The sequence below is a fragment of the Alligator mississippiensis genome, chromosome 6 (assembly GCF_030867095.1).
Source record: "Alligator mississippiensis isolate rAllMis1 chromosome 6, rAllMis1, whole genome shotgun sequence".
NCBI classification, from domain to species: Eukaryota; Metazoa; Chordata; order Crocodylia; family Alligatoridae; genus Alligator; species Alligator mississippiensis.
In genome coordinates, this window is record NC_081829.1 from 54,507,936 (window position 1) to 54,632,224 (window position 124,289).

Genomic DNA, 124,289 nt, shown 5'->3' on the forward strand with positions numbered 1-124,289 from the left:
CAAGCAGAAGAAAATAATTTGGCTGAGAGGCATAAATGAGGTGGAAATAGCACTTCCATGGCTTTGGGGTGATTGTTGAAGAGCATGTATGTGCATAACCTCAGTTCTTAGAAGACAGGGTAGATTGGCACCTTAGATACACCTGCGAGCTGATGCTTACTTCAGATGCTGTGAAAAGAGCTGTGGAAGGCAGAGTATGCAGGTCCTTTCACTGCATCTGATGATGTGTGTTTAAGTTCATGGAAGCATGTGCTCTGTATCACAAGTGTGAGCCTGAGCTTTGTTTAGCCTGATGTGCCAACCTCCCCTGCTTTTTTGGCTGCAGACTAAGCTGGTGAAGGGCACCTGTCCCTGCTGAGTCAGCTCTTTCACAACCAACTTACCTTCACCAACATCTGCAGGCTCCTGAAGGGGCTGTGTGGGGACAAAAAACCGTGATGTCAACTGAATCAGTCCTGGCCTGGCACATCCTGGCCCATGAGACACCTCACAGCAGGCCTCAGGGCAGGAGGTGCCACAGAACAGCATGAAGTGAGAAGCAGCCAAATCCATCAGCTGGTTTACAGGTTGCAGTCACCCCACACCTTGTGCCACCCCCACCACCCCTGGGCTTGGGGCAGCCTGGCAGCACCTGCAAGGCACAGGCTATGAGTTGGGGCAAGCCAGCACTAGGTGAGGCAGGACCAGTGCTGTAGCCACCCACTCCCGATGCCCCATTTGTCTCCCGCCCCCTCCCAGTGCCTCCCCCTGCCCCCCCCAGCTCTGCCAGGGGGCTCTGCAGCCCTGCAGGTGCCCAACAGGTGCCAGCAGGGAAGGGCAGTGCTGTGACCATTGCAGCTGTGGGACTTGCCTGCACCAGTGTGCCAGCTTTGGCTCCCTCAGCAGTCTAACAAATTCCCCAGGTTGAAAGAAGACGTTCATGGCAGAGTTCCAGTGATGAAAATGAGGTGATTAGAGCCTCCAAGAAGTTTCTGGACATGCAGAGCAAAGATTTTTTTTTACAAAGATGGGCCACAGCCAGGCTGCATCTGCAGTAGACCAAGCACATTGATGTCAAAGGTGAGTACACTGGAAGGTGGTTAAACTCAAATGGCATGTCTTTATCAGGTTGCTAGAAACTTCATGAATGTCCTTCATATTGAAATTGCTGGAGACAATCACAGAAGAAAATTGAAAAATAATCTATCGCAAAGTAGGTGTCAGATGTACTGTCTGAAAATAATAGTTTCTGTATCTATACAGTGCCTACTGAAAGGTTCTAATACAGAGGACCTTCTGAGTTAAAGACATTGAGCTCCGAGTGCTTTCTCATGCGTGGCTGTTTATGATGAGACTTTGAAAGCATAGGTTCTGCCTCCACAGGACTTGTGACTTAAAAAAAGGTCTGTTGTTTTGGTCTGTGGTTTCACCCTTTTTCATTACACATGCTAGTCACTGGTTGCATGTCAGCAGCTTCTGTATCTGATGTATGCTTTTAGATAGATTATGAAGCATGTTACAGTTTTTCAGAATATGTGTATACATGTGATTGTATACAACCTTTCTACCGAGAAAGGTTGTGGAATCTTCATCCTTAGGGGTTTTTAACATGTGGGTATGACTGGGATAATATAGCGGGGGGGGGGGCGGGGGGGGAGCGGTCCTGCTCTTAACAGGGGGTTGGAATAGATGACCTCCTGAGGTCCCTTCCAACTCTAATTTTCTATGGTTCACTGATACTGAATTGTCCTCTGTGATGCCATGTTTCCTCTAGTCATGCAACTTCTAAACCAAATACGCCTTTGAAGTAAAAGAAAAAAAAGACATGTATTTATGAAGATGTGGGGGATTTATATCAAATTTTCCTTTGATTATAGGATTATTCTGAGGGTTTTGATAAATATAGACTTCTTGTGTAGCTGTCCCCACTGATGAACAGGTTACTGGACTTGAATGGAAAACTTTAGAAGCAATGAAAAAGGGAGTGGTAGGTTCAGTGTGGAATAATTGTTTTCAGCTCCCTCAAAAATTTGCATTCCATTAAAGTTAGGCTTGTAAATACAGTAATATGGACAGTAATCCTCTATACAATGGCGGGTTTTTAAGCCTACAACGGCAGGATATTTAAAGATACCCTGTAAGCATAAGAACATCTGAAAATGTAGAGAAAAGACCCATTAAACTACTTTACTTTTGCATTTGGACCTACTTCTCATGGAGATTGTAGGCATAATAAATACACATAAGATGCTGCAGGATTTGTGAATGAAAGATGCATTACAACTGCAGAATACTATTTTCATCTGAGGAAGCAAGAGTTTGTTTACATTCTATTACAGAAATGACCAGTGTAGCATAGAGGTAGCAATAGCAGTCTGGCTCCAGCAGTCATTTCTGTGACTGTAGCATAGTTACACCAAGAGATTGGTGTGAATTTCAGACCCTAATTCTGCACCTGCAGTCTACCTGGGCTAGTACATGTTCATCTGATGGGCCCCACATGGACCAAGCACCCACATGTTTATCAAATTGCAAACTTAAGTTTTAAGCAAATTTCTTGGAAAGCAATGGGCCATAGTATATTAGGCCTGAAATTAGGAATCCTTCTTGAACATCAAACTCAAAATTTATGACTGGCTATCAACATGGTTCAGACCATTCACTGAACTCTGATTAAGCATGTTTTCTGATTTTGTCCAATTGCCTTTATCACGTGAGAGCACAAGCTCTTTCTCACCACTTACAAAGCAGCCTAAGATTTCAAACTAAAAGATCATACAGCATAGCAGAGCAGCCAACAGAATTGAGGAATTCATTGCTCATAGCCTTCTGTTCAGTCCACTGGACCACTGCTGTAGGCTTCTTTCCTGTTGGCCTCCTTTGTCCCATCATAAATATGCTGCTTTTATAAGTTCTCCTTCTCCATCTCAATGACTCCAAGGATGGCATTAGGAAATTTACATCCAGTTAACTGATATGTTAAAGGCTTATAAAAGCCAGCATGTACGATTTAAAACAAAAAGTGTATATACACTTCGAATAGGTGTACTTCTGCTGAATTCAGTATAGATGACACCCTAAATATTAGCCACACACCTAAAACAACTCAGAGGCAGACTGAAAGAAGACTATAAATTTAGAGTTTCTAGAGAAAGCTGGTTTTAAGATGTAATGAGCCAGAACACACTAAATTAAGTTATAAAACTGTCCAAAAAGGCAGAGGTCTTTAAAAACCCCTGAAATACTTCCTTTGATTTCTCCCAAGTTTCCTAATATCATTTTATTTTAACCAAGCATTACATAGGAAATTCCAGGCTGACTAATATTAATTTGAAGTTGGAAAGAGGAATCAAAACATGCATGGAAAGCCATGGTCAACTCTAGCTACTAAGACTAAGTACAAACAGTCAAAAACTCAAAGCTGAATTAATTCAGTCTTTGCAGGTTAGTCTAAACTGCAAAGATTGAACCAATCAGCAAATGAACAGACATTCACTTGTGATTCAGGAAAATGTAGCCACATGCCTGCAGTAACTCAAGCCAGAAGCCAGTGGGCACTAGAGCATGGCTCTCTGGCATGTAGCCGGCATGGGCTGTGTTTGCTTACTCTTCCTGCTGCCCCTGAGGTCTATGGGATTTGCAGTCCACAATCACATCTGCAGGACTCTGCAGGGTTGCTCATCACTCCCTCTTCCTGCTTCCAGGTGCCTCTGGGATTTGTAGTCCACAGTCACAGCCAGCATTAGGAAAGCCAGCACGACAGGGCAGCTCTGTAGTCAGGGGAAGGTGAGTTTAATCCCCCTCCCTGGCCCCAGACCCCAGCTGGGTTTGCCTTGGGGTGGGGGGCAGTCAGTGAGCCAGCCCCGACTGCTCCAGCTAGGAAGCAGAGGGGCAGGGCCAGCCCTGCTCTCTGGAACAGACAGCATAGCCCAGCCCAGGGCTGAAAACTTTGAACTTTGAGCTCTGATTGAACTTGAACCAGGAGGGGATCTGGGACAGAAGTTTCATAAACCAGTTTGACCTAAATCAGTTAAGTCCGATATTACATCCAACCAGGTTTATCTTAAACCAGTTTCAGCCATTTTGAAACTGGTTTATGTATACTGAACTTCTGTTCTGTTATAGGTTTTAAACCAGTTCCTGATCCTCCCTAGCCTTAGATACTAACGTGTCTTCGTAAAAAAACCACTATAAACAGTGCAAGCATTTCTGTGCTTTAGGCAGTTGAAATGACATCACAAGTTCAACTAATACTTTCGGTGGCACATAAAAAAGCTTCCATTCTTACTAGAAATTCTGAAGGGACTCTTGGAGAAGAAAACATGCTGCCCAATGACTTGCATGTATTAACCCTTTCCCACTTAACAAATCAATATCCAATGGAATAACGTTTGCTCCCAGCTGCCTGTGTCCCACACTGTGCATCCCAGTACCAAGAGATTTTTAAAAAGCACTGCAAGCTACACTTTAAAAACTACCCTGGGTGCCCAGACACAGACACCAGGAAAAAGTTCCCTTCTCTCTGGATGCCAGTATTCAGGGACTTCTAGAGAACATGCCTGCAGCTAAGCTGTTGAGCCTGGAGCAGCACTCGGTCCCTTCTTTGTCCCTAGGTCTGGGGACCTCTAAACCACAGCTGCAGCTTTGCTGCAGACGCACTTCCCTTTAGAAGTCCCAGTGCCTGGGAAGCTTTAAGAACTCCAGTAGTTTTTGTGCAATTGGGAACCAACTAATGTTAAGACAGATCCCAAAAACTATGCGTCTGTCATCCATGTGTGGCATGGCAGGATGTGCGTGCGATTTTTGGGAACTGGCATAACATTAGTTAGAACATAGTTGCACAAGTAAATTAACATTTGCCATGAACACATGCAGAGCTACAATAAGTTCTTTGATCATAATTCTAGTTAGTGTTACTGTTTAATACCCGTTCCATTTTATTCTCTTCTAAAGGATCCATAAAACATGTTCAAACCCAAGAGGTATGCAGGAACTAGAGAAGATCTTCATATTGTTCATTCATCAACAACAAGAGGCTTGTGGGTTGTATCTGTAAGTATCAAAATGACTTTGCGTAAAATACTGATTATATCTTTTTATGTCATACACTGTCCAGAATTTTTATACCAATATCAATATTTCAAAACAGTTCTGCTCCAAAAACTGATTATGTAAAAATGGATGTCATGTTCAACAGATCTTTCTCTGTGCATTCAAGCATGTCTGTTTACTGAATCATTGAAATTTACATGACAGTAGATCAAAACCACAGTAGATCAATAATTAGCCATAATTTGTAGGAGTTCAATTATGAGGGCTGTTACTGAAACCAAATTTAGAGAAAATATGGCTGTTAAGTTGCTTTCTCTGACTCCTTAGTAGTTCCCAGTAAAATAACAGAATTATCAGCAAGCCACTCTGGGCTATAGTTGTAGCATTTAACATTTGGCAAAAAGAACAAATGATTAAACATCTACATAAGATTTCCTTGAAATATTTTTTTTCCCCTTAAGACTGATCACAATGCTCATTTGCCTCAAGTCAGTCAGTCAAGGTCATTGTTTCTTTGTCTAGCACAACACAGAGTGCATCTACATGTGCATATTGATGCAAAGCAATATTTAATTGTAGAGGGTGTGTTTATATGTGTGCCCAGGACTGCAGCACACTGAGCGAGATCTGAGCAGCCCCACCTGGTATGAGGCCCAGAGGGTCAGCCTGCCAGCCCTCAGAAGCACAAACCTGGGTCAACTTGGGAGGGGCTGGCTGGGGCACAAGGGTGCTCTAGTGAAGGGGTAGCCAGCAGGCAGTGCCCCAGCAGCTGCATCAGCATCTACACATGCACTGCTGCACACAAAAAGCTCTGCAGCAAGGTAGTACTGCAGAGTTTATTAGCTTACTCCAGCCTAATAGACCTGCATGTGTAAATGCAGAGACTTTTACTGCAGAGCTAATGAGGCAACTGCAGTAAACATCTTGTGTAGATGTGTCCAAAACTGATTACTAGGAACTGCCATTAAAATCAAAATGGAATGAGGGGAGGATGAAATATTAAATTGTGCTTCTCTTCTTCCTCACCTATTTAAAAGACAACTCTGCTATTATTTGGTTCTGCATGCACAAAGGCAGTCATCGCTGCCCATCCTGTGGTGCTTATTACAAGCTGGTCCATCATGAACTCCCCCATTAAGAAATGCTGCATTTAATTCTATATTTATCTAAACTGTGCAACTCTTGCTTTTATCTTTGGTGTATAGTGGATTTCATTTAAAAAAGAAAAAGAAAGACAAAATTATTCTATCTCAGGTAAATTAAGATTTAACTGCACCACACAGTAGATCTCTCACACGGATTACTATTTTTCCTAAAACTGAAGATAAATTTGAAAAGCTCCTACCTTTCCAGAGGGAGGTATCCACTGTGGTCTTCTTTGTCATGTCAACAATATAAATTCAATGAAACATTCCAATAAATACAACTGATAAGATCGTTTGCACAAATTCCATAATGACCCAAGAGAGCTCCAAGGATTCATAGAATCAACATTTGCCTCTGGCAGGCAGAATTCCCTTCACCTGGGGTGAAGGAAGGACATATCTTTGTAACATACGTTCAAGAGGTATGAAATATTGCATGACACTAGTACCTGTGTAATTTAAAATAGTTCTGTGTGTTTGAATTCTTGCTTAAGAATTCAGTTGACTTACCTGTACTGTGGTAAGTACAACATATACATAGCCAATGCTGCTGCATTTGCTATGGTCAGCTCCAGCTTTGATGTGTCTGGTGGAAAGGGTTATGTTGAAAGATGGAGAAGTTTAAAAAAAATAATTGGTATCATTGCATTTTTCCCTATGTACTGAACTACTTTATAAATATGTTTTAAAATACTAAAATATTTTTCCACTGCAGTAGCAAACACTGATTTCTGCATTTAAGCACACATACCATTTAAAAGGTTGTTGGTTTTAAGACTTAATGTAAATCCATCAGGGAAAAATTCTTCACCTGTACTACTTGCACAATTTTAGCTCACCTAGGAATAAGGGATTAATTTGTGTTTCTGTCATACGATAGCACAACAGAAATATCCTTTAATATTATGCAAAATAGTCCTTCTCTATCAGAGAAAAGAAATATAGCTATAAACAGATACAGGACTCAGTGCATAGCTATTTCTAGCCAGCAGACACTAAAACTTGATTTAACTACTTCAAATAGCTCAATCACATTTTTTCTTTTTTTTAAATCAGAAAGGTGTTTTGTTTTGTTTTTTAAATAACTGTCTAACAGTGAGAGGAGACTTCAAAGTACGAAGAGAGAAGATAAGAGTAGATAAGAGAAGGTGGTAAAAAGGACAAAAAAATAGCAGCAAGGACTAGTGTCAGAACATAAGATAAAGGGAAATTTGAAAGTTGAGGAAACCTGGACAACTGACATTGGCTTGGATTTTACATGTGCAAAACAAATATCACCTTACTTCTTAGCACTGTTAAGACGTTTGTGGAAACACCTGTCATGGTCAGAACCACAGAAAAGTCCATAAGGAAATGAACATGTCTGTATTTGATGCTGTTTGGATGGTGCAGATTGAGGCTGGAGACAGCACAATTAATGATTGGGGGCAACGTGGGGAAGGGGGGAAGTAAAATAACAACACTCTAGTCCAGGGATTGTCAACCAGGGGTACTCCGGGTATGCACGGGAGAGCGGAGACAGAGCACCACCACCCCGTGCCACCGCCTCCCAGAAGCAAGGCCAAGGTGCAACGGCAGCAGCGCCCCTCTGTGGGCCGTGGGGGAAGCTTGCACGTGGCAGCAGTGGCCACCACCCCGCACTGCCGCATCTCCACGTCTGGCCATGTGCCACGCCCCCACTCCATGTCCAGCCACCGAGGCATATTAAAAAAGGTTGAAAACTCCTGCTCTAGTCCGTGAACACCCTTTGCTCATCCTACTGGGTAAAGTCAGGCATCCCGTAAAACAAAAATAGTATGCAACTGTGTCAATTAACAAATGTCATAAAGCATACAAAGGGCCCATGCCAAGATTGCACAGGCAACTGGTTTCTTCATTCTTCCTTTTACAACTTGGACATGCCTTTAATATGGTGTTCTCATGGACGCTGGTAGACTTCAGTGAAAAATACTCCCCAAACTTGATTAGGTTCTCCCTCTCTAATAAAGTTTTAGTCTTACAATAAAATATTTTCATTTGCTTTGGATTCCTGCCTCATGACTGGAGTGTGTCATCCAGATTACATGTGTGGGGAAAAGGAAATACCACCTGTCTACAAAGTAAGTTACTAGAGGTCACAAGCTCTAATGCTGTACATACAGGATCTAATAGTGTGGTTTCTGAAACCTTAACAAGCATCTGTTTAGTCTTGTTGACAGTATTTTTAGCTTTACTAACAGTATTTTTCAGTGTCAACTCATGATAGGGAATGGTTGATTTCCCCATTGTTAAGGAGAAGCTTCTATATCCTGATTGCAGTTGTTCCTGAATGTATTCACTAATGTATCTTTTAATCAAATATCCATAATGAAGGCATCCATACACATGAAATCAACAAGTCTGAATTCAAGTATTTTATTTTAACTTGAATTGTTCTCATTGCATTTAAAAATCTAAAAAAAAAAATAAATATTTTTTCTCCACAGCTGCAAGTCACATGTAACCATCACCACAAACATTTTGAAAACTTAACCTGGCAAGAAAAAGTCAAATCTGAAAGTTTTCAGATAAGCACAAGCATCTTGGGGCAATTATACTAAAATTCAAAGCAAAGTTTCAAAAGGGGTTTTATCTGGAAAAAAGTGGAAATTCGACTAGAAACCAGAAGCTACACTTTTCATTTTTAAAAATAAATCTTGCCTCTTAAAGGCCTGGTATCTCTCTTACTTCCAAGTTATACTGTGAATGCTTGATTGAAAGGGTTGCCAGTGCTAAATTAACCCCCCATTACAGTTTTGCCCATTTAATTATGTAATCAGTCATTAGAAATAGAAAGGCCTACTCATTCATCTTGTCCATTCACATTCAAAAGAAAGCTCATATGCACATTTGTATGGATACTGACTGCCTCATGGACATTGCTGAATTGTATATTATGATAAGGATGATATTTTTTTTCCCCAAACAATCAGAACTCTCAATATTAGGTTTTCAAAATAAACCAGAAAAATCTCTCTCCAGAAATCAACAGTGTAGTCACTTTTTTTTTTTGTTAAAAGCCACAAAATAAGTTTGAATTTGAATTTCAAGCAATAGAAACCATACTGCTATAACAGAACTCTTTTATCACAAAATTTTATTTACAAAATTAAAAATTAGAAAATGACTTCATCATGAACAAGGAAAGATGAAGTGCTTTTGCTCAGTGACTGAAAAAAATCCAGCAAATCTTTCATGCACTCACACACCAAAATTTAAATATAATGTGAAACGTTAATTCATGTTAGTGAAACTTGAGGCTCATTCACAACAGTCTCATTTTTATTGTAGGATGACAAAAGCCACATGGTTCTTTACAGGAATTTGGGTTAAGACCATTCATTTTTTAAATTATTCATTTTGGCTCCATGAATATTCATATCACGGAACATTTTGTAAATAACTATCTATTACCATCTCTGCCACCTTGTCCACTGACCTTACCATCACAAGAAAGACAAAAAAAATATTAGTTTAATGATCCCACATTACATAGACCTACGAGAGCCCATTTCTGAAGTTATACTAAACTGAAGCCTTCATAGTGGTCTATAGCCTGAATCAACTTAGATTTTAAGATTTCTTTATCTGTATATTTTGGAAGATCCAGAAGATTAAAGCAAGTGTGGGCTACTGGAAGATACTCTTCTCCACCTCCAGTTGGCTGGATGACCAGTTTAAGACATTTCATTCCAAGAATAGGAATACGATCACTGCCTGTCAAAAACACTGCCAAGAAAAAAAAAACACACATATATATAATGAAAGCTGCAGTTTTGAAGTTACTCCTCATTTGCAGATGGTTTTTAACACATGGATAAATTACATTAAGGTAGCAGATAAATAAAAAAACAGTATACATTAACTTTAATTCTGATTTGTACATCTAACTTCTCAATACAAAAAGCACAGTCTACGTAAATCAAAACGTTTATCGAATGCACAGCATGTAAGATTGATTACCAGATGTTGAGGAAGATAGCAGAAAAGTTCTCTCATCTCCTGGTTTCCTATTTAAAATGCATAGTCTATGTGTACATTTTCTGGACTTTCTACTACATTTGCATGTGTCAAGGAAAAAAAGAAGAAAACAGGAATTCCCCAAAAAGTCCCAGAACCCACCTACATCAGACTTCACTTCTGAAATACTTTTGAAAAAGGCAGACGCTACAGTGTTGTGAGAGACAAACATGAACTATTATAGATTACTAAATGGGGTACTCAATACACCAGAGAGTGCCCTGCCATTATTAGCTCCTTCTGTTTTAAAGCAAGGTGCTCCAAAATCAAGCACTCCAGTAGCTCTCAGTTGTGACAGCACTGCATGAAGAAAGGCAGTTCCAAACAGTTCTGTCCAAACATTCTTGCTTTTATCTAAAAATTAATATCACATTTCTTCACCACAAAGAGAATGTACATTAGCAAATAAATTACTTGAGTACATTAACCAGTCTATCCACAACCCAGTAAAACCACTTACTGAATGCTATGGTGAAGACAGGAAAAAAAAGCACATGTTTTTGCCACCTATGAAGCCACAGTCTACAAAATACATACCAATGTACACAGCAGTTATTCTAGCCTTCTGGGGAAAAGGACCACTTGAAGAATATACACAAGTAACTACAGGATTATCTTACTATCTGCTCAAATAACCAAGCATGGTACAGGATTGGTGGACAGTAGGCAACAATTATCCCACAACAAACACTCATGCTTGATCTTACCCCCTCTAAACACCACCTCAGGAAGGAATTTCTCCTCAATAAAACCTTCTATGATCCTGCAAGTTCTCACATTCAAAGCTACCAAAATATCAAGTGCTGACAGGATTTCCTGCCCCATGATGGTTTCACCCTCAAAAGGTAAGTGGACATTATTTTAATAGATCATGTGTTTAATTTTGTCCTCTTCTAGAAAGAGACTGAAACTGCAATATTATTAGGTTTCTGGCTTCTAGATCATATTTAAATACTTACACAAAAACTGTTTTTTCTTTTCCAAGGATAGCTCATGAAAAACTTCCCAAAATAGTTTAACTGTAGGATGGTCTGCCCAATATTCTCCTTTATACTCCGTATTCTTTAAAGAAAAAAAGTAAAAAAGTTATTTCTTAACCTCCCTAGATACTTATATTATAAATTTCTTTATCTAGGAGCACTTTAAATTTTTATGAGCTCAACTCTAAATGTTTAACCCCAAAAGACATTTTTTTCTTATTTTGGTTAGAAATGAATATCACTGTTACAACCAAAAAGTTCTAGCTCCAGTAAATTCCAGTCTCAGCGGGCACATCTATACTTGCCCCCCACGGCACAGTTGTTACTGAGCCATCATTTAGTACTTGCTTTAGGAAGTACTAAATGACAGCACAATTACAGCCACTGCTGTACTGGCAGTGCATGGTTATTTTTAGCAGCTACAGCTATATAGCATCTCGTGTAGATGCTACAGCAACGTAGCATCTTGTGTAGATGCACCCACAGTATGTACATTCTGGTGATATAAAAATTCCCTAGGCATTTTAATTGTATATATTACTTTTCACTCCAAATGGCAAGCTGTTTAATACTGCACAGTAAAATTGTTTAACCAGCATATGATTCTATGATTCTAATATTTTATAGCAGCAGAATGTTGGCTGCCGTGGTTCCACTGATTTTTCCTGTGGCAGGTTTGGGTGTTAAGTCTGTGTTGTGTCTTCTGCAGAGTTCAGATTATGATTGTATGGGATGGTTTGGAGAGGGATGATCCTGCCTCAGGCAGGAGGGTGGAGCAGATGGCCTCCAGAGGCCCCTTCCAGCCCTACTTCTCTTATGACTCTATGATCACTGCATTTCAACACTAGACATACAGCGACTTACAAAGTACTTTCATAGTTTCATAGTTGTTAAGGGCTGGAAGTTGAGCTCTTTGCTCGTTTTAAGTATTTTGTTTTTCATGCATTCTGTCCAAATTAGTCTACTGCACCCTAATGCCGCACATGCATAGATGGTGACGCTTTACTATACGGCAAATTAGTCTGCTGCACAGTAAAGCATCTCATGTAGATAAACCCAAGTATTTTCTTTTGGCATTTTAAATCCATATCACATATCTACTACCTAAAATAAGATGCTTACCTTTTCCAGTTCCTTCCAATCATAATTTGTATTCCCAATCACCATTGCCTGAAGCTCACTGGGCTGGAAGAGCTGTAGAACCTTTCCTCCACAAACCTTGTGGAAGCCTGAATGGAATGCATTAAACAAGGAAGCCACTGATTTATTGAAGATGTAATCCACATAGGAATCAACAAATTCCTGTCTGTAGAGTGAAAAAACACAAAGCCAGTCATTTGAAAGTGGAACCTTTTTTGTTTAGACATGCGCGCGCGCACACACACACACACCTTTCTATAAATAGATCTTAAATGTTTAGTATAAAATAGTGATTAAAAAATTATATTTTGTCTACAGTCTATGCTATAGGCATAATAGAGACACCCAGAACATAAATAAGCAGAGCAAAATGGTTTGATAGATATCTTTTGTGGCATTTTGACCAGCTGTACTTGAGTACAAGCATTTCTCATTTCTTGCCTGAAATTTTCATATTTTTTACACATTCCCAATCTACTCAGTTTACTTATAGTTGTTGGATTTTTTTTTAATCCAAACATCAGTTTACAAGTATCCTACCAACAAGTTTTTTTTCTGCCATGGTAATACATGCTTTTTATCAAGGACATACCACTGATCTAAAAAAAAAGATCCTTTGAACATGCTTTGCAAATAGCTTGCTATTTGTTTAAAGGGGTAATCCTGAAAATCTTTAGAAGTGTTACCTTTTGACCTAGTTATTATTCTGAATATTATAACAAGATTAAAACTGTGATGAAGACTAATACGAAAATGAAAGGTATTAAGTCCTTGTGGGCAGTGTTTTGAGAGAATTGTTCAGTGGTACAAGACAAATCAGTGTAAACATTTATAAGGTACTTATGTTATACAAATAAACTTTTTGCCTCTTGCTTTTAATTTTATTTTCTTGAGTTTTGCATTGCCTTAAGAAACTCCGTTTTGTATTGCTCCGTAGTTTGACATAAGTGCTTGACCTTTATATGCTGCATGTGAGAGAGGATGAATGAGAGCGTATTTGTGGAAAAGGAAAACATCAGTTGGCAACTGGCTGAAGAATGCAGACAGATAAAAGACCAAAACAAGAAGAATCCACCCCAGAACAGTGAGAGAACAACGGCAACTGACCTTCAAGGAAGAACACAGTGATAACACAGCAAAAGCCCAGAGGACTGGGTGAATTGACAAGGCTATAAAAGATGGGGTGAGACGTATCGATTTTAGGTCTTCTTCTGTATGTCATCCTGGAGCATCAGGTTGTCTGATAAGATGGACCGGCAGGAGCCCGGCTCCTACTCATGATCAACTTGGGTGGCCAATAAACTGACCTCAATACTGGTAAGACTGGTAATGTATACCAGCACAGAACAGAAACTGGGGTATGAATATGGGTGTGGGTGTGTGTGTTTAATCCATAAACGCAGCATCTTGCCTTATCCCCCCTCATAAGGTCTCACTTGTGATTGGCAATTTGTGTAACACTCATTCCAAATGTGCACTGGGCAGTAATCAAAACTTTAGTATGTGTCTAATTTATGCAAATCTACAGTTAACAAATAGCATGCAAAATAACGAGTAGATGATGACCTACAAGCACAAATATATAGGTCCCCCCATAGAGAAACCCCACAAAGGCTAGCAGCACTGTTGAGTATTCAACTAAGACAATACAAGTCCATGATTAAAAAGGAACAAACAAAGACTTCATTTCTATTACAAAAAGGCGTAAACTTCATTTCCACGTGAGACCTCTAATCCTAATCCAGAACACGCTCAAATTATATAGATATAGTATGAAATCAGGTTTACAGCTGTCACAGCCAAAGTCAAATGGAAGTTCAAGCCAACCAGAGCGGAGTCCTCCCAAAATATTTTTTCATGATAGTAAGCCTAAAAGACCAACCTAACTGAATTTGGTAGAGACTTCATCTGTCTGAAAAACAAGAGGAACAGTAGGGCTACATGTATACCACTGCTGTTCTTCATTTAACTCTGTTCCAGGATGCAAACAAACTCATTTCTGAATGGGGAACCTGCTACAAATTATCAGATACAAATGACTAAATACTCCAAGAACTCTTATGTCAAAACTGAACAAAATCCCCATCTTGAAAAAACTGAGTTAACTAGAACTTAATGCATCAGGCTTTCATACAGTTGTACTTTTGCCCAAACAGATACCTAGTTCAAAAAAGGTTAGGGCACTCTACTGTGATAAATGGTGATCATTTAACTTACCAATTATCATCAACATTGCACTGAAAAGCATATGCTGAGGAGTTACCCAATTCCCTAACCATCAGAAGGCAGTCTTGTGGGACTATGAAAGAATCACACACACCATGTCTTTCTACACATGAAAAGTCCCTTTCCTACTTGTCTTCCCCATGAATTCTTTCACAAGGATCATAGACCCAGTGCTCCTAGAAGTGCTGACACTAGTCGATTTCCTTGGGAAAAAATATTTGCATGTCATAAAAGAACTAGGAGAAAACTCCAATCTTCAAGATGTGTGATAAACAGGGATGTAATTTTTACTGAAGTCTCAGGCATCTTATGGAAGCACGCAGAATAATAGAAAAGTAGGGTTGGAAGGGATCTCTTGTAGGTCATCCTCTAGTCCACCCCCCTGCATGAGGCAGGATCATTTCTATCCAAACCAACCTATAAAAATCTTTTGCTAATCTATTAGTAAAACTACAGAGTCAACCCTGAGACCCTAACATGCCACAAGTAAAGCAAGGGAATAACAGCAGCCAGTATCCTGCTGTTGCAAGGTTGTTACACTCGAGAGATCCAAGAGGGCTACATCCCTTGCTACAGAGGAAGGCAAAAACCCCCACAGTTCTTACCAATCTGACCATGGGGTAAAATTTCTTCCTGACCCCAAGTATGGCGATTGACTGACCCTGAGCAGAGGGGCAAGACCCTGTTGTCAGGAACATCCAAGTTTTATTCCCAAAAGGAGCACTAGCACACCCCAGTCAATCCCTAGCCTTGGCTGAAGCCAGGGCCGTCCCGGGGGGGGGGGGGGGGGGACAGTGCCATACAGGCCCCACCACGACTGCTGCAAGCTCCAAACTCTAACTGCTTGCCACCCCCCAGCCCCAAACGAGCCGATATGGGCCCCGCACACCCCTAGGGACAGCTCTGGCTGCAGCCAGCACCCAATGCTTCTGAGGAAGACAAAAAACACCAAACCTCATACGCGTGGTAATAGGAGAGGAAAAAAATTATTCCTGCCTCCATGTGACAACCAAAGCTGAGAAGCATGGGAAATACCCATAGCAGAGCACAAGCATCTAGATCATCCATAACCAATACTTATTCAACTTCTTCTTGAAAACCTCCAATGATAAAGATACACAACTTCCCTAGGCACTCTATTACAGTAGTGCCCAACTTTTTCAGCACATGGGCTGGATGAGCAGTGCCAGGTCTGTTTGCAGACTGAACCAGGTCTGTGGGCTCAATCTGGTGCACAGTGCTGATCCACACACTGCCCCATCCAGCCCTGCGGAAACAGCCTGTACAACACCACATCAGGTACAGTTGCTTCAGGCCCTGGCTGATCCATTACCGCATGGCTGGATCAAGCCACAGCTCAATCCAACCATGCAGGAATGGGGGACATTTTTTCCACAGGGGGCCAACCTGGCTGTGGCAGATCCAGCCGCATGGGGCTTGGAACCTTGGCAGCTGGAGAGTGGTAGCCAATGCTCCATCACCACCACATTTCCAGACCTGTGGGGATACCTGCAGGCCAGGGATAGAGCACCCCAGATCCATTCCACTGCCTCATTGTTCTAACAGTGAAGGAGTTTTTCCTGATATCCAGTCTAAACCTACTTTGATGCAACTTTAGGCCATTGGTCTGCATCCTCCTCTCTGCAGCAAGAAAGAAAAGGAGTTTTATCTCTACTTTGTTGTAGCCCTTTGGATATTCAAAGACTGCTAAAATATCCCCTCTTATGCACCTTTTCCTCAAGCTAAGTATGCCTATTTCCTTCAACTTCTATTCACATGACTTGCCTTCCAAACCCTTTATTTTTGTCACCTGCCTCTGGACACTAATTTCTCCAAGTCCTTTTTAAAATGTGGAGCACAAAACTTTGCACAACACTCTAGATGAGACCTAACCAGTGTTAAGTAAATTGGCATTAGCACCTCCTGTGTCTTGCACCTAATGCTCCTATTGATGCAACCTCAAACAGCATTTGCCTTCTGTGCAGCTGTCACCCTGCAGTCATATTGACAGGGATCTTTGCACCGGAAGTGCAGAACGTAGAGTGCTGGACTTCTTTAATCTTAGAATTTACCCGTGCCCCTCCCACCCCCCGCCACTGATTGGCAGAGGGGCCCCATCACTTGGCTGCCCACACCTGATGGCTGGGAAGCAAAAAACTGCAGTTTTAAATAAGCTGCAGTTTTCGCCTCCTGGCTATCAGGCACAGGCAGCAAGCAGCGAGCAACAGGACCCCTCCACCAATCAGCAGCAGGGAGCACATGGGGGAAACTCCAAGATTAAAGAAGCCGTCACACTGCACATTTCTGGCATGAATTCTAGAGATCCCTACATACTGAGTCTATGATCTAGCAAGACTATCCCTCATCTTCTTTGCAGTACTGCCATCCAACCAGGTGTCACCCATTTCATATTTGTGTTTTTGGTTATTCTTCCTGAGGCATAGCCCCTTGCATTTGTCAGCACTGTACTTCACCCTGTTAGCTCCAGCCCAACTACCCATTCTGTCAAAATCCTTCTGAATTGAGCTCCTGTCTTGCAATGTGTTCATGATCCTTCCCAGTTTTGTCATCTGCAAAATTTGCTCAAGAAGCTCTCTAATCCAGCCTTCAAATCATTAGCAAACACACTGAACAATTCTGGACCCAGGTCAGATCCCTGTGGGGTTCTACTCAAAACCTCCTGCCATTCCAACTTAATTAATTTATAATAATCCTTTTCTTGCAACTACTGACCCTGTTGTCCATTCACCCTGTAGTCATTTTGTCTAGTCCACATTTCTCCAATATGTTATGAAAAAAACATGTAGAATCTTGTCAAAAGCTTTACTAAAGTCCAGCTACACTATATCCATTGCATTCCCTTCATTCACCCAACTAGTTATCTTGTTGTAGAAGGAAGGCAAGTTTGCTTGGCATAATTTATTCATAGTAAATCCATGCTGGCTGCTTGTGATCAGCCTTTCCTCCTCCAGATGCTTGCAAATGAACTCCTTAGGTTATGCTCCAGTAATTTTCAAGGTACTGAGGTAAGGCCAACTGGTCTATAGTTCCCCAGGTCCCCCTCTGTTCCTTTTTTAAGGAGGGACTGTCAGCCCTTTGCTCGTCCTCTGGTACCATACCCATCTCCCAAAACCTTGCAAATATTACTGCCAAGGACTTGGAGATCTCCTCTGCCAGTTCCTCAGGTCCTGCTGACTTGAATTCATTCAGACTCATCAAAAGCTCACTCATTATTTTGTTATCAATCCTAACCTTGTCTTTATCCAAATATTTATTAGCTGTCTGGTTACAGATCAGTTTTTTTGTGAGTACTGAGGCAAAGGAGCTGTTAAGTAGCTCACAATTTTAGCAACTTCTTTTAAGAGGTTGCACTGCCTACTTAAGAGCAGAGATGGGTCTTCCTTTCATTTTTCACAGAACCTCTTCTTGTTATCTTTAACTTCCCTCACCAGATTAAGCTAATTTTTTACCTTTGCTTTCCTGATTTTGCCCCTGTAGGTTCTGGCTATTTCCTAGTAAGTTTCCTTGGTGACCTGCCCATCTTTCCATTGCCTGCATGATTTCCTCTTGCAGTTGAGACATTCTAGAAGCTCCTTGTTCCCAATATTGCTCTCTTACCATTCTCATGTTCCCATCATGTTAGAACTGTTACTTGTTGGGGTTCCCATACTGTGCCCTTTAGAATATTCCAGCCCTCCTGAGTGCCTTTATTCTTCACCCATGACATATCACCTACTATCTCCTTGAGCCACTTGAAATCCATGTTTTGAAATCTAATGTATTAGTTCATAGGGTCAGAAGGGACCTCAACAGGTCATCGAGTCCAACCCCCTGCCTAGATGCCTATCCAGCCTTCTCTTAAAGACTTCCAAAGTAGGGGAGAGCACCACCTCCCTTGGAAGCTCATTCCAAGTTTTGACCACCCTTACCATGAAGAAGTTTTTCCTGATATCTAGCCTAAATTTGCTCTCTGTCAATTTGTGACTATTGCTCCTTGTTACCCCAAGAGGCACAGTTGGATTTGAGGGTAAAAGGATCACAGAACAAGAAAATTTTGGTGCAGGACTTTGCTCAAATAAGTTCCTTCATGTCTGTGCAAGTTAGAGACAATTCTCCCACTTCCAAATAGGGGCCTCCAGACTACTTAGGGTAAGCTGCTCTCCTGTGAGGCACCCTCAGCACAGACTGTCACAACTGAAAAAGTAGACAGTTCCCTCAATTTTTTTTGTTTCCTTCTAATGATGCAGGTGCAGGAAAAACTCCCATGTATCGAGCTACAGAGTCAGGTAGCTAGCTGCCAAACCAAGTATTTCTTCCTGTCCTCTTACACAACTCAATTCTATATGACTGAGTATCTGGTATCAAATGATATGCTCTATGCTCCACCTGTGCCCAGCCAGGAAGGGAAGCCTGGGTAGCTTGTTTTGAAAAACAAATAAGACAATGAAGGAAGTGCTCAACCGATAAATAAAATAAATGCATGTCAAGGAAAGAAAGGAACAGAGGGAAGAAAGATAAAACTAGAAGAAAGCAAGGTAAGGCCCTTCATAATAGGATGGGAGGTGCAACTCCCTATTTGATAGGCAGAGGGATCATTTCATAAAATAAAATGTTAGTTTTTAAATGCTGTAAAATCCAGGACAAAAAAAAAATTTAAAAGATCAACCCTCACATGCCTTAAGATTCTTATTATCAAACTAATTCAACTTCTCTGCAGAGAGAAAAACTGATCCCCAATTGCATTTCCCATAGTGAGAAAAACTGCATCTAGGTAGAAGCTGTCTCTGCAACTGAGTACATTCTCACTGGCAAGAACATTCTAGTTAAACAGTCTACAGTCTCTTCAAAGTTAAAAGTTACCTTTCCTAATGAGATGAATGTAACAAACTACTTAAGTCTGTAAAATGGAGAACATGGTCAAGATGTGGTCTAGCAACTTGCAAGTTAAAATTCTATACTTCAAGCAGCAAAAAAAAATTAATAAATTACACTGTTTTCTCATGGCAGTCTATATGGTGTGCAGGGCAAGTTCCTTCAGAGCAAATGAAAATTATTTAAAGCACTATGCAGGAGATAAAGCACGAGCAGGAGGGTGCTCAATGACTGCCGCACCTCCACTGTCAGAATTCACTTACCTATTTTGTTTGACTACAGGAATGTCAGCACCATTCGGAACAAGCTCTTTAATTTCTGTTGTTCCAAAATTTTCCACGGTGATCTGTTTAAAACAGAATTCAGAGTAAGTTTAAGTTACTGTTCTAAAATAGGCCTCTGCCATTAACTTAACCCAAAACAGCAACTTACTAACTTTAACACAGAAAATCATGTGAACGTAAGTTTTTAAGAGAAGAGCAAGTTGTTTCTGCTAACATATACTCTGTCAGAGGCAGTTACTTGTTAAAAATGCATGTAAAATACTTCAAAGAAAATCAAGCACTTACTGTAAAGTTGAGGCAAAATGTTTCTTCTATGTCATCCTCTGGATAGTCCAGTAACTGCTGCATACTCCTGCCAAATAATGTATGTAGTCTTCAGCTCAATGTTTGAAAGATTAAACATGTCACTTAGGTTTCTACAGCTCTACCAGTTATCTTTTGAGCATGCTCTCAGAATTCCCTCAGTTGGGCAACTTGCATTTAGAAGTATGTTGCTGGGAAACCCACTAGTGATAAACAGGTCATTTAAATTACAATGCAACAAAGTTGTACTAGAAACAGTTTCTTGTTTTTTCTCTCTGGGTCAACAATTCTTTCCAACTGTCTACTCTGGAAGCAAGGTGCAAGTTGAGAGGTTCTTCTGAGGTAAAAATGAACAGAAGGGTCCAAAGTGCAAAGAGGCAGGATTACCTGGGGGAGAAGTAGGGGTGCACCAATAAAGATTTTCTTGGCCGACACCGATAGCGGACTATTAACCAGCCATATCAGCGGATACTGATCTGGTAACCGATTTACAGGAATGCAGCTGAACAGCACGGAGGGCAGCTCCCTGCAGGTAAGTCTGTGGAAGGGCAGGTGTGTGGGGAAGAGAAGGGACACTGAGAGGGAGCAGATCAAGGCCCCAACAGTGAGAGAGGGAGTGGGCCAGGGGCTGGGGTGCTGTCCAGCCAGGGCAGTGAATGGGACCCTGGGACTGCAGCAAGGAGCGGGACAAAGCCGCTGGCAGGTCGTCCAGGGGATCAGCGTCCCACTACTTAAAAATGGCAAGATAGGTGCCACCACTTTTAACTGCAGGGACACTTAACTGGAGCAGAGCTGAGCAGGGCAAGGGTAGATGATGCAGGGTGACTGCTGCAGGCTCAGGGCTTTCCACCCTCCTTGCCTTTGCTCTGGGGGCCCTGCACCAGCCACGCATCCCCTTCCCGCCCAGCAGTGGGAGGTACAACTCGCTGCCCCCACTATCACCGAGAGGGCAAGGTTACAGGCCTCCTGAGAGAAAGCAGCAGAGCAGAGAGCCCTGAGCCTACAACAAGCAGCTTCCATCCGCCCCACGCACAAATCAGGGGGAGCGCATGCCCCCCTATGCCTCCCCTGGGGGGTACGCACAACAGCAGGGAGCCACCCCTGCTGCAACCCCGCCCATGCCCTGCGGACGAGCCGCCCGCAGCTGTCCCACTCCCCGCTCCAGGTCCCATTCATCACCATGGTTGGGCAACACCTGCAGCCTCAACCTCACTCCCTCCCTCACTGCCTCAATCTGCCCCTCCCTCTCCACAGATTTAAAAGGGAGCTGCTCTCCATGCTGCTCAGCTGCATTCCTGGCCATGTGCCTGTGTGTAGCTGCGCACATGTGTGCGGAATCTGGGGGCCCCAGCCAGAAGGCATATTATATTCAGAAGGGAATGTTATCAGCTACACTGGGCAAAAAGCTGATAATGTTAATTTTCCAGTGCTGATCCAATATGCTGATCCAGTGCACCTCTAAGGAGAAGCCAAATGATGGGAGCCTGATCCCTCCTTCTACAGTCTAAAATAATCCCCAACCCTTACAGGTATATAAAGGTTCTACATAAAAAAAAAATAAAATTTAGTATTAAAAGGGCTCAATTCTGCAATGTACTGAGGGCTTTTGAGGACAACTGACTTGAATGGAAGCTGAAGTGCTCAACATTAAAAAATAAATAAATAAATAAATAAAAATTCAGGAAACTAAATAGAGATAAGCCATGATTTATCCAGTCCTGGTAACAGTATTTATGGTGTTTTATTCTGATTCCTCATTGTTATAACAATGCATCTGTATATAAATATCTCTTAAAATATTTTTTCTAGCTTTTCCATATCCCTGTCAGTCTGGCTTTACATCTATGTATAATTGTTGCTGCAAGTTAGCCATACAAAAGAAAAACCACCTACACATAACAAAAGACTGCACTTATTTCTCTGGCTGATGGATGGTAACATAACTACAGGCCAAAGCACAGTTTAACTTTATTATATTGCCTTGCAGAGACGATGAGCAGGAGCAGAGAAGAATGTGGAAGAAAGCACAGAAGCGTTTAACTGGGGTAAAAACTAAGTAATAGCCCATCAACCATCTCTGAATCCTCCAAAGAGGGTTTCATTTGTGCCAAGACTATAATAATTCATTTTATTTTGGGGATATATGGTGTGATTTAAAGTTGAGGAGAAATGCACATACATTTAAAAGCCAAAAAAACCTGAATATAGAGAGGTTTTTTTCCCCCTCCTGAATGTCCTTGTTCTGAAAAAGATAGGAAGCAGAGATATTCCAAACACTATTCTCTGACCCAGGCTGAGTATAGTTTACCATTAAAAATGGGTAAATTCATAACATGTATTTGGTTTGGAAATAAACTACACAGCATGTCCTCAAACTAAATAAGTTGCCCTATACTTATATTCAAAGTATATCTATAAAATTCATATATGAACCTCAATTAATCTTTACCTATACAATTCAGATAGTTTAAAACTAGAAAAATGTAACCGCAAAACTAAACAACTGAAAATAGAAGTTTAAAAATAGGGTAAATATAATCTCAATTTTTCTAGTAGCTGGAGAGTGCTAGTTTGAGGGGTTTTGTCCTTTTACTCAGATAGTTATTTGTTCCCTTATATCATTACACAAAACTATATAGTATATTAAAATAAAAATGACACAGTGCTCTTTTTCATTCAGTTGTCATCTTCTCACCTGCCAACATCAGGCATTAACTCTTTTAAATCATCCAGAGAAGGCTTCTTATTCAATAGCTTCTTGTACAAAGCCAAAGGGAAATGAAGGTCTATAATGGTAAAGTTATATATTGCTAGCCCACAAACAACACCAATCAAGTGGAACAAGTCACTGTCTTCAAATGTCTACAAAGAATAGAGGAGAGGAAAATTAGAAAAAAAGTCTTATGCTTACAGAAAGTAAGACAAAAAAGTTACACTACATCATTACGTTACTAACTTTGGTTAACAATCAATATTTCACTATTCAATCATTTAACATTTAGGTTCATTACAGGAAATTGTCACCAAAAAAAAAAAGGCTAGATCCACTGCTGACCTTTCTAGACCTATCACCAAAGGGGTAGGCACAAAGAAGTTTGGCTGTTGTTCAGCGCACCTTAGATACCCCAAAACAAAGGCATCAAAAATTAGTGAAAAACTGAAAAAAGTTAGGCACTAGACACTTGGGTGTTACTTTATGAATTAATGGCAAAGCAGGAATCAAAACCAGGTCTCCTAACTTCCAGTCCACAATCTATTCACTGCTACAAAAGCCTATACACATGACTTCATAAGGATAAAAGAGCCACCTGATACACTGCTACTTTTTTTCCAGCGTCTTGCTTTGTAAAACAGTTTGGGCTCTTTGTACGATCTTACTTGTTTCTAGTACAGCTAAAGAGTTGCAGGTCTGATGCTCCAGGAAATGTATAAGACACAAGGTTGGGCTTTTTTGTGGTATCTTTTATTACACTAGCTGTACATTTAAGAGAGATTTGACAAGTTTTTGGATACAGACTCCTGAAAGCTTGTCAAAATTCTCCCCCAACTATACAGTTGGTCCAAAACACAACATACCAAATCCTTGCCTCTGTTGCTTTTTCTGGCATTTTTGGTTATTGCACTCTTGTGGGGGATGAAATCTGACTTGGGAATAAATGGGGAGTGCAGATATGTGAAGGGGGAATCTTCTTTGCAATAATTTTTCTGTTCATCTACCACAAATATTTTCTTAAGAATCTGCTATCATTATATTCCATTTTAAAATAGAAAGGGAAGTTGTTCACTGTGACCTAAAAATAGTACCTTATCAGAGAACCAGATCAGCCTGGACTCTTCATAATACCTGAACATTCCATACTTGGGATCTAGTAACTCTCTCATGATGAGCAAAAAAAATTCTTTGCGAACGCCTCCTGCATCAACAGCTTCTTCTCCTACAAAAATAACCTGAAATGGGCACTTCAGTTAGCACAGAATATAATAAAAGGAATGCAGAGCACATTTCGACTAAACACACACTAAAACATAGCACACATTAAAAAAAATTAAGCTAATTAGCATTGAATAAACGGACTTTAAGCAGAGTAAATTGATACCTTGAGTGGTTTCTTGTAATCTAGATTCTTCGTTTTCCTAAGGACTTCCACAGCATCTCCTACAATATTGTCTCTGCGTACCATTAATATTAGACATGGATTGACAGATTCATATACTGGGAGAAAAAGAGATGAGAAATTCTGTCTGTGAGCCTGATCAACAGCCATCTGGGGGGGGAAAAAATAAGGTAAATCCTTACTGATAATCAACACTGCTAACATGACGTGTCCAACATTCAAATTCATCTACCAATTTATTATTTATCTAGTTAGCAAGAGATGGTTTTCTCCTTAATAAGCTACTTCCCCACCCTTTAATGTCAGCAAATGTGTTTATATGTATCACTTTAGTCTGACCAAGCAGGTTATTTCCTCACTCTAAACCAGTTAGTCTCTAAGGCTCTTGGCAAATGCCAGGCAAATGTGTGCCTTTTAAAGGGCAGATGCAGCCCCAGGTCCTGGGTCACAGAGCTGCCAAGGTGGATCAGATAGAAGAGATACCCAGGTCCTGGACCTGGCACCCAGCACTGACCCTGTGGGATCAGGTAACAGAGTCCTGGGTCCTGGTTGAAGTGTGCAGCTAAGGACTGGGAAGCTCCCTGCTGCCCAGTTGTATGTTTTCCCTGCCCTGGAGCTTTCTCATTGCCCAGCTACACATATGCCATCAAGGGGCCCAGGTTCCCAGCTGCCTTTACCATAGACTCAACATCAGGCTCCACAGGGTGGCTTTAAAAATGTCTCTGTGCATGGGGTGAGCCCACAGGCTCTCCCTGTGGAGACATTTAAAGCCACACTGTATAGCCTAATGCTGCATGCTATATGGTCAAATGTGGGGAGCTTTGCAGCTTGTTTGCCATTTTATTGTACCATAAACCCTGTAAATGTGTAACATGTTGCAATTTATGTCATGACTGACACAATCACATGATAAACTTAACATCTAACAAGGACCTAAGGGGCCACTCTTCCCTATATTCTGCCTGACTTCAGACTAACACAGCTAACCACCACTTTCTATCACCTTAGCATCAGTACTGAAGTGTGTAGTAAATCTTAAGCACTGAGTTATACTCCAATTTTTAAAAAAAATGCATACAAAACAAAGCAACATCACAACTCATCCTTTCCTTTCCCTTTTTGTGTCCTTGTGTCAAGGTATTTAGCAGAATGCATAGATTCACTGGAATCTGACAGGCCACACCATAAGCACTTCTACTATGGCCTCTAATTTATCTACTATATATATACACACACACATTAAGAAATTATTCCATTTACTTATCTATTTTACATTTTCCCCCCTCTTTTTTTTTTACATTACTTCCACTCCTGCCATTTAGTCTCCTCACCAAACACATGATCACTCTAAACAAAATATTATTGGGAGTATACTAATTAAGAGTACAGAGTTCCTAAAAGCTGATTAAATATCAACTTCGATGCACTTAAAATATTACCATTTCTGTGAAAAGAAACAAAAACAGGGTGAACATTTTTCTTAAATTCCCCTCTTATTTTTCTGTTCATTGGATATCTGCTGATTGATTGTTCAGCACTAATGACAAGTACAAGCTTTGTAAATACCATATTTTATTTTTATATATTTGGTACAAGCACAGATTCTCCTTTTTCCATCTAACTCCAACTTCAAGACATTAGTTGATTTCACTATAAGCAAACCAGTATAAAAGAGATAACATAAAACAAGGGATGGGAGGGTTTAAGGGATGCAGTATTTGGGCAGAGGATCAAATTCAATCTACTGAGGTCCCTTCCGACTTTAACAATCTATGAAATCTATGAACTATTATGCCAGAATAGCCTTCTCTTAGCATTCCTTCACTTGTTTCATCCCCTCTATATATGCTGGTATTAAAAAAAAAAAAAAAATGACCCCATTATCATAAACAAGCACCAGCCTACAACTTAAGAATTAGCACCAGAAAGGTTATTTCAGTGTTCCTAGGAACACAGAAAAACAAAGGAACAAAAACACTCTTCCAGTGGTAAATTACAAAATACTTATACTCCCTCTCCCTGCACCAAACACTCAGTTATAGATTAATCTTATCCAGAGTAAAAGCAAAACTGGACTAGGTACTAGCAGAAACTGCACAATATGAAAATATAATGGATAATGGCATTAAACATGAAAATAGCCAAGGATTAATTAACATTAACTGTGATTAACAGTAAAATGTAGAAATTGCAATGATTTTTCCAGACTATTAAATCTGTTTTCACCTCCCACAAAAGTTGCATTTAAAACTATCAAGTCTAGACTTTCTCACTGTATTACAGATGCAGATAAACCACGCCTTTCATGGATTGGGATAGCTCAGTTGTTCCCTAACCTTTTGAGTCACACACCCTTTTAACGTTTTAGCACTTTGTATCCCTCTGATTCCATATTATGGATAATAAAAAGTGACCCTTATACGTCACTAAAACCAAACTGTAGTCTCTCCAACCACTTAAGCTAAGTACAGACAAAAAGTCTGAGGTTAAATTGATTCAATCTTTGCAGGTTAGTCTAAGCTGTGTAGACTAAACTGATAAGCAAGTGAAGAAACATTCACTTTTGATTCCGGAAATGCAGGCACATGCCTGCAGTGGCCTATGCCAGAAGTTGGGGGGCACTAGAGCATGCCTCCCTCCCTGCTTTGCTGGAGCAGACAGCTTGGGTAAAGACTAGCCTGCCCACCCTGTCAAGGGGCAAGGGGGATTGCAGGGAGGTGCAAAGTATCCTGGGATGCTGGGGGACTGTGAGTTAACTTCAATCTGGAGGGAATCTGGGAAAGAAGTTCAATAAACCGATTTAACCTAGATCAGCTAAGGTTGATGCTACATCCAGGCAGGTTTACCTTAAAGCCAGTTTTGGTCATTTTGAAAGCTGTTTATGTGCACTGAACTTCTGTTGTGTTATAGATTTGAACCAGTTTCCGATCACTTATACCAAATTATGTGTAACTTGTCCCGAGCCTTAAGATATGATACAAGTTTTGTTCATTTGTCTTTCTAGTCTCTGTTCCTATGTATTTTCTCTTTTCCTCTTCCTACCTTCCCATTCTTTCCTCTTACATACTCCCTAGAATTTCCCAAATATCTCCATGTGCAAGGATATGTGCATTTTCAATTGAGAAATATGGTGTTAAGCAAAGTTTTAGCAGAAAAACACCATCTAGCTAGTGAAACAGGAGAGGAGAGAAGTGTCCTACAAACACGATTATGTTTGTGACTACCAAAAGTATATGATTTCAAGCAGGCACAAAATTCCAAAAGAGGGGAGGGGGGAAATAAAGAGAAAAAAGTCTAACTATTTCTATTTATACCCTCAAATTACCTGTTTATAAAAAGCAAGAAACATTCGTTTTCACAGTATTTGAATACTGTTATTATCCCTTTAGAATTTTTTTTTTGAAGTGAAATACTCTTACCTGCATCTGTAAGACTGCATCTGTTTGCAAGAGTGTAGTTTTTGCCTGTGCATCAAACACAAAGGGGTATGTGCAAATTGTAACTGGAATCTCTGCTAGCTAGAACCAAAAAGAGAAAAATATTAGCATGCAGAGTTCTGAAATGGTAAAGTTTCAGTTTAGTTAGAAAAATGGCATTGAAAAATGATTCTACTTTAAACTCTTTGACATTTATGACTTATCAGAAGAATTCAATTTACAACTTCATAAATTTACTTAATCCAGGGAATTTTGTAGGGTTGCATTTCTGATTACACTCATGCTCATTAAAAGATCTACTTAAAAGTTGTAGTTAAAAATTAAAATTGACAGGCATATATCTTAATTTCTGATTTCCTTGCACCCTTCAACAGCAACTAGATTACAACCAATCTTACCTCTGTTAATCCATGATTGATGTCCTATGACAGCATTGCACAAACGTAGCAATAATTAAGATGAAAAAGCAGCATTAGTGTCTGCATTAATTATTCCTCTTGGAAGCAGCACTTCAAATAGTTAGCTACAGTATTTTTAAAGGAGTTACCAGGGAAAGCAAAAAACCCCATAACGTTTATTTGGGATTAACCCACACACTGTAGCCAAACCTATGATATTGGCTTTTAAAAATGCTGGCATTTTATACCTGCCTGCTGCATAGCTATGCAGAAACCAAGCTCTATGTATTCTCATTTGTCAAGATATTACAGAACATTAGAGCAACATTTTAATACAACACATTCAAACTGCATGTGCAAAAGCACATAAAGACATGAAAACAGGTGTATTATATTTCCACTATTTGTAGTTCTACTGTACTAAAAGAATTAGAGAAGAGATTGTATATGAAAAGTATAATACTAGGATATAAGTTATAAGTCTGTTTTTGGCTTATTTTCCTCATCCACTGCTGAATGATAAAGGTTCTTGTCAAGACCAGGAAATATAAACCAATTACAACAATTTTTAAAAAAAGATCAAAACAATGATACATAAATACCACCAGAATTGTCTGAATATGCAACTTGCAGAGGTTATTATAACTCTGACTATCTACCAAGGCTTTTTTTTAAATTCCTTAATGAGTAAAGATAAGAACCTAACAAGGTCTTCACATAAGACAGAGAAATGCATATTCATGGAGCTTTGTGGAATCCTGACTTCTCTTATTTTCTCTTCTAATCATGCTTTTCACTGATGGTTTTTTCAGGCAATATCCCAATTATTTAGAACAATTCTGGAAATTAATACTTTATTTTTAGATCCTATCTTGTTTTGTCTTACCACTGAAGGCAAGCACTGATGGGGCTCCTACTCAGATGGTAAGAGCTCAAGAAACTTACAAGCAATGTTTCCCAAGTGTAGGATATACTACTGTATATAGTACTGTGACACACCAAAAATCCAGCGCGTTGGAACAGCCTTCATTAATCAAGTCTGCAGAAGGCGCAAGCTGACACACACGGTACCGCATTGCATGCATTTGCATAAATGGTGAAATGTGTCAGCGCACAGAAAATGGTGGCGGTGCACTTTTGAACTAAAATAACTTTGATATGTTTTAGTTCAAAAGTGTGCCACTGCTATTTTCTCAGCGTTGATACGCATTTTGCCATTTATACAAATGCATGCATCGCAGTGTACGCAGGTGTACAAAAGCCCTAACAGACCTTTGACCTTGCTAGTACAAAATGCAGAATTTGGAATTACAGGTTGAACAGAAAGGCATTTAAAAAAATTGAACACAAGAGAAGAGATTTACCACATTCCTTTGAATTTACAAATGCAGTATATAATACCCAACTGATCTCCTGAAAATGGCCTGATCTTAAAGTAGGAAATAAATAACAGTTGGACATTTGGAGAACACACACCAACGCAATTTGAAAAAGAAAAAAAGGCACACACAAGCTGCATGACCAGAAGATAGACCTGGTTATCATTTCAAGTGAGATGACATCACAACTTCAGGCACTAAATGTCTGTGAAAAAACTGTTTAAAGATCAACTTAAAAATATTTATCAAATGGCTTGCGAATGTTGCAAATACAAGGAACAGCTGATGCCAACTGGACAAATGTGCTACAACCTCTTCCTCTCCTGTGTGAATGGACTATTAGGGCCTGGAACGCTATACAAACAGAATGTGGTGTGTTCTTTAAAAAACAAACAAACAACCAGCAAACAAACAAAAAACCCCACATAAACCAAAAAGTTGTATGAGAACACAAGATGGAACTGCCCAGAAGACATCAAGTGATAAACAGTAGGGGTATGTAAAGTGGGCAGTATTCGATTCGGATTTGGCCCAATTCAGGGGACAGTGATTCGATTCCAATTCGGCCATAGACACAGCTTTATTTGTTTTTTCTACACACCTCAAGGTACCAGGTGTGGCTCGTGAACACTGAGATGGTGGGGCAGATGGAGCATCCCAAAGGAGCGTGTCATTCCCCCTCACCACCCCTCCCCCCACGTGCTCAGCGGTGGACCCAGAAGTGGACTGGAAGTATTTCTGGTCCGTTTCTGGGTCCACCGCCAAGCACGCAGGGGATACCCCCTGCACCACCCTGGCTTGGCGATTAGCTGTGGGGGAACCCCAGGTGTCCCCCCAGACCCAGGAGGCACCAGCTGCTGAGCTGGGGGGGGGGTCCCCCACGCATTCCGCGGCAGACCCGGAAGCGGACCAGAACTGCTTCTGGTCCACTTCCAGGTCCGCCGTCAAGCACACTGGGGACCCCCCTGTGCTCCTGTGGAACACTCCATCCGCCCCACCACCTCAGCATTCACGAGCCACGTGGTAGCTTGAGGTCTATAGAAAAAACATTTAAAGCTGTGTCTATGTCCGAATCATCGAATCTCTCCGAATTGAATTTTGGACACTTACGATTCGATTAAAAAAGATTAATGGGTCTCCTAATTCGATTCGGATTCAAAGATTCAGATACCGAATCGGGCTGAATCTTCTCTGAATCAAATCAGTGACCGAAGCTTCACATAGCCCTAATAAGCAGGACTCCTCAATCTGAAAGTATAACTAAGAGAGACGTGTGTAGTTACATTTACAATACTTTATTGCAAAAAGTTAAATTACCTCTCCATTTTCTGTTTGATCAGCAAAAGACCGAGCTCCTTAAATCATTTAACACAATGTATTTTTTGGTCTCACATGACAAGTATTGCAACATCCTTCTTTCTGGTCAAGAAATATACAACTCCATCTTGCTCTGCTCAGGATGCTGCCCCTTTCTCCACTGCAAATAAAGTATTTGCCTTCACTTTTAAGGCTCCTCAAAGCTAGCTTATGCTATCCTTGTATAGCACTGCATTGTGCCATATAGATATACTTTTAATGGTTTTCCCTACTAAAATTTTCATTATCTTTAATTACTCTTGTTCAACTGTGTACTCCATCATCAAAATCAACAGTGAAGCCATCATAAACCTGTGAAGACATATTTATGAATAGAAGAAAAATAGAATACCTGCTGATCAGAGAGAAGCTGTTGTCAAATTTTAAAATAAAACAAATGGCTCTCTTACCATTCCATATGCCTGATGCTGGACCCAGTTGATATAGTCATTTCTGATGTCAATCAAATCTTCAATTTCATGAATGTAGAATTTATCATACTGTATAATTTGTCCTCTCTCATTTACCTAAATAAACAAAATTTAGCTTTAAATTAGCTATATTTTTATATCATCTCCCCATTTAAATGACTAAGATTAAAAACCTTCAGTCACCAAAAAACTATATATTAGTATTGTCTTTGACTAAATAGTTAAAAATAAAAAATACTGTTATGCTTAGGAAATAAAAAAGGGAGGGAATACAGGAAACATCCTCTTTAAAGAGTAATTTCTAATTTAGCTGAAAGCAGCCATGTTACTAACTGCTTACAATAGATTCATGTAAACAAATAAATTAGCTACATCTACCTTCTCTGTGGCATATGCTAGTGCACCATTTTCTTCTTGAAAGAGACAAACATTTACTTGCCAGAAACCCAGATTCTCCCAATCTTGTCTGTGTAACTAGACTGCCCAATCCATCTTTCTTACAAGCTTAGGTTTCAGTGCAGTAAGGAATCCCCAGACATCTCTCTACAAGCTCATGATCAGTACACATATGGCCTTTTAACACTGTATACTGACAAGGCATTGGGATGGTTGCCTAGATTTTTCTAAAACGTACAAGGAAAACCTCTCATAAAAGTTCACTTACCCTGGACACAAGAACAGGAAGCGATGAACACAAAAATACTGGAAGAGCTGCTATAATTTTAAAGTCTCCTCCTGTTGTCTTTTATTCCACTCACTATGCCCGAATTAAAAAGAAAAAAAAACCCAACCTCTCTAATAGTGCTGTGCACTAAAGGGAAATAACAATGAAGAGATCTTAGGGGATCTTTAAAAGAATATGCTTTTGTATTTTTCATATTTTGGAAATTGAAGCCATATTGCTTCTCTTCCAGTAACTTCAGTTATACTGTCACTTTGGACTTCAAGTCTCTAAATACCGAGTAATCTCTAGGACATCTGTAATATATTGCCAAATAGCACTAGAGTGATGCACAGAAAAATCAGAGTTCTTTAAAAACCATACTTCTCATTTCTAAGGTTTGCATCAAGGATAATGGTGGTGCAATATGTCAAAAAGCATGACCTGAGGATGTAAAATGTCTTCTGGACTGGACTGATTCTGGAGGTCTAGCACACTGGTTCTCAGCCACAGTGACAGCAAGACATTTTCGGGGGTGCCATGACACAGGTGCTGCCGCTGCTGCAAACAGGAAGAATTTCCCCACGCATCTCATGAACAAGTCAGATCAGGAAGGGCTGTGGCATGAGGCACACAGACTTACCTGCATTACAGTAATCTGTTAAGTTAAAGCAGGTAGGAGTTCCCAGCTTGCTGCAGTCCTTCCTGTTCTGCCTCCACACCCCCCATGCTCCTTCCTGAAACAGAGGTGCACAGGGCAGGCAGAATTGTCCCATGGACCTCTGGGCATTTTTACGTGTGCTCCAGGGGGGAGCAGATCCGAGAGCCACTCGAATTAAAAAGTGCCAAGAGGGTCTTGTATATCAGTATATCAAAATGGCAGCAAGAGCACATTAACTAAAGCTCATCAAATGAGTTTTAGTTAAAGAGTCCCCACTGCCATTTTGAAGCTCAGGGACGCTGACACATGAGACACGAAAGCTTCTGAAGCACACTAATTAACACGCTCCAGCAGACTCAATTAATAGAATCCACTCCAATGCACTGTAATTATAGCGCATCAGAGAAGCCACCCCACCCTCAGGCACCCTGTTTCCAAGAGACGCGTTGAGGTGGGCATTCCTGCCAGCTTAGACTTATCTAGCCGTGCACAAGACACACGGGGCAATTCCATCTGGCTGCAGCATCACCCTGGTTAAGAACTGCTGACGTAAGCAGGGGCAACACAACGGTATTTCTCAAGCAGGCTACCATCAAATTTAAGAAGTTGTGGAGGAGTGCCCTGAATCTAAAAAGGCTGAGAAACACTGGTATAGCAAAGAAGAACAATTCTCACAAGGAATAAAGTAATGTGTGGGGATCAAAGACTGCTATCCAGCAGTCAAGGGATGTTTAGATCTACAGTTTTGATTCTCAGGCACCATGCAGACATCAAGCTATGACCTATTTTAGAATGAGGCATTTGTTGATCCACTTTTCCAGTTTTCAATAAGACCACAAAACAAAGGAATGGAACATGAGGAAAATTTTCATGTGATCTGGCAAGCTCCTGTTACAGGTGAGCAATTTCTCTCCCCTCTTTGAATACTTTCACAATCCTCAGGGAATTAATCAATAACCACCCTCTAAAGAAGAGAGAAGAACAATTAAACAATGACTGAAGAATTGCTTTTTCAGAACTCATTTGAAGGAGGGTGGAGAGAGGAAGGAGTACTCAAATGGACCTAGTAGACACCCACCTCTCAGAAATTTAAAGGGCTGGGGTCTGTCACCAATTAAGGTCTAATTAATTCTTCCAGGAACTTATTAATAGACAGCCATACTGCCTAGCTGACTATTCCAACGTTTGAAAACAATCTAGTTCCCTTGCAAGGTGGAAGAAGCTGAAATCCCTGTTCCCACATGGGCCATCTAATTTGAAAGGCTGGCTACTGATCAAGATCAAGCTCCCATCATGTTAAGTGGTGTATAACACACACCCAAATGGACACATGATGTACAAGACACCTCTCCACTGCTGCTCCCCCTCCCCTCCCAGATCCTTGCCACTACCTCTAGATCCACAGCAGCTTCTCAAGATTTGTCTAGGCATCTGTTTCTTTTGTATTATTATTAATATATGTAATATGGAGCTTCCAATCAAGATTAAAGGTTCCATTATGCTAGGCTGTATATATAGTTGGGTTGTCAAAAGTCGCCTTGTGTGTCTATACATGAGCGCAGAGGCTGCTCCAACGCACTGGAATTCCAGTGTATTGGAGCAGACAAAATTAATCAAGTCTGCTGAAGCATGACAATTGCCCCACTCAGCCAGACCCATAACCCAGATCTGGTCAGGCAGAGAAAGCCTGGGTTTCCCCTTGACCCTGGATTCCCCTGGGTCGAGAATGGATCTGGCTGTGCAGGAAAGGAGTTTTCCCCACCCAAACACACCCGGGACATGCATCTGGCTAAGCATGGGAACCAAGGCTTTTTCCCCACCCAGCTAGACCCAGGGCACACACCTGGCTGCATGGGGGAAGCAGGGCATTTTTCCTGGCCAGACCTAAGGCACAGATCTTACCGTGCAGGAATGCACCAGAGGTAAAAGATGTCAACCACAATAAAGCAGCAAAGTCAATAACCACCTTTGTCACCCTTCATGTGGCACAACAAAGGATATCCACTTTTATTTGCTCAGCATTTGTGCCACCATAAAAATTTCATGGTGGCAAAAATGAGAAGTCAGACAGCGTCCATTTCCAGGCTAAGAAAAGGACCTGAGAAAGTGCACAAGAGCTGGCAAAATAAGAAACTCAGAAAAAACAATTGGCTAGAATTGGCTCAGACATACCTTATGTAATATTTCCAGAACTTTGAAAGCAGTGTGTAGAAAACTGCTAAAGATTCTTCTTTCAGAAGTGGGGATTCCAATCTTGTACAATTTCAAGAGGTGAACCACAACATCCTTGTAAAGTTCCACTATCTTGAGAAACAATGGAGGTTCAAGTACAGACCACCAATTTTCTATTATGAAAAGAAAAGCACATAAATGTAATGCTTGTTACTCCAACTTAGTTATCCTGTCCTTCTGCTGAAAGTTATTCTGTCCTTTTCCCTAAAACAAAAATTATGTATGCCAATAGCTGAAAGCTAGAGGGAGAGATAATTAAGGGTAGGATAGAGAAAAAGGAAATTATCATTTTCTTCCTACACAAATTTATTTCACTATATTGTCACCACATGGATATTTTATTGAAGGTAGAAATCTGAGAGACATTTGACACACCATACTGAAGCAGCTTTAATTTGGAAAAACATGGAAGCTAGCAGCAGATGTAATCCCTGTGACTGTAGCAACTTCAAAGGGAAATTAAAAAGCAGTAAATGAAAATAAGCAGAATGAATTAGCAAGTGCATGGGTCCTAGAAAAGATGCACATTTCCCAGTATGCAACTACAACTGTGTATGGGGACAGATAAGAATCAGGAAAGGAGTCACAGTGCTATTCCCAGCCTATTACCATTCCCAAGGTTGCAGAATGGTAGAAATGCTGCAAATCCTTCAGTAGCAAGCTGTTCCCAGCATATACCCAACCTGAAAGTTCCTTAATTATAGCAATTCTGCTAAATTAACACTATAAAAATCACTTCTGATATCAAAAGAGGGACTGATCCTGTAATTCATGCAACAGTCTTACTGAAGAAAACTGGACCATTTGAGAGAACAAAAGGTGCAGAAATTGACCCGATCAGAAAAAAGTCTTAGTACGTGTCTGCACTAGACAAACTTCCCAGTAATTTCACACTGGGTGTGTCTACATGAGACATTTATTGCACAGTAGACTAATTAGCTCCGTAGGAAACGTCTCGTGTCTACATGTGCAGCCCTATTAAACCATAGGTAACTAACTCCACAGCAGGGCAGTACTTGTAAATACTGCTGCAGAGTAACCTGCTGCAGAGTTTTTTTACCCTGCAGCACCACACATACAGACTTTGACCCAGCTGGCTGGAGTATAGTGGTGCTTCAGTGCAGGAGCTACCTGCCAGCTAGTCCCGCACTGGAGAACACTCGTACCCCAGCCAGCCTCTCTACAGCATGCTGAGCCAGGTTGGAGCAGCCCCCGGCTAGCAGGCTGACCCACCCAGGCCCCCTGCCAGCCCAGGCTGCCCCGACCCAGTTCAACATACCATGATCCCAGGCACATGTTCAAATAGCACATCTGGGAGCAATAAACTCTGGTGCAGTGTGCACTAGAGTTCATTGCTTTGGATTAATAGCACATGTAGATGTACCCACTGATAATGCATACTGAGAATGGTGCTACAAAAGGGACTAGAGACATTACAAATATAGACAGGAAATAACACAGAAGATGTCATTCAAATTTAAAATTAAAGTGAGAAAATCCTGGGGCAAGGCAGAAAGGGAAAGAACAATATCAAACAACTTTCAGTGGCAAGGAGATTATTTGAAAACTGCAGTTTCTAAAGAACTCAAAATGACAGAGGGTAATAAACAGGATAAGAATTTGTAATGTAGTAGAACAAGAACACTACAGTGATTTTGTTTTGCATTTGCAAAAACATGCTAGCTCAGATTAGGGAGGCAATGGGGGGAGCTATTTAAAAAAATAAAGGTAAAATGTTTTGTCAAAGCATTTCAAAGCTACAATTTTAATGTCTCTTATTTAACAGTTCTGTAACCTACTTGGGAAATGCTATTTATGAAGAAAGAAGAGCTAATGACTCCGTTCACATACAAGGAATATGTCTATATGGATTTATTACAAAACTATTCTTTTAAAGAGTTAAGACAAGGTCAGGTATACCTGACAATGCCATTTTATATTCTGCTAATAATCCTGAATATGAAGAGGAACGAAAATGTGAATACTTTATTTTCTCACATACCACATGTGCCCAAATAAAATGCACATCTTGCTCTAGAAAGGCAGAAATAAGAGAAAAAGATTTTTCTACTTCTGGCTGAATTCTGACTGCAGGGAACCCTGACAATATGGATGAATTATGAGCAGCACCTAAGCAAAAGCTAAAGTGTTAACCCTCTCTCCATCACTGGCAAATTGGCAGCAGCTACCCCAAGGACCCTGAAGGATTAACTCTGCCCCCTTCCTCCCCGAGGCTGGCACGGGGAGAAGCATGGTGGCCATTTTATAGCAACTCCATTCCAGAATAGAAAATCAGATTAAGAAATGCACCCCAATTTTGTAGGGCTGATTTTGGGGCAAAAGATGTGTATGGTATGTGGTAAGTACAGTATTAATTATGCCCGTGAATAGCATGGCCACACCAATACCATCTAAAACACTTTCAGAAAAAAAAATCATTGAACTACAAACAGTTTCACTCCCAAAAGAAATCAGATTGAAGAGTAAAATTAAGTAATCAATTTGCACGGACTGGTAATTAATTTATCCAGACACAAAGAACATCCCTGGCCAACTAAGCAGGGAAAATACCTCTCTAAAACGAAATAATAGGGAAGAAAAAGAACTGGACTTCTAACTTTCTCTTTGGGGAACCATGCCTACATTTTATATGTTGTAAACACCATAGGATTAATTTCTGCACATTTTACAGATCTTCAGCCACTTTCAATACCAAACATTTCTTACCAAGTACTTTCAGTGGAGCTTTTTCTAGATTTATAACAGCTGCTCCAAAAGGAAGAGCTAATGTTGTGAAATTGTTCACGTCACTCATCAATGGACATTCTGGTAAGGTGAGGTACAGCCTCAGGGCTTCAACATCAGGTAAGGAGCTTGTCAATTTAGGAATAAGATTCTTTTCCAAACTAGCTGCCACCTACAGGGTTGCAAGGTGTACACTTCATTCTATGAAGTAACTTTTAAACAACAACAACCCATTCTCCCCACCCCCAACAAAACTTCATCAACAAAGTAAGCAAAAGAACTTTATTCTAACAGGGATTAAGCAAATGTTTACTGCAGATAAGCAATTTGAAAACATTGCATGTACATACATTAACATAACAGGGAAGCTTTGAAATACATGTAAAGATCTCTTTTCCACAGAAAAAATCCCATTCTGAACTACAGTGCTTTAGGAAAAAAAACAAGCCAACATCATACAAACATTCCTGTTCTCTATTAGCTACACTCACAGCAAGTTTGGATATACTGAAACATTTTAAAATAGTACCATATTAAATCATTGAAATCTGGACATAGTGACAATATGTAGTTGCAACACATGCTGCTGCTATAGAATATGCTTCTTACAAATTCCAAGTCAACACGGAATTGCTGCATAAAGTTACTTATTTATACTAAAGAGCAAGGTGCAACAACATTGTAGAATGTGTTAAGTTGTCTAAACATAAGGAAGATTTGCCAAACAAACCTGTTGTGATATATGAGGATGATCAGGCTGTATAAGTTTGTGAAAAAGCAGTCTGGCAGCATTCATATCAACCCCTGAAAATCTAGTACTGGTTCTGTAGTGATCATCATTGCTAAATAAAAGAAAAGGACAAGTCAATTTGGTATTCACCTGCTCTCCCCACATTGCCCCCCACTTCTTTCTTTTAAAAGATAGCTTTGTAACATATGTTTCAGTGAGCTAGCTTGTAAACTTGTTTAAGACTGTTCCACTCACCTGACAGCTAAAAAACTTCCATTTAGGCAGCCAGCTGAGGAAAAAGTTCCATCTATTTCACTGGAAAAAAAAAAATCAAAAGCAAAAAGAAAAAATAAATTAGATAACAGACAATGAAAAGCTACTTGAATCTTTATTTTCTAACAAATATCATTTCACATCAAATTTCAGTTCTAGTATCAGTGAGTAACACTGGTCAAGCTAACCATTAAATAAGATGCTACACTAAGACAGTCCAGACAAAACTACTTCCATTAGACTACTTATGTATTAAACGGATCATAGTTGAAACAACTGTTCTGCATATTTTCAAACCACAAAAAACCACCATCAAATATGTACTTTTCTACAAAAAAAAAAAAAAAATACGTGCTTACTTTTCTACTGAGCTTTACAGGGAAGCTCTTTTTCCGCATCTTTAACTGGTAGACAGTGAATATGGGTGCCTGTACACATGACAGGAAGCTGCTCCGACAGTGCATTAGAGCACGCTTGATTAATAGTGTCTGCTGCAGCATGCTAATTACCATGCTCCAGCCAGCCTCCACGTCGTGTATTAGCGTCCCCACTTCAAAATGGCAACAGGGGTGCTTTAACTAAAGTTCGCTCGACAAGCTTTAGATAAAGTGCCCTGCCGCCACTTTGAAGCACAGGGACGCTGATACATGAGGTGCTCTGGATACTTGAATTAGACAGGGTCTCAGAGCTGCTTTAATTGAAGCACCCTTCTCCCCACTCCCAGAGCACATGTAAATATGCCCTATATCTTTACCAGTGTTGCTATTCAGTGTTATCTATTAAATATTAAAATAGGTCCAGACTTCTAGATAGTTGAACAAGAGGAACCCTCTTAAAAAGTGACTAGTCTTTATGTTACATATGCTTTTTAAATTAGTGAAGCATGTGTTTGAACACCAATATGGTCAAAATCAATTCTCAGATGCAGTAGTTGTCAATACAAACACCAAACACTTTTTTTTTTTTTCAAATCCACAAGTGCGAATTTGTTTAGTTAATGGTACAGCTAGTTTTATTCACTATGGGTAAATCCCTATGGGTATTCTGTGTCAACCTGAAGATCACCATCAACCAGTTCAACTCAGTTGAGCCACTTTTCCCAATCTGAATCATCTCTCAGTCTGTAGCAGTCATACTATTTATTTACAAAGCTTATTTACTTACTTATTTTTTTAGGAATCAGCATGTGGATTACCTGTCTTTGCTTACAGACTTGTCTACTTCTACACAGTAAAAAGAAAAATGGTGACGAAAGGCTGAAAGTCAGGAAACAGGAACTGCTGGATTGCTGCTGGCAGGCTTCCTATGCTGGATGCCAACATGCCCAGGTAAATTTCAAAACAATGTAAAAAGGCAGGTGGAGAGACAAGTAGCAGGAACCCTGATGACATTTACAGGTTCAGCACTGTCTGTGTGCTCAAGCTGGACTTTCACTGGGGGCCTAGTGAAGGGGTTTATGGTACAGGAGGCTGAAAACAATGGGGGGAAAGAGGAGGCAAGTGGGGAATGGGGTGTCACCGGGTGATCTGGAGAAAATGTGGGGGGGAGGTGATTCAGAGGTCACTGGGAGCCAGAGAGAACGATCCAAATCAGCATGGGAATCACTCTTCCCCTCTGACCTATATTGTGGCTAAAATGCTAGCCATGCCCATGCTCACCTGCCCTCTAGCAGCAGGTCTGAGTATCACACATTAGAGACCGTATTAACCACTAACACTGGACTGCGCACAGCACATGCTAACTTTAACAGTCAAGCATTCCTTAAACTATGTAAACTGCCATGTGTAATCTTGCCCTTATACAAACTCAGGCCACTCTTCCCCTCAGGGATGCCTATTACCTAGTAGGAATATTACAGTCCAGGAAGAAACTAACATTATTCACTTTGAAATGCATGCAACTTGCTTTTATTTAATTTTTTAAGTTCTGCTTCAATATGAAGGAAGCAGAACTAGAATTAAATTGAGTTGTGAGCAGCACATCTGAGGGCACAGCAAAGGATCCAGATAAGCTAGTTATTAAAGGAAAAACTAAGATGTTCTCTATAGAAGTTTTAAACTGAACTAAACAAACACAATACAGATATACAATTAGTAAAGGTTTTTTTCACAATATAGTTTGTACTTACTTGGCTATCTCAACAGGAAGCCTTCCAGATGAGCAAGTTAGCAATCTCTGAATAAATGCTTCATTCACAGTCCATATCTGTTTTGAAGAGTCAGGATATCTGAAATCATCTGGTAACACCATGTTCTAAATTTAAAAAAAATTAAGTCAGCCATAGAAAAGGAGAACAATTATCCAATTTATCAGTCTTGCAGTTAAAAGGTCCCTCTACTCAGCCACTGAGGGTGCAGACAAACTGTTCCAGGTAGAGGTGCACCAATATATCAGTCTATATTGGATTGACACCAATACAAGTAAAATTGATATTATCAACAATCGGCTTCTTTTGACCGGTGTAGCCAATAATACCACCAATAAATGCCGCGCACATGTGCACAGCCACAGCATGCACACGGCCAGGAATGCAGCCCAGCAATGTAGAGAGCAGCATCCGGCTGGTTAAGTCTGTGGGGGGCAAGGGGCGGGAGGGAGGGAAGGGGCATAGAGTTGAGGAGATTGGTGAGAGAGGCGCTGGGGTTCTCAAGGGCAGGGGAACTCAGTGCCTAAAATGAGTGGTCGTTCCTTAAGGAGACGATACTCAGGGCCCAAGGGGTGACAATCCCAACAAGAAGCAAGGGGGGCAAGAGTGCCCGAAAACCTCCCTGGCTCACCGAGGAAGTCCGGGAATGCCTGGTTGCCAAAAAGGCGGCGTACACCCAGTGGAAGGGGGGGCTATCTCCAAAGAAGAGTATCCTCCACTGCTCGGGCCTGTAGGGGGGCTGTTAGGAAAGCTGACGCGGACATAGAGCTAGGACTAGCGTCCAAGATAAAAGATAATAAAAACTCCTTTTTCAAATATATAGGGAGGATGAAGAAGGCACCGGGAAATGTGGGGCCCCTGCAAGATGCACTGGGCAATCTGGTGGTTGCGCCAGAGGAGAAGGCAGACATCCTTAACAAATTCTTCACCTCTGTTTTCTTGTGCAGGGACTGGGACTCCCCCACTGTGTTTCAAGACGGACTCGAGAGGAACGCCTCAAGACCTAAGGCTGAGGAGGACCGGGTTAGAGTGCTTCTGGAGGAGCTGGACGTGTTCAAGTCAGCAGGTCCAGATGCCCTCCACCCCAGGGTGTTGAGGGAGCTAGCAGGGGTTATTGCTGGGCCCTTGGCACGGCTTTACGAGCGCTCATGGTGCTCAGGCCAGGTACCAGATGATTGGAAGATAGCCAATGTGGTCCCCATCTTTAAGAAAGGGAGGAGGGAGGACCTGGGCAACTATAGGCCTGTCAGTTTTACCTCAATCCTGGAGAAACTCTTTGAGAAGATCATCAAGGAGCACATCTGTGATGGGCTGGCATCAGAGATGATGCTCAGGGACAACCCACACGGTTTCATTAGGGGCAGGTCATGTCAGACCAACCTGATTGCCTTTTACGATCAGGTCACAAAAGCATTGGATGCAGGTATCGCCACAGATGTAGTCTTTCTGGACTTCAGCAAGGCCTTTGACACTGTGTCCCACCCCATCCTCATTAAAAAAACTAGACGACTGTGGCATCGATGCCTACATGGTCAGATGGATTGCTAATTGGCTGAAGGGTCGTACTCAGAGGGTGCTGGTGGATGGGTCATATTCGACCTGGGGGGAAGTGGGCAGCGGAGTCCCCCAGGGGTCAGTCCTTGGGCCCGCACTGTTCAATTTCTTTATCAGCGATTTGGACAACAGGGTGAAAAGCAACCTGTTCAAATTTGCTGATGATACCAAAATTTGGGGTGAGGTGGGCAAGCTAATAGGGAGGGAAAGACTGCAGAAAGACCTGGATAGGTTGCAAGGGTGGGCTAACAAAAACAGGATGCGTTTCAATACGGACAAGTGCAGGGTGCTGCACTTGGGCAGTAGTAACCGGCAACACACTTATAAGATGGGAAACTCCATTCTTGAGGGCACAGAGTCAGAAAGGGATCTTGGAGTCATCATTGACTCCAGGATGAACATGGGCCGACAATGCGAGGTCACGGTCGGCAGGGCTAACCGGACCCTATCGTGCATCCACAGGTGCATCTCAAGTAGGGCCAAGGAGGTGATCCTCCCCCTCTAAGCGACACTGGTTAGGCCACAGCTGGAGTACTGTGTCCAGTTCTGGGCACCCCACTTCAAGAGGGATGTGGACAACATTGAGAAGGTCCAGAGGAGGACCACCTGCATGATCCGGGGACAGCAGGGCAGACCCTACAATGAGAGGCTACAGGACCTGAACCTGTTCAGCCTTCACAAGAGAAGGCTGAAGTGGGACCTTGTGACCGTCTATAAACTCACTAGGGGAGACCAGAAGGGTTTGGGGGAGACCTTGTTTCCCGTAGCGCCTCCCGGGATAACAAGGAATAATGGCCACAAGTTGTTGGAGAGTAGGTTTAGATTAAACATCCGTAGGAACTACTTCACAATTAGGGCGGCTACAATCTGGAACCAACTTCCAAGGGAAGTGGTGCTGGCTCCTACCCGGGGGGTCTTTAAGAAGCGGCTCGATGCCTACCTGGCTGGGGTCACTTGAGCCCAGTTTCCCTCCTGCCCAATCAGGGGGTCGGACTTGAAGATCTCTATAAGGTCCCTTCCGACCCTACTTCTATGATAGTGAGGACAGATCGAGACCCACACAGTGAGGAATGGAGTGGAAGTGGGGCAGGGGGAGGTGCTGCCAGGTGGGGGCAGGGTGGGGCATGGGACACAGCTGCGGGCAGCTTGTCCAGAGGGCACAGGGCGCAAAGATGGGGGGCGGCTCCCCACTGCTGCACGCACCCCCAGAGACGGCATGGGGGGACACGTACCCCTGGATTTCTGTGCGGGGCAAGGGCGGGCTGCCCACTGTGTGCTTGGGGCCAGGGGCTGTGCCAGCCTCTTTCCAATGGGGGCTGGGCTGGGGCTGCAGTCAGGGTGCGTGGGGATGGAGCTGGCCAGCAACAGAGCTGGGAGGGGGGTTATGGGGTGGGCTACAGTCATCCCAAAATTTGTTGTAGCCATCCCGTAGCCTCCTCTCCCAGCACTGTTGCCTGCCCCACCCCCACCCGCCCCTAGCACAGCCTCAGCCTAGCCCCTCTGCCAGGAAGAGGCCAGCGCAGCCCCTGGCCCCAAGCCCTCAGCAGGCAGCCCGCCCGCATCCCATACACAAATTGCATATGCCCCCCATGCCTCCCACAGGGTGCGCACAGCAGCAGGAGTCACCCCCACCACCCCCCTACATAAGGCTGCCTGTGGCTCTGTCCTGTGCCCCACCCTGGCTGGACAGCACCTGCCCCTGCCCCATTCCCTCCCACACAGTGGGGGCCCTGATCTGCCCCCCAGCACACCTCATCCCTCCCTCACAGGCATACCAGCCAGACTCTGTTCTCCAAGCTGCCAGGCTGCATGTCTAAGTAGGCATATGCCAAATGCTGAGCAGAGGGGAGCGGGTAGCGCAGCGCATGGCAGAATGTCGAGTGGTGGGGAGCAGGAGTGGCATGCGGCCAGATACAGATCACAGAGGTGGGAATGGCATGCAGGAACGGAGCTCCACCGCCTCCAAGGAGCAGAGCCAGGGTGGGGTATGTGGGCAAGCTCACCGGGCTGGGGTGACGGCAGCAGCACCTCTCTGTAGGGTGGGGAAGCTCACCAGGTTGGTGTGTGGTGGCAGCAGCCACCACGTGTGAGCTTCCCTGCCCTGCAGAGGGGTGCTGCTGCCCTCACCATGCTCCAGCCCTGCTCCTCGGAGGTGGCGACGCTCCTTCCCCACCCACCCACGGGTACCCCCTAGGACTGGTCCAAGTACTCCTAGGAGTATGTGTACCCCCGGCTGACAATCCCTGGGCTATCGGATCGATATTGGCTGATACGGCTTGTTAATAATCGGCCATCGGTACTGGCCAAAAAAATCTTTATCAGTGCACCCCAAGTTCCAGAAGTATCGCTAATTGGGAACTAGCTCACAAGTGTCCTGGTTTTAAGGCAGGCTTCGGCTTCCTAGACAACGACCCACACATCAGGATGAGAGAGATGCTTGGGTGGGATGGGTTTCACCTTTACCCCAAAGGTAAGCACGTGTTCTCTTCTAGGTTGGCTAATCTCCTCCGGCGGGCTTTAAACTAGGTTCGTCGGGGAAAGGGGAAGACGAAGGCAGAGGAAGCCTTGGACCACTAAACCAAGCGTCATCCACAAGAACAGCCCAGCCTAGACTGACAACGAGCAGAACAAATACCCAAGTAAGCAACAGGGGCCCCGGGTAGTACTGAGATTAGGAAGCCAGTGGACACATCTTCAGGAGGCCTCAAATGCCTCTACACAAATGCTCATAGTATGGGGAACAAGCAGGAGGAACTTACCCTCCTGCTAGCTGACACCAACCCAGACACGGTGGGGCTCACCGAAACGTGGTAGGACCCAACACACGACTGGGCAGTGAATATCAAGGGCTATAGGCTGTACAGGAGGGATACGACAGGGAGGAAAGGTGGGGGTGTGGCACTCTACGTCAAGGAGACAAACACATCCTCAATGAGTAGCACGGGGTCAGAGAAGGGGCGCACTAAAGTGCTCTGGGTTAGAATACAAGGAAGTCAAGGGGAAAGGGACTTAACGGTGGGGGTCTACTATAGACCACCCAACCAAGGGGAAGAGCTAGACCGGGAATTCTTGTCAGCTCATGGAGGTAGTTAGGTCAAAGGACGTGGTCATCATGGGTGACCTGAACTTTCCAGACATCTGCTGGGAAAAGCAGTCAGCCAGGTCTGACTGCTCACGTAGGTCCCTAGCCAAGATACAGGACCTCCATCTAACCCAGGAGATGCACAGCCACACCAGGGGAGACGCCTTGCTGGATCTGGTCCTGGACACGGGCGATGGCCTGATGAGGGGTCTGCAGATGCTCGACCACCTGGGCAACAGTGATCATCGCCTGCTGGAATTCACCATCCAGCACAAGGTGGCAAAGGCCTGCAGCAAGGGAGCAGCCCTGGACTTCAGGAGGACGGATTTCAATGAGGTAGGAAGAAAAGTCGGGGAGGCACTGAGGTCCCAGAGGGGAGAGGAGTTGAGTGTCCAAGAAGATTGGTCGTTCATTAAGGAGACGATCCTCCAAGCCCAAGGGGAGGTAATCCCAACACGGATCAAAGGGGGCAAGAGGGCGCAAAAGCCCCCATGGCTCACCAAAAGCATATGGGAATGTCTCCTAGCTAAAAAGGAGGCATACACCAATAGAAGAGAGGGGCCATCACCAGGGAGGCCTATACCTCGGTTGCTTGGGACTGTAGGGGGGTGGTCAGGAAGTCCAAGGCAGAGATGGAACTGGGACTAGCTACCTGGATCAAAGACAACAAGAAGTCCTTTTTTAAATACATAGGGGGGTAAAAAGAAGGTACCGGGTAACATGGGGCCTCTGCAGGACACACTAGGAAATCTGATCGTCGCACCAGACAGCAAAGCTAACCTATTTAACAATTTCTTTGCCTCCATTTTTCTGAGCAGGGACCGGGTCACCCACCACACCGGGACCCCCATAGGACCCAGGGGAGGCACACCCAGGCCTAGGGTCAGTGAGGACCTAGTCAGGGAACTTCTGGAGGGACGGGACGTATTTAAATAAGCAGGTCCTGACGATCTCCAACCCAGAGTGCTGAGGAAATTAGCAGAGGTCATTGCAGGACCCCTGGCACGGCTTTAAGAGCGCTCATGGTGCTCTGGCATGGTGCCAGAGGACTGGAAAAGGACCAATGTAGTTCTCATTTTCAAAAAAGGGAGGAAGGAGGGCCCAGGAAACTATAGGCCAGCCAGTCTTACCTCGATCCTGGGTAACCTTTCTGAGAGAATTATCCTGGCACGTGTCCGTGAGGGGCCAGCAGGGGAGATTATGATTAGGGGCAACCAAAACGGGTTCATTAGAGGCAGGTCCTGTCAGACCAACCTGGTGGCCTTCCATGACCACGTCACAAAATCCTTAGACGCAGATGTAGCAATGGATGTAGTCTTTCTGGACTTTAGGAAGGCCTTCGACACTGTCTCTCACACCATTCTCATTAAAAAACTAGGGGACTGTGGCGTCGACACCTACACAGTCAAATGGGTCACTAGTTGGCTGGAGGGCCGCACCCAGAGAGTGGTGGTGGATGGGTCTTATTCAACCTGGAGGGATGTGGGCAGTGGGGTTCCGCAGGGCTCGGTCCTCAGGCCCGCACTATTCAAACATCTTCATTAGCGACTTGGGCGAGGGGGTAAAAAGCACCCTGTTCAAATTCGCAGACGACACTAAGATGTGGTGAGAACTGGGCACGCTAGAAGGGAGGAATAGGTTGCAATCGGACCTAGACAGGCTACAGGGGTGGGCGGATGAGAACAGGATTGGTTTCAACACTGACAAGTGCAAGGTACTGCACCTGAGGAAGAAGAACCAGCAGCATACCTACAGGCTGGGGAACTCCCTTCTCATCACTGCACAAGCAGAAAAGGATCTTGGAGTCATTACTGATGCCAAAATGAACATGGGCTGACAGTGTGGGGGATGTAGTCAGGAAGGCCAACCGTACCTTGTCATGCATCCACAGATGCATCTCAAGCAGGTCCAAGGAGGTGATCCTCCCACTCTATGCGACACTGCTCAGGCCGCAGTTGGAGTACTGCGTCCAGTTCTGGGCGCCGTACTTCAGGAGGGATGTGGACAACATGGACTCTGCTGGTCCAGAGGAGGGCCACCCGCATGATCAGGGGTCAGCAGGGCAGGCCCTACGAGGAGAGGCTAAGGGACCTGAACCTGTTCAGCCTCCACAAGAGAAGGCTGAGGGGGGATCTAGTGGCCGTTTCCAAACTAGTCAGGGAGGGACCAGCAGGCATTGGGGGAGTTCCTGTTCCCCCGAGGGCTACTAGGAGTGACTAGAAATAATGGTCACAAGGTGGCAGAGGGTGGATTCAGGCTAGACATCAGGAGGCGCTACTTCACTGACAGGGCGGCTAGGATCTGGAACCAACTTCTAAGAGAAGTGGTGCTAACTCCTACCCTGGCAGTCTTTAAAAGGAGGCTAGATAAACACCTTGCCAGGGTCGTTTGACCCCAGTACTCTTTCCTGCCATGGCAGGGGGTCGGACTTGATGATCTGCTCAGGTCCCTTCCGACCCGAAACTCCGATAAAAAGGTATCTATGCACGCTGCCCAAGGTTCAAAATCAACTTTTACGTACTGCAGTGCTGTTAAACCACTACCAGGGCATGGTCGTGAATACCAAACCCAGCATGCTTCCCAGTGGCAAATGCCCCAGTTTACCCAGTATTCCCTGAGTAGGGGAGAAGGCCCCAGCTGGCTGGACACCAAAGAAGAGGAAGAAGACGTGTGCCCCCTTACTTACTTACTGACCGGAGGCAGAAGCAGCAGAGGAATCAGCAGCGGGGGCAGCAACAGCTGATCCCCCGAAGGTAAGTGGGGCGGAGGGACCCAGCACAGCTGAGCCGGATCCAGAGGGGAAGCCCCCCGGGTCCCTTATAGCTGAGCTGGTAGGGAGCTGCGCTCCCGAGCTGCGCAGCGCGAACAGAGCGCGCGGGCATTTGCGCAGGCGTTCGTGCCGGCGGACAAGCAGGAAGGACCAGGAGGGAGACTCCTGTACAGGTACAGCATAGACACCACACAGATCCAACAAACAGCAGTGTATACAATGGTGTCGACGAGGAGTGCTGTTAGGGCCTCTGCCCAGGGGGCCATGCCTACCCGTGCCTGGTCTGAGGCCTCCACCCAGACTGAGCCCATGGGGGAGCTGGTGTCCCCCTGCCTCCTGACCTGCGGGGGATCCCCAGCAGGGCCAGGGGGGGCAGAGATTGGGGGCCCCCACACCTGTCTGGCAGGTGCCCGTCTTAGAGCTCTGGAGGCGCAGGTGAGGGAGCTCCGGGAGGAGGTTAGCAGGCTGAGGGGTATCAGGGAGGTGGAGGATGAAATTGACAGTTACTTCCTTTCCCTGCAGGACCAGACACCTAAGGAAGAAGCACCCCGGGGAGTGCCCTCTACAGCAGAGTGGCAGACAGTCACATCCAGGACTGGAGCTGCTTGCAGTAAACCGGTACCAGTTCCTCCAGTCTGACTCGTGAACAGGTACGAGGCCCTGGCAACCCTGCAGGAGATGGAAGGAGAGGAGGAAACCTCTGGGCAGGAAGCAATGCCACATTCTCCACACTCCAAACAGGTCAAGAGATCCAAGCAGACCCAGAGGAGGCGGCGTTGAGTGATCCAGGGCAGAATGAGGACTAAAAGGGGAGCATATAAAAAGTGGAAATGGGGAGAGATTACCAAAGAGGAGTATACCTCCTCTGCTCACACGTGTAGGTAGGCAGTTAGACGAGCCAAAGCTACCATGGAGCTGAGGATGGCATCCCAAGTAAAGGATAACAAAAAATTCTTTTTTTATATAGGGAGTAAAAGGAAGGCCCAGGGTGGAACAGGACCCCTACTAAATGGGCAGAAGCAATTGGTGATGGACAGGGGGGACAAGGCTGAACTCCTCAACGAGTTCTTTGCCTCTGTGTTCCTAAGTGAGGGGCAGGACAAGGATCTCACTGGGATTGTAGAGAGGCAGCAGCAGGACGCCAGAGTACCAAGCGTAGACCCCGAGATGGTGCAGGGTCACTTGGAGGAACTGGATGCCTTTAAGTCGGCAGGCCCAGATGAGCTCCATCTGAGGGTACTGAAGGCACTGGCTGACGTCATTGCACAACCACTGGCGGTAATATTTGAGCAGTCGTGGCGCACAGGCCAGGTCCCGGAGGACTGGAAAAGGGCCAATGTGGTCCCCATTTTCAAGAAGGGGAAAAGGAGGACCCAGGCAACTGTAGGCCAGTCAGTCTCACCTCCATCCTAGGCGAAGTCTTCGAAAAAATTATCAAGGCTCACATTTGCGAGAGCCCGGCAGGACAAATTATGCTGAGGGGAAACCAGCACGGGTTAGTAGCAGGTAGATTGTGCCTGACTAATCTAGTCTCTTTTTATGACCAGGTTACAAAATGCCTGGACGCAGGAGTAGGGGATTGATGTTGTATACTTAGACTTCAGGAAGGCCTTCGATACGGTATCCCACCCCATACTGGTAAACAAGTTAAGAGGCTGTGACTTGGATGACTACACAGTCCGGTGGGTGGCGAATTGGCTAGAGAGTCGCACCTAGAGAGTCATAGTGGATGGGTCAGTATCAACCTGGAAGGGTGTGGGCAGTGGGGTCCCGCAGGGCTCGGTCCTTAGACCGATACTCTTCAATGTCTTCATCAGCGACTTGGACAAGGGAGTGAAGTGTACTCTGTCAAAGTTTGCAGATGACACAAAACTGTGGGGAGAAGTGGACACACCAGAGGGCAGGGAACAACTACAAGCAGACCTGGACAGGTTGGACATATGGGCAGAAAACAACAGAATGCAATTCAACAAGGAGAAATGCAAAGTGCTGCACCTAGGGAGGAAAAATGTCCAGCATACTTACTGCCTAGGAAATGACCTGCTTGGTGGAACGGAAGCGGAAAGGGATCTTGGAGTCCTAGTGGACTCCAAGATGAACATGAGCCGGCAGTGTGACGAAGCCATCAAAAAAGCCAATGGCACTTTATCGTGCATCAGCAGATGCATGACAAACAGATCCAAGGAGGTGATACTTCCCCTCTATCGGGCGCTGGTCAGACCGCAGTTGGAATACTGCGTGCAGTTTTGGGCGCCACACTTCAAGACGGATGTGGATAACCTGGAGATGGTCCAGAGAAGGGCAACTCGTATGGTTAAGGGCTTGCAGGCCAAGCCCTATGAGGAGAGACTGGGGCACCTGGACCTCTTCAGCCTCCGCAAGAGAAGGCTGAGAGGTGACCTTGTGGCTGCCCATAAGTTCATCACGGGGGCACAGAAAGGAATTGGTGAGGTTTTATTCACCAAGGCGCCCCCGGGGGTTACAAGAAATAATGGCCACAAGCTAGCAGAGAGCAGATTTAGACTAGACATTAGGAAGAACTTCTTCACAGTTAGTGGCCAAGGTCTGGAATGGGCTCCCAAGGGAGGTGGTGCTCTCCCCTACCCTGGGGGTCTTCAAGAGGAGGTTAGATAAGCATATAGCTGGGGTCATCTGAACCCAGCACTCCTTCCTGCCTATGCAGGGGGTCAGACTCGATGATCTATTGAGGTCTCTTCCAACCCTAGCATCTATGAATCTATAAGACATCAATTACCAGAAAATGCAATTTTCTGATCCCCTTCTCCCTAGCACTGCATCCAATAAAGAGCAACCGAGTTCAGTAAAGACCATTCCTGCTGTTAACAAAAATTTGTGTTGTTGTATTCCAACTGCGGATGCCCAGGCATTTGTGTGCATGGGAGGGGGCTCCTACACCCCTGTTTCTGGGTTCCTGATAGCTGAGTGATTGGGACTACCAGACAAGTTCTTCAGGTGAATCTGATATCTTTTATTAGACCAATGTAAATAATTGGGAAAAAAAGTTAAGCAAGCTTTCTGGTTCAACACCCTTCGTCAGGCTAAGGAAGTTTCAGCAGTTGGTGTGTGCTCTTCCTGGATAGAATGAAAAGTAAAGAAGCAAAAAGCTGGGCTTGTATGCATACAAGATAGGCAGTCAGTGAAGATGTAGATTGAGGAGTCAATGCAGGAGAAAGAGGCTGGGTGCGGGGGAGAGAAGGGGGATGAATAGTGGAGAGGTACCTGGGGAGTCATATGTCAGGCAGGTTATAATGTGTCATAAATCCAATGTCTATATTTAGTCCACTATTTTTAGTATCTAGGAGGTTGATGAAGTGGAGCCACCCATCCTAGCCTTCAAACAAGCACCAAACCTCGCTAACCTCATCACCAGAAGCAAACTTCCTCAGGCCCAGAACACACCAAATGGATCCAGACCATGTCATGACAAGAAATGCAAAACCGACCAACACATCACCACCCCCACAATTACTACACCCCACAACAGAGCCATCAGCATTCCCGGATCTTACAGCTGCACCTCCAGAAATGCGATATATCTCATCCAATGCACCAAATGCCCTGATGGAAAATACACAGGAGAGACCAAACAACAACTGTGCATCAGAATGAATGCACGCTGGAAATCTATCAAAGACAGGAATACCCGATTACCTGGGGGGCACATTTCTCACAAGAAAACCACTCTCTCTCCAATCTCTCAGTCCTGATCCTCAAAGAAAACTTACAAAACACTTCCCAGAGACGAGCCTATGAACTCCACTTCATCAACCTCCTGGATACTAAAAATCATGGACTAAATATAGACATTGGATTTATGACATGTTATAGCCTGCCTGACATCTGACTCCTCAGGTATCTCTCTATTCATCCAACTTCTCTCCCCCACACCCAGCCTCTCTCTCACCCACTGCCTCCTCAATCTACATCTTCACTGACTGCCTATCTTGCATGCATACCAGCCCAGGCTCTGGCTTCTTTACTTTTCATTCCATCCAGGAAGAGCACACAACTGCTGAAACTTCCTTAGCCTGACAAAGGGTTTTTGAACCCGAAAGCTTGTTTAAATTTTTTTTTCCATCTATTTAAGTTGGTCTAATGAAAGATATCAGATTCACCCAAAGAACCTTGTCTGCCTATGTCCTTAGACCAACAGGCTACAACCTACACCCCTGGGACTACCAGAGCTTTTGTGGCTTCTAAAGAGCACTTTCTCCCAATCCACTCAAGTTACTTCAATTCCTGGCAATGCACCAGTGTCTGGTGCATCAGAGACTGATTTGTGGGTGAAGGTATGGGTCACTTGGTTGGGAGGGGCTATCTGGACCCCTTCTTCTCCTTTTCCAGGGGGCTGGGTACTTAAGAAGGCTTTCCTTATGGGTAGACAGGTAGCAGTGTGGTGCCTGAACTTCTGCTTTTAGGTTCTCAGAGAGATGAGTATTCTGGGGTCTGCCCAAAGACTCCACAGCTTTTAAGCAGCATTTCCCCCACCAAGCTGCTTATCAATTTAATTCCATACCTGGTATCGGACTAGGCTTTGGGGGCATTCCAGGCTGATTTGGAGAGAAGGGTATGGGCATACAGAGTGTACTCCTGCCTCTGGTTTCCCAGGATGCTGGATGCTCTGGAGGACTATCCGAAGTCTCCGCATCAGTTGCCAGGAATAGAATGAAATGGACCAGTGGCCTGGGGGAAAGCATTGTTTAAAAGCCTTAGAGACTTTGGGCAGCCCCCCAGGAACAGAGAAGCAGAGGTACAATTTTTACCCACTCAGACAACTGGCTAGCCCATGTCAGGCTGTGATGCCCCAAAGCTTGTTCAGCTGCCACTGACAAGCAGCTTGGGGGAAAGTGCTGTTTAAAAGCTGCAGACTAGTTAGCTTACTTCACAATAACTTCTGTATAATGAAAAGCCCTTATTTGTACATCCGTGTTCTGGGAAAGTATTACAGGCTTGCTAGAAAACAAGCGTGGCAGAGCCCCGTTTAGGTAGCTTCAAGTTTAATATTGGATATTTCAGACAGACTAAATTACTGTAACACAGTAGAACTCAGACACTTCACACAGATAGGTTCCTAAACCCCATGTAAAGATGAAGCCAAATTAATCAATAAATAACAGGTATTACTACTTGCTATAAAGTATGTTTCTTAAATGTTTTCATACAGTATGGATGCCAAAAGAGAAAGAGCCTTTTTATATTATTACCTGTGGATTAAAGTAATGAGCAAAACTTTGGTCTCCACCAGAGAAAATTCGTTTTACACAGTAATATTGTTCATTGTCTGTAATTAGAATAAAATGTGGTTATTACAAAAATCTCTGACATGACACATGAGATGACACATCTGACTGCTGCATGAACAGCTGGTATTTCTCCATCATCTGCTTTAGCTCTGGGAAAGTCTTCAAAACACAATATTTTAGGAACACTAGCAACTGCCTGAAACTTTAGCTTCACTAGTATTCACTGTTCCTGCTCAAGGAATTAAACAAGCATCACAACTTCACCAAGACCATACCAAAATGGAATCCTCTATTTCAGATTTAAGCCTATGTAGGAGTGCTAGGGAAGAAAAACATTAGAGAAAATAAAAACTATCTTGATCAAGGGATAAATAAAACCACAGGTGATTACATCTGAAGAATCACACAAGGCAGATTCACACAGAACAGAAGTCAAAACTGTAAGCATTTAACATCACACACTTACCTGTGGTTGGTGGGTTGCTGGCTTCACTATAAGAAAGCCAGTTTCCTTTTACTGTAAAAGGACTTTTCCTATTACTAGTTGTTCCTGTACCTAATTGGCCATTACCTCCAAGACCAAAAGAATAAATTCTTCCAGATGAAGGAACAAATGCAGTTGTGTGCTGCCTAGGAAAGAGAGAAACAAATTTTAAAATAAAAACAAACAAAACTAAAAAAATAGAACACCTTCCTCCAATCAATACTGAAGCATCATACATCCAGGTTAAAACAGGGCCTTTAATTGTATGTTCAAAGTCCTACAAATAAAAAAATCAGAAAAGATCACATGTCCTGAGGTAACAGCAGAACCATACAGAACTTTAGGGGACAAAGCAGCTCTAAAGAGCTTTCTTCCCTCCACAGCCTCCCCTCTGCGTCTGTAGATCTCCAGACATTCAGTGTTTTGCAATTTCTACTATATTGGCTGCAATTAGCCTGGGGAGAAGCATCCAGGGAAGCCACTGTGGAAGGAAGGGAGTGGTGTATCCACACAGCACACCCAGTACAGCCTGCGCCACTTGCAGCCCCCAGGGGCTTACGAGTTGGACAACCTGGCTCCAGATTGTTTGGGAAAAGGGAACATGTTTTTAGCTATTATGACTGTACTGGTAGAGTCTACACCTGTTGGTTATTAAGTCTTAAAAAAAACCCCAAAAAACAAAAAAAACAGGAAGGAGATCTGGGAGTCATTGTGGACAGTTTGCTAGAAAGATCAGCTCAGTGCTCAGCTGTCATCATAAAGATAAACAAAATATTAAAAATTATTAAGAAAGGAATTGTAAACAAAGCATTATTCCCCTTTATAAATCCAGTTTGTCCACACCTAGAATACTGTGCCGTTTTGGTCCCCATACCTCAAAAAGGATATAGAAGAACTAGAGAAGGGCAACAATCATGATTACTCATAAAAGAACTAAAGAGGGTAGACCGATTCAGTTAAAAGAAAAAAAGAAAAAAGAAAATAAGAGAGAGAGATGTTGGGGGGTGGGATGTGTTATGAATTTACAAAATACTAAATGGTGAAGAAAAAGGAAATAGGGATTTATTATCAACTCTCTCTCACAACAGAAGAACTAAGGGTCCTAGTATGAAATTACTAGGTAGTAAATTTAAAATAAAAGGAAGTTGTCTTCACACACCATGTATTTCAAGTGTGAAAGTCATTACTACAAAAATGTTCTTACGTTAAAAAAACCCCCCAAAACTCAAACATACACATTCATATTCTGTGAAGGCAATAAACAGTAACCAACAGGTACCCAAAAGCAGGAATATGAGAACAGACAGATTACAAATAAATTGTTATGCAGTTTAGATTATTCATGCTTTTTGTGTAGGACAGTTTTCTTTACTTTGCTACTGAGTGCTCTAAACAAAAAAGTACTTTAACTTTCTAAAATTACTGTCATCATACCTTACCTGTTAGAATCAAAGTTCTGATATTTCATTATAAAAACATACATAGGGCTTGGTACAGGACACTTGTGAAATTCATGCCTCTACTGCAGAATGGACCTACCTTCCACAGGCAATTTGCGTGACTATACTTCCCATAAGTTCAAAAACTTTTCTTGGGTTTATCTCATGGCTGGTAGAGTTATGACCCAACTGACCATAGCCTCCAGCTCCAAATGTAAAAACCCCACCTTCCTAAACAAATAGATTATTGGAATAAAATTAGGAAGCATCTCAAAATATGACATAATAATAGTTGGGAGCCTAAAAGCTCCCCTTTCTTGGTTTATTTTAATATTTCATAAACTAAAAGAAAATAAATAATATGGATAACTCTGATATACAAAGGTCACAAGTTAACTGCATTGATGAAAATGTGGTATATCATGCATTACCTTATCTGTATGGAAATCACAAGAAAAATGGTTTAACAGTATTACACAAAGCTGTTCTAGGATTAACTCGGCTGGTAAGAGATGGAAACCCTTGTTTTTCCTCTCCCAATTCTCATTTTCTTGCTGAACTATAAATATATAAATCCTATTTTTAAAATCTGTTTTTTAAACCATAACTTTTTAGCTTTTTCTTAGTTAAAATAATTACCAAATATAAAGTTGCCCTCCTCAGACAGATGATGCAGAGTATGACAGAAATAATCAGCTTCATTATTTGAAGGTGTATGAAATTTTAATTTTACCACTGTTGTAAGGCAATTTCAGTTATTAAAAAAGTTTTTGATTAATTTAACAGGAAATTAATCAAAAACCTTAAACAAAAACGTTAATATCCAAAAAAAAATTTTTTGAAAAATTATACAACTTACCTTACAACTCTGAAACTTTCCATTTTCAAATGCTTTGCAATTGTAAAGCTGACTCTTTCAATCCTACTCTGCATCAGACTGCATCTCTGCTGGAAATCATCATTAAAAGGCAGCATCCGCTGAGAAAAAGCAACAGCCTTATTCACTGATTTACGATAAATAGGTATTTCTAAATTTTAAGAGGGCTTTGAAGATACTCAAACATACACACATTTACTCTACTCACAGGAATATAGTCCAAGGCCCTGGTTCTTCCATGTATACCAGGCAAAGGGAGCCTAGTGCCCAAAGGGGCTGTGTATATTTAAAACACTGCATCTATTTCAGTGTTTACTGTTGACCGAACAGATCAATTGCCTTCCATTAAAAATTATAGTTTCAACTTAAATTTACTGTAAAATTAATTTACAGATCTTAATAAATGTCTTTTTTAAAGGAAAGAACAATTTATACAATTTTGGCCATTATGCTTCATTCACACTGTGCATTTCTCTAAGCTTGAAAAATAAAAATTAATTGTTTCAATTTCAGGAATTTACTATTACAGAATCTGGTTTACAAACACTGCAGAAGAATACAAATAATCATTAATTGTTTTCTTGGAACTCTTTTCTCCTGTCACCATATAAAAATTTCTAATTTGCTTCTTTAAAAATTAAATTTTGCCAAATATCAGCAGTGTCCTTAATTCTCTCATATACCAATAACTTTTTATTTGTAGTAATGCAGAAGTCCAAACAACACCATACAAAGACACAACCTTAATATTCTTCCCCACCCCAACCAAACATCAGACTATTACTAAAGCAGCCTTTGCCGCAATGTTTGTTTTTTGTTGGGTTTTTTTTTGGAGGGGGGGGGATGCTTTTTTCTTTGTTTGCTTTTTTGCAGTTGAGACAATAAAACCAGACAAGTTCTCTCTCGAATTCCAAAAGTTCTCATGATCAGATACTCTGAACTTGTTTAAAAAAAAAAACCCAAATCAAAAAAAAAGTTAACTGAAAGGGTTGGTATATTTATTTGCTCATCCAGATCCTATACAGTATGGAATTAACATGTTTCTACATGATTATTTAGCAAATTGAAAATATTTTTATTAAAATTAGCTGGTGTTTTAAAGGCAGCTAAACAAAACAGAGCAGCCATGACATTAACCCAAATATAAAATTCAAACACAAGGAAAATTAATCCATTTTTGTTATTTAAAATTGTCATTCATATATGGCACTACCCATCACAAAATAATGAAGGCACATACTTCTAATCACTAGACACGCCATAGATACTAGGCCTCATAGAAGTCCAAGGAACTCTCTCTTTCCTATGAACCCTTTTAGCAAATAACAGAAATACACAGTTTACATACTACCAAAAATAATTACCAAACCTCAAATACAAGACAGACTGAAACAACCCTACCTATATGGTAGCATGTTAAGAGCATAAGTTAAGTATCACATCTCTCAATTTTTTTTAACTCTTGGTAGATCTGAACTGCATTGACACTGACTAAATACTTTCAAATAAATGGTCTTTCCTCCAAGTCAGGCTGAATCTGAACGCTAAGGGTAAGTACAGACATACAAAAAAGCCCAAACCTTAATCGATTCATTCTTCGAGGGTTAATCTAACCTGCATAGATTGAACCGAGAAGCAAGTGAACAAACATTCACTTTTGATTCTGGAAATGCAGCCACATGCCTGCAGAGGCTCAGGTCAGAAGCTGGGGGGTGCTAAAGCAAGACCTCCCTTCTGTTCAGCAGTGGCCGGATGACTGGAGGGAAGCTGAGCTGAGCTGACAGGGGCGTGGCCAAGCCCCAGCAGATGCTGAGTATGATTGGGGAAGAGTTTAAACCCCAACCCTGGCCTGCAAGGCCCCCAGCCATGGTGTATCTGGAAGGGGACAGGGGAAGCAGCCCGCCAGGCTTTTCCCTGATCGCCACTCAAGTGGCTGGGAGTATGGCCATACCCCGTCCCACAGCTAGCACACTGAGGTGGGGGGGGTGCGGGGGGGGCCCAAGAAGGGTGTTGGGAAGGGTTTAATCCTCTCTCCCAGCTGCATGGGACCCCAGCCAGAAGTCCCTGCCAAGTTTCCCCACGCCGCCACCCCTGCTCACTGCTCGAGCAGCAGGAGCAGTGGGTGTGGCCAGATGCCAGTAACCTGAGGCAGAGGGGGGTGGGGTTTAATCCACCCTTCCTCCCCTCTCTCACTGGCACCAGCTGGGGTTAACCCCCCCTTCCCCTTCTTCACCTCAGTCTACCACTGTCTAGCCATGCCCCCTACTCCTGCCAATTGAGTAGTGAAGGGCAGGGAGGGGAGAAGCCTGGAAAGGGCTCCTGCGCCCCTGCCGGGCAGACACTTGACTGCAGTCCGGAGCAGGATTTCCCACCTCTTCTCAGCCAGCCAGAGCAGTGATGTGCTCTGGCTGGGGAGGAGAAGGCTGGGGCCAACTCTGCTCCACTGGAGCAAACAGCACAGCCCAGTCCAGGGCTGCAAAGCATCCTGGGATTCTGGGGGACTGTGAGTTGCCTTAAACCAGGTAGGGGTCTGGGACAGAAGTTCCATAACCGGTTGCATCTAAATCAGTTAAGTCTGATACTACATTCAACCAGGTTTATCTTAAACCAGTTTTGGCCATTTTTAAAGCGGTTTATGCACACTAAAGTTCTGTTCTGTTACAAATTTAAACCTGTTTCTGATCACTTAAACCAGTTTATGTGTAACTTCTGCCCCTAGCCTAAAGGAAGCTCATACTATTATTACTTAATTGCACCATACTTAGTCTCATGGTTATATATGCCTTCAATTTCCCCTATTGCTAGTTATGTACTATATGCAAACCAAACTGCTGTTAAAATAATATACTCAACTGTATAACCCCATTTAAAAATCAACTGAGTAAATGAAAGCTTCATGACAAAGTACATTAAAAATAAAAGCAAATTCAAAACCTCATCAGTATTTTTGAGCATATACTAAACAGAAACCTCAATTCTTATATACATTAAATAATGCCACGTGCAAAGGCCATGTCTGTGGCAGGATACATGGGTCACCTGCTACTTTAAGAGGTGAAGCAGCCAGCGAGGCAGCCTGAAATTGGGGCCAGGGCTGATTGTGGGGTCATCTGACCCAGAAGCCTGCAGGTGGGGGTAGAGCTGATTGAGGAGTCATCTGATCCAGAAGGAAGGTTGGGCTTAGAGTGGATATAAGCCCAGGTCCTGAGCAAAGATGACAGTAAAATCCTGGAGGCTGCTTAGAGAATACCATCTCAGCAGGGGGACTGCAGCTCCAGAAAGCTAGCATGGAGAGTAACACCTCAAGCAGTTTGGAGGTTTGGGAAGGAACTAAGGGGTGGAGAAGGTTCCTGGGAACCCAGGAAGGGGTCCGAAGCCCAGAAAGAGAGGGTGCATGTATGGGACCTATTGAGGGGTCCAAGGTGAGCCCCCAGAGAGAGGGGCTGGGCTAAGCATAGGGGATGTAACAAGGAATTCAAAGCCCAGAGAGACGGGCTGAGTATGGGACCTGTTGAGGGGTCCAGAGCCCACAGAAGGGGACTGTGTTGCAGTGAGATCAAGTGAACATCAAACAGTGATAGTGCTGAGCTGGCAGTAAGATCTTTGAGGGGCCTGGAGGCATGCAGCCCAAGGGAGGGGCAAAGAGGGGCCAAGCCAGGGGACCTAGAGGTATGCAGCCCAGGAAGGGCAGGTCACATCAACAGGAAGCCAAGGAGCCTGTAGCCCAAGAGGGGCAATGACTACTAGAGCAGGATAGCCCAGAGGTTGTTTCATAGTTGGTAGGGTCAGAAGAGACCTGAGCAGATCATGAAGTCTGACCCCCTGCCATGGGCAGAAAAGACTGCTGGGGTCAAATGACCTCAGCAAGGTGCTTATCTAGCCTCCTTCTGAAGACCCCCAGGATAGGAACAAGTACCACTTCTCCTGGAAGTTGGTTCCAGATCCTAGCCGCCCTGACTGTGAAGTAGTGCTTCCTGATGTCCAGCTTGAATCTACTCTCAGTCAACTTATGGCCATTATTCCTAGTTACTCCTGGTAGTGCTCAGAGGAACAGGGTCTCTCCCATTCCCCACTGGTCTCCTTTGGCCAGTTTGTAGAAAGCCACCACGTCCCCTCTCAGCCTTCTCTTGTGAAGGCTGAACAGGTTCAGGTCCTGTAGCCTCTCCTCGTAGGGTCTGCCCTACTGCCCCCGATCATGCGAGTGGCCCTCCTTTGGACCCTCTCTATGCTGTCCGCATACCTCCTGAAGTGCGGTGCCCAGAACTGGACACAGTACTCCAACTGTGGCCTGACCAATGTCGCATAGACATTTTCTGCCTCTGTGCTGACGAGAATGGCGTTCCCCAGCCTATAGGTATGCTGCTGGTTCTTCCTCCCCAGGTGCAGTACCTTGCACTTGTCAGTATTGAAACCCAGCCTATTCTCATCCGCCCACCCTTGTAACCTGTCCAGATCTAGCTGTAGCCTGTCCCTCTCTTCTAATGTGCCCACTTCTCCCCACATCTTAGTGTCATCTGCAAACTTGAACAAGGCGCTTTTCACCCCCTCGTCCAAGCCTCTGATGAAAATGTTGAACAGTGCAGGTCCGAGAACCGAGCCCTGGGGAACCACAGTGCCCACATCCCTCCAGGCTGAATACAACCCATCCACTACCACTCTCTGAGTGCAGCCCTCCACCCAATTTGCGACCCATCTGACTGCGTAGGCATCAACGCCACGATTGCCTAATTTTTTGATGAGAATGGGGTGAGAGACAGTGTCAAAGGCCTTCCTAAAGTCCAGAAAGACTACGTTCACTGTGACACCTGCGTCGAAGTATTTTGTGACCTGGTCGTAGAAGGCCACAAGGTTGGCCTGAGAGAACCGGCCTCTAATGAACCAGTGTTGGTTGCCCCTAAACATAATCTCCCCTGCTGGTCTCTCGCAGATGTGCTCCTGGATAATTTTCTCAAAGAGCTTCCCCAGGACCAAGGTAAGACTACGGGCCTATAGTTTCCTGGGTCCACCTTCATCCCTTTATGAAAATGGGGACCACAATGGCCCTTTTCCAATCCTCTGTCACCTCTCCAAGGCACCACGAGTGCTTGTAGAGCCGTGCCAGGCATCTCGCAATGTCCTCTGCCAGTTCCCTTAGCACCCTTGGGTGGAGATCATCTGGACCCACCGATTTGAAGACATCCAGTCCCACCAGAAGTTCCCTGACCAGGTCCTCTCTGACCCCCTCCTGAGTTAGTCCAGGATTCTGATGGGAGGGATGTCCCGGTCCCTGTTCAGAAATATGGAGGCAAAGAATTTATTAAAGAGGTCAGCTTTATCATCTGGTGCAACCACCAGATTGCCAAGCATGCTCTGCAGGGGCCCCATGTTACCTGGTGCATTTTTTTTACTCCTTATGTATTTAAAAAAGGAATTCTTGTTGTCTTTGATCCGGGTCGCTAGTCCCAGTTCTGTGTCCGCCTTAGCCTTCCTAACAGCCCCACTACAAGCTTGAGCAATGGAGGTGTAATCCTCCTTGGTGATGGCCCCTCCCTTCCATCGGGTGTATGCCTCCTTTTTAGTTTTCAGACAATCCTGAATGCCTTTGGTGAGCCATGGGGGTTTTTGCATTGGGATTGTCGCCCTTTGGGCTCAGAGGATCACCTCCTCTTGGAACTTCCAACTCCCCTCCCCTCTGGGACCTCAGTGCCTCCCCAACTAATCCCCTTTATTCATTCAAAACAGCCCTACTGAAGTCCAGGGCTGCTGCATTGCTGTAGACCTTTGACACCCTGCGCTGGATGATGAATTCCAGTAGGTGATGATCGTTATCGCCCAGGTGGTTGAGAACTCGCAGATCCCTCACCAAGTGGTCGCCTGTGGCCAGGACCAGGTCCAGCAAGGCATTTCCCCTGATGGGACTGTGCACCTCCTGGGTTAGGTGGAGGTCCTGTATCTTGGCTAGGAACCTACGTGAGCAGTCAGACCTAGCTGACTGCTCCTCCCAGCAGATGTCTGGGTAGTTTAAGTCACCCATGATGACCACGTCCCTTGACTTAACTGCCTCCATGAGCTGACCTGAGAATTCCCGGTCCAGGTCTTCCCCCTGTTTGGGTGGTCTGCAGTAGACACCCACCATTAAGTCCCTTTCCCCCCGACCCCCTTGTATTCTAGCCCAGAACACTTCAGTCTGCCCCTCCTCAGAGGTTGGTCCTGGGTAAGACCTAAAACTGTACCCTACTGGGGTGGGTTAGTGTGGTGGGGATGTCCATGACAGGGAAGCCTCCATGAAATGCCACATGTGGCCATCACAGGGACAGGCAAGTATGGGGAACCTGAAAGCCTCAGCCCCCACTGCCTTGCGGGACATCCTTTGGCGGGGGAAAAGCTAGGGGAGCACACCCCAAAAGAAAAGCAAGAGACGGAAGTTTCAGTGGGCCCAAAAGGATCCAGAGGCCCAGCAGGGGCCAGGAAACAGTAGGACCTGAATGAGACCAAGGGGGTCTGGTAGACCATAGAGTGACTGAGGAAGAGACTGAGGGGTCTGGTAGCCCAGGGTCAGGATCAGAGTGTACAGAAAGACCAATGGAGAGTGATGATGCATGCAAGGCTTGGGGGTGTGGTATAGGGGCAGAAGAGTCACAGAATTAGCCCATAAGGCACTAACCATAGACACTTGATGATCATTACAGTAAGATCAGGACAGGACAGTACTATAACACCACTGTTTTTACTGTAGAACACTGAAAATTCAACCTTAGAAAATCTGTCAGATTTAAGACTAAAATGACGTTTCAAAATATGAATCGTTATTAGATACGTTTAATCCTTCTATCATTATCATGATAAATAATTACCAAGGGGCATTTAAGCCATCCAATTCAAGAAAAGCAAACGCTTTGTTCAGGCACTTTTTAGAAGAGCACTACTCACTTACTTGACAAACTGAAAATAAACAAATCCAAAAATATAAAAATATCCTGTCAGTACCATACCTTTGTAAGAGCAGCAGTGTGATCTTCCCCACAACAGATATGAACAATTTTCTGAGATCTTAGTGATTTCAACAGAGTAGGAACATACCTGTCTGAAAGTTATAATAGAAATGTTGGGTCACTGTGATGTAAGTAAATTTAAAATATGTGTATTAAGCAACGAGAAAAGAGAATTAACAAACACTTTGCATTCAAATTTAATTTTCAAAATGACTGATCTTTTTAAACCTATTTATTACACTTCAGAACTCAAAATGAGAGCAAAATGCAAGAGAGGAGTAACTCAGAGTACCATACTGAAATCCTACAGTAAGAATTCATTTTCTCCCACTTTGGCAAAGGATGACGGTTCCCTAAAATAAAAAGCACTAACTCAGGTACGTGATTTCAAAAGTCACAAAATACAAAGAAGCAGAATATCACACCTGTGGATGACAATGCAGAAAGGATATTATGAAAAATGTTTTGTTTTTAAGAAACACAACAAAGAAGGTATAGCAGTACAATGAACTGTAATATTCCAGGTGTTACACACTGTTCATTCATAGCACTTTTAACAGAGAGGGGAAGGAGTGTTTGCATGCAGATTTGAGAGATGGTTTCAGTTTCCCTTCAGAAGTGAGAGCAAAGCAGCATTATCATCTGGCTGCATAACTGAAGTTAACAAATATAAAAAGTATAATTAAATAAATTTGTTTGTGTACATGAAGAAGCTTTAAACATTTTCCTGACGTCAAAAACATATATAATTATTGACGATGTGTGCTCAATAACAGCAGGGAACAAGGATTCTAAAGAAGAAAAGCTATGAAGAACATAAAGTTTAAAATAAAGCAATGTCTTCTTCTACCAGCTAAAGTTCCTGGGAAATTTTGACCACACAGAACCAGTTTGAATCTTTCTAATTCTCTTATGAAAAGAGTTGGTGAACACAAGAATTATTAATTCAGAAACAAGCTTTAGTTGCATAGCATTTTTCTCAAGAAGTTTTTGATAATCATTCCTTCCCCTTCCTGACCTATATCCCATAACCAACACTACCATTCCCAGGATCACTGCCTTTTCACCAACTTGTGTCATTTCTTTACTTTACAACAAGATATTTGTGAGGAACTCTAGTAATTGAATTTCTGTATGCACATATTTATTTACACATCACAACTGTCTCTTAATTGTGTCTGTGCAGGTGCATACCAGGTCACCTTCATAACTAGAAGCCTACAACTTAACATACCCAAAGATAAATATAATTAATATAATAAAAGGAAAGGACTGTTTGTTTAATCAGTTTGTACCTGAATGTTTACTTTTTTTTTTTTTTTTTAAAGACAGACCCAAACAAAGAAGAGTGAGGAGTTATTTCTTAAGAGGTACGAGTGGGAGAAAATAGAGACAGATATATATTGACAAGGAAACAAAATTTGTTCGTATCTAATGAACATTGAGTAGATTGTATAAATTAAACTGAATCTCAGAACATGTGATTTACCTAAAGTTCCAGTGCTGAACAATTAAACAAATCATTTTGTCCAAACTTCAAAAAAGAAAAAGTTTCTAAATATAGAGACTCAGAATCCAAAACATTTGTCAGTCATAACAAAAGTATTAAAGCACACCATCAGATCTTTTGACCATGAAACAGGAAAAAAAAACAAACCAAAAAACTATTACATCTTTTGTAAGAAACTAACATCAGTTTTCATGAGTGACATCTAATACAGGCCTTCTTTTTGATAGTCCTGTCTAATTTCCAGACAGTTATACTTGACCTCTTTCTGGAATGGGATAAGCACAGTACAGGCAGTCCTCAACTTGCAACGTTTCAAGTTACAACGTTTCACACTTGCAACATTTATAAATTGACACCCTGTTTCAACTTTATGACATCAGTTTCGACTTTACTATCCTTGATCCGATGCGACACCATGCCAGCAAACAAGTTCGCTGCATTGCTCATCTCCGTGGAGAACATCTCTCCAAACTTCTTTGGACACTTTCTTTAAGAAAGTAGACAAGACTCCAGAAAAACCTGCAGCCAATACTCCTGAGAAGACTCCAGCCAGGAGCCCTTCAAAAAGTCCAACCAAGAGCCTTTCAAAAAGTCCAGCAAAGTCACCTCAAAGGAGTCCTTCCAAATCAATACGATTGCTATTTACAATATAAATACACTAACGTAGCTATATTACTCATCTATAATTGATCCAGTACAAAATTCTGGGGTATTTTTAGTGAAAATAGGGTATTGGGTCTTGGTTCAGGAACCAAGCCCCCATTTATAACATTGTTTCTTATGAGAAAATTGGTTTCAAGTTACAACGCTTCGACTCAAGATGTGGTTTTCAGGAACCAATTGTGTCGTAAGTCCGAGGACTGCCTGTATACACGTTTACCTTCCTACCTCTCTCACCTACGGTGTTAATTAGTCTTACTGAAGTCAGTAGGAGTTCTTACTCATACAAATTTTAACAAGCATGCAAACATTTATTCAAGGTCTTTAGTCTAGATTTTATAATCCAAGTTGGCTCTATAAGGAGAAAGCTGCCCTAGACTCTGAACTGCATTTTCAATTGATCCCAAAAGGCCCAAGATACGGTGAATATAAATTGGATACTGACCAAACCAGAAAGCCGAGTTGCTTATAAAGCTTTTCTGTTATATTAACAAGGACCCCAATCTGAAAATTATTCCAAACCACCAAAAAGAGACAAACACAAATTAAGATTCCTACTATAAAATGTTCCATTACCTTAATGACTACTTACCATTTTCATCATTAAGACCTAGTTGACCAAATTTGTTGCGTCCCCATCCAAAAATGGCTCCAGAAAGAGTTAGTACAAAACTATGTGCTCCACCTGCTGCAATTTGTGCAAAAGGGATTCCCAATAAAGTTTTAATCAACTGTGGTGAAGTCTGCTTTTTAAATTCATAACCTAAACCTAGTTGACCATATTTATTCTGTCCCCAGGAAAAAACTTCACTTCCTGTTAAATAAAAAAACATATAAATTAAAAATGAGAAAGGATGAATACACTTCAACCATAGGTAAAAATAAACTTACTTACTTTAACAAAAAATGATCAACCTGCAAAAAATTAAACAGATGCACTACCTCTACAGAAAGTTTAGAAAAAATAATCTCAGCAGTTTGGCAATTTATTCCTCTTCGTTCTTTCAAAGCCAAAAAAGTGATTGCAAATTTAAGGCTGACATCAAACCTAGTCATCTGACAAATTTGAAAATAATATTAATCGGTTCAAAACCTCCAAGACTGTACTTAACATATTCATATTAGAAATGCCAGCTACCTATTAGCATTACCAATTCAACTGAAAACAGTATATTAAGTAATTTCATAACAATAAATGTACACACAATGAATTTGTGCAGTTACCTTGGAGTAAGGTTAATAGTTATGCTACTGAAATAATTCTTTCAAGCCTGAGCTATCATTCTGTAACTTATCCTATCACTCCACAATAGGTGGCTACTTATTGGTTAAAGTAGCAGCCAGCCATCTTTACAAAACACAAATGGGAACACCTCAGCTGCCATCTGACAGGCTGGGGGGCTTCAGCAGCATTTCAGTGATGGGAGGCTTTGCCTGCATCCATGCCAGGGCCAAGCAGATGGAAGCCGTGCCTGCTCTGCTGCTGCTTCTTTCTGTTCTCCTACTGCAACACATGGGCAACTCCCAGAGAAACTGCATCAGTGCTGCCACTTCCTCCCACTCATCACCACCCCTCAGCCTGCCACCCCCTGGTCTCCTGGCTGCTGGGTGGGTACAGCTGGAAGCTGCACGGTCCTGGCACAGCTCCCCACTGTCTGGAAGCTATGCCCACACCACAACTGAATGAGTGCATGTTGTGGGAGGGGAGCAAGGGAAGGGGTGAGAACAGCAACTTCGCAAACTCAGCTTCCAATTACCCAGCCACAGTGCGGGCACAAGCAAAGTCCTGTGACTTCATGGGCCATATCCACTGGATCCACAGGCCAGATCCGGCCCACAGACTGAACTTTGTCAACCCTTAAGTTAAAAGGAAAGTCTTTATCAAATAAGCCTTGGACCTTTTCAGAAGTATCAGCATTTTAAGCATGACACTATTATTCAGAGAAATAATTTTTGCTCCTGTTTATTGGTTCACAGGAGCTATACTGATATATGAACATGTCATCGTTTTGCCTACAGTAGGAAGGTTCTACAAAAATCTCACTATTGCTAACAAAAATTCATGTGTTACATCAATGTTAGCAATATTACAAAGCTGCAACCTAGAGGGGCCATTGCCATTTAGACTAGAAGATTATCAGCCCCTGTCTAGGCAAATTTAAGGTGACATTGCGTAGAATAGTAGGGGTCCATGTACATTCCCAGTGTTACTAATACTAATGAGCTTAAAAGCTACATTAGCAATGTCAACATTTGCAACATGTTTTGCTGTAGGTAAGTCACTTGTGTCAACCCCTTTATGAAATTTTCTGTGAAAATGAATAGTTCTGAGTCAGGGCAGGCAAAATATGGCCCATGGGCCCGACCCAGCCCACCAGGCCATTCTATCTGGCCCGCAGGGCCCCTAAAAAATTTAGAACATTAATATTTATCTGCTCCAGGCTGCCTGTCGAAGATGATATGAGCATCTGTCTGCATGCTGATGCAGCACCACATGGCTCCCAGCTGCATCGCCAGACTGCGGGAGCACGGGGCCTTTGCCAGTACCCCAGAGCATGGGTATGAGTTTTTGTAAGGCGAGTCCCACATGCACATGCACCCATGCCCTCCCTCAAGTTGCCATACACATAGACCTCCACACCTACACCCCACAGCCACCCTCCCCCCACACAGCCCCCCACAAACCGCATACCAACCACACCTCACATATCCACACACACACACTCACATGCTCCCTCACCCCACATACCTACCTATCCCCGACAGACACACCCACAGCCTCCCACAAACCTATACCCCAAACAATATACAAAAGTAAAACTTCATTTTAAGCTATTGTACAATCACCTCTACCTACACTATGGAAACGCATGTAAATCAGGACAAAAATATTTTTTGAAATCAAATTAATGGATGTTGTAGATGTTCGCTTTTTAGAATATAATTTGATATTTTTCTGGTTCCAAGATGGCAAAACCCCTTGCTGAAAAGAGAATTTCCAGGGGCAAGGAGAGGGACTTCTGGTGACAAAGGTCAGAGGTTAGGGGGTGGGCCTTCTGGTCACAAGACTGCGACCAGGGGGTGGGGCACCTATCAAGGGGCAAGGCTACCCATGCGGCCCTCGACAGCTTGCCAAAACTTGGTAAGCGGCCTTCCGCCCAAAATAATTGCCTGCCCCTGTTCTAAGTAAATCAATTCTCATTGCTATAACTGTGTGGACTGGAAATTGACTTTTAAATGACATAAATAAAAGCTCAAATAAAAAATGTGCTTATGTCAAACTACTGAATCCAATATACACTCAAAAAAACTACTTAATCAAATTTCAATAAACCTTGATTCAAGGAAGTTTATTAGCTTGGTAATGAAAAACAACAACTAACTTAAGGTAGAGGTCAACAATGGTTTGGGCTGGAGTGCCAAAAACACCCCAGCCTCAACACATGCCTTAACTTGGCATGCCAGGGACAGAAATGGGGGTTGGGGGGTGCGGAGCTGTGAGGGGTCCAATCCTTGTTGCTGGTGACGGGTGTATGGACACCTCCAAGCAGAAGGTGATGTAGGCCCTGGCCCTTTCCCCACCATGCACCCCGAGGTGCACGTGCAGCCACTGCTGGCCTTGGAGCCTGGGCTCACAGCAGGAAGCAAACAGGCTGCGAACAGCTGCACCAGGGTTCAGAACCCCCATTCCCTGGCCAGTGGTGGCTGCTGCACGCATGCCTCAGCGCGCACAACAGGGAAAGGGCCATGGCAGCGAAACTGCAGCCCCTCCCCTACCAGCAGCAGCATGCAGGGGCTCTGCAGACCTCAGTTCAGTGGCTTGCATCCTCCCACCTGCCTGCCACAGCTGGCCTGGGTTCTGGGCAGGCCCCTGCTGCCCTCCCTGGACCCTTGGCTGCTCACAGCAGGCAGCAGGGAGGCTCTAAACAGCTGCACTGAGGCTGGCTGACTCATTGCTAGCAGCAGCTGCACATGCATCTCCGGATGGAAAGCCAGGCAAGAGCCAGGGTTGCACTGCCCCAGTCTCTTCCCTGCCATGCGCCTTTAGGAGTGAGTGCAGCCACTGCCAGTGCTGGGACTCCAGAGCCCGGTGCAGCTGTTTCCAACCTCTCGGCTGCCTGCCACATCTGGTCAGAGCTATGGGCAGTTACTCCTAGCCACAGAGCCCAGGCTGCCTGCTGCGAACAGCCTCCCGGCTGCTTGCTGAGAGCAGCCTCAGCTCCGTGGCCGACAGCACCTTTCCAGAGCCTGGGCCAGCTGTGGTGTACCAAGCAAAATGGCTTCATGTCCCATGCTCTGGCATGTGCTGGGGGTTGCAGATCCCTGACTTAAGATAAAATCTAGATAAAGTCCCCTACTGCAAAGAAAAGCAAATCGCCAAGAATCTTACAAATCAGTGAACAAGAGCTGTCCTTGTATAGGCTTACAAATTCCACCTAAGCAAATTTAAGGCCGGTTTTGAAATCTTATCGGTGGTAAATTAGGTTTGAAAACCGGTGCTACTTGAATCAATTCAACAGTGTTTTAAGCCAGGCCAAATCCTAAATTTCCCATCTCTTCAACATTCCATCTGCTTGCCTAATTTCTTTCTTAGCCTATAACAACCTCGTAGGTCCTGAAGGTGAGTCCAGGACTTCTGCCATTAAAACAAGATGCAACCTAGCCAACTCAAGCAACTATCACATCCTGGCCCATAAAAAACCTACTAGACATAAACCAATCAGCAGAAATCCCCTGCTGTTGATGCAAATTGGTCTGTGGAGAGTTTAGGACTTGGAATGTTTCACTATTTAGTACTGTACTCTCTTTCATAAAGCCAAGGTAGCCCACTCCACCAGCATTCCAGCTAAATAACCCATGTTGTCCTATTCATATTCATGCAGAGAATTAAAAATATATATCTACCCTGACTCCCTGTTCAAATACAAGCCAGGTAAAATTGCAGAAGTACTGAGGGCTGATTTGGCACTTGAAATGTACTCCTTATAAAAAACTATTTGGACTTCAGGTTAACAGAATACTATTCAAGTGGTGTCAATGACCAAAGTTTTCTGCTAAAAATGTCATCTTTTGCTGTTATACTGTTCAATTAACTGGAAATACAAAAGGCTAGGCAAAAAAAATGTGATTATGGCTTATTTTATGCATCCCACATGCTATTCAGTTTGGAAATAGCCCGACTATCTTCATTGATGCTGCATCTGCTTACAGCATCACTAACTCACAGGATCAAGGCCAATATGTTTAAATGATTTACAGCTATTTAATAAGCAGGAGAGCCTATAATGACCACTATATGCTTCTGAATTTTGTTAGTTTAAAAGTTTATCCCAAGTTTTTGAAAACATTGCCACATAAAACTAAGCTGGTTTGGACTTTTGTCTTCCATTAAAAAAAAATCCATGCCAAATGCCTACCCAGGGAAGAAACCTTATTTTGTTATACTCATTTCGCTACAAACAAATGTTGCTCTTTAGCTATGATCTGCTTCATTTAATTTTGCAATAGAGAAACAAAAAAAAGGGTAACTATTCTACTTTCAGCTTTCCTTCTTCTGGGTGTCTATAGCAATCTACACATAATGTACAATGTACAATGATTCAGGTAACATAAACATGTTCTCAAAATCCAATGAACATTAACAATAATGCTCTCTAAGTTTTTAAAATCCCATCTGTAATGACACAGAGTTAAGAAAGTTACTTTTTGCAACCCCAAAGAAACCCGAGTACAAGATAGACTAGAAGATTGGCGGCAAAGTAGCAGTTCTGGAGAAAAGTGGAAAACCACTAAGAAAGTCAAAGCAACCAAAAGTCAAACACATGGAGAGAACATGCAAACCAAAGTAAATAAAAAACGAAGAAAAATTGTTAATGAACCTTATTATTTGATGAGCTTAGTCTATCATCTCACACAGTGAATATTTCTCTTCAGTTCAAATACTTATCCATGGACCAAGCTTTTGCAATAGTAGATGGAACTTGACAGAGGGTATAAGGTACTCTGGAGATTTATATATAAAATTGTATTTTAAAACCTTTTGAATTTATTAATATGAATTTACACAACAATTCCCAACAATTTGCCTTACCTTTTGAAAGTGCAAGTGAATGACAGTAACCACAAGCTACCTGTACTATTTGTATCTCTGATAAACTTTTGATATTTCTATGGGGGAAAAAAAGAGAAAGCATTAGACCACTGCATCTAGGTATTGTGACATACAAGACAAAATCTGAAAGAAGAACATAAAAATACTTGTCAAACTTTTCCACTAGCATGTGGTTGAAGCTAGACTAAATTTTATGAAGCAGACTTTATTCAAAACCATTCATTACAAGATATTAAACTAAAGTTCTTATTAACTGGAATCCACAGAAATTACCAAGACTCTTATTAATACCAAAGAAGTCCCTTTAAGAACAAAGGTATTTAAGTGACACTAAGAATATCATAGTACAGGACTGGGAAACATTAAAGGAAGAGGTTAAAAACAAACAAACAAACCCTCCCTACAAACTTGTCGTGCTCTAGGTCTAAAGATTTTAAAAAAGTATTCCTCACCACCCTAATACAATAGGATGGACACATTAGGACTCCTCCTAAGCAGTCCTAAAAGAACATCAAGACACAAGGATTACATTGTTTTCCCCTAATCCTAACTTCAGGGGGAAATTAGGCGGAGTTGGCTAGGGACAGACATTACACACAAACTGGTTTAAGTGATCAGAAACTGATTTAACCCTGTAACAGAACAGATGTTCAGTGCACATAACGCAGTTTGAAAATGGCTGAAACCAGTTTGCGATAAACCTGGTTGAATGTAGTATCAGATTTGGCTCAAACCGGTTTATGCAATGTCTGTCCCAGAGCCCTTGCTGGTTTAAGATAAACCAGAATGCCTAGCCTCTCAGCATGCTCTCTGGGCTGGGCAGGGCTCTCTGATCCACAGCAGGGCTGGCCCCTTCCCTCTGCTCCCTTGCTGGAGCTCTGGCAGAGACTGCAGGCACAGCTGGGTTTGCCTGGCTTCCCCCTGCCCTACCTACCTCTTGCTGCTCAAGCAGGAATCCTCCCCACACCCTGCCATCTTCCACAGCACAAACCCCAGCCCTACACCCTAGGCATGTGGTATGCTAGCTAATGCTGAGAGGTGTCTGTATGTGTGCCTCTCCAATTTCACTGGGACAGGCAGACAGAACAGTGACCACTTAAGGCTTTTTGGAGCTAATCAACAGGTCAACTGGTAAACTGTTTAACAAGAGTTTGAACTAATGGAGAGAAGCTATTGTTTTGCTGATGGGGTGATAAACACTGTTCTATCCCCTGCTGGCTTGCTTGCCTGTCATTTTGCTCCAGACAGCATAAAGAAGCAGGGAGGGAGATTAAAAAGCTCCGTATCATCAATACATGCATACACTGCACACACACACCCCTTCCCTCAGAGTACTAGCGGGGGGCTGGGGTCTAACAACACTCCCACCCCTTGAGCAGCCAGCAGGGAAAAGCCTGGGATGCTGCAGGCAGACCCCCCTAATCAAAGCATCTGGCTGAGGCCTGGCCACACCACTCAGCTCAGCACTGTGCAAAGGGAAGGGAAGGCTGCTCTAGCACCTCCCCGGCTTCTATCCCAAGCCACTGCAGGCTCTGAGCACTGCAGACTAACCTGCAAAGATTGAATCAATTCAGGCTTAGGCTTTTTGAATATCTGTCCCTAGCCTATGAGCCATTCATACTGTACAAGAATCTATTTTCTATTAGTTAAAACTACAGTAGATTAACATTGAGATATTTGTATAGTTTGTTAACTTGTTTTATGTCAAAACTTAATGAGATAAGTCAGAAAAGTCCTGCAAACATGCAACTTAACTTTACTATTATGCAGTTACACTGATTTCAACATGCTTACGGCAGTACTATGAAAACACTGTTCAATTTAATAAAGGCGCTTTTGAAATGCAGAAGTATATCATGCTTATAAAACCATGTTACTTATGCAATCAGAGAGACAGTTATTTGACCACAGATGAGAACCTCAGAGGTAAAATTACAACATGGAGATCAGATTGCACCTCCCCTGCCCGTGTGACTATTTAAAGGCGTGCAAATTCCTAACAGATTACTTCACTCAAGGTGCTTTAAGCAGCATCTACCCATCTTCATTTCTGTTCTTCAAAAAACACTCTTGGAATATATACTACTCTTGGAATATATTCATCTACCAAGTGCGTCTATTATCAAGAAACCTAAAAGTGACTGGGAAAGAGTCCCTGAAAATGATAATGTGAAGTTCTACGCTGTATATTATCTTTTAGAAGACTTTAATTGTTGAGAATTGTGTGTATAAATATCATTACTCAAACCTTTCAAAATAAGATGCTTACTTAGAAAAAACATTTTATTTTTAATTTTTTTACCTGGGTACTCTAATATATTCTTCTGTTCCAGGCAAGCCAAGCTGTCCCTCAGTAGCTAGACCCCAAGCATATACTTGGCCTTTGTCATTTAATGCTAGCGTATGGGCTTCTCCACATGAAACAGATACAATATTTTGGGCATCAAGGGCACCAACGTGCTCTTTAAAAAAAAAAGACAAGAAGAGGAGTTAGATTCTGATGTTATGATTAACAAACAAAAATTATTAAGTCCAGCCATCGCCTATTAAGGCATAAAATGAAATAGCACAGTATATTAATCTAGATTTCTCAATTAGAATACACACAAAATACAACATGGTCATAGTGGTGCCAAGTAACTTAAATTTAATAAATGCGGGTGTGTCTATACCAGATCTTTACTGTGGAGTTGCCTAATTAGCTCTGCAGTAAACATCTCAGCATCTACATATGTGGCCCTATAAGGCCACAGTAAAGTAATAAACTCCACAACAGGATAGCACTTGTATTTATAAGTACTATACTAGTACTAGTATTTACAAGTACTATCCTGCTGCGGTTTTACCATGCACAGCAGTGCACGTGTAGACACTGACCCAGCTGGCTGGGGCATGAGGGAGCACCAGTACAGGGGATGCCTGTTGGCTAGCCCAGCACTGAAGCACCCTTGTGCCCCAGCCAGTCCCTCTGCAGCACACTGAGCCGACCTGGAGCAGCCCCAGGCTGGCATGCTGACCCCCTGGGCCTCCTACCAGCCAGGGGTGCTCTGACCTGGCTCAATGTGCTGCAATCCCAGCTGCACATTCAAATGGTGTGCCAGGAGCAATAAACTCTGGCACAATATACACTGGAATTTATTGCTTTGAATTAATTTCACATGTAGATGCACCCCCATAAAATCAATTTGCATTAAGTGATTAAACAAACATTTCAAAAGAGAAAATCATTCTACATATTTACTTAAGGATAATGCACAAGGCTTTTTAAGTCCTTTAAAACCCACACACAATAGGGTTGGTTCAAGACAGAGGCCACCTGACTGCAATAAGGCTCCATGCATGTGGTTCTCAGAACCAGTGCACAGAATGTTGTAAACCAGGGCTAAAAGGCTAAGTTCTACACTCAGGCTGCAGAACCCTGAAAAACATGCAGCAGGATTATCTGGGGACATAACACTTCATGGTTAACCTCCAATTTGGAAGTAGCTCACATGTATGTCTTCAATGTTTGCATATATTAACACTTTTACTGATCAAGCTACATTCTATACCAGTGATTCTCAACCAAGGTACCATGAGAGCCTTTCCACGGATACTGCAACAGGTGGCCCTTGTGCCAGGAGGTAAGAGATCAATCCTCCCCCTGCATCCTGAAGACAAGCAGCACCCGCAGCTACCCCCTCTTCATCCCCTTACAAAAGCCAGGCACTCCCAGTCCACACACTGTGCATGCACGCTCAGGCAAACAAGTACATATGACACTATGGGGCTACACTTTCCAATCCATCTCATCCCTCCCGCTTCTCACGTTCTACCAAGGCTGGCAGGAGGAGCTGGGGATGTGTGTAGCTCCAGTTGGCAGTGTGCAAGTTACTGGTGGAGCAGTTGTAGTAGTAGGGGCCACATCTGCCCCTTCAAGTACAGAGCAGGGCCAAGGAAGGGGAAGAGAGTGGAAAAAACAACACACGGTGGGGTAAAGTCCTGTTTCTACTGCCCTAATCTGGCACCAGCTAGATTCTAGCTCAGTGGTTCTCAATCAGGGTGATGCTAAACTCCTAAATGATGTAAGGAGACCCTCAGACTAAAAAGGCTGAGAAACACTGCACTATACACATTTGCTGCTCAATAGTAAGATATCAAATGGATTAGATTCTGGCAAAAATTAAATGTGGTATTTGTAAGTCCCTCGAACAAGTCTTGGACAAAAGAGATAGCATTAGTAATATTAATGAAAATTGCAGTTTCAGGATGAAACTTCAGCGTAGTAGAGAAGGGCAAAGCACGGTGCCAGAACCTATTAGGAAAAAAAAAGGTGGCTTTCTAAAGTCATTAATTCCTCAGTAATATTTTCTAAAAATATTTTTTATTTTGATACTTAAGTCTGAACAGTTCGGTGCGGAAACAAACTTTCTCCTGACCTGGCTTAATTCTGAAGTGGCAGCAACACTGCATAAAACCTAGAAAGTAACACTAAATGAGCTTTTCTTTTCCCAAGCAAAATTAAGTTTATAAAGAAGTGAAACAACATAAACAGTAAAAGCTAAGTAATGCTTTAAAAATTCACATCATCATAATCTACAATAGTATTACCAAAAGTAGATGAGACAATGGAAGATACTTGCTTTTAATCTCTCAAGGCCAGGAAAACCACAATAAGAACAGACAAAGAGAATGCAAGGTCAGATAAAAAGTTTTCATTAACATTTATGGACTTAGAACATAGTTATTTTCTTCCTCCAATGACTTGGATCCCTCAAGAAATGTTTTATTTCAAATCTCAGCAACTTGAAGAGGAAAATGTCACAAAGCATTATCATTAAAACTAAAATTTTCAGACGTGTTCAACTAATCATATGCCCTTCTTGACATTTATTGCCAAATTTTCCAAAATGTGGAGGTCAGTGCAAGTCCTCAGCATCTCTGAAAAATCAGGTGCAGTAGATCAGACATTAGTACTAAGAACTTGGTGTATATGAACTTATTAAATATATGAAATGTTGCCATCTCTTGCAATTTAACTACAGGTATTCCAACATTTGAAATTGTTCTTAAAACCCCAATTGTGAATAAATGAATAGCCCTTGTGGTTTTGGAAAAAAGTTTTTTTTTAAAAATGGAGTGTAAATGTTCAGAAGATAAAAGCAAATAAAAATAAATATATTTTTTAAAAAACACATCTTTAAGATGCTCATGATCTTTGAGCACTTGAGGTTATAGCAGTTAGAACATCCTTATAGATAAGCTAACAGACGAGCAAACTGAAGTATATCTATACTCTTAAAATGTAAGCAAAGAAGAAATGCATTCTCCTTATCCTTATCCTCAAACACCGTGAGAGTTGTAGAGAAAGTAAAAATAGTCCATGCAGGAGCTGTAGCTCTAGCCTACGCATTCCAAGTATGTCCATTAAGACAATGACCAGTATCTTAGCTGCCCATTAATTCTGTATTAAGTAAATTAAGTGACAAGGAAAAGCAAAAACAAACAAAACAAAAAAACCCACCACCACAGAAGCTTTGGAGGGAAAAGCATAACAATACAAAAAGAGCAGCCTGCCTCACTTTAGCTAATTACACAGTCAAAACGCCCAAGGCTGAATTGATTCAACCTTTGCAGGTTTTTCTAAACTGCCTAGATTGAACCAAGAAGCAAGTGAACTGACATTCACTTTGCATAATGGAAAGGCAGCCAGATCCGTGCAGTGGCCCATAACAGTAGCTGGAGAGCACTAGAGCAGGCCTCCGGGCCTGCCAGCCACTGCAAAGCACCCCAAGCCCAGCCATTCCCCCAGTCATGCCCTCTCCTCAGCCTCAGACCAGCAGAGTGGGCATGGGGGGAATCCCTCCCTGGCTTCCAGCTCAGGTTGGGAGGAGTAAAGCCAGGGCTGGGTGATCCATCCAGCATGGGCAGGGGAAGTAAAGACCCCACTGCAGGCTTCCCCTCTGCCCCTGTTGAGCACAGCTCGGCTGGGAGTCCAGAGTCAGGCGGGGCTGGGAGGACAGCCCACAGTAGGGGCTTTACTCCCCCAACCTGAGCTGGAAGCCAGGAGTTGGGCCAATCACCCAGCCACACACTGTTCTTGGCCAGCAAGCCAACTGAGGAAGGAATGGACTGTGCCTGGCACGCGTAGGGAGAAGCCTGCAGTTGGGACTTTACTCCCCCCACCTGAGCTGGCCACCAGCAGCTGGGCTGATCACCTGGCTATACCGCCTCCTCAGCCAGCAGGACAGCTGTGGGTGGGGAAAAACAGCCTCCCCCACCTGCCTGGCTCTGGACCCCCACTGGGCTGTTCCTGGCAGAAGTGGAATGCAGGGGGAAGCCCATAGTAGGGGCTTTACTCTCTGCCCAAGCTGTGAGCCAGGCCAATCCCCCAGGGAAAAGGAGGGGGCAGGGGCAGGGCCAGGGGAATCAGCCTGGCTCCCAGCTGCAAGGGATGGAAGAGCCCACGTGACAGCTGTGGGCAGGGCCTGCCCTGCTCCACTGGAGCTGAGAGCACAGCCAGGGCTGCACAGCATCCTAGGATGCTAGAGGACTGTAAATTAACTTGAATCAGGAAGGGAGCTAGGACAAAATTTCCACGAACCAGTTTGACCTAAATCAGTTAAGTCTGCAACTACATCCACACAGGTTTATCTTAAGCCAGTTTCAGCCATTTTGAAAGTGGCTTAAATGCACTGAACCTCTGTTCTGTTACAGCAGGGGCGGGCAATTATTTTGGGCAGAGGGCCGCTGAGTTTTGACAAGCCATCAAGGGCCGCATGACAGGTAGCCAGTGGCAGATAAATATTAATTTTCTAAATTTTTTAGGGGGCTGGATAGAATAGTATGGCAGGCTGCATCTGGCCCATAAGCCGCATTTTGCCCACCCCTGTTACAGGTTTAAATTGGTTACCGATCACTTAAGCCGGTTTGTGTGTAATTTCTGTCCCTAGCTTTCATATTCACAACTGCTCCAAATTTAAAGGTCAATTTGGTAGCCAAAACTCCCTAAAGAGACAGTCATTAAAATGAAAGAAAGGCCTTTAGTTCTAACAATTGCAGACAAATACAGTTGATGCCCATTTACCTCATAGGATAAGAAGTAGCAGAGAAAGAATGGTTTGTAGCTTTAGTGCACTCAAACTATCTTGCTGAGCAGGTGTCCAATCTCTGCTCCTAGAGGTGAATTTAACATCTTATTTGGATGTATACAACTATTCCTGTCAAAGATTCCTACAGTGTTTATGTTGCCCATAACTGTACCTAATTAACTGCTACATACGTTCTCACATAAGGAAAAACTGGTGAAAAAAAGTGAGAACTAGAACTGAAAATGAGCTAACCAGTTTAAACCCTCTTGAAACCTCGATTGATCACTTTGGGAGACCATGTAGCTATTACACAACCCTCCGTTTTCCAGATTCACTCATGCAAGGGTCTTGCTACCCATACAGCATAACTTTTTCCTATATGCAACACACAGCTGGGACAACACCAAGACAGAAGTAAGTGCCACCTTTAAGGGCCTATCAGTATTCTTGTTGTTATGTCCTTATAAACAGAGGAGGTTATAACTTGTCTGTATAGCTTTAGTTCATTTGTTTTCAGCCTTTTTAGACATGAGAGGCTCCTTGGAAAGCACCAGCTCTTTGGTTTTCACTCATTTTTTTAACCACAGAAAAATAGTAGAGCAATTTTTCTCTTGCAAAGAACTTGGAAAGATCACAGCAGGTCAAAATATTTTTGACACTATGGATTCCTATTTGGAAACTCTGTTTATCTTGTAAATCAAGTTTGCACACCTAACAGTGCTAACATTGTCCGGCACCCCACAGCATCCGTAAAAGATTTCAAGGCACCCAAGGATGCCACAGCACCCTGGTAGTAATCACTGCTTTAGTTCCTCCCCTGCCCCACTCCACATAGGAGGCACTCAGACAAGATTTTTTTTTTCCCCTAAAGTGCCTCAAAATATTCAGTTTGATATACTTTTCAAATGTAATTTGGGGGACTATGCATTTTTATAAAACAATATGCTCACTAAACTCTAACAAAGTACCTGTCACCAGAGGATCATAAATTGGGGGTTGGACCAGATGATCCATGGTGACTCACCCTTCAAAGCCTATCATCCACTCTCCTCCTTATAAAGAAAGTGTCATGCAGCCATCATAAAGGTAGATATTTTTGGAGGCCTAAAGTGACAGACTATAGCCTTTTAAAAACAGATTTTTTGCAACACAGTGAAAGATTATCATTTTATCGTGTAAACAAACCAGAGAGTGAAGGTTCTAGTACTGTGCATGGGAGTACATTAACCATATTTTAAAATAATGTCTGCATGTAAACCTTTCATGCAACATAACCTAATTTATACAACCTCTTTCAAAGCTACTGCCAGTCACCTACAGTTTAATAGGATTTAAAGACATTAACGTGCTCAAATAAATGATAAGCCTTCTTGAAAATCCTGTAACAGACACAAATGAAAGTTAAATTAATATAAATCATTCTGGAAACTGTATTAAAAAATATAAGCAATTTAAAATTTGGCCTATGTATGGAAACTTTTGGACAACTTCTCCTTAAAATCTGTCTTTATCAAAAACAACTTAATATTTTTCTGCCTCATAGGTAATAAAGGCCACTGGTCAATTATTTTTTTTCCCCCCCAAGATAGCAAAAAGTACAAGACCTTAGCAGTTATTTAAAGATAACTCATGCAAGTTAGATCTTGATTAAGCTTGTGACAGAAAATACTTGCTCATGATAAAAACTACTTCCTCTTTGAAGCATATAGTGTTAAACAGTGAAACCTGAGCAATTTCAGTTTCAAGATATTAAGAAACCAATACTTAAGAAATCAATGCTAGTATTCTAAAATTTAAAAAAAAAATCATAACATTATACAATGAAGGAAAAACAAAACTATTTGAAGGATTCTATATTTATAGTAATCTTAGAATTTAATTCTAACTGAAAGAGATCAGAGGAAATTATTATTCTGCCTAGTCAGTTTCTTTACTTTGTGCATTTGACAATACTTAAGAACAGTTCTACTTATATCTCATATTAGTTGTATGAAGATACTGCAAACACTGCTCTGGAGGGAGCACATGTGCACTCTCCTCTGAAGTCCCTGCTAGAGGATGTTCATGAGTACCAAAAGCCACAAGACTTCTATAAAAATGCAACAGCAAACAAGCATGTACATAGCACCCTGGGGAGGAAGGAAAGAAACTGAGGGAGTGTTTTTTGCATTCTAGTTTAAGGCTTGTCAAACAGATCCTCATGTCGGCAAGCAAGCTGAAAGCCCCTTTTAAAAATCTCTTAGAAATGTGTTTAAAAAAATTCTAAAAGTGCTATTTGGAAAGTGATTTTCCACACATTCTATTTTTAATATTATTTTTAAAGTAAAAAATTGTTCCAATTAGATTGCCTCCATATCACAATACTAGATAATTAAAAATGAAATAATTCTATATTTACAGACTGTGGGTCAAATCCTCATTTCTGACATTCTCATTAACTCACATATGTGCAATAGCAATCCACACAGAAGGAAGACACCAATTCCCCAGGCTGAAGAACAACTCTGCAGGATCAGGTGCTGAAGGATTCCTTTAGCTGTGGACAAAGCGGGCACGTCCACACATGATGTGGATGTTTGGTTCCCCGGGGACAACAAGCAGTGGCACACCTTTTGTCGCCACTACTTGTCCCAGGGGAATGCCTGGGCACACAAGTTACTCCAGGGGCAGTAGGGGAGGCTGGGGCCAGCAGCCTTGGCTGGGAGCCTCCCCAGGCTGCAGCAGTGGCGATTCTTCCACGTAGGGCCTGGCTGGCAGCCACAGGGGTCAAAAGACCCTCCATGAGGGTTTTCAGGAGTCAAAAAACCCTCTGTGCTGCTCCACTGCAGCACGGAGAACATCTGAATGTCCAGTACATGGCACCACCGCACACAGTCACGTTCATCTGAATGCGGCCAGTGGTTCTATACTAAAGATCGTGAGATATGGCAGTATATAGCTCCACAGCAAAGAGATTTAAATACCCATGATGCTAGAACCCAGCCTGCACAGGCTACCTCTAACAGCAGTAAGATAAATCATACTGGTTCCACTGAACATAATAGATTTTTCAGACACAAAGGAGGGCAGCACTTTTTCTCATCTGTCTGATGCATCCCTAGGATTCTTTTAAAGCATTTTTTCTGTTTTATAGAGATTAGTTATTTGTTTGCCAGATTTATGGAATTATATATAAAGGAACACTGACAGTTTCCCCAAGTATCTAAAACAGCTTTGGGAAATATCTTTTCTTTACAATAAAGTGAGCAGAGATGCACCACCAAAACACCTCAAATTATAAAATGTACAATGTCTTACAGAATTCCAGGATCTTGGTCCCATCTATTCCCTTGCCCAGAGCTTACTTACATTCTAATATAATAAAAACCTTAGTGAGTCTCTCTGTCTGTAACACTTTATTCACACTCTGATTGGTCGTCTTGGCAGCCAATCTAAGTGCTCTGCACAGACAGACGCACATGGCAGAGCACCACCAGGGACTGAGGAGCTGGAGCAGGGGGGCAAGGCCAGCAATGCTGGCCTCGCCCCTCCCCTGCTCCTTGGAAGCAGCAGTGGCACAACGTGCTGGCAGGACAGCACTGGCCTCACCCCGCAACTCCGGCCTCACTACTGCATCCAAGGGGTGGCCACATACCCCCAGCAAACAGACAGGAGAGGGGGATGGGGGGATACCACGTGGCTGGAGGTGGAGCGGTGGCACCGCAGGACACTGAGTGGCAAAACTCTGTCCCTGCCCCCCCCCCAAACTTCATGACGGGCAATTTGCTAGTGTTGGTTATATAAAGGAAAGTCCCATTCAACATTACACATATTGTACACCTTTGTATATTGTTGCACATTTGCTGTCTGTACTATACAGAAACAGCACAGGACAGTGGCTCTTCAACACTTACAAGGGTGAGAGTTTTTTAAAATATGGTATACTTTGGCTTTAATACTTACAGAAAAGATAGCCAAGAGACACAATAGTTATATGTACCCACACACAGGTAATAGTCATTGAGGCTATAATTAGACTAAAATTAAGAGAAAAAAGTAGACCAATAAGCAGATGTATTTTATCTAATACTATCAACCAATCAGGCTACAGAAATATGTGCATCTTACATAGAAAGTAGTGGGCGTACTACCTTCTACAAAAGTAAGGTATGAAAAAGCAAGATTTATAAAATAAAAACTTTAAAGTCCCAAACCTGCAGGGCTCTGGAACTGTGTGCACAAAGTTAAATAAATAGAAAGATTTTCTGAGCCCAAGGAGAATAACTAAAATTAAACACCACCTTCCCCCTACCCCACACACACTTTCTTTTTCCCTCTCTGCCTCACCCCCTTCATAATCTTTAACTTACCTGGTCTCTTTCTGGCTTTTTCATGTCCTAGTTGTCCTAGATCATTACAACCACATGTATAAACAGTCCCATCGTCCAGGACAAAAACAGTATGCCTGAGTCCACATCCTACATCTCTCACTTTTTTATTTAGGAAAAAGTCACTTTTTCTGGGTTCTAAAACAACCTCTTCATCAATTCCACCCAATCCAAGTTGTCCAAAGGATGCATTTCCCCAACACAACATGTTGACAGGTCTTTTGATGAAAACAATCTTCCAGTTTCACGTCAAAAATATCCCTTCTGTATCACTGTTCAGGGAAAAGTCATAAGTTCAGTACTATTCTAAAGGAAATATTTTTTTAAATGCTATAAACTTTAAAAGCATGTTATAAAGCACATCCTTTAAAAACCAACTGTATAAAATAAAATCATAATAAACATATTCATTGGTAAACATTTCACTCCTTTGATTTTTTTTGTAATTAACACTGAACTACAGCACAGATCTCGCACTGTGATTAATCCAGGTAGAGTGCTGTCCCAAGATATGGACCTCCTTAGATTTCACTGGCCTGAAAGGCAAGGAGCTCTCTAACAGAAATTACACAATTTAAATCTAATCTGATGAATAATTCCACATATTTCATTCCCTCATTTCATGTTCATCTATGCTTCTTGCTTTCTAACTGGACCTCACCTTCTTACTAACTGGGCTTAGTAAACATTTGTAGACAAGACAAAGCTACATTTCTCTCCTTTTTGGTTTCCAATTTGGCACAAAGCATTTGTGATATTTCTAGAAGGCCAGTTCACATAAGGTGGAGTCTCCCCTTATTTCAAAACATTCTCAATTTAAGAGCACCAGAAACTTTCATCCAAGATCACTGTGATCAAAACAGCATAACTAAACAATGGGAACTGGATATAAATACATTATATAGAGTCATAGAAAATTAGAGTTGGAAGGGACCTCAGAATGTCATCTAGTCCAATGGTTCTCAACCTTTTTTGTACCAATGTTTTTTGTAAACATTGATGGCCAGTCCCGACCCAGTGCCCCTCACTCCCAAACTGCTGCCCCCCTGGCCCCACTCCCCCAGTGTGCAGGGCATGGGGTGGGATACCCAAGCAGTCCCTCACAGGCTGGTGCTCAGCCAGCCTGCAAGGGAAAAGTCACAGTTTGTTCTCGCGACCCACTTTTGGGTTGTGACCCACAGGTTGAGAAACTATTTAAGACAACCCCCTGCTCAAAGCAGGACCATCCTCAGCTAGATCATCCCAGTCAAGGTTTTGTCTACCCAGGTCTTAAAAACCTCTGGGGATGAAGATTCAATTCGTGTACAATTCACATGTGTACAAATTTCCATTCTGAAAGATGGTAACATGCTTCATAATCTACATAAAAGCATGCATCCAGCACAAAAGCTGCTGACATGCAGCCAGCAACTAGCACGTGGAAACAAGGAGGGTGAAACCACAGATGAAAACAACAGAACTTGGTTTTAAGTCCCAAGTCCTGAAGAGGAAGTTTCAAGTTCTTCTTATAAACAGGCCGGTGCAGGGAGGCTTTCCGGACTGTGTCTACCTCGAAGGGGAACCCGGGTCATTATCTCCTACCAGGCTCGAAGACGTACCAGACGAAGCAGCCTTGAGTTAAGACATAGTGACACAAACGCAACCTTCACGCATCCGTGCAGCGGGGTCCGCCCTGCAAGAGGGGAAGGCAGCAGAGAGGTGAGGCCGCCGGGGCCGCATCCCCGCGTCTGGGCTCCTCGCGAGCAGCGGGAAGAGGCGGACGTACTGCCACGGCTGATCCTGCCCCTTGGCTGGCAACGAAGCCTCCAGAGGAGCGGCTGCAAAGGCAGCGCCCTGCGGCCCCGGCTCGGGGCGGACGATCAGGGCCGGGCGAGGCCCGCGGGGGCAAAGCGGGGCCGGGCGTTTCCCGGGCGCTGCAGCCCCGCGGCCGGACCACGCGCGAGGGGGGCGGGGGCGGGAACGTGCCGCGGCCCCTCCCGGCGGCTGAGGCCGAGGCCGGGGCGGCAGCGGGGACGTGACTCAGCCCAGCCAGGCCCAGGCCCTGTGTAGTGCCCGGCCTCCCGGCGACCGGCTCCAGGCCCAGACGGGCGGCGGCGGCCCCGGCACGCGCGCACTCACCGAGGCGGGGACGGGACGGGGCGGGGGGTGGCGGCCGGGGCGGGCGACGGAGCTGCGGCCGCGGCAGCGACACCGGGGCCCAGGGCCGCGCGCGAGCGGCGAGAAGTGACAGGCCCGGCAGCGCAGGCGCACGCGGCTCCCCGGCCTGCGGGGCGGGGCTGCACCGGCTCCGCCCGGCCCGGCCCGGCCCGGCTCGGCCCAGCCCAGCTGGAGTCGGGAAGGTTCGAGTCGCGTTGTTTTTCACTTTTGGTCAAAAAAAATGAGAGCTGCCTTGGCAGACACAGATCCACGTCCAGCCGCAGCTTGTGCAGCTCCTACGGCCATGCCGCGGCTGCCCTCCCCGAGCTATTCCAGCTAGGACATTTTCGAGGCGTTGGTTTGTAGCGACTGGTCCCACTGTGTGAAAATGATGAAACAAGGAATAGAATACTTCTTGGCGCTCAAGTGACCTTTTGGCAGACCCGGACACGGGCACGGGCAAAGCGGCCGGCCGCCCGGGGCGCGGACAGAAAAAGGGCCCGAAAATGGGGGTGGGAATGACAATTGCAACAAAAAAAAGTTTGGATATTGCATATATATGCAGGACTGGCAATGTTATCAATTAAGAACGAACTATTTAAAGACATTGATACCACAGATGTGATAAAGAGTCTTGCAACAAAAAATCATTATCCCTGGGAAGTTTGCCCCATACTCAAAGTTGGCCCGGGGCAGCCAGGAGTCTCAGTACAGGTGGGCATTGCCATTTGGTTGCGCTGTGTCCCAGAGCGAGGCAGGCCTGTGGCAGAAGAGCATCCCTGATCACTGGCAGAAGGCTCCTGGTACAGAAAACAAATAACTTCCCCACTAAGCACTGAAGAAAATGAAGAGATTTCTCTTTTCTGAATCTGAATAGGATTAGCTTGAAGCACATTCTTCAATTCTAGTCCAACCTATTGATGTCAACAAATGTGCTCTGAGGCAAAGAGGTGAAAACTAGCTGGATGTTGGCCCATTTTCTGTTTACCGTGTTTTCCTGCATCCTGTTTTTTTTTCTTTGTTAATGTTAATAAACTTGTTTAAATAAGTTTATTCACTGTTTTGCCTAGTGAGCATTTTGTAAATAAAATATTGTGCCTAGTTTGGTCCACTTCAGAGACAACATAAAGCAGCAGCCCAGGCAGGAACTGAGGAGATGTCCTGTTTTCAGGAGATAACAGAAATGTGTGTTGGCAGAATCATGCAGTTCCTGTAAACAGTTATATCAGAAAGAGACTTGTTATGGCCCCTCCTAGTGCTTTTGGAAGTCTTCAGTGCTGATGAGGAATAAGTGCTCAAAACTTATCCGAATTCTGTAGGTGTGTGCAGTTTGTCACAATGCCTGTCAACTCATTAAACTTATTTGATGTACATAGTCTTTATTTTGTTGTTACACAAGCTGACTGTAGAGAGATACAAATACCTGCCATGGATGTAACTGCTGCTGTCATCAGTATAAATTATGTCACATTTCCAGCTCATCAATCATAAATTAAGCCTAATACAAATTCTCTACTGCTGCACCACTATTTTTTATAAATTCAAAGTCTCGCCTTTATTTCACCTATGTTGAGGTGCAGAAGTGAGGAGGAAACTCAGCTTTATATATTCTTCCCTTTTACACAATCCATGGAAATGTCCACAGTCCATGGGAGGCAATAAAAAGTATCCACAGAACATCAGTTCTTGTTAACTTGCATTATCCTGAGCCACTACACAGTGAACTCTTCTGAGGGCATCCATAGTATAGTACAGTGGAGGCAGAGTGTAAGATACAGATTTCCCTGGATTGCTAAGAGTCTGGGGATGCTCAGGGGTGTAGGGGGCTTAATCTATAGCCACTTCCAAAAGTGAGGAATCCTACTCTGTTAATGGGATTACTCAGAAAATTCTACAAGGAGAAATGGATGCTTTTTTTCTCTTCATTTAGGTAACAATCTGGCCTTGAGTTACTCGCATAGTTCTAAGCTATATTCTGGGTGAGCTAAAATATCATCTGGTATACTAAGCATATATATCAAATGCATTTTCAGTAGGAGCAACAATAAGTACAAGTGATATGTTGAATTACTAAACACAAACTTGCCTGAGTTTTGTATGATTTGCTTGCCAAACTCCATGGAACTGACACTCTTTTCCATGGGAAGATGAGAACTAAACTGTATTTGAAGAGCACGGAATGAGGGAGCATCTCTAATGCAAACCCTCTTTTTCTTAGCAGCTTGCAAGAGCTCCAGCCTTCATGGGCTCAGTGACTCAAGAAGTCAACAGGACCAGGCTCTAGGCCAGTGGTTCTCAACCCATGGTCTGCGGGCCACATGCAACCCAACCAGCACATTGCTGTGGATCACGTGACATTCTGTTAACACATTTTTTAAATGGATACACAGGAAGCAAGTTGTGTGGATTGTTGTGATGAAGTTCACATATAAAAAGTAAAGTGAGATGACTACAAATCCAATTCAAGCCAGGATGATGATTTAACACTTTCAGGGTAATAATGACATAGATGTCTCGTTTAAAGAAAAATATGACTGATTCACCTTTCTCCACTTCTTAAGATAGAAAACTAACAGTATTCAATTAAATGAAACAGTGGTTTCTGTCTATCATCATATCTTCTCTTTCTTTCTTTCCCCTTTTCAAGTTATGCTTGAATGTCCCCTTTTCAAGTTATGTCTTTAATGCTCACCCTATTATTTTTGCTTCAGTACATGATATGAGACCACATGGATGTTAAAAGATTCACACCATGAAGCAAGCTTTAAATATGAAGACTCATTGTGTAATGTGTCTTGTGACCAGTGTGTGGAGATGTGTCCATGTATTTGAAAATAAACTATATTACTACACTTGGTTAAATTACAACAAGGGAAATTCTCACTGTAAACTTGTATTGAGAAAGAAGAGTTGCATATGAAAATGCATTAACATGAATTTAGGCAGACAAGGTTCCTTGGGTGAATTTGATATCTTTTATTAGACCGACCCAAATGGTTGGAGAATAGTTATTAAGCAAGCTTTCGGGTTCAAAAACCCTTCGTCAGGCTAAGGACGCTGCAGCAGTTGCTGCGTGCTCTTCCTGGATGGAATGAAAAGTAAAACTTTTACAGCGTCCTTAGCCTGACGAAGGGTTTTTGAACCCGAAAGCTTGCTTAATAACTATTCTCCAACCATTTGGGTCGGTCTAATAAAAGATATCAAATTCACCCAAGGAACCTTGTCTGCCTATATTCTTAGACCAACACGGCTACAACCTAAACCCCTTAACATGAATTTATCACATATGTCACCTCTCCTGCATTATATGCATTATTGTTTCTTAAAAACAAATTATGATGTCAATGTTGGAGTGCCTCAGAATTTCCATATAATATGCTGTCATGAAATATTACTAAGAAATTATTTGAGTTTATGCTGGAACACAGCAAAGGCAATATTTTTAGCTTGGTATACTGGTCATCTTGAGAGCTTTTCCTTTCTTGGGCCGTATGGTTCACCACTTTTTACTGAGCTGCTAATGGTTTTCTCTGAATAAAGAGGACTCAGTAAAGCCCGATAGTACTAGTTCTTTCAAAGGCATTATTTCCCTAGCCTCTTCATTTCAGATTGAACTTTCACAAGCAGAACTGGTAAACAACACCCCAAAAACCTATACTAGGGCTTTGTGGAGAGTGTGGTTAGTGAAGGAGGCAGATAGATGTACATGCCCATTCCATTAGCATGGAAGTTTATTGTTATATTTGCATAGCTGTCTGATTCTTAGTTATAAATGAACAGGAAACTATCTTCAGCTACAGTTTTGTTACTAAAATAGTATGTTTGGGTATAGCACAGTTGTCTTTATATATAGTACTTCAAAGTAATTATCTGTCCAAGCAATTTTCAGAGGTTAACAAAATCAGTCATGCTACTGAAAGATAGGTATATTTTGCTTTATTGATGGAAAATAGTATTTAGGTAATATATTTACCTAAATGTCATCCTCAGATTGTGCAAAAATGCTATCTAAACTTTATGTAAAATGAATACAGGGAAAGACAGACCATGTGAATCCTGTATCATAAGTCAGTCTTCATTTAAAGAAGCAGAACATTCAAAACCAAAATTCAATTTTCTCCTGGTAATCCTCTTTTTTCATTTTTACACATTAATTCCACATTTCAAAACTATTTTACATTCTGGCATGTCACACTGTTACAGGGAATAGAAATCAAAAGTGAAGTGTCAGCATTTTGTTATGAGACATTATTAGCTGAAATGAAAAATCTATGTATAACAACACTTTGTTTGAATGAGATAAGGAAAAAGCATTAAAATGAAACTAGTTACAAACAAGAAATTCAAAGATATTTTTCCAGTTTACTTTTGTGATTTTAAATGGTAGTGTATATAGTTAAGAGCATGTCTTATAATATCAGTCTTATGTGGTGTTCACTTTTATAGTAACAACTGTATAGAAGCTAAAATACTAATATGTTTGTCAGTAGTATGGACCCTTAACCAACTTTACTGAAGTGTAATGAAAAATAAAATTTGTGACCTGTTTTGAAGATGCAAAACATTGTATAAATGCTAAATCCAAAAAATGAAAATATGGATGACTAACTTTATAGATCTAAGTACAGTAAGTGACCTGATTTTTGGAGATGGTGACCAGTGGCAGTTCCCAACAAAATCTATGGTAACTACAGGTGATCAGCAGCTGTTAAATATCAGGTAAATTATTTTAATACTTAAATATGGATTTAGCTGTCTAATTACCATATTCTCTACCATACTCAATTGAAGTAGGAAAGTGACTCATCATAATGCTGGTATGCATAATCTTTGGTTTCTGTCCAACACAGCATCAAATATAATTTTGATTTCCACGGTGTGCCAGCTCTAAGAGACAGGTGCCACACTTACCCATCCTCAGTACGGTTCAGAAATTATTCTGCAAGTATCATATCTCATTCATTTCAGTGAGAAGTAAGGTATTAGTCAACATATGTATGTCAGAATCCAGACTCTGTATAAACTAAAACCTGCCATGCACCCCCTTCATTTCCCCCTACAGCACAAAATAAGCAGCAATGAAATGACATAGAGTGAAGGGTAGAAAAACTACTAAAAACAGTGTCAGGTGATTATGGATCGTATGCATCACAAAGTAGAGAAAAGAACCAGATAACTTTTCTGTAGCCCCATAGCCATGTGAAAAACAGCTACTTCTCTCCAAAGTATGTAGGAAAAGCCACCAACAAATGTGCAATGTCTCCTACAGGTTGGTGCTGAAGGTTCTGAACATTCCTTAGCATCCCAGGCATGTAGTCAGGCATGCCCATTTACTTATAAGATATGCTGTCTGCCTGTTCAATGATGTTTGTTACTATTGTATGAATGTTTTATATTAATAGAGATGTAAGACAAGAGCTAAATGAACACCAGAATATTCCTGTACAACAGTTTTTTAACCAAATCTTTGTTGCCAGAGTGGTTAATGGTATGGGATGCTAGGACACCAATTATAATGAAATTAAAATAACCTCTTGGTTTCTTCTTTAAGTATTACATACCAATTTTTAATTTTTTAAGATGTAGTCCTATCAAAATATAATATCAATAATTGAGTCAGTGTTGCCCTACAGAAACCAATTTGAGAACACACTGAATCTCAGCTTATTAAATAGCAGCTCCAAGTGGTGCCACATGCTGCTTATTCTGATATGACACCATGTCTTTCCATGGCAGGATGATGAAGCACCCTAAAATTAGCCCTATTACTACTTCGCAAGTAGGAAAGCAGCAGCCTGCAGTGAGGGGACAAAGAGTCACAAAGAGACACAGGGCAGGAAGGACCTGGAATTGAGGCTCTCACACAGGCAGGTCACACCACTTTATGGTGAGCAGAGTTGGCTTCTTTACAGATTTCCATGATGGATTGTTTTAGTAGAATTCATTATCCCAAAATGCTTTGGGGAGGAGTTGGATGACCTGATTGTGAAAGCAGAAGGGAAGGTGTTGGTGTAAACAGAAAAAGGAGAATGTATTCTCCCAGATGAACGGGAGAAGCAGGGAGAAGAGTCTCACTGTGAAGGAAAAGGATGGTCTCTTCTCTAAGGCAGTAGGCATGGGGGTTAATCTGAAAGAATGAACAGACCACACTATGTTGCACTGGATAGGACAGAACTGGGGTTAAGGGAAAAGGAAAGAAATAGCTTGGAAACTGGAGATAGAACAATATCACCTTGTTTCTCCCTTATTCCAGACTGAATATTTCTGACATTTGTCCACTTCTTCCACTCAGACAGCAAAACATTTTCCAGGAGCTAAAGGCCTTATTTCTATGAGGAATATTCAGTTAAGGAGAGACAGTCCTTTAAGAATGTGGGAATGTGCATGTGTAGTGGGTGAAGAGGGGCAGAACAGAGACAGAGACAATGAGGTGGAAGATTAAAATGGGTGGTTAGCTTGCTGGACCAGAGGTGAAAGGGCATATGACCAGTAAAAGTGGACCTGCAGATGGGGAAAACAGCTTGTGAAGGAACATTTGACTACTACAGGGTCAGAAAGATACAGTGAAATGCATGATGGGCAGATTGGCAATGAAAAAAGAGAGACAAAATATAGGATTTTAAAGTAGTCTTAGGAATTGAAGATCTCAGCCCTTCACTAGCTGAAATAACCTGTATCCATGCAATTATCAGGACATACTAACTCATTTTTTTGTTTCTCTGGTAGTAGGCTGGGGAAAAAAGTCAGGAATAAATAAGTAGGACCAAAAATATTTAAATTGAGTTCCACTGTTCTTGCCTGATGTTGTCTCTAAAAGATTATCTGCCAGTAAGAATCCTGTTCTTCAGTTCATTCTGATTACTGTAAGGTTGGTAGTAAATGAAGTTTCCAGTTTTCATGATTTAATTAAAGATGAGCTACATAACTTTGCCTCCATTACTGAAATCTACTGGGGCATGATACTGCAGAATCTATTTTGGTGTAGTCAGTGCCTGCCAGGTATTTGGTACAGCATGGTCTGAAAAGGGACTATCATAGATGAAGTATAGTCATGCTGTTTGCACTGGATCGCATACGCTGTGTTCACATTAGATGAGAATCCTGGAATGGGAGTTATAGATTGCTGTGGAGGAGCATCACAACCGGCAGCAGTTCCTGACTTGCACAGAACTTTAACCCTAAATTTTCTCTGTGTTCTGTGATTTAAAGATCAACGTTAATATTGGATTAATGTGGCTTTACATCATTTACTTTGTCTTTGGTGGAAAAAATGAAGCTGTAGAGGCAACACGACTAGGACCACAAAACAAATGTGCAGAAGACTGAATGAGAGCTGCTGTCCTTATACTCTTGGAGGTCTTCCATTCAAACCATCTATCAAGTGTAACTTTTTGATAGGTATGATTGTACACTAATAATATTTTATTCCTATGAAATTAGAACTGGCAACAATTTTTAGTGCTGATTTTTCACAGAACAGTCAGGTCATTAGTAACTTCCTAAGTTTTCTGTTTGTTTGTTTTTTCTTGGAAATCTTAATACAATGTTTGGTTTTATTTCAAAATGTGAACATATGAAATACAAAAGGTTTACGTGCTCAACATTTCAAGTCAAGCCTGAAGAAATTTAAGCCAAAGTAACTTTACTACTTCCCAGGAGAAGCTGTAGAACAGCTGGGTTCAGCAAACCTCCATCATCCTACTTGTGTTTTCTTCTTGGATGGGAACAAGTTTCCAGTGGCTTGCCAACTACCTCTGATAGTTGGTAGACCTTCTTGTTATTTACTATGTCAGCAAGCCACTGAGGAGCCACCAAGCATGAGCATTAACCCCCTCCCAGAAAGAATGATATTTCAAGTGACAGCTGGTAGTCTTTCTTGGGGTGTGCACATGGTTTGCTGTGTGGAGCAACATAGAGATGCTTCCTGCTTGCTGACAGGGACCTAGGGTAGAAATATGATCTGTAGACTTTTATAAGCATTATTTTAAGGGATGCCCCAGGGATCAGGTCTCTGACACTCAGAGACATGCCATTTTTCTGACTGGCTCCCCACTCTCAAACTGCATCATAGTAATTTTTGCTCACTCACTTGAGTAGTTTTCTGCAAACATTCTCAGTTTGAAATTCAAGATTCTCCTTCAAAATTTCAAAATTTGTAAAGCTACACAACTTTCAAAGACTATTCTATCTAATTTGATGATTTTTTTCCAATAAATGTGAAAAATTCCATAGAGCAAATATTGTATACTAATAAAACTGGGCCACACATAGCATTAGGCAAAACTTTAACAGACAATGTAAATAGTTTGAACGAAAATTTTCGTGTAACTTCATTTTTTTAAATCAAAAGTGTGAAACCAAAATTATTTGGTGTCTTTGAAACATTGACTGTTTTATAATAAATATATTAGTCATTAGGATGAAATACTATTCCACCTATTAGGCATCTAAGCAGACTTAGGAACCTAAGTGTGATTCTATTCCCTATTCAAGTCTCCAAAAAATCCTTTAATACATATATTTTTGTAACACATTGTCTGAAATGAGATTAAATATTACCCTTCAGACTGAGTCATAAAAAACCCAGCAAGGAGAAAGACCCACTCACCTTTTTTATTAGCAGTTTTTAGTGACTCAAGCAAAGTGGAACAGAGTTGCACATAGGTGCCCAAGTCCACCAATATTCCTAATAGCTTGGATAAAATCTGCTCATTAAGGGTGCAGACAGACATGCAAGTCCCTGCATTAACTCATGGTGCTCTACATAAAGTGCCATGAGTTCAAATGCACCCCTGCCCCCAACAGACATTCACGTGTTGGTCAGGGGGGAGGGTGGATGCAGAAGCCCAGGGACCCTGCCTGCAATGAAGGAGTCATCCCTCTCCCCCAGTTCCAGTGCTGTCTGTGGGAAGAGAGGGAGAAGGGAGGGAGAGCAAGCTGCGGGCTAGGGTTTGCCTGACCTGAGCTGGAGGGTGTAGCCTGGAGGGGGCTGCAAGGTTGGGGGGCTCCAATCCACCCCCCACCCCATTCCAGTTCATGTTGGACAAACCTCAGCCTGCAGTTTGCTCTCTCTTCCCTCTCCCCCGTCCCTTCCTGCAGGCAGCCCAGCCCCAATCGCACCACAAATAAATCCTAGGCAGCACAAGTTCCCTAAGGCATTCCAAAGTGGAGCACCTTCATCTGATCCCTCATTTGATGAGGGTTAACTAGTTGCACAATCAGCCACTTTTAAAGAATTCTGCAGTCGAGCATGTGTGTCACAGCATGGCTGAAGAGCGCCTTCAGGGGGCCAATTGCGTGACAAATATATCTTCTGTCTGTGCCCTATGAGCCCCAGCCCCTGAGAAATAGCCAGCTGATGACTTTTATAAACTTGGCCTCTAGGTAGGGTTTGCAAATACTATGAGCTTCTAAACAGTCAGTTCATGATCATTCTGAATTTATTTGGCTTTTCTACTGAGTTTATAATAGCCATGAGTATTGAAATAGTCTGTTTATAACTGCAATAATCCCCAGTGGCTTCTCTGCACAATTTATAATAGATACAAACCTAGAAATAGCCTATTTGTAACTATTATAGAGTCAACCTTTCCAATGAGTTCATATACAGCTTTGATCTCTGAACACAAGATTCTTATGAAGTTACAATGTTTGCATACATACTAACAGTTTGTGACATTTTAATTGCCTAAAATATTATTTTATGTTTAATTACAAAGGACCAAGGTTTTGAGTCTTTACACATGCAGTCCTTGCTACTCAGTGTCTTCACTGTTAATTTTGACTAAATAAGAACTTCACTATTGGGTCCAATAATTCTAAAATACTTTCTTTCAGTGTTTCTTGATCACTTCTTCCTTCCCCTCAAGCATAGCAAAAGAAAATAAATGTCATTTGACAAATAAGGCAGACAAGGTTCCTTGGGTGAATTTGATATCTTTTATTAGACCAACCCAAATGGTTGGAGAATAGTTATTAAGCAAGCTTTTGGGTTCAAAAACCCTTCGTCAAGCACGCAGCAACTGCTGCAGTGTCCTTAGCCTGACGAAGGGTTTTTGAACCCGAAAGCTTGCTTAATAACTATTCTCCAACCATTTGGGTTGGTCTAATAAAAGATATCAAATTCACCCAAGGAACCTTGTCTGCCTATATCCTTAGACCAACACGGCTACAACCTAAACCCATTTGACAAATAAATAATTCAATATATACATATATAAAAGGGACATAAATCCATACCTTTGGTTGAAATTATAAATGTTAGGAGATTATCAGACAAGAATACTAAAGGGTTAAGTGTGTAGTGATATGTTACTTAAACACCACAGGAACATTATAGTTTTTAAAACAACATAAACATATCTTTAATATTATATACATAAGCCTAGATCAGCCCACCTAATTCAGAATCCACAGCAGAGGAGCCTTCTGTGCATGACTGTCTTCAGATACAGGCATAAAGGAGTGGAGTTTTATCTCTAAAACCACCCCCAGCAAAAATAAAGGTTGTCACCTGTGCTCCAGAGACTGGTTATTGAACAGAGGAACTGGTTCATATTTGGCTCAAGGCAGCAGTCATTAACAACTACTGGTTGCTTGGTGGTTTGTTTAAAACGATTTTGTGGTTTCATTTCAGAACCTAATAAAGAACATACATCCTCAACTCTCTCAACACACACTAGGTATGCATGTAGTTGGTATAGCTGCACTCCTCAGGATAGACCAAACAACAGTTCTATACTACTCCTAGAGTGTTCATTATCCCTCTAGGTCAAAGATATGCTACTTATTTGTTGTTAAACAAATATTTTGGGCACATATTCATTCATATCTTTAAAGTGCTTTTGTTTTCAAAGCATTGCACTCTGAAAATTTTGCCCGTGGTGTTTTGTAAGTTTTTATCAACTCTCACAATTTTTTAAAATTTATTCCGACTTACATCATTGGATAAAAAAATAATGCTTTATTGTTCGTAACTGAAATTTCAGTTTCTTCTTGAATATCAATCAGTAGCTAGAAGACTGAGCAGGGGTTGGTATTTAGTTAAAATACAGGGCTGGGTTCTATCACATTTTGACATAAATGATAGCAAATTGTTTTATGCTAAAAGTCAGTTTAAAATTAAAATGAAAAATAAGGTTTAAATGTAAGATTAAAAGAAGGAAGATGACTCAGTGGCCTGAGGAAGGAAGAAGAGAGTTCCAGACACATGAGACAGCACAAAGGGAAGACTGACAGCATCATAGGGAGGGGGTAGTAAGTTGATCATAGGGAAAAGATGTAATAGGGTGACACAGAAGGCTCCTGGTAAAAGTGTAAACTAGCTCTCAACTCCTATCACCTAATAAGAAACTTGTTTAAAGTTAATATACTTGTTAAGCTATGTTGGTTCACAGAATGACTTGGTATAAAGGAGGAAAATATTAAATTCCATAGGACTTCTGCAAGTGGAGGGAGGTTCATTGTTCTCTAGTTTTGTTTAGTTTTCTTTTATTTTCAGATTTGTGTTTTCTATATGATTAGTAAGAAAGGCAAGATTCAAAGCAGTGGTGATGCATAGGGGTTGCACGGGGGTGCACATGCACCCCCTGAGAGTGCTGGTGCACCCCTTGACAGCCAGCACTCCCCGCTTAGACGATGGGCAGGTGGGGCAGGCGGGATTGCTGATGCCCACCCTGCGAGCACCAGCCAGGGAGTGGGGGCACCAGGAGAAGTGCTGCTGGCACTTTCAGGAGCACCGCTGGCACTTCTAGGTGCCCTGCTCGCGCTTCCGGGTTGGCACAACCAGCTGCAGAGGGGACCGCCCCCGGTCACCGAGATTGTCCGTGGGGGGACCCAGTCACCCATGAGTCAAAGTCTTTCCACTGATTTAACTGATTTTAGATCAGCCTCTAAGAGACAGTAATCTCTGCTAGCTCTTCATCTAGGACAGTAGGGGGGCAACCTTTTTGACAGGCATGATACAAAGTTGCCATGCACTCTCCCCAAATGCAACTCTGAGACTCCTCTACCTGATCAACTGCTCTGCTTTCTGTTCCTTACCTTAACTGCCACTGTGTTTCCCATCCCTTTCCTGATCTGCCACATCATAGTATCATAGTGCTTATGGTCAGAAGGGACCTAAACAGATCAACAGGTCCAACCACCTGCCCTGGAAAGGAACAGGTGCCAGGGTCATATCATCCCAGCCAAATATCTGTCCATGCCACACGAAAAGGCTGCCTCTAACAGTTGGTGGCACACATGCCTCTGGCTGGCCACCCCGATCTAGGGTATGTGTTGGGGGGGGGGCTGTGGGAGTGGGCAGGGGTTGGGGGGCTGGAGGAGCAGGCAGGGGATAGGGCCTGGCCAGGGTCCCCCCATGGTCCCTCCCCCCTCATCCAGCCCCCCCTGCCCACCCCTACTTATCAGCTCCGAGTCCGGCTCCAGCTCCCTACTGCAGCAGGGACTGCCCGAATCATCAAAGCTCTCCGAATCTTTTCTGAATATTCGGAGAGCTTCAAGTCTATTCAGACCTTTTTATTGGTGCCCTGATTCGATTTGTATTTGGAAATTCGGCCACTGAATTGGGCCAAATCTCCTCCAAATCAATTCAGCACCTGAATCTTTGCACAGCCCTAATATTTACTTTACCACTAGAGTAATGCTGGCAGCCCCTTTAGACCACTTGCCAAGTGTGTGTACGGTACCATTTTAAATCAGGGGACTGGTTTCCCTTTGTGACCTATCCAATCAATTGGTGAGGGAATGCTGGAGCAGTTGCCCCAGGCCCTATACGTACCAGTGTGGTGGGAATTAGAACAAATGGTAGCCTGGGGCATCATTGAGGAATCACAGAGCCCCTAGAGAAGTCCCTTGTGGTGGTACCAAAACCCAACGGGGCCATCTAACTCTGTCAGTTTTAGAAAGGTAAACACCATCTCCTTGTTCAATGCTTTTCCAATGCATGACATCAAAGAAATGTTAGAGGGGATAGGACAGGCCAAAGTAGGACAAAGAGTGTGGGGGCCAAGAGGGGACCAAGGATCGGGAATCCTCGGGAACGCTAGCTGGGGTTGCGGCTGCGATCCTGTGACGGGCAGATGGGTACTCTCTATCACCGGAGCGGAATTAGGCACAAACGAGACACGTATCAGTTGGAAAAACAGAGATAGCTTTACTTACACTGTAGAGTCGTATACAGTGCAGGCAAGAAGTGACTTCACACTTCAATCGTAGTTGCAACAATTCTAATTTCTAGTCGCTAATCGAGGAGCTCTTGTAGACCAGGTAGCTCGGGTCTAACTCAGGCATGCAACACGGAGGATACGTCATAAGGCTTCGACGACGGGGAGTCGTTGGCAGGTGATCAAACTGCCGGAGTTCCACTCCAGGGGAAATAGCAGAGTTCTCCAACTAGGGCGGAAACGCCCCTAGCCTTTTATACGGCTAGCAAGCCAATTGCCAGCTGCCACGTGGGAATAATTTAACATCGGCCAATCGTGTTATGCAAATCTGCATATCCTCAGCAGGAACTCTATCCACGCCGGAACTCTTCACCATGCTGAGGATTACCGTGCCTTGTGCTGGAAAGTTCCACTGTGTCGAGGCACTGATCCAAATCAGCTCTGACAAAAGAGAAGACTGCATTTGAAACCCCCTTGGGCCTATACCAGTTCATGCACATGCCCTTTGGTCTGCATGGGGCTGCTGACTCATTCCAAAGGTTAACGGACAAGAATAGTTAGTCCATCAAGAATATGCAGTGGAACATAGCCCATCAAGAATATGCGGCCGAAAACTCTGGACTGATGAGATGAGCTTTGGTCCTACAACCCTTTTGTTTCTCTGTAGAACACCAACCAGGATGGCCAACCATTTCTGCCAACTTCCTCTCAAGTCTGAAAGATGTTTGACAGCCAATGGTGATGGAAATGGATAAGGAGAACTGTGTTGGAGTAGTGTGTCCAGTTTTGGGCGCTGCACTTCAAGAGGGCCACGGAGAATCTGGAGAGGGTTCAGAGGAGGGCCACTCGCATGATTAGTGGTCTCTGTGAAAGACCCTACGAGGACAGGTGGAGGGATCTGGATCTCTTCAGCCTTTACAAAAGATGGCTATGGGGTGACCTTGTAGCCGCCTACAAGTTTATCTGGGGAGGACAGCAGGGAATTGGGGATACGCTATTTACCAGAGTTCTCCAGGGAGTAACTAGGAATAATGGGTGCAAACTCGTGGAGAATAGATTTAGGTTAGACATTAGGAAGAATTTTTTTTACAGTAAGGGTGGCCAGAGTCTGGAATGGACTTCCAAGAGAGGTAGTTTTATCACCTAACTTGGAGGTCTTCAAGAGGAGTCACCTGGCTGAGGTCGTCTGACCTCGGTCCTCTTTCCTGCCAGGGGCAGGGGGTCAGACACAATAATCCATTGGGTCCCTTCCAACTCTAGAATCTATGAATCTATAAATCAATGTAGCCTTTGAGGCAGGACTATTTTGTACCAAGCTAAATAAATCCTCCTTTTCCTTGTTGTTTACAAATATTTGTAAATTGTTAACATGCCCTTCTCCAATCTCTCCTAACCCTACTTAGCCAATAAGATCTGCACAAAGCGTAAGCTGGTATGACTGAAAGCCATAAATATGACAGATACTGAATATGGTTGGGCGGCAAGCAACGATAAGAATCTGTAAAATTGTGGACAGAGATCTATGTCCCAGAATGCCCCTATCCCATTCTAGCATTCTAGCATTACATCTGGCAGTTAAAGCATTCTGCTAAGGGTGGTGTCCTACTAACTCCTGTTTTGACTTCTAGATTATTAAATCCTGTGTACTACTGTGTATCCCGCTGGAATTAGCTTCTCCTAGAGCTCTGCTGCCTGTAACCGGTGACAAGGTCTTTGATGACCCAAAACTCTAACCATTCTATTTTTGGTTACTTTAACAAGACTGCTTGGTTTCCACTATTGGTGGAACTGCCCCAAACCCTGCCAGCTGCCTGATCCTTGTGTTTTTAATATGCATTGTCCTTCAAAGCCTTAAAAAAAACCCTTGAAACTCAGCATACATAACAAGAAAATGAAACATGAGTGTTTTCAAGTGCTGAGGGCACCTGTATTCTATATAAACTGTAGATTTGTAATCAGTGCAGCACTCTAAAGTCACCTCACACAGCAGGCAGCCATGTCCAACAATCTTCCTTTTGTTACAGCATGAGGTAACCTTCATCAGGCTTTCTCTACAACCACAGCTGTTTCTCTCTCTTACAGATAGATCCTCAGTTAAATTCTTTATGGATTTTAGGACTTCTGTTCAAATGTTATGCATGAAATTCTGTTCTCAGTTATATAAGCACAATGCTGTTGACATCATAATGGTAAAGAATGTTTGTAAAACATGTTTAGTGTATGCTTGTAAACAGTCAGATAAATGGTTTTGAATATGCATTATTAAGTGTATGTCCAATCAGGAATATTAACTTTTAAAAATAAGATCATATTTAAGATTCATAGTGTACTGCTCTGTTAATTTTGATAGGATAACTGAGCTCAGTTCACTAGTTTGTCAGCTGCTTAGAACCTCTTGGATAGGGTGGGATATAAATCTAAATAATAATAATAATAATAATAATATGTGGCCCTGTTGCTTAACAATCTTAAAATAGTGAGCAAGGTTTGAGGTTTCGGCTTCCTTAATACCACAGCATCAAGAATCATTAATAATGTTTTGACCTTTAATTAAAGATACAAGATAAAAAGAAAACAATCAAAGCATTAAAATTCAAAGTCCAAATGGATTGTATTCTCTTTCCAGTCAGCTGAAGAGAGTTTTTACAAGGAAAAACCCATCTTTGACAGTTTTTAGATCATATTGTCATGACAATATCTGTCCTTCTGGGAGGCAGACAGAGAAGGAAGTGAATTGAGATGGACTGAAGTTACTGTTGTTGAAATCGGCAAAAGGGGAGAGAGAAACACAACTCCCTTATTTGTAACCTCACTGCTGGGGAAAGACAGGCACAGCACGTAGTCCTATCATCCACTCCACGATCCGGCAAACCATGTTCCTGTATCAAGCTGCTGAAGACGTTGCCTTTTTGGTCAGAAACTTACAGCAATATTGCAAAATAGTCTTGTATGATCAGTGGTTTTACCGTGGATACAGGAGGTGCTGGGGTGGCTGCCCTGATGATAATCCTTATTCCTTTCAGTCCAGCTCTTCTCCTAGCATTTGTGTCAAATTATGCTTCCTCCTGGCCATCTTATCATATTACAGACTTCAAAAAGGTAGTTATTGGTGGATAGCCCATCCTCATGTTATTTTGTTCACCAATTAAGTCTGCTTTCTGGCATATCAATTTCACTCCATTAATTTCAGGTCCCACACTTGTTCTCTAGTTATGATGTCAATGCAATCCCTGGGTTATATCAATAGAACTTTTTCTTGGGACTAATTTAGCTTTTCTGTTTTTAACTTTTCCTGAAGTTTATAAACACATTTGTGGAGCAAGTTAAACAGGACTTTTGCTATCTTGGTCAACTTAGAAGATCAGCCTCTGTAACAGTGTAAAAGCCATGTTTTTACAAATTACTCCTGCCTAACACAATCACATGTAGAAATCTGGATGTGTTTTATATTACATCATTTAACTGACTTAGTGGTTTGGTAAAAGGAGCATTTCTTGATATAACAATATAGCTTTCTATAATAAATTTGCTATTGTTCACTTTTCTAGTTCCCCCCTCCCACCCCTCCCCCCCAGTTATTTAAAGGTTTTGGAGTATGAAAGTCAGAGATGGAGAAGACTAATTGGTCACAAATGTGATCCCCACAAAAGGAAAGCCCATCCAAGCTGAATAGCCCATTAAGCTAGCACAGCTAAGGAATGCAATACAGTGATATGGCCAAAACTGGTTACTTTTGTTTTCCCAGTCTGAATGGCCAGGTACCCATTTATGGCTGTGGCAACTGGGGATAATCTTTGGCACAAGCCCAAAAAAGATATGAATTCATGCCTACCAAGTCACAGCAAGGCATCTTACCTGATTTGCCACCACCCCTAACTAATGAATGATTTATCACATATTAAACAAGTACTCTCCTCTTCTCTGCACTATGTTCAAGCTGATTGATTAGAAGTACATTTAAGAATAATACATGTTCAGGAGCTCTGGAATGGAGGTCAGCCAAGCAATGAGGAAGATGGGAGAAAGAGAGAAGATGGAATTAATCCAGTTTAACCGTGTTGCTTCTTGTGTACTTAAGCCTATCACCAGCACTTGGTCAAACAACTATGTCTGGTGAAAAACCAACCCCTTTGGCTAACTCTTAATTTTACAGGGAGAAAAATTATTCAAGCCATACCCTCCTTTCTTGAATCCAGCTCCACTGAGTAATTTAACCTGTCTTTAACACCAGAACTGCTTAATTACTTGTTACATCATCAGGATCATTTCTAAATATTCTTAACATGCTATAACAAAGAAAATATTTGAGATATTTCTGGACATTTGTAACCTCCAAAAACTTGTACATGGACAAGAAACTAATATAATAGAAGTATAAGTTTATGTATGTAGCAGGCTTACCTTTCAGAGCTTGGGTTGAGTCTCAGGCTTGAGATCCTACTATTTTGACTGGTGGAGCCCATCCACCAATCAGGAGGCAGCAAGAGAAATAACTTCACGCCCCTTTTCTGAGGGGAGGGGAAGAAGAGCTCTCCCAGACCTGACTGAAGACTGCAAATTATCAGGTCCGAAAGACTTCAGGGGCGGAGCCCTGGAGCGTATAAAAGCAGCTGCATGCCCAGCACAAGGGGAGATGCGTCGAGGACTGAGAAGAAAGAAGAGCAGGGTTTAGAAGAGCTGAGGAGAGCTGCTCAGCAGGGCAAAGCAGTAGCCCAGGAAGAGCCCCTGAAGACTTCTATCAGCAGGGAGCGGGGAGTGGCTCCAGCAGTTAGGTTTTTGGTGCGTGGCACGGTGCACGGTGTCCAGACCCTGGGAGTTGCGCGAGGCAGCTTGGGTCTGCAACCTCTGGTGTGCATCCAGAGACACAGTGCACAGGCCGATACACTGAGCAGGACTTTTGGAACCCCTGGGGTGGCTCAGGTCCTCAACCTCCAGAATGAGGCTGGGAGCTCGGTGCAGGAGGTGCTGCACGGAGGGTGAGAGACCCTGGGAGCTGCTTGAGGTGGCTTGGGTCTACAGCTGCTGACACAGGGCAGCAGCTCAGTGCCCACAACGTAGCCCAGAGGGTCCAGGAACAGACTAAGCCCCGGTGCTGCACAAGGTTGTCCAGGCCTCCAACCCCTAGCATAGGGCAAAGCCTGTGGCCCTAAGCCAGGACAGCAGCAGCAGAGTCGGGCAGCAGAAAAACCCAGCAGGGAAAGAGCTTGACCTGGAGAACAAGAGGCAACCCTCCGGGACTGTGGAGTAGTAGTAAGTTACCCTGGAGAGAGGGTCCCCACAGGGGACCCCCCCCCACCCCATCTGGGTGTGCTATATCTGTGTGTGTGTGTGTGTGTATATATATATTATAGGGTTTATTGTTTTGTAAACTTGTACATAAATTATATATATATATGTCCTTACCCTTTAATGGTTTTGTTGTGATAATAAATCTGTATATAGTTAAGTAATTGATTGACTGGATATGACTCTACAGGGGACGGAGGCAGCCACTGGGCTGTTGTGTCCCTCCACAGCACACTGCCCTGCCAATAATTCCCTCAATTGGAGAGGGAAGTACAAACCCATGTACACCTGGGGTACATGTAAAAACCATCTGCAGTCACTGTGGGTGTCTGTACACCTGCTCCAGTGTGGGCAGGGGTGGGGTGGCTTTCTTATTAATTTCACATTAATTAACTTAATCAACTTTTTAATTAATTTAACTCTAATTAAAATGCCCACAGCACCTTGTGTATTCAGCATCCCTTATTTCAAAATGGTGGTGGGGGAGCTTTAACTAAAGCTTTTTCAACATTTTGAAATGCTCCATTTTGAAATGCGGGAACACTGAATACCCAAGATGCTACAGCACACTGGAGCATTCTGATTAGAATTATTTGTATTTAACTGTTTTTCCTGTTCCTCAATTTCCTCCCCTAACAGTTCATTTTTGAACCTTGTGAAAGCAGCAAGTCTTTTTAATTTCTCTTATTTTTTTTCTTGTGACCCACATTCCCATAGCCATCTGGCATAACCAATTTTTTTAGAGGGTTTCAGCCAGCATTTTATTAAACATGGCATAAAGATCCCATTCTTGTTCAAAGAAACCCATTTTGCTGGAAGCAAAAATGAGGTGAGAAATGTTTGTATCAAACAAGATGACTTCTGATGTAGAGTCTGAGGAGGTAAAACAGAACTACATAGCAAATTGCTGACCCTACCCTAATTTAATAGTGTGTATAGATTAATATAATCAGCACTGTGTAAATTAAAGAAGGAAGATATAAAATTAAATTTCACCTGTATTTAAATTGATGGGAGTTTTGCCATTGACTTCAGTGGAGACAGGATTTAACCTACAGGCTTTGTCCTGAGAAACTGACAATCTACAAAAACTAAAAGCTGACACAGATATACAAGGGGACTAAACCACAGGGTTAACTTAGCTCTGTTTATTCTTTTATTTTACTTCTTTAGAAATGGATGTGTCAACAAAATAGTGGCACGGGTTAGTGTTTGAGAGTATTGCCAAATAAATTGTATAATTTCTGAAATTAAAAGCCTATGGATTTTTGTTCAAACAAAGGCATTTTAAATCCTTAATTTTCACCTCTTTGGAGATACATAACTTCTATATTTACTAATATGATGATAAATGAAAGAAATATAATACTGTGGGGTAGGAGAAGCTGAAGAGAAATAATGATGGGAACCATATTTCTCAGGATATAGCATAGAGGAGCACCTTTGGTACCCAGCACTTTAAGGGCAGGAGCAGACAGCAGGGCAACCAGCAGGTGTGTGATAGCTTTGATAAGAAGGTCACATGGCCACAGACCAGGCCATGTGGTTGGTGGAGAGGGCTGAGTGACCACCATTTTAACTCAAACCCTTAGGTGGGAGGCAGCAGTCTGTTACTGGCAGTCAGAGCAACAACACCTGGCTGAGCTGCTGCTTACAGGACAACTTGGAGGTAAGGGAGGAACTATGGGGATGGCAAGAGGTTCCTAGGGGCCCAGTGAGGTCTCAAGTCCCAGAAAGAAGGCTTGGGCCTAGATAGATCAAGGCCAAGCCTAAGGATGGGGTTACCATCTTGTAGGCTTACAGATGAGCCAGGCAAGCCCCTGAGTAGAGCTGGCAGGAGGCCTAGGGCTCAGGTGAGCCCAGTTGAGAATGGTGGGGCCCAGAAGGGGACTCCTATCATCCATGGAGAGCAGCAGCTGCTTGACTAACTCTCTGATCCCTCAACTGGTCAATGTAAGGGGCCCAGGGCCAAAAGGCTGAAGGGCAATTGTGCCCACCACAAGGGGCAGTCCAGAGCTATGGAGAGCCATCTGGCACCCTGACTGGCCTGGAGTCAGGGCCAGAGCCTCAAATAGGCCAAAGGTCCTCGGAAGTGGGAGGACATCACAGCCAAAAGAGGGTAGGGGTTAGTCAGCATGCATGCTGCTATGAAGGTGGCAGCCTGCAGAAGCAGGCTGCCATAAAAGGCCTAGGAGGGAGAGTAACCCAGAAACAATACATAGCCCAACAGGGCCAATATCAGGGAAGGTAGGCCTGCCTGGTCCTGGGTAAGACTGAAAACTGCACCCTGCTGGGGAAGGGTGGTCTGGTGGGGCTGTCTGGGGTGGGACAGTCCCCCAGAAATGCCAGGCCAGTTGTCTCTCTGGTGAAAGGCAGGTAGAGGTGCCTGATAACCCCAACTCCCACTATCTGGTAGGTCATTCAAATCAAAGGGAAGGAGGGCCAGGCACGCCTAGGCAGAGGCATCTGAGCCCATGCGGGTGTAAATCCCCAGCGGATAGTGGGGGCCAGGCATGCCCAGTAAGGAGCACCTGAGCCCGTGGGGGTGTAAGACCCTGGGAATAGTGGGGCCATGTGTGCCTATAGAGAGGCACCTGAGCCTGTGGGGGTGCAATATCCCATGGCCCCAGCATAAGGGTCAGAGTGTGGACCCCAGGGAGGGGTGTGTATGTTGAGGCCCCAGTGAGAGATTGGGCATGTGTTGAAGCCCCAAAAAGCGGGCAGCTGGGCCCAGGTAAGTCTTCAGATGCCTCAGGCCACTGGTGGGCCCAAGGCCGAGTGGGTGAATAATTGGCCCTAATCAGGAAATGAAATTGAGTGGTCCAGTGAGGGGCTATGGGCAGGGTCAGTCCAGTGTTCAGTGGATTGGCTGGTCACCATTCCAATGAGGGTCAAGGGAGAGGCCTGAACAGCTGCACTAAGACCAGTGAAGGAGTGTGAGTAAGAAGGCCTGATGACCTACATGGTCGCACAAGGGTGCAGGGCAGGTTGGTTGCGGCTCAGTGAGGAGCAGCATGTGAGAAGGCAGAGTGTAAGAGGCCCCAGTGAGAGCGGGGTGGTATGAATGAAGCCCAATGGGGCTGAGTGAATGGACAAATGAATGAGGCCAAGCAAGGGGCTGAGTTTGGCCCAGCCACAAGCCAGAGTTGAGAGCAATTCCAAAGGAGATGTCTGCGAGGTATGGGACATGATAAGGGAAGGTTGGAGTCGTGAACAAACCCCTAGGCATCGGGGTCTTAAATGGACAACCTCCAACTTATTGTAATACCATTTCACATTACAACAAAGGCGTGGCAGGAAAGACCGGGCAGACTGCCCTAGACAGGCGGATGGGCCAGTATTGTGACTGGGCCCAGGAGATTGCCCACTGTCACAATAGTTAGTTATCTTGGTATATGATAATACATAGTGGAAAACCCCAGACCATAAATTGGTAGACATATAGGGCATTTTTTACACGTGCTCTGGGAGGTGCAGGGGGGTGCTTTATTTAGAAAGCACTTTTAAATAAAAGTGCCCAAGCATCATGTGAATCAGCGTCCCCCACACTGAAAAATGGCAGTGGGGTACTTTAAACTAAAGCCCATTGAATGAGCTTTAGTTCAAAGTGCCCTGCCACCATTTTTCAGCACAGGGATGCTAATACACATGATACCAGAGTCTGCTGGAGCACATTTACTTCCGTGCTCCAGCAGATTCAATTAATCAAGTCTGCTCTGACACATTGAATTTCCAGCACATCAGAGCCAGCTCCCTGCACATGCACAGGAACCCATATTGTAGCTACTCTTTCAATCAAGGACCAGATTATTCCTTTGTAGGACACAATTTCTGCCATCTAATAATACCAGTTTTTCATCAGTTTTCCTGTATTGTTATAATACCCTTATTTTATATGTGCAGTTCAAATTATTGTTAGCAAAGGGACTAAGGGGAAAACAAGAAAATGTGATCCTGAAGTCTTTACTCAGTCAGAATTTACTCTGAAATACATACTGCAGTGCAGCACAAATGCTTAATGGTTCCTCAGAAGTTCCAATTAAGTTCTTCCAAGTACCTTGATATCATACCGTGTCTCCTGTTCTTTCAGATCCTTCCCCATTTCCCCCATAACTTCCACCCCAGAAATAGATGGTTAATCCTCATAATCTCCTGTATTTTCTATGTTTATTTTGGTGCCAGGGAAGATGACAAGTTTTCTTTGCTTTCTGTAACATTCGTGTTAGGCCCAAATCCTGCAAGGATTGTGAAATGTGTACACCCCTGCAGCCAGGTGGAGACTGGATTAATCTAGGCCTTCTCTAAGGCAGGCAAGCAAAATATTTATATATTTTTAATTTGCTGTTGCATAATAAATGGCATATTGGATTAAATTGTAAGCATATCAGATGAAGATGTTAATAGAAGCAACTGTGGGTACACTTATCAGTTACCAAGAACTCCTTTTTAACTTTAATTGTGTCTCTATAGAATGGTCCAATATTACTTTCACTGAAACCAGTAACAGAACCTGTTAAGTGTCAGTGTAAACAGCAAGGCCCTAATGCTACATAGAGTCCACATAACTTTTATTTCATAAACTTAGTGAGAGTGAACTAAATGATGCATTAATTGCTCAGACAACAGTCATAATGAAACACAGAACAGCCTTTTACTGTTAAATAATAAAGTCCACATCAGTTTTGCCTGTGTGATTATTTGTGTCATACATACAAATGAGCAACCTTTTTTTTTTTTTTCATCCTCCTGATATGTCTGTACTTTCTAAAATTAGTACATAAGTGAAATCACCCAATGCTTAGCATGTTGGTGTGAAGCACTGCACAATGTTATGAATAGAAAATATCCAAACAGATATTATCTTCCTCGTGGCTTGCAAATAACTATTGAGACACCTTTATTGGTAACATCCAATAAAATTTAAAATTAAAATGTTCATTTAAAAACACACAGGCCTTAAGTTAAATCATTATAAACTTAGAATTAGAGAGAGACATAAGACATGGTTCCTGCCATACCCATTTAGACTACTGGACCATCCCAGTGTAGATATGGTGAAATTCACTGCTCCTGAATAAAGCCTGTATAATAGGGGTGTGTGAAGCAGGCCCTATTCAATTCAGATTTGGATTCAGCCTGAATCGGGGACAGTGATTCAATTAGTTGATTCAGATCACCATCTCTGATTCTATTCAGCCAAATCCAAATCTAAAGATTCGATGCTGATTCAGAGAATCAGCAATTCGGACATAGACACAGCTTTAAATGGTTTTTCTACATACCTTGAGGTACCAGTGCGGCTCGTGAATGCTGCAATTCTAGGGCACACTGGGGAGCGTGCAGGGGGGGCCCTCCTGCGCCCCCCCCCGGCTCGGTGATCAGCCATGGGGGGGATCCCGGGTGTCCCCCAGACCCAGGAGGTACCAGTCGCTGAGCCAGGAAGTGTGGGGGAGCCCCCAGTGTGCTCTGTGGCATGTCTACATGAGACACTTTATTGCATAGCAGACTAATTTGCTGCTCAGTAAAGCATCACCATCTACACATGCGTGGCAATTAAGCTGTGGTAGACTAATTTACTGTGCTGCCGGATAGTCCTGTCAGATACAAGTACTATCTGGCAGTGCAGCAAATTACTGCACTTAAACATGCATGTAGACAATGACATAGGGATTAGTTTACTCTGGCTCAAATTGGGCTGAAATATATTCAGTCACATTCATTGCACATATAGACGCACCCCATTAGTCATTTACATTTCCCCAAATAGTCTTTTGACAACATTTCTCCTTATTCAAAAATAAAAAGACAAATGTTACAAAGCAATTAATCAAAAATTGCAGAGATAAAATCAGGGTAAGTTTAAGATCTTATTTCTAACAGGTATCACAGCAGTATCAGTGTTGGATACAGTGTCTGCACTTTCTTATGTAGCTGTGTTAACAGCAACTTCCCTCTGTAGTGTTAGGACCTCCTGTAGAAGAGGCAGAGTAATGAAGTTCACTGGTGCTGTCACAAATACTCACTGGTACTAAGATAGTCTGTTGCAGTATGGTAGGCTTGGTGTTTTAAATAAAACATTAAATAGAACCTTATTGTTTAGACTAGCCAATTGCCCATCAAGAATGATGGGGGTGGGGGGCTGGGATGGAGTGCCACCACCTAACGCCCCATGCTGCCACTGTTCTGCCTCTTGCAGGAAGCAGGGTAGGGGGCCTGCACTGGCCTCAGCTCCCCCACTCCCTGCCCGGTCCTCAGCACCGCTTGCAGGGAGCGCTGCTGGCCTTGGCTCCTCCGCCGTCTGTCTGGTCCTCAGCATGGCTTCAGAATCATGGCCCCACTTGGAGCACTCTGGCTGTTTCCGTCAGCCAATCAGAGTGTGAATAAAGTGTTATGGACAGACAGACTTAGGCTTTTATAATATTAGAATAATGTTCATGTTTAATGAATATGTAAATAAAATACTTGTATAGAACATCTTGTAGAAACTCTGCTCAGAACCTGGTTCGTGTCTTTTTCATGACAAGTTTGGCGCAATGCCTACCTGATAAAACAGAGATCCAGTCTGCAAGTTTCCACAAATTATCTCAGTAACCTCTTACTAAATCTTCCTCTTTCACTTAAAAACTGCAAACAGATGGGACTATTTGTGGCAGTAGCATAATTAAGGGTAAGCAGGAGGGACATCCACCTTAGGCACCAAGTTAGGGGGTGCTGGAATCATCTCCCACTCCTGCAGAAGGCTGCTGCTGACCACCACTCTTGGAACCCACATGCCCTCCTCCCTGGCTTTTGGAACCTGGACACCTCACCCCGACTCTTGGGACTATATGCTCCCCCCCACCAGAATTCATGTCCCTTGCCCCTGCTCTCAGAACCCACACAACCTCCACTCCCAATCTCAGAACTATGCATCTCCCCTGCTCTCCCACAGGTTTTGCTCCAGGTGCCAATTCTGCTGATTATACCTCTGATTTATGGTCATTTGATCACACTCTTTTTTTTTTTTTCAGTGGCCCTCTACTGACTGAGCTTTAACAAAGACAGACAAACCTGTAATTATGTCACAGAAAACATCATTTGTGTCTGCCATTTCATAAAACATCACAGACTTGAGAAGCAGACCATTCAGCGGATGTGGTAAAGAGAAATTTTAATAGTTGACTTTCTGCTTAAAAGAGCAAGATTGTGATATATTTTATGGTTGGGATAGCTGAAAGATTGTTTCAAATGTTAATTATGGCTTAACCACATGATTTTTATCAATGGTGTGGCCAAAATATATCTTTTAAACTTGATCAAGTCCATTTTTCCTAATTTGCTCCAGGACTATTCTCAGCCTTGCAGGTTGCTTTTTGAGGTTCTCATGTTGTTCTTCATAATGAACTCCCATGACAAGTAATCCTAGACAACTAACATGAGTGCCAGGAATGCCCTCTAATACTTGATCCCTGGTTTGCTGCCAGACAGTGGGTGTGGATGCCTTTCCAAATGCTAGCCTTTTACATCTAAATACATTTTTGTGCATGTGCATCAAATATCTTGAACTAGGTTAACTGTGGAGAAATTCTTACCATGAGCCACTGGTGTCAGAGATGCAATTCACATGCCAGTTGACCGGACCTGTGCACCATGACCCATGCTTATGGTCACACCTCCCTGCTGGTCTCTGTCACACGGCACGAACGGCCCTGCTCCTAGAAGGGTGGAAACTGCCTAGGGGAAAAGCCCAGAGAAAGAGATGGAAGCCCAGGTGCAGGTTACCAGGGCAACAAGCCAGAGGGTAAATTAGCCTGACCAGAAGGGGCAAGGCTCTGGGCCCATATAAACCCCAGGACTGGGCCCAGAGAGGGCAGTTCCCTGCCAGCAGCCTAGGGGGAAGGAGCTCTCTCAGAGCAAGCAAAGGGGAGAGGCCTGTCTGCAGGAGCAGCTTCCAATACTATTAAGTGACGGAGCATTCCCCGGTAGGGTTTGAATGAGGTTATAGCCAAGCAGCTTGAATTTATGTTACAACCCAGGGGCTTGTGTTTTGTTTATTATTGTATAAGACGGGTGGTTTGGGTGAGGCTATTAGGGGAAGGAGGAGGTCTCATAGGGGACCCACAGCAGCATGGGGACCTCCAGCGCCAGAGAGGGTGCAGCATTTGGGGTGCACTGACCCCCAGCGCCAGAGAGGGCGCAGCACTTTGTGGGGTGCAGAGCAAGACACGGCTGTGGAGAGCCCAACCGCCAGTGAGGCACAGAGCGAGACAAGGCCACGGAGAGCCCAGGGAGGACAAGGGGGCCAAATTATAACAAGGCCCAGACCAAACAACGTCAGTACCGTCAGCGAGGCTTGGGGCATGGTAAAGGGGTGGTTGGAGTCACGCATAGCTCATAAGGCTAAGGTGCCCCAAAACACCCGTTGTGACATCTGTCTTGGAGCGGGACCCACCAGTGGTCCAGAAACCCACAGGGTCCAGAGAGTTGAGCAAGACTGTGTCCAAGAGGACTGAAAGGCAGTCTCCCTATCAATCATTTGATCAAAGATATGGCGGGCGAGAATAGAGGGCGCCCATTGGGCCAACTTGGCATGGTAAGGGGGTCTTGGGGAGATCACAGCCATCCTGCAGGACCCCATCCCATGACAATCTCAGACTGTGCTGCATGTGACATGTGTCTCATCCTGGCCTTGGGGGAGGGTGCCACATGGAGCCTGGATTCTGGACTGGCCTGAACAGGAGCCACGTGCAGCATGGGTCCCAGACTGGGTGGGTTAGGTGTCATGTGTAATGCGGATGCCAGCCCAGGACGAGTGTGCACCCCAGGACCCACACTGCACACAACACCTGTTCCAGCGATCCAGGACCTATGCCCATGCAGCTTTCCCACCAACCAGTCCGGGATGTGTGCCATGTGCAGTGTAGTCTTAGAAGGGGTAGGGTGGACACTGTGCACAGTGCAGTTCCTGGACCAGAAGTGGGAGCCATATGTAGTACAGACCCCAGAGCCAGTGCTGCATCCAATGGATCCAGCATGGCCGGGCAGTGAGAAGGGAGCAGTGAGATTTGTGGGTCCAATCTGACCTGTGGACTGGCTCAGTGCCACTCATCCAGCCATGAGTCCAGATTAGTTTGACATGCCTACCATAAATTAAAGAAGCTAACAAACCCTGTATCCTAGGTAAAGGATTCTGATCTGCATGCTTTACTGTGGGCATGTCTATACAAGACACTGAGCAGTAGCCTAATAATATTGTGCAGTAGTGCGTCACACCACAGACAGTGCTCCAGTTACTGTGCACTTGTTTAGTACTTGATTATACAAGTTCACAACATTGGTGAAGCCTGCAGATACTTTACTTGGCAGTCCAAGTAAATCCTTCAGCCAATCTCAGAGAAGTAATGAAACACAGCACTTGTTCACAACATAGAACTTTAGTATTTGCTGTTTCTGGATATATGTTATTACCATTACCATAATAATGCTGAAGAAAGTAAGGATTTTGATTATATACCCTTTTACATGCAATTACATCTCACAATCCTGCTGTGAAATTACAGAAACATTAGATCCTTCATTAAGCTCCACTTTTTTATTCCTTCCACTTGTAAAGCAAAATAAATAATACTATGTTTATTGCCTTCTAAATAAAACTGTTGGAAAAATGCAACAGAACTCTCCATGGACTCCACATTGTCATCTTAAAACTTATGAATCTGAAATGCTCTGGTATTGTCCTTGTAAGGCAGATGTCAAACTTTTTGGCTGACTAATATATCATCTTCATGTGTCCCAATCTCTTGCAGCTTCTATGGATTTTGTCCTTGTACCAAAAGGGGGGGGGGGGACGGGGGGACTACCGCCACTGCTGGCCTGCTGAGCAATCCTTGCAAAGCCAGTGGATCACGGCACTCAAGGGAGCCCACCCCGGCCCCAGCCCTGGTAAAATCTGTGGGCAAGGAAGGAGCCCCCCAGGGGGCACTTGCCTGCCTGTACACTAATGCCAGGAGCCTGGGGAATAAGCAGGAGGAGCTCATCCTCCTCATCACCGTAATTGTTTGCACTGAGCAGGAGGAGCTCATCCTCCTGCTCAGTGCAAACAATTACGGTGTCATAGGGATAACGGAGACCTGGTGGGACTCCACCCATGACTGGACCATGGGGATAGATGGCTATACCCTGTACAGGAGGGATCGTGTAGAGAAAAGGGGCGGGGGTGTAGCTCTCTATGTTAAGGAAAGCTACGCGTCCCTGCAAGCCGATATTGGCGACCAGGGTGGACGGCTGGAGACCCTCTGGGTTAAAATCCGTGGGGAACACGGCACAGGGGACACAATGGTGGGAGTCTATTACAGACCTCCCACCCAAAGTCCTGAGCTTGACCAGGAGTTTGCCCAGGAACTGGCTGAGGCAGCTTGCTCCAGGACCATGGTTGTCATGGGTGAGTTCAATTACCCAGACATCTCGTGGGTGGATCGCTCAGCAAAATCTGAGCGGTCGCAGAGCTTCCTCTCGTGCGTGGATGACCCCTACCTGACTCAAGAAGTCTATGGGCCAATGAGAGGCAAAGCGCTGCTCGACCTGGTACTGGCTACTGGGGAGGACCTAGTCAGTGACCTAGTAATCGATGGGAAGCTGGGTGACAGCGACCACGAACTGATCACCTTCACCATCCGCCGAAAAGCTGGCAAGTCAGTCAGCAACACGGAAGTCCTTGACTTGAGGAAAGCCGACTTTGACAAGCTCAGGAGACTTGTCAGTGAGGCCCTAAGGGACTGTGACCACAGGGAGAGGGGAGTTCAAGAAGAGTGGTTGCTCCTCAAGGGAGCGATCCTCAATGCACAAACTAAGTCTATTCCATCTCGGACGAAAGGCAGCAAGAGGGCACAGCAGCCCACCTGGCTCTCCAGGGACCTAGCAGACCTCCTGAGGCTAAAAAGAAAGGCCTACAAAGGATGGAGGATGGAAGTCACCTCCAAGGAGGATTATTCTGCACTGGTCCGGTCCTGTAGGGAGCAGACCAGGAAAGCCAAGGCTGCAACTGAACTCCAACTAGCTTTGAGCATCAAGGACAATAAAAAGTCCTTTTTCAGATATGTGGGGAGCCGGAGGAAAAGCAGGGGCAACGTTGGACCCCTGCTGAACCAGATGGGGCAACTGACAACTGACGCCCAGGAAAAAGCCAACCTATTAAATAGGTACTTTGCGTCAGTCTTTCATCAGCCCCATGGGATGCCCATGCCCGCTACAGGGCCGGGAAGTCCGGGTGAGGGTGATCCCCTGCCCTCCATTAATGCTGACTTCGTGAAGGAACATCTTGAGAAGCTGGATACCTTCAAGTCAGCCGGCCCTGACAATCTTCACCCCAGGGTACTCAAGGAGTTGGCGAGCACCATAGCCCAGCCTCTAGCATGGATCTTTGAAAACTCTTGGCGCTCTGGTGTAGTGCCCGAAGACTTGAAGAAGGCCAATGTGGTGCCTATCCTCAAGAAAGGGAGGAAAGTGGATCCGGCTAACTATAGGCCCATCAGCCTGACTTCTATCCCAGGGAAGATCTTAGAAAAGTTTATTAAGGAGGCCATCCTTAATGGACTGGCCAACGCCAACATCTTAAGGGATAGCCAGCACGGGTTTGTTGCAGGTAGGTCTTGCTTGACCAATCTCATTTCCTTCTACAACCAGGTGACCTATCACCTGGACAAGGGAGAAGAGATTGATGTCATATATCTTGACTTCAAAAAAGCCTTCGATCTGGTATCCCATGATCACCTCTTGGAGAAACTGGCCAATTGTCGCCTTGGGTCCCCCACGATCCACTGGCTGGAAAATTGGCTCCAGGGTCGGACCCAGAGTGTAGTAATTGATGGAAGTCACTCATCGTGGTGTCCTGTGACCAGTGGGGTCCCCCAAGGCTCTGTCCTTGGACCCATACTGTTCAACAACTTCATTAATGATGTGGACACTGGAGTCAGAAGCGGACTGGCCAAGTTCGCAGATGACACCAAACTTTGGGGCAAAGCATCCACACCAGAAGACAGGCGGATGATCCAGGCTGACCTGGACAGGCTCAGCAAGTGGGCGGACGAGAATCTGATGGTGTTCAACGCCGATAAATGCAAGGTTCTCCACCTTAGGAAGAAAAACCCGCAGCATCCTTATAGGCTCGGCAGTGCTATGTTGGCTAGCACTATGGAAGAAAGAGACTTGGGGGTCATCATTGACCACAAGATGAACATGAGCCTGCAGTGCGATGCTGCGGCTAGTAAAGCGAGCATAACGCTGGCTTGCATCCATAGATGCTTCTCAAGCAAATCCCGGGACGTCATTCTCCCCCTGTACTCAGCCTTAGTGAGGCCGCATCTGGAGTACTGAGTCCAGTTTTGGGCTCCACAATTCAAAAAGGATGTGGAGAAGCGTGAGGGAGTCCAGAGAAGAGCCACGCGCATGATCAGAGGTCAGGGAAGCAGACCCTACGATGACAGGCTGAGAGCCCTGGGGCTCTTTAGCCTGGAAAAGCGCAGGCTCAGGAGTGATCTGATGGCCACCTATAAGTTTATCAGGGGTGACCACCAGTATCTGGGGGAACGTTTGTTCACCAGAGCGCCCCAAGGGATGACAAGGTCGAATGGTCACAAACTACTACAAGATCGTTTCAGGCTGGACATAAGGAAGAATTTCTTTACTGTCTGAGCTCCCAAGGTCTGGAACAGCCTGCCACCGGAGGTGGTTCAAGCGCCTACATTGAACACCTTCAAGATGAAACTGGATGCTTATCTTGCTGGGATCCTATGACCCCAGCTGACTTCCTGCCCTTTGGGCGGGGGGCTGGACTCGATGATCTTCCGAGGTCCCTTCCAGCCCTAATGTCTATGAAATCTATGAAAAACCATTAGCATTGTGAGACTCTTTGGGAACTTTTACAGGTGCTTCAGGTGTGGGGGGGGGTGGGGAGGAGGCGGTGCTTTAATTAGAGCAGCTCTTGGAGCCTCTCTAATTAAAGCATCACATCTCATGTATAAGCATCCCTGTGCTTAAAAATGGTAGCGGGGGTGCTTGAACTGAAGCTCATTTGATGAGCTTCAGTTCAAGCTCCCCTGCCCTGATTTTTAAGTGCAGGGATGCTGATACATGACTCATAGGAGGCTGCTGGAGTGAGGTAATTACCACACTCCAGCAGACTTGATTAATCAAGTCTGCTCTGATCCACTGGAATTCCAGCGCGTCGGATCAACTTCTGTGCTTGTGTATAGGTGCCCTTTGATACAATGAAAGCAGAAAACATTTAAGTGTTGTCTAATGCTGGGTTTTCCACTTGACCTTCAGGTCATGTTCAGCATAGATTTCAAGATATAGTTGTAACTTTCTGGAATGTTTCATAGTGGTCTCCACTAAAACTGAATTCTCTAAAGCAGTCTTTCTCCTTAACCATTTTTAACTGCTTCATTTTGCATACCTCAAACTAATTGGTCCTCATTTAAATTTTCTGCAAAGTGGCAAAATTGTGTTCCTTGCCTTAATCCACTTGCACAGAAAGAATTTCATTTTCTTTTTTATTTGCTTTGAAAAGTCAAAATGTTTAACAGTTGCTGTTGGTTTTAGAGAATTATGAGTTGTTAGAATTGCCACAATCTCAGAAAATATTTTGTTTCTGGTTTAAAAGGAGTTGTTAGGTTGCAAATGACATTATTTATCTACTGTTCCTGTTTATTTATATATCTGTCCAAGTCCATTTTCCCCCAAAATCAAAGGACATTTATACATGTGGTGCAGGAGTTGGTGGGGGGAGATGCTTTAATTAGAGCAGGTCCAAGAGTCACTCTAATTAAAATGCCTATAGTGTCTCAGGTATCAATGTCGCCATGCTTCAAAATGATGGCGGAAGTACTTTATCTAAAGCTCATCAAACAAGCTTTAAAGCACCCTACCACCATTTTGGAGTGCAGAGACATTGATACACGAGACATGGATGGCTGCTGGAGCGCAGTAATTGCCACACTCCAGTAGGCTCAATTAATTGAGTCTTCTCCAATGCACTAGATTTACAGTGTGTTGGAGTAGCCTCCCCGCTTGTGTATAGGCACCCAAATACTTTAATTTTTTTTCTATCTGAAGCTTTAGCTTTCTTTAGCTTTCTACAGTCACTCTCTATTCTAATGTATTCCAGGATTAGGTTCCTATCCTTTTCATCAGTTGTTGTGTCCTTCCTCTCTACACAACAGTAAGAATCTGAAGAAATTGGTTGGATTAAAATATTTCTGTTAATTAAGAACATAAGCCCTAGTTCTATATGTACCCAGCCACCCTAGCAAGGTTCTGATAGCTTCTGCAATATAAGGTGAAGAAACCCATTAGAGGGCTCCTAAACTATTTAATGGGATATTTTAAATAGTATCCCAATTCCTGTACACTACAGATATACTTATTTTTCAATAAGCTTAGAATACTTCTGTGTTGTCATGGTAAGACAGCATTCAGCTCCAGCATCAATAATGCTCAGAACAAGAATGTCAGACCAATGTGAGGGTGTAATTACATGTTAGAATTAGCAGGTGCTAATTCTAAGGAGTGTTAGTCTGTGTTAAGGTTAACTAGTGCTAGTCACACAATCAGGGTTAATACTCCCTCTAAAATGTACTGTTTCCCATTCAGTTGCAAGGTCAGCAGGAACTGGATTGGAGCATGCAGGGCTGGCATGGTCTACAAGAGCAGGCAGGAAGATGGAACCCACTCACCAGCATCTTTGCCGCTCTCAGGCTGATCAGGGTGGCAGGGCAATGATGTGGGGGTCAGGGAGATGATGCGGGGCAGAGGGGGCAACTGGGGTGGCAGGAATCTGGGGACAAAGGGGGTGTTTTGGGGGACAAAGAAGCCATCAGGTCCCCACCCACTCAACTCACCACTTCTCTCTCTTGCTTCACCACTCCAATCCTGACCCCCCTCAACCCTTTCCAATGCTCCCCTCCCCTGGCTCCTCTACCCACCCCACTTCACCCCCACTGTTCCCTCCTTCCCCACTCAGCCCATCCCCACCCACCTGTTGCCTGACTGTTCCCAGCTGTCAGTCCAGGGCCATATGGTCCTGGATGATAGCTAGTCCACCTGGGAGCAGTGCCTCCTGGGATATTGGAGGACTGCAGATTGGTGGTTTTATCTCGGGTGAACACCCGGAAGCTAATTTAACTCAAATTAGGTAGCACAACTGAAAGATAATCCCTGTCTGAACTGGCATAACTTTGAAATGGGCACTTAGCACTTCTTAATGGCCCTTACTTCATGTTTTAAGTGCTCTTAACATGATCTAATTGTAATGTGTAATCTCACCCTAATACTAACTAAAGTAAAAACAAATTAATGATAGTGATTACATTTTAAAGACGAAATCCATTATTGTAATCAATTACTTCAAATCTAATTACATACAACTGTTTCCTGTAAACAATTATATAAACAGGCCCAGCTATGCAACGAGTGTTTAAAACAATATTGGTAATCTATATTTTTTCCTTGGGAGGATTATTATTTCATATGACACTACTAGGCAAAAACATTAAGCAAATCTCTATTAGAGAATTACAAAAGGAATTTGTGATTAGAATTATCTAATAAAAGAATTTCAATAAAATGTTTCCTGGATTGGAAAATGGAAATATTTAGGAATTCAGTCTACTACAATATGTTCATGTTATGATTTAGAAAGTATTATCTAATAGATTATTTACTGATATTCAGTTTTATGAAGACTGATACTATCACACCAGGTTAAGGACTTTCAAAATACTTTGCATTGCAGTGATCAATAAGGCATTAGGAGGGTTGTATAGTGAGAAAAAGATCTGACTTTCTGATAATGGTATTCCTCAAAGATTTGTACTTTACAATAGTTATGTATATTTTAAAAAGGGAAATCCAATCCTAATATTTTTGTCTTGGAAGTTGTAAACGGGTTTTGGAATCACTTTGCAAGATTGTAATATACATTACTGCTTTTAAAAGTTGGATTTTTTTATTGACTTGGTACAGTAACCATTTAGTAAAACATTTTGGTCTGCATTGGGTAATTCAGACTACAAGAGTCAGATTAAAACAACAGGGTTGCCAACTGTCCGTAAATTTACAGACAGTCCATAAAAATGGCTAGAAATGCTTGTCTGTAAAGTGCATAAAAACTGAGCTGCCTGTAACAAACTAAAAAACCATGAGCTTGACTGAAGATCTATCTTTGGACTGAGGCTGGATGCAAGTGTTGATAGACAAAGCAGAGCAGCACCACCTTGTGCTGAGCAGAAGTACAACTCCAGGTTTCTGGGTGGGGCCCTGAGCCAAATTAGAAACTTGATATTAAACTCCTAAATTTGAGCCTGGCCCTTGTTACTGCCATCCAGGGCCTGGCTAAAAGGTTACATGTACATCATGTAAAATGTATGTCAGTAAAAAAATTGCAGATGGTCAGTAAAAAAGAAGTCTTGGGTTGACAATCCCATCTGCAAAACTTTGTGTAAATTTGATAATAATTATAATATGAGAAGAAGTTCACGTGGGGCTATAGGCATTTTAACCAGCAAATTAGATGTAACTTTTTAGACTGAGGTATTTGTGAGCTACACCAACTGATATTGTAATGCTCCCATCATATTAGCATAATAACAGCATCAGAGGACTGCTCCTATCACCACTGTAAAACAGACATCCAGTATCACTAGGGTGGCCATCATACTGGACAGTCCAGTTGTCCTCTGTCCTCTATTGATACGAAACCAGATGCCTATTTTTCAAAAGAAAAATAGAGGACAAGGGCACTAGGTTTTATATCAATAGAGGCCAGAGGATAGAGTAGCAGAAAACCAGAATGTCCTCTATGATGGCCACCCTAATTATCACAGATATCATAAAGTCCACATTATATCTCATAGCATTCTTAAAATCACAGACACACACACATGCCTTAGACTGAACTAACTATTCAATGTTTCAACACCAGCAACAAAATAGATTGAATCTGAAGTTTTATATGCCATGCCAGTCTTGTAATTACATTCTGAAAAATAAAAAACAAAACAAAACAAAAAACCCTGAGCTTCCTGGCTAGGGTATCTTGCTCTTCTGCTTAGCGTCACAGTGGGTGCATCTACATGTGCAATTCTCATGTAGCAATAAACTCTGGCACAGTTTGCACCACAGTCAGCTGCTCCTGGGCACAGCATCTTTACGTGCACCCTGGACCTCAGCTGTTTGTGCCAGGCCAGAGCAGCTCCAGGCTGACGGGGCCCAGAGAGTCAACCCCTGGCTCCAGGTGGCAGCAGCAGGCAATGGAGGAGCTGGCTGGCAATGGAGGAGCAGGCAGTCCCTGAGCTGTAGCATTCTCATGCCCCAGCCAGCCCTGGTCACAGTCTACACGGGCATTTGAGCACATACAATTACTCCACTGTAGGAAAGTACTTGTCCTAGACAGTACTGACTTATGGTGGAGTTAATTAATTTACTGCACCCTAATATGGGCTCACATGTAGACTGTGATGCTTTACTGGAGAGCTAATTAATCAACTCCACAGTAAAATTTGTGTAGATGCACCCGCTGATCACTAAGTTTGGGCTCAGGAAGGAATTTTTCTCCTAGACAAAGAAAAAAGGTTGGCATGGACAGTGGAGGTTTGCTTTTCTCGGTAGCATGGTCATGGTCTTTTTTTATAAGATCATTGGAGAACATACCAACTACTTCCCTCTCATTGCAATGAAAGAGCATTGGTAATCATCTCCCCTGATTTTATATCTGCAGCATCTTAGAGGGTGTTCCTGGAATTTCAGATTTTATCCCTTTTGGGTAAAGGTTTGAAGTAGCGATTTTGAAGATGTCTTCAGTTAACTGCTTGTGAACATTACAGGCTGAACTCTATAACTCAGGAGACCACTTCTAGGCCTATGTTCCTAAAACAAAAAGAACTTTCAAGGACTTTTGAAAAGTAAATTACCCTGACTTTTCACATTATAAATGCCTTGTCTGGTAACTGCATCCTATGAACACTTTCCCTAAAATATCTCATTGGGCTAAGGATTTCATTTAATAAATGTCAGACAAATTACTACTGATTTGGCGAAAAAGAGGAGAGGTCAAAATGTTATGCTATAACAATTGGTTAAATCATTAATGCCAGAAAAAATGATCCCCCCTACCCTCCAATATATATATGTATTAGTAGTATAATGCTTGGTATGCTGAATACTTTGTGTAAGTGAATAAACCAGCAATCAAATTGCATTTTAATGAGGTGAATAGTTCAGCTCCAGGGTTCGAAATACACGGTGGTGGGCTTCCAGCTACCACCATCACAGACTTCCCCCCTCCCCCACCACGAGTTCGAGTGTAATTCAAACCCTGTTTAGCTCTTTTTTTGTGTTAGTACCTAAAATGTATATGAAAGAAAATCTATCCCCTGCATTTTCAAGATAATGTGTTGGGGTTTATTCACATACATGTGATTGATAATTTAATCTTATATGGCTTTATTGTAAATAATAATATTGATAGTGTTAGATGTCTTTTCTGTGCACTAGTTTGAATATTCTGAAATTATTCCACGTGTATTTTGACATTTCCATTTATTTGAAGCTCAAAAGTTGATTTGGCCCTTTTAACTGGTTTTCACCAAACAATTTATTTCTCTAGTTTTAAGATAACACATTTTAGAAGTTCTGGTTTTGGAGGCTTTAGAATCATTGGGCATTGTTAGGAATTTCTGCCTGATCACACCATATATTGAATAAAGTGAGCATACAAGAACATTTCTAAAAATGCTTGTATCATGAGTTTATTGAGGTTGCTGGATTATGTCTATGAAGTTGCCTAATGTTTAATAGTCACATGTTAACAGAATTACTTGGGACTGTAATCTTTGGGTTATGATGAAAATCTAAAGATAACAAGAATAATAAATGAAAAAAGTCTATTATGAAAATATAAAGGGATCTGGCAAGAGTAATACAATATGAATATGTCTGAGACTGTCCCGTGAATGAATCAGCAAAGACTGCATAAGCATCTATAGGAGAAATTTTATGGATAGAGAGAATGACTAGCTGTTCCTAGGTGCTGTTACAGCAATGGAATCCCTTTGCTTAATATTCTCCTGTCCAATGAGGTGGAATGTTTCACAGGCACATGGTTTTTGCTGCTTAAAATAACTTGGGACCTGCAAACTGACAAATGCTATTGCTCCGGTGGTGACAGGTTGTCTAGCTTCTTACAGCCATCCTCACTATAACTAAGGTTTAACTCCTTTTACCCGATGGACTTGTAGTTGCTTCTGTTCCTAAGGACCTGAAGAATTCCCGTGCCTCCATAAACTTATACTTCTGCATAATTGTCATCACAACTGAGTGCCAGGGTTGGACACCAACATCTGGAGAAACTGAAAAAGGTAATGTCTTGACTTTAGATCTATACTGTGTTTTGATAACACTGCACAGGTGCGCAAAGGATGAATGAACATGTATATCTGAATACTAATTATTGCTGATAAGACATATATACAGAGAGCAGATCACTTTTAAACCATCTGACTTAAATTACACTGACGTGTGAGTTAGAATGAAAGATAAACAATGTCCCGCAGAATCATAGAAGTTGAATAGGATTGGTGGGGTTCCCAAGTTCCCTCAGAGCCTGTTCGCTTCCCATAGAGTCAATAACAGATAATAATGACAGGAGTATTGCATTGCTAGGATTTTACTATCCTCCACCCTTTAACCATATATTAAAATAATTACAGTGTAAAATCCAGCCTTTAGTCAATATTCCATGATTTGCATTTTCTTCTTAAAGAAAACCGAGACTAATTTAACATGACCCCTAGTTAAATGCTTTCTTTTTAATTTTTTTTGTCACGTAAACTGACACTTCTGGCTATATTTAGTGTTGGGAGATCTGCTCCTTGGATTAACGTACACAACAGCTGCAGAAACAGTCCTGCTAGAAGGGCACTGCTCTTCCCCCTGCTCTCTCTCCTACTTTCTCTCTGCCTCACTCAAAGTTATTTGACTGTCAGTGGCAAATGTTTGGCCCAGTATATTGCTACATTAAGCAGTAATTAGAAGTACATATAATTTATTTTAAATAATACATAAACATCTTTAAAGAGAGTGGAGTGGCTTTTGAGTTCATCTCAGTCACAAGAGAATCATGAAAATTATGTTAAGGGAACTAGATCGTTTATCAGCAGATTTCTGTTCCTGTCATTAGGTTGAAATATACTAAGAAGCTCTTGGGTTTGTAAACCAAAATCAGCAAATGTTAAAGGATCTAGTTCCATAAACTTCAACTCTATTTTATTCCTTCCCTCCCCCCAAAAGTTTCACAGGGTCAAGATAGATTTTCTTTCCTCTTTCTTCACAGTGCTATCAAAATTAAATGAAAGGAAATGTATTTGTATTGATAACCAAAAGTAATTACTTATGTGGGTATTAAAAAGTCTTCTTCAGCAGCAAGTATTTTTATCCGGTAGGCTGTCACCATTAAACCAACAACAGAACACAGTTCAGTACCATCTGCAGTCTGAGGTTTTGTTCCTGTGCATTCTTTCAGTGTTTTACAGTAGTTTGCTCTGGAACTGAAGGAATGTTTGTTGCCAACAGCTGACATTTAGAATTAGCAGGCTACGTACGTTTTTATAAGTAATATTATATTAAGATCTTGTGTTTTAAAAATTACTTAGAGCCAGAAAGCCATAATGCTGTTATTGAATCAAAGACCACCAACCATAGTCTAAGTGATTAGCAAATCAACAGCATACCAGTATGAATCAGTTTATTATGCTAATAAACGTTTCATATGTTATGATAATAAGCATTCTAGCTACAGGCTCATTTTGTGTATTTTCAAACCCATTCAAATGTCATGGTTTGAAGGTGTGATTTGAAGTTGGGTGTCTGTGATTTAAGTTTCCTTAGGAAAGACTAAAAAAATAAGGTTAAAAAGGCAGAATACAG

General features: G+C 43.0%; 1 protein-coding gene across 4 annotated transcripts; it reads right to left on the reverse strand.

Annotated features, from left to right (window-relative positions):
- Positions 1–9,274: 9,274 nt before the first annotated feature.
- HERC4 (HECT and RLD domain containing E3 ubiquitin protein ligase 4) lies at positions 9,275–84,969 on the reverse strand. 4 transcript variants are annotated; one of them, XM_059729878.1, is made up of 25 exons: positions 84,862–84,966; positions 84,342–84,415; positions 82,726–83,015; positions 73,609–73,768; positions 71,286–71,362; positions 65,787–66,008; positions 63,025–63,116; positions 55,277–55,407; positions 53,720–53,883; positions 53,215–53,291; positions 40,566–40,690; positions 38,420–38,479; positions 38,165–38,276; positions 37,417–37,606; positions 34,630–34,802; positions 31,115–31,231; positions 27,554–27,652; positions 24,117–24,284; positions 23,824–23,967; positions 22,715–22,881; positions 20,002–20,068; positions 19,696–19,778; positions 12,317–12,500; positions 11,174–11,276; positions 9,275–9,923 (listed from the first exon to the last, which is right to left on the reverse strand). In XM_059729878.1, the coding sequence occupies exons 3-25, from the start codon at positions 82,949–82,951 to the stop codon at positions 9,715–9,717; spliced, it is 3,150 nt and encodes a 1,049-aa protein (XP_059585861.1). In that variant the 5' UTR covers positions 82,952–83,015; positions 84,342–84,415; positions 84,862–84,966; the 3' UTR covers positions 9,275–9,714. The 4 variants fall into 4 exon arrangements, with proteins under 4 accessions (XP_059585861.1, XP_059585862.1, XP_006260129.1 ...); XM_059729879.1 differs by lacking the exon at positions 84,342–84,415 and having other exon boundaries at positions 84,862–84,954; XM_006260067.4 differs by lacking the exon at positions 84,862–84,966 and having other exon boundaries at positions 84,342–84,830.
- Positions 84,970–124,289: the final 39,320 nt, after the last annotated feature.

What these genes read in the sequence shown, in the direction of transcription:
- HERC4 (XM_059729878.1), bottom strand. Translation starts at nt 82,951, where the DNA reads ATGTTGTGTTGGGGAAATGCATCCTTTGGACAACTTGGATTGGGTGGA. An exon ending in CTTCCTGTTGAGATAGCCAA is followed by an intron (nt 38,480 to 40,565) that starts GTAAGTACAAAC and finishes TTTTTTTTCCAG; the next exon opens with TGAAATAGATGGAACTTTTT. An exon ending in AGCTCCACTGAAAGTACTTG is followed by an intron (nt 34,803 to 37,416) that starts GTAAGAAATGTT and finishes TTTTCATAATAG; the next exon opens with AAAATTGGTGGTCTGTACTT.